The 140,227-nt window shown below is 36.2% G+C and overlaps 15 protein-coding genes and 1 pseudogene across 23 annotated transcripts; 12 read left to right on the top strand and 4 right to left on the bottom strand.

Annotated features, from left to right (window-relative positions):
- Positions 1-7,910: 7,910 nt before the first annotated feature.
- On the bottom strand, positions 7,911-15,398 carry LOC132189251 (protein CHROMATIN REMODELING 35). Of its 2 annotated transcripts, none has more exons than XM_059603906.2 (7): positions 15,048-15,398; positions 14,891-14,962; positions 13,524-14,080; positions 11,789-12,043; positions 10,648-10,803; positions 8,330-10,059; positions 7,911-8,228 (listed from the first exon to the last, which is right to left on the bottom strand). In XM_059603906.2, the coding sequence occupies exons 2-7, from the start codon at positions 14,937-14,939 to the stop codon at positions 8,225-8,227; spliced, it is 2,751 nt and encodes a 916-aa protein (XP_059459889.1). In that variant the 5' UTR covers positions 14,940-14,962; positions 15,048-15,398; the 3' UTR covers positions 7,911-8,224. The 2 variants fall into 2 exon arrangements, with proteins under 2 accessions (XP_059459889.1, XP_059459897.1); XM_059603914.2 differs by having other exon boundaries at positions 15,097-15,398.
- A 4,930-nt stretch (positions 15,399-20,328) lies between these two features.
- Positions 20,329-28,012, top strand: SAE2 (SUMO-activating enzyme 2). The gene is made up of 11 exons (XM_059593413.2): positions 20,329-20,675; positions 20,806-20,895; positions 23,284-23,367; positions 23,453-23,671; positions 24,090-24,191; positions 24,810-25,256; positions 25,375-25,604; positions 26,555-26,648; positions 26,760-26,942; positions 27,037-27,134; positions 27,392-28,012. The coding sequence occupies exons 1-11, from the start codon at positions 20,643-20,645 to the stop codon at positions 27,726-27,728; spliced, it is 1,917 nt and encodes a 638-aa protein (XP_059449396.2). The 5' UTR covers positions 20,329-20,642; the 3' UTR covers positions 27,729-28,012.
- Positions 28,013-31,607: 3,595 nt separating this feature from the next.
- Positions 31,608-34,820, bottom strand: LOC132183468 (putative receptor-like protein kinase At4g39110). The gene is made up of 5 exons (XM_059596885.2): positions 34,494-34,820; positions 33,332-34,391; positions 32,631-33,249; positions 32,169-32,518; positions 31,608-32,059 (listed from the first exon to the last, which is right to left on the bottom strand). The coding sequence occupies exons 1-5, from the start codon at positions 34,800-34,802 to the stop codon at positions 31,857-31,859; spliced, it is 2,541 nt and encodes an 846-aa protein (XP_059452868.2). The 5' UTR covers positions 34,803-34,820; the 3' UTR covers positions 31,608-31,856.
- A 2,322-nt stretch (positions 34,821-37,142) lies between these two features.
- LOC132183484 (26S proteasome regulatory subunit S10B homolog B) lies at positions 37,143-41,773 on the top strand. Its single transcript, XM_059596886.2, has 10 exons — positions 37,143-37,336; positions 38,450-38,569; positions 39,007-39,143; positions 39,278-39,439; positions 39,526-39,612; positions 39,745-39,831; positions 39,914-40,051; positions 40,227-40,418; positions 40,500-40,598; positions 41,399-41,773. Exons 1-10 carry the CDS (start codon positions 37,234-37,236, stop codon positions 41,471-41,473), a joined length of 1,200 nt encoding a protein of 399 aa, XP_059452869.1. The 5' UTR covers positions 37,143-37,233; the 3' UTR covers positions 41,474-41,773.
- A 4,243-nt stretch (positions 41,774-46,016) lies between these two features.
- LOC132179976 (RING/U-box superfamily protein) lies at positions 46,017-50,256 on the top strand. Of its 2 annotated transcripts, none has more exons than XM_088513807.1 (5): positions 46,017-46,095; positions 46,293-46,720; positions 48,384-48,430; positions 48,545-49,546; positions 49,845-50,256. In XM_088513807.1, exons 2-4 carry the CDS (start codon positions 46,393-46,395, stop codon positions 49,520-49,522), a joined length of 1,353 nt encoding a protein of 450 aa, XP_088369933.1. In that variant the 5' UTR covers positions 46,017-46,095; positions 46,293-46,392; the 3' UTR covers positions 49,523-49,546; positions 49,845-50,256. The 2 variants fall into 2 exon arrangements, with proteins under 2 accessions (XP_088369933.1, XP_088369934.1); XM_088513808.1 differs by having other exon boundaries at positions 46,018-46,095; positions 46,293-46,705.
- A 1,724-nt stretch (positions 50,257-51,980) lies between these two features.
- On the top strand, positions 51,981-52,980 carry LOC132180001 (uncharacterized). Its single transcript, XM_059592839.2, has 2 exons — positions 51,981-52,351; positions 52,493-52,980. Exons 1-2 carry the CDS (start codon positions 52,061-52,063, stop codon positions 52,739-52,741), a joined length of 540 nt encoding a protein of 179 aa, XP_059448822.2. The 5' UTR covers positions 51,981-52,060; the 3' UTR covers positions 52,742-52,980.
- Positions 52,981-54,056: 1,076 nt separating this feature from the next.
- On the top strand, positions 54,057-57,514 carry LOC132179967 (receptor-like serine/threonine-protein kinase SD1-8). 2 transcript variants are annotated; one of them, XM_059592796.2, is made up of 7 exons: positions 54,060-55,591; positions 55,683-55,784; positions 55,865-56,076; positions 56,182-56,392; positions 56,493-56,730; positions 56,829-56,976; positions 57,091-57,514. In XM_059592796.2, exons 1-7 carry the CDS (start codon positions 54,271-54,273, stop codon positions 57,385-57,387), a joined length of 2,529 nt encoding a protein of 842 aa, XP_059448779.2. In that variant the 5' UTR covers positions 54,060-54,270; the 3' UTR covers positions 57,388-57,514. The 2 variants fall into 2 exon arrangements, with proteins under 2 accessions (XP_088369589.1, XP_059448779.2); XM_088513463.1 differs by lacking the exon at positions 57,091-57,514 and having other exon boundaries at positions 54,057-55,591; positions 56,493-56,734; positions 56,829-56,920.
- Positions 57,515-59,228: 1,714 nt separating this feature from the next.
- Positions 59,229-61,171, top strand: LOC148587421 (G-type lectin S-receptor-like serine/threonine-protein kinase At2g19130; annotated as a pseudogene).
- An 856-nt stretch (positions 61,172-62,027) lies between these two features.
- Positions 62,028-63,178, top strand: LOC148587420 (uncharacterized). Its single transcript, XM_088513465.1, has 2 exons — positions 62,028-62,401; positions 62,543-63,178. The coding sequence occupies exons 1-2, from the start codon at positions 62,111-62,113 to the stop codon at positions 62,801-62,803; spliced, it is 552 nt and encodes a 183-aa protein (XP_088369591.1). The 5' UTR covers positions 62,028-62,110; the 3' UTR covers positions 62,804-63,178.
- A 938-nt stretch (positions 63,179-64,116) lies between these two features.
- LOC132170636 (receptor-like serine/threonine-protein kinase SD1-8) lies at positions 64,117-67,531 on the top strand. The gene is made up of 7 exons (XM_088513464.1): positions 64,117-65,648; positions 65,740-65,841; positions 65,922-66,133; positions 66,240-66,450; positions 66,551-66,788; positions 66,887-67,034; positions 67,143-67,531. Exons 1-7 carry the CDS (start codon positions 64,340-64,342, stop codon positions 67,437-67,439), a joined length of 2,517 nt encoding a protein of 838 aa, XP_088369590.1. The 5' UTR covers positions 64,117-64,339; the 3' UTR covers positions 67,440-67,531.
- A 6,398-nt stretch (positions 67,532-73,929) lies between these two features.
- On the top strand, positions 73,930-81,453 carry LOC132170651 (G-type lectin S-receptor-like serine/threonine-protein kinase At4g27290). Of its 2 annotated transcripts, none has more exons than XM_088513030.1 (8): positions 73,930-74,248; positions 78,504-79,487; positions 79,597-79,698; positions 79,792-79,997; positions 80,104-80,314; positions 80,419-80,656; positions 80,755-80,902; positions 81,010-81,453. In XM_088513030.1, exons 1-8 carry the CDS (start codon positions 73,930-73,932, stop codon positions 81,313-81,315), a joined length of 2,514 nt encoding a protein of 837 aa, XP_088369156.1. In that variant the 3' UTR covers positions 81,316-81,453. The 2 variants fall into 2 exon arrangements, with proteins under 2 accessions (XP_088369156.1, XP_088369155.1); XM_088513029.1 differs by having other exon boundaries at positions 79,789-79,997.
- A 9,284-nt stretch (positions 81,454-90,737) lies between these two features.
- Positions 90,738-91,377, top strand: LOC148587419 (uncharacterized). The gene is made up of 2 exons (XM_088512600.1): positions 90,738-91,097; positions 91,195-91,377. Exons 1-2 carry the CDS (start codon positions 90,738-90,740, stop codon positions 91,375-91,377), a joined length of 543 nt encoding a protein of 180 aa, XP_088368726.1.
- A 20,405-nt stretch (positions 91,378-111,782) lies between these two features.
- Positions 111,783-115,039, top strand: LOC132163114 (G-type lectin S-receptor-like serine/threonine-protein kinase At4g27290). Of its 4 annotated transcripts, XM_088512950.1 has the most exons (8): positions 111,785-113,135; positions 113,245-113,346; positions 113,442-113,653; positions 113,760-113,970; positions 114,054-114,291; positions 114,390-114,537; positions 114,645-114,700; positions 114,799-114,900. In XM_088512950.1, the coding sequence occupies exons 1-8, from the start codon at positions 111,821-111,823 to the stop codon at positions 114,809-114,811; spliced, it is 2,295 nt and encodes a 764-aa protein (XP_088369076.1). In that variant the 5' UTR covers positions 111,785-111,820; the 3' UTR covers positions 114,812-114,900. The 4 variants fall into 4 exon arrangements, with proteins under 4 accessions (XP_088369078.1, XP_088369077.1, XP_088369076.1 ...); XM_059573311.2 differs by having other exon boundaries at positions 111,794-113,135; positions 114,645-115,039; XM_088512952.1 differs by lacking the exons at positions 114,390-114,537; positions 114,799-114,900 and having other exon boundaries at positions 111,783-113,135; positions 114,645-114,727.
- Positions 115,040-117,257: 2,218 nt separating this feature from the next.
- Positions 117,258-121,338, top strand: IMPL2 (inositol monophosphatase family protein). The gene is made up of 9 exons (XM_059597662.2): positions 117,258-117,716; positions 118,597-118,675; positions 118,811-118,905; positions 118,999-119,048; positions 119,459-119,583; positions 119,789-119,855; positions 120,287-120,376; positions 120,760-120,871; positions 121,007-121,338. The coding sequence occupies exons 1-9, from the start codon at positions 117,386-117,388 to the stop codon at positions 121,075-121,077; spliced, it is 1,020 nt and encodes a 339-aa protein (XP_059453645.2). The 5' UTR covers positions 117,258-117,385; the 3' UTR covers positions 121,078-121,338.
- Positions 121,339-123,293: 1,955 nt separating this feature from the next.
- Positions 123,294-125,099, bottom strand: LOC132190183 (protein CASPARIAN STRIP INTEGRITY FACTOR 1). Of its 2 annotated transcripts, none has more exons than XM_059605097.1 (3): positions 124,844-125,099; positions 124,448-124,503; positions 123,294-123,708 (listed from the first exon to the last, which is right to left on the bottom strand). In XM_059605097.1, the coding sequence occupies exons 1-3, from the start codon at positions 124,923-124,925 to the stop codon at positions 123,556-123,558; spliced, it is 291 nt and encodes a 96-aa protein (XP_059461080.1). In that variant the 5' UTR covers positions 124,926-125,099; the 3' UTR covers positions 123,294-123,555. The 2 variants fall into 2 exon arrangements, with proteins under 2 accessions (XP_059461080.1, XP_059461087.1); XM_059605104.1 differs by having other exon boundaries at positions 123,294-123,684.
- A 4,054-nt stretch (positions 125,100-129,153) lies between these two features.
- Positions 129,154-136,173, bottom strand: LOC132190175 (DNAJ heat shock N-terminal domain-containing protein). Its single transcript, XM_059605086.2, has 9 exons — positions 135,856-136,173; positions 134,996-135,055; positions 133,484-133,566; positions 132,763-132,928; positions 132,553-132,682; positions 130,771-130,929; positions 130,312-130,484; positions 129,598-129,678; positions 129,154-129,491 (listed from the first exon to the last, which is right to left on the bottom strand). The coding sequence occupies exons 1-9, from the start codon at positions 135,940-135,942 to the stop codon at positions 129,411-129,413; spliced, it is 1,020 nt and encodes a 339-aa protein (XP_059461069.1). The 5' UTR covers positions 135,943-136,173; the 3' UTR covers positions 129,154-129,410.
- Between the last annotated feature and the right edge of the window lie 4,054 nt (positions 136,174-140,227).

Genomic DNA, 140,227 nt, shown 5'->3' with positions numbered 1-140,227 from the left:
ATTTGAAATAAATAAATAAAATGCTTAAGCCTTGACTTAAAAATAAAAAAAATAAAAAATCCCCCAGGAAATATTTTTCTTCAAGACGATTAAATATTAATTAAATAATTAAATAAATTATTTTTTTTATCCACTTACACTTTTAGGACAAACAGTAGTAACATGGTATTATAATAGTGATAGTGAGTTTAAACCTTAATTACCACAGTTTACCTTTATTATAATTAAAATATTATACGTATCGGGTCTCATTCGTTAAGAGGGAGTTTCATCAGTATTAAAATATTTGAATCAATCATTTCTATCAACAACATATCCTTTAAGCAACTTTCTTTAACACATTCAAAATGGAAAGATGGTTTATAAGGAATGAACATGAAGAACAAAACTATATAAAATAAAATAAAATCCAAAATGCACATGAACACGATGAACTGAAAATAAAAAAAAAATAAAAAACGAAAATGTACAAAACGAAATGATAACCAACAAAAGTTTAGTCGAGCTAAATGGGTAGTGAAACTTGCCTGCAGCTGGACTTGGGTAGTTCTGTTGGGAACGTGTGCCTTGAATCTAGGGGTGGGACCCAAGAGGTTTTGTTGTGTTATACAAGGTTTGGAGTTCCCTTTTCATAGTTGAAGTTGGAGTCTTTGTCCTACACAATTGGGTCTTCTCTTGGCTCTTGGAAATCTCTTCAATACGTGTTGTATTGGGTCTTTGAAAGCACCGACTTTGTCTAAGTATATAAAGGCATGAGCTCTTTGTATTTTTGTGTGCCAAAAACAATTGGGAGAAAAAAAAAGGTGAGAGCAAGAAAAAGAGAGAGTTTGTTTTTCCCTTTTGTTATTATTCTCCTATGGGTAAAGTGAGAATTGGGTGTATTTGGGGCTTTGGGTTTGAGTGGTTTTCTCGCCCTGTTACTCTCTTGTACTCAACTTTTGATAGTGAATTTCTCTGGGTCGTCTCCGCCAGTGGATGTAGGCTTATTAAGCCGAACCACTTAAATCTTTGTGTTGTGTGCGATTGCTTATCTTTGTTATTCTGCATTCTTCTTATTTTTCGCATCTCACGGGTCTTGGGAAATAGGATTAATTTCCTAACAACTGGTATTAGAGCCGTTGGTTCGAGTGGGAGCGATGGCAGGTGAAGAAGGAAAGATGAGAATCAAGAAATTCGATGGCAAAGATTTTGGGTATTGGAAGGTACAGATTGAAGATATTTTTTATGGGAAGGATCTTCATCAACCTCTTTTGGAAGAACAACCCGACGACATGTATGATAACGATTGGGCTCTGCTTGATCGTAAAGCCCTAGCACTTATCAGGTTATCACAGCAAGTCTAATGAAGGCTTTGTCAAGCATGTATGAGAAGCCTTCGGCTAACAACAAGGTGCATCTGATGAAGAAATTGTTCAACCTAGAGATGACGGAAGGAGCTTCGGTGGCACATCATCTCAATGAGTTCAACACCATCACAAATCAATTGTCCTCAATGGAAATTAATTTTGATGATGAGGTTCACGCGTTGATCGTCTTAGCATCTTTGCCAAATAGCTGGGAAGCAGTGAGGATGGCTGTGAGTAACTCTGTATGAAAGAATAAACTGAGCTATGAAGACGTCGGAGATTTGATTCTCAGTAAAAAGGTTCGCAGAAGAGATGTGGGTGAAGCTTCTTGTTCTAGTGCTGCTTTATACCTCGAGACTCGGGGCAGAGGACAAGACAGAAACTCTGTGAGGGGCAGATCTAAGTCCAGGAAGGGTAGGAGCAAATCCAGGTTTGGACGACAACCTGAGTGTTGGAACTGTGGCAAGATAGGCCACTTCAAGAAGAACTGCAGAGAGCTGAAGAAGAAGACCGAAAATGACGCCGCAAATGTTGTGGCAACAGAAGAAGTGCACAATGCCCTACTTCTATCTGTTGACAGTTCTCTTGATTCTTGGGTCTTGGACTCATGAGCTTCTTTTCACACTACATCGATTCGTGAAGTTCTCGAAAATTATGTGGCTGGAGATTTCGGGAAGGTGTACTTAGCTGACAGAACGGTGCTGAATGTTGTGGGTATAGGCAATGTTCGCATTAGAGTCCACAGTGACTCGGTATGGAAGCTGCAAAATGTCAGGCATATCCCAGAGCTGAAAAAGAACCTGATTTCAGTAGGTTAGCTTGATGATGAAGGGCATTTAATTCATTTCTACGGTGGAAAGTGGAAGGTCAGCAAGGAAGTCAGGATTTTGGCTCATGGTCATAAGACGGGTGCTTTCTATATGACGATGAACAACAGGGATACAATTGCTGTTGTAGATACGGGTGCTGACTCAAAATTATGGCACCTAAGGCTTGGGCACATGAGCGAGAAAGGGATGAAGGTACTTCCGTCAAAGGGGAAACTACCGGAGCTGAAGTCAGTTAGGTCTGATTTGTGTGAGGGCTGCATCCTAGGAAAGCAGAAGAAGGTGAGTTTCGCGAAAGTTGGTAGAACACTGAAGCCGGGAAAGCTGGAGTTGGTACCCACAAATTTGTGGGGTCCCGCACCAGTGGCATCTCTTGGAGGCTCACAGTATTACATCACATTTATTGATGACTCAAGCAGGAAGATATGAGTTTACTTCTTAAAGCTTAAATCTGATGTATTTGAAGTTTTTAAGAAGTGGAAGGTCATGGTAGAGACAGAAACTAGTCTGAAATGGAAGTGTCTAAGATCAGACAATGGGGGAGAATACGAAGACGGGGGTTTCAAACAGTTTTGTGCAGTGAATGGGATTAGAATGGAAAAGACTATCCCAAGGACACCACAACAGAATGGCGTGGCTGAGCGCATGAACAGGACCCTCAATGAGCGTGCAAGAAGTATGAGGTTGCATGCTGGACTACCGAAAACTTTCTGGGTGGATGCAGTAAGCACTGCTGCTTACTTAATAAATAGAGGACCATCAGTTCCTTTGGGTCATAGACTACATGAAGAAGTCTGGAGTGAAAATGAGGTAAATCTTTCTCACTTGAAAGTTTTTGGTTGTGTTTCGTATGTGTATATTGAATCTGTTGCTCGTAGCAAGCTAGATGATAAGTCTAAAAAATGTTATTTCATTGGCTATGGGGATGAGGCATTCGAGTATAGGGTTTGGGATGATCAAAACTGGAAGATCATTAGAAGTAGAAATGTTACTTTTAATGAGATGACTGTGTATAAGAATAATTCGAGTGCAGAACCAGTAAGTACAGAGTCAGAGGTTGGGAAGCCTGAATTTATCAACCTAGATGAAATTTCTAAAGGTGTAGCTCAGATAAGGAATTCAGAAGTTGATAAGGATTCAGAAACTGAAGATGGTCTAGAAGTTGAAGAAACAGTAGATCAAGAGACTGAACAGGGTACACCAATTGTGGCTGTCTGTAGATCTACTAGAACCATTAGATCTCCATAGCGTTTTTCACCCTTTCTGTTTCATATTTTGTTGACGGATGGCGGTGAGCCAGAGACGTTTGTTGAAGCCTTGAAGGTTGAAGATTCAATCAAATGGTAGTTAGCCATGAAGGATGAGATGGACTCATTATTGACTAATCAGACCTGGGGGCTGACTGAGTTGCCAGCAGGTAAAAAGGCTTTGCACAACAAATGTGTGTTTAGAATAAAGGGTGAACATGATGGTAGCAAACGCTACAAGGCAAGATTGGTAGTCAAGGGATTCCAGCAGAAAGAAGGAATTGACTACACAGACATATTCTCTCCGGTGGTGAAGATGACAACCATCAGAATTGTGCTGAGCATTGTGGCGGCGGAGGACCTACATCTAGAGCAGTTAGATGTGAAGACTGCGTTCCTTCATGGTGAGTTGGAGGAAGAAATTTATATGCAGCAGCCACAGGGATTCGCAGTGCAGGGAAATGAGAGTTTAGTGTGCAAACTGAGAAAAAGCTTGTATGGCCTGAAACAAGCTCCAAGACAATGGTACAAGAAGTTTGATAGTTTCATGTGCAGTACTGGGTTCACGAGATGCAATGCAGATCATTGCTGCTATGTCAAGAGTCTTAAGAACTCTTACATTATTCTACTTCTGTACGTAGATGATATGCTCATTGCAGGGGCCAGTATGGAAGACATCAACAAGTTGAAGAACCAGCTGTTAAAGCAGTTTGCAATGAAGGATTTGGGTGCTGCTAAACAAATCCTTGGGATGAGAATCATCAGGGACAGAGCCAATAGTACACTGAAGATTTCACAGACAGAATATGTGAAGAAGATTCTCAGCAGATTTAGCACGAATGAAGCTAAGTCAATGAGCACACCCTTGGGGAGTCACTTTAGACTAACCAAGGATCAGTCACCAAAGACGGATCAAAAGAAAGCATATATGAGCAAGGTACCTTATGCCTCAGCTATTGGAAGCATGATGTATGCAATGGTCTGTACTAGACCGGATATTGCACATGCAGTGGGAGTTGTGAGCAAGTACATGAGTAATCCAAGGAAGCAGCATTGGGAGGCACTCAAGTGGATTTTGCGATATCTGAGAGGAAATTCAGATACGTCCCTTTGCTTTACAGGTGCAGAATTGAAGCTGCAGGGCTACGTGGACGCTGATCTAGCGGGTGATGTTGATAGCAGGAAAAGTACTACAGGGTTTGTATATACTCTAGGAGGTACTGCTGTGTGTTGGACCTCAAGGTTACAGAAAATTGTAGCCCTTTCCACTACAGAGGTGGAGTATGTGGCCGTGACAGAAGCTGGAAAGGAGATGGTTTGGCTACAAGGTTTTTTGGATGAGTTGGGAAAGAAGAATGAGAAGGGCGTTCTACACAGTGATAGTCAGAGTGCCATTTTTCTTGCGAAGAACCCATCATATCATTCAAGAACAAAGCATATACAGTTGAGGTATCACTTCATTCGATCTCTTCTTGAAAGTGAACAATTGCTACTTGAGAAGATTCGTGGAACTGAGAATTCGGCAGACATGTTGACAAAAGGAGTAACTATTGAGAAACTAAAGTTGTGTGCAGCTTCAGTTGGTCTTCGAACTTGAAGATAGGCGGAGGAGACATCCAGAGGAGATTCACTATGTTGCGACTTGGTAGGATTCAAGTCAAGTGGGAGATTGTTGGAAACGTGTGCCTTGAATCTAGGGGTGGGACCCAAGAGGTTTTGTTGTGTTATACAAGGTTTGGAGTTCCCTTTTCATAGTTGGAGTTTGAGTCTTTGTCCTACACGATTGGGTCTTCTCTTGGCTCTTGGAAATCTCTTCAATACGTGTTGTATTGGGTCTTTGAAAGCACCGACTTTGTCTAAGTATATAAAGGCATGAGCTCTTTGTGTTTTTGTGTGCCAAAAACAATTGAGAGAAAAAAAAAAGGTGGGAGCAAGAAAAAGAGAGAGGTTGTTTTTCCCTTTTGTTATTATTCTCCTTTGGGTAAAGTGAGAATTGGGTGTATTTGGGGCTTTGGATTTGAGTGGTTTTCTCGCCCTGTTAGTCTCTTGTACTCATCTTTTGATAATGAATTTCTCTGGGTTGTCTCCGCCAGTGGATGTAGGCTTATTAAGCTGAACCACTTAAATCTTTGTGTCGTGTGTGATTGTTTATCTTTGTTATTCCGCTTTCTTATTATTTTTCGCATCTCACGGGTCTTGGAAAATATAATTAATTTCCTAACAAGTTCGTCTCTGGCGCCATACTTCACCGTTCACTAAATCCAACAAAGCAAAACCCAAATACAAACACTTTCTTTCGGAACAAGCAAGCGATTATAACATTTTCTTAAACACTTGTGATTTTGTTAATACATATTCATGCTTTCCTTCGCTTCTTCTCTTCGTGTTATGCCCAAAGTTTAGCTCTTTTCCGTCAGAAACATAGAATCTGCTCTCTTTTCTCTCTTTTTGTGAAGCGAGTCTCTTCAGCTCCCTCACTCCCACGTACAGCGTGTTTGTGGGTGTCTGAAAATATATTCTTCCCGTGAGTACTGCATACATCTAATATAGACCCGGCCCATTGGAAAAAGAGAAGCCCATATATTTATCTGATGATGAGGCCCATATGTTCATATGGTCCAATATTGAGGAGAATTATTTTTTCTACTAATTTGTTTGCTTGTTTCATTAAAACATGCAGAATTTTTTTTTTCAAAAAAAAAAAAGAAAAGATTTTGGATAATCAAATGAGGACAAAGTTTCCCCAACTATTAAATTGACATGCATCTATTCTAAAAGCACGTAATTCTTGTATGCATTTTTAAAAATTAATATAGGAGCTTTGCGTAGAGATTAACCAATTTTCTTTAAGAACAATATTATTTTAGTAGGCTGTTATATTACTATCCCTAAGGGGTAGCTCAATCGGCTTGGACCACGCCTAATGAAGTGAACGTCGGTAGTTCGAATCCTTCCTCTCCCTTCCCTTGTGTGGACATGTCAAAAAAAAAAAAAGTTGTTATATTACTGTCATATAATTTGATGACGTAACAGTGAAAATTAGTCATTGAATTAACACTAATATATATTAAAAAAAAAAAAACATAATTTTTACTGTCATATCATCTCAGACTCTCAGTCATTTAACAATCGTATATCAGTTTAATAAATAGCATTACTCTTAAAATCTATTTAGAAGCTTCATTTGAAATTGAGGGTATTTATTTAATGTAAAAGGAAGGGTAATATTGTAAATATTGTTCTTCAATTTTAATATTAAGATAATATTACCTCATTTTATGCTAAATATACGTTCTCTATTTTATTTCTATTCCAAGCCCATACCGGCTAATAGAAGTGGAAGATGATTGCTATGACAGAAATACTGTTAAGTTGATAAAGGGATTGCATTCTAATTGTCTCCATCTTCCCCACTAATAAATTATATTGGAAAAAGTTTGAAAATATCATGGTCTGAACCCATTAATTAAGGACACAGATGACACATTAATTTAGGGTATTCTTCTCAGCACCCTTTCAAGTTTCAACCTTCCTGAAGTGATGGAATCCCCTTGTTGTAAGTTAAAATCATAATAAAAGAGCCAAAATAGAGAGTTAAGGTTTAGTGTAATAAGATTGAGGTCATAATAGGTCAATCCAATTAGACACTACTAATAAACGAGTTAAATTCGTATCAACTCACTTAAGGCGTATAATTAAATTACAAATTAATTATTAATTATGATTATGGATACCATTTATCAAATTGATATTGTCATGTATCTAATTATGGATGTGTATAATTAATATAATTTTATGTTTATAAAATATAAAACTGTATTAATCAAACATTTGTGTCAACTCAACCCATTTATATCTGGAAAAATTACAGTTTATCCCCTTAAAGTTGACATCGTTTTTCTATTTCAACACCAAAGTTTCAATTTTTGCAATCCACCCCTCAAAGTTCCAAATTTTTGCAATTTGACAAATTGTATTCAAAACTTCTCATATTGCCCATAATTTTTTATTTTTTTATAAAAAATTTTAAAAAAATTCGGGGTAGCCATAGCCACCCCTTTGGCTATCTAGCCATTTTTGCACCCCCAAATTTGTTTTGTTTTTTTTAAAAAAATAAAAAATAAAAAATAGGGGTAATATGGAATTTTTGAGATAATATTGATCGAATTTAAAAAACTTTGTGGAGGTGAATTGCAAAAATTAAAACTTTAGTAATTGAATTGAAAAACGCTATCCACTTTAAAGGGGTAAACTATAATTTTCCCTTTATATCTAAAAATATGGTGTTCGTTTCAACCTAACACAATTTATTGATTAAAATAGTTATAAGAGCAACACTATTTCCGAATGAATTCTAGAAATAATACTTCTCCTAAGCAGCATTAGCCTCGTGTTATGTCACCCGTTTAGTTAAACAGATTGTATTAGGATTAATTAAATGGGTTATGTTCGGGTCAACCCATATAACCGTATAGCCATAACTCAATAAAGAAACGAACTGACCCATGAACCCGAATTAACGAGTGGTCCTAATGGTAAGTTAAAATTCACCCAAGTAACAAGAAATTTTCACCCACCCGCCATTAAGCATTCTGATTGGATGAGGTATGCTATACAAGAAAAGTCGGGAAAAGCAGTCCAAAATGGATTTACAAAACTGTTGTTGCTTTGGAGAAAAAGCATCCTGCCGTTCCCGAACCAGGATACATAACTATGCATGAACAAATGAGATTCTCACTCAGCCGCATAGAATTGAGAATACTTCAGCCAACTCCATTGCTCAGCACTAGAATGATGCTAGGAACTACCTAAAAAAAATATACAGAATAAAAATTAGTGCAGAACAGTTAAATTTTAATATATAGATCATGACAGTTGATGATGATGAATTTGCATACTAAGTACTAACCTTCTGTACAGAACCTTTACATCTTCTCCTAACAGTGGACTTTCCAAGAAAAGATCGCCGCACTCTTTCACGTCGACAGTCTCCACTTCAAAATCTCGATAACCACAGTACTGATTCCACTCAAACCACATCTTTGAAATTAATTCCTTCTTGAAGCAAGTGTGGTGATCTACATCTTCAGGTGAATCAGCAGCTACCAATCTATATGCAAACACCCTCTTTGTTTGCCCCGGTCGAAATGCACGACCTATTGCTTGGCGAGTCACTGACGGATTAAGATGAACATCGAGAATTATTATGCGGGATGCACCAACCAAAGATATACCCTCCCCACACGCCTTGATCGAGCCAAAGAAGACTTTAGCAACAGAAGAATTGTTGAACTGATCCATGGACCATTCACGATGTTGAGAACTTGATTCACCTGAAATCACAAAGATTTCTCTTCCAGGACTCCAACCCTTCATCTTCATTGCTAATCTCTCTAGAAATTTCAAGGGCAAGAGGTACTGACTGAAAACCAGCAGCTTCTCTCCAGCTGACTCGCACAGATTAAGCATATTAAGAAAGAATTTCGCCTTCACTCCATCTTTGACATCTAATTTCTCTAACATCTCATCCACAATATGATCAGCAAGGGCATGATTCTCAGGGACAGAATTCAGTTTTGGGTGAAGATAGACAGCACTACCAACAGAACTTATCTTAAACTTCCTCGCCAACTTTTTTAATTTCTCAGCTTCATGCTTCTGTTTGGAACTAAGGTTCAGTACTACAGTGAAATCAACAAGACCAGGAAGCTCATCCAGGAAGTCCCCTTTATAATAGTGAAGGACCTTGCTGGTCATCTCACGCAAATCTTGTATGACAGCAACTTTCCTTCTAAAATCTTTGTCCTTCTGTAAAGTGTGTTCAACCAAGTCATAGAACTGCCTTTTCAGACCCGGTATATCTACTCTACTCATTATGCGCTTGACAACAGCTCGAGAGGTTTCCAACGCCAAAAACTTTGGTCGGACAAGATTCAAAATATTGAACACCTCTTTGACATGATTTTGATAAAGCGTTCCGGAAAGTACAACTTTTCTAGGTGTCTGTACTTTTGCAAGAGACTGCAACACATCAGTGTTCTCATTTCTAGGAGTGTGCCCTTCGTCCAGAACAAGAATTGAAGGAGCCTTGAGAAGTATCTCTTGACATGAAGCAGAGATGGTGCTGGATCCATCATCACAAATAATTGTAGAGAATTGTTTGTACCCTAAGAAAAGGATACTCTTATGCTCTACCCACTGTTTCAACACCTCCAGTTGCTGAGGTCGATTATCTGCTTTGACAGCATAAAAATCATACAGTGGAATATCCTCTACTTGCCATCGTTGGAACTCCTTTTTCCATGTTGTCAAGATTCCTTTAGGAAGCACCACTAGTGGTCTAGCATGTGGATACTTTCCCAGGAAACTTTGCACAAAACTGATTATCATAAATGTCTTTCCCGATCCAGGAGCATGGGCCAAGATACAGCCCCCAGGATTATCACCTACCAAGTTCCTGACAAGAAAATTGAAACCCTCCACTTGATGAGGTTTCATTTGCTTGGTGTGCCTTGGATGGGCAGAAATTTCATTTACCACCTCATCATCTTCAGAAAATTTAAATCCAGCCATCTCAGATGACTCTCTGTCTTTAGCATTCCGAGAATCAGACATGTAAGTTCGGGTACTCCTTTTGACCTGGAATGAAAAGGAAAGTAATGAAAAGAAGACAACTTGTTAATAAGGCATCAAAGTTTCCCAATATGGGTTCAAGCATATCCATTTGCTGATGACTTTAATTCCATAACTGATATGGCCAGATTTACTATCTTTTTTAATAAGTAATTGGCCCCAAGGTAAGGGGAACAAGAGATTCGAACTAATGATCTCCATTTATGAGGCGTGATCCCACGCAAATTGAGACCCCTTGAGGTTATATGCCCAGATTTATTTATTGAGCATCAATGAATGGATTAACTTACATCATAACTTGTTTTTTAATAAGAAATTCAATTTTATTAGAAAGCGCATAAAGGACAACCCTAGTATACAGTAAGTATACAAGAGAAACCCCCTATTAAAGAGAACTTCTATCATAAAAATAACAGCAACTACAATTCAAGTATTTAAACATTAAATGCCAACAAAAAAAAGGGCCCATCAGTTGGAATGCCCAATAGCCATTTTAGTTCTATGCAAATAGTGCAATTCCATGCTGACAAATTAGAAAGTTAAAGGAGTACAGTAATAAGAAAATTGAATAAATGCACCAACAGAAAACCTCACCTTATTGTACTGGAACTCAAATATGGTCTCAATCCCTCTGTCGATGACCCCACATATGCGACAAACATATCCAATATCGTCCTTTAAGACAAAAGAATGATCACAATCCTCCCCTCCTCTCACTTGTTCATCAGACGAAGGATCTTCAAGAACATCCTATGAAAGCAGAATAAGATTAAAATTAATATCATGCTCAATAATGTAAACTCATTTACATTACTATTTCACACACGCACACACGCACATATATATATATATATATATATATATATATATATATATATATATATATATATATATTTCACCAGTCTTTTACAAGGTTAGACAACGATGTGACCATTTTCTGATTTTTCAGTAATTTAACATACAGCTAACATTGGAAATAGATTTTCAGGATTTGGTTATGAGTAAAATTCCAGCATAATAATGAGCAGAACTTTGTAGTTAAGTGTTCATTCCAAAATTACATAATAAAACTTATAATTTTAAGAACCAGAATATAAACATATAATACGAAAAACTTGAAAACTTGCTATAAAAAGATAACTAAGAAAAGGACAGGAAATAAGGTTCAAACAAAGAAAAGAACTTAAAGTGTGTTTAAACTACCAGCAAGTAAAATACAGTTTTAGCTACAGTAATGACATTTCATCTAGCAGAAACAACTGGCAATGACTTCTCTGCAGAAAGATATTTTGCAAGATACATTGGCCAAATCATCTTCCTTAGTCTACACCAACCTGAAAATCTTGTCATTAACATTTAATCCACCACTTTTCTCCTAAATTTCCAACTGGTTTTTGTGAAACATGCTAATCGCAATTCACGATCCAAACAGAATAGCAAGTCACTAGCAAATCCATGTAAGCATCCCTAACAAGCATCAATAGTATACCCAAAATCCAACTTCATACTTAACTACCAAGTTCTACAATTCAACAATCCCAAAAACTTTATGAAATATATACCAAGCTGTTACCAAGACATTGAAGGAAAGAGTTCTGGCACAATCCACACAAAGGAGAGGATAAACAAGCTAGATCCGTCTCATTTTGGAGAAAACTAAAACCTAATGAATACAATAATAATGAAAAACCATGTCACTCTTACTGACAAATGACAATGAGTATACTTATAATACCTTTGAACATTCTAATGCCATTGTCATCTCCTTCCAAATATCTCCCAGACCATCATCTTCAGTACCATTCCGATGATCATCTTCCTCTTCTATGCCAACATAAACACCTTTTTCTTTCTTGATTTCAGGTTCACCACTTGCTTCTGCTTGTTGAGCTCCACCCTTTGCAGAGTGACCGTGTTGAGCTCCCCCCTTTGCAGAGTGACTATGTTGAGCTCCACCCTTTGCAGATTGACTATATGAAACATTTAAATCCTACAAATAATTGGAAGGATAAGATAAAAATGTTATCAGAACAATTACACAAATTCTGAAATTCTGAAAACAAAAAACATTCCGTCTTTTCATAAGAAAAGGATATATCATGTTATACTGAGGATTCTGACTATTAAATTTGCATATGCTAACAACTGGATAACACCCAATATATTGGAGATGGGATGAAATGAAATTTATGCAATCAACTAAAAAACAAATCATATCATTACTTACATAATCAAATAAACTAAGAAAAGAAACCACAAGGAAAAATACTTACCAAAAAGAAACATAAGGAGAAAGAAAAAAGGAAACAGAACTAGATCATTAACACACTCAAACACACACACACACACACACACACATACCAAATTCACGGTGTAACACTGGTTATTAAATTATTCTTGGATTGAAATGGTCTGAATATAAGCTACGATCAGGATGAAAGCCAAGAACAGATTTGCATCGACTGAACAAAGACATAAAGTCAAGATTGACTAGTAGACTTCACATAGATGAACAGGAAATAATACATTGGACTTCAGCTCATGGTTGCAAATGTATCTTTAGTCTGCTACTGGGCCTGGAGGTCATGCTTGAGCAGATATGTGCACTAATCCAACCCAAAACAAACCATGATGGATGCCGCAACATCAGAGATGACACATTGAAAAATCCCAAATGAGCGGCTCGTCGCGATAAGGAAATGCAAAGGCTAGATACATCAGCTTTGTTACATATTGTATGTATAAACTTCACCGATACAAAAACTTATTGCATCATACCATCTCATGCTAGATAATATGTGCGCATGTTAAAAAAATATTCAACAACTACAACAAGTGTAATCACTAATAAAGAGCGTAAACTGCTTTTGGGCTTAGTCACTATATTTCAACCACATAGTGAAAGAAATCGACCAGCTTACAACTATATTATAAATTAATTAGAATCGTCAATTTTTTTTATAAAGTAAATTAATTAGACTAATCAATTAATACTTGAAGAAAGCTAAAATAAATCACAATCTCATGCATTTGAGATGCTGCAACCCAATTCTAGTAAATCCACTTATTATATTGAAAAATGAAGAAGCGTGGTGAAGAAAGCATAAATTGCAAAAACATTGACTTTTTATAAACATATGTATCCATAAGTACTTATATTCTGTTTCTACTTTTTGCAAAAACATGATGAACTAGCCTAAGGCTTAGTTCTAATATCCTTGCTCCAATCAGCCTTTTCTATATTCAAAGAAATAAATATTAAATTTTTAATCATAATAGTTTCATTTGCAGAACTTCAGTAGCAACCAAATTTTCAAAGTAACAAAAATTTCTGAGAATTGGATTAAATAAAGGATCAAAATTGAATTGAGTGCTTGTAGTGTGCCATTGTGTGTCTGTGTGTGTCATTATATTCATGTCTGCATCCTTAAGCATGCGACTCCATGATTACAAATGCAGGGCAGACTTACCAAAAAGTCCTTCATGAGAAATTGTCCAGCGGGTCTTGGCAAGACAACCTCCTGAAAAGGAACAAAATGACTCTGGTTTCCATTGTCTTCCTCATCCGAGTCAATAACTACAACAGGGTGTGATACTGCTAGGGCATTATCAACAACACGGTCATCCTCCAAATCAATGACATTATTATCCGACAAACGAGTAGCTTCTTTCAAAACCTCTTCACTCTGGTTCTTTTCTGCTTGCAAGAATGTATTGAAAAGCATGGGATACTTTGCAAAATATGGGTTCAGAATCTGCATGTTTTGAGCGAAGAGGTCTTCCATCTCTTTTGTAACACTTCCATATTTACCAGAGTCTAACCTTTCCAGCATGTTAGGGATAGCAAATGGATCACAGTAATCAATAACGTCCGGAGAGGTCTTTGGTTTCTTCTCTTCAATATCATTAGGCACACTTGTGGAGAAGGTTGTGCCATCAGAATCTTTTCTGTTACCAGATAACTTCACTCTTTTATGTGCCCTTTGGTAATAAAAGGCTGGTCTCGATGCAGATTGTATTGTTTGAACTATCACATGTACAAAAATAACAAATCAAAATCAGTGACTCCTAAGTTTAAATGTCAAAAATCATCTGGCTTTTTTCGGGGCAGATTATAACTTCGGAAAACTACTAGTGCCGGGGGGGAGAGGGGGGAAATTATAATGTACGAAAACCATAAGTGCTCCCTTTCAAAACAAGTTCAAAATCCAAATATTGAGTAATTCTCAAATTCAATAAATGTCATTGTAATTGAAACAAAACAATGTGGAAGACTGCAAAATATATATATATTCTTCAACAAAACTAATTCCTTAATATATTTTAATCTAAGTGTTTGTTTAGTTTAGCAGTTTCAAAATGTGCGGTTTAAAAAATAGCAATTTCAAAACGCAATTAATGAAAATGTAATTTGTTTTAGAATGCAATTAAGCGTTCGGTAAAATTGATAAACGCAAGCAAAAATGCAGTTCAGCCCTTAAAATTGTACGCGTTTAAAATGCACACCCTTGCTTAATGCATAAAAACGTAGATTTTTTGCCATTTTTTTCAAGTGCATTTAGCAATTTTGTTTAAAAACTAGCGTTTGGCCTGCAATTTCACATTGTTCTAAAAACCAAACTGTCACTATTTGACCATAATGCTTAAGCAGTCAGTATATTCAGAAAACTTTACCCCCAAAGCAATGTAAAACATAATAATTATATCTAACTCCACGCACTGTACAAGCCAAACAACTAACCTAAATAAACATTGATTAACAGGTCCAAATTTACGTAAATGCAAATAAGCAGAAGAAATTAAGCCATGCAGAGAGAGAGAGAGAGAGAGAGTATACCATTCAGAGTGGCGTGATTACTCGGCAGCACTTCAATTGCTGGCTCCATGACTCGCCAAATTCGAGAATAAGCTGAGCAAAGAGAAAGAGTGCGTTACTTAATTATTTTTGTGACCTAAACATTTAAAAAATAGAAAGTTGAGACTGAGAGAAAAACCCTAAATTTAGCAATTGAAGCTTCGATTGGAGCGAGAATTTTGGCTCACATTTGCTTCGCAGTCTGAGAGGGCTCGCTTTCCCTCTCTCTCTCTAAAACGCAGTCATAGAGGGAGAGAGAGAATAAACGACGTCGTGTCGAGACCCTGTAACTATTTCTTTGTTGGTGCTCAGAATAGAGAGTAAAGCCAAGAGAGAGAGAGAGAGAGAGAGAGGAAGAAAATTGTGTGTTTAACGCTCAGACGCGTTTAGAGTGTGAGTCAGCTCGTGGCGGAGGAGCTTGATTGGTGGTTTTTCTGACCGACGGGGATTGAAAAGGCGGCGCTGAAAAGTCTTTGGTGTTTATCACCGTCCTCTCCTCTCCATTCAAGGAAAATGAAAATATAGAGTAAAATATAAAGGGCCATTAATATGATGAGTATTTTGTTTTATTATATATAAGAGCATTATTATCGGTTTCATTAAATTTTACTCCCTAAAATAATTAAAAAATCATATTTTTGCAGTCTCACCATTTTAACTAACAATTTTCATTATTCTGTTTAAATATTCTTTTACAAAAATAAAGTTAACATCTTTATTTTTAATCACTTAAGTTTCAATTCGTATCATAAATGATACTTTTATTATTGATTAAAATGGAGTTAACACTTTCGTCCAAAAAAAACTTACAAAAGCCCATGTTAGCCCAATAAAGAGTTGACACGAGGAATAGTATTAAAAATAAAAAAATCAAATAATTAATAACTTAAAAACTTAAAAAATAAGAAGAAATTGATGGTTGAAACCACCTCATGGCCAACTAGGAGGTGGCCGAACCACCCCTATGGGTCGGCCACTTCCAAAAACCGAAACCACCCGCATAGACTACCACCCCCATTTGCCCAAGGGTGGTTTCGGCAACCCCCTATGGTTGGTCTGGGGTGGTCGAACCAACCCCATGGCTCTTAGGAGTGGTTCAGCCGCCCCAAAAAACCAAATCCTTATTTTTTTTTTTAGGCCTTTTGGGGTGGTCGGAGCACCCCCAAGGGCAATGGGGTGGTTCGGCCACCCCTAGACCAGTCGTAGGGAGTGGCCAAAACCACCCTCAAGGGTGGCTCCAGGCTCCAAACACTCCTTTTTTTTTTTTTTTTTTTTAATGTTTTGATTTTTTAGTTATTAATTTTTTTTCATTTTTAATTATTTTTTAAAATGTTGAATACTACTCATTCCCACGTGTTAGCTTTTTATTGGGTTGACGTGGACTTTCGTCAGTTTTTTGGACAAAAGTTGGACGGAAATGTTAGCTCCATTTTAATTAATAATATAAGTACCATTATTGATACGAATTAAAATAAAGACGAGTAAAAATAAATGCGTTAAACCACATTAAATCAAAAGGTATTTAACCCAATTTCTTTAGTCTTTTTCTAACATTTTTCAAAGAATAAGTAGGAAGAGATAAATGTTTTATTATTTTTTATTCATTTGTTGCACGAACCGTATTCACTATCTACTCTTTTATATTCATTTATTATATTTATTTTATATTAATTGATGTGACATATTTTAAATATTATTTTTCATATAAGTTATTTAAAGAAATAAAAGAAAAGTCATTAATTATTTGGTCAACTAATAGCTCAAAGGAAGTAGGTGCTTCTCGGGTTCCATTAGTCTTCTGGGTGTTTGGTTGTTCAAACTAGTGTGCTCCTATCCCGAATTAAAGAGTAATCTTAGCATTGGATTTTGAATAATATACATGACAAACATTTCTTCAAACTTAATTTATAAAAGAAAAATAATTAGTGTAAATATTTTGTCTATTTATATATATATATATATTTTTTTTTAACTCTCATCTTACAAATTAACCATTAAATTTGTAACGTAAACCCTATATTAGTCAATTGTACACTCCACAAATCTAATAATTTATGTATTAAAATTGTAAGAGAATATAAGAAAAATATGAACAAATTATTTATACTAATTATTTTTTTTATAAAACCATTATGTTTATTTTGAGCATGTGAAAAACACATGTTTTTTTTAATTTCACATGCTAATTAAAAAATTAAGTTATTCTCGCATGTTAATTAAAATCATATGATAGTTTTATATATTGAGTTTGAGAAAATTATTTTAATTCAATTTGGAGAAATTTTCTATCCAAATGTAAGACAAACCATGCTAGCACCTTACTTCAATGAGTTATGTTAGGGTTAAACGGTTTTATTCGTTTAAGTAAATGGGTCGTAATAGATTGACCGCAAGTCAATCATCTTGACCCCACCCACTAATCCAAGTTAACACACAAATGATAAAAGTACCATGCATAATATATATATATATATATATATATATATATATATATATATTGTATCACTTTGGTTTATTATGATTTTTTTTAAAAAAATAATAATAAAAAAATAAAAGCTTTTCTTGAATTTTTGTGATTTTGGGGGCAGAAGAGGGACACTACAACTCCAATGGCCCAATGGTAAATTAGTATGGTATATTAATCAAATTGAAAGATTTAGAGAATAATGCAAATTGACCGGTAGGTAAAGGGTGTAACTGTAATTTTTCATTAAAATATTTACTTTATTCTTTATTTCATTAAAATATGCAAGCTTTTGAAGCATTTGGAGAGAGATGAGAATGGGGAGAGTTTTTGATTAAGCTTAAATAGAGAAAAATAAATAAAATAAAAGATGAAGAATCTGCACAATCTTTTATATACAAAGGATTATTGTAGCATTTTCTTTAAAATAAGGATGAGAAAGAACCAAATGTGAGGTGATTTTAAGGTGCGGTTCTTCAAAAGATAAATAATTCACATTTCACACATTTTCAGTGGCAGAGCCAGACAATTGATATTAGGGTGCCACTAAAATTTTTTTAAAGGTGCCGAGTGGTAACTTGCGTAAGTAGGAAATTTTTTTTTTTTTTTTTTGAGTTCCGTGTGGAACTTGGGTAGGAAAAAAGCCAAAAAAAAAAAAAATCTTTTTCAAAAGCTTTGGGGGTGCCTTGCCTCAAGTGGCTCCACCACTGCACCTTTTAAGTGTACGTTTCATGACGTGATAGTTTAAATCACTATTAAATTTTGGATAAATCGTTATTAGATGTTAGATCCAATAACAATTTTAACTACTACACCAAATAATATGCACTTAAAAATATGAGAATATGAATGTGTATAGCATTTCTCTATTCAAATTTTGAAATAAAAAATAGCGTTTGAAGAACCCGAAGTAGATGCTCCAACCTTTTTGTTTTTTCTATTTAAACTGAAAAGAAAAAGAAAAAAAAAAAAGAAAAAGAAAAGAGAATACACTATAAGGTCTTTCTAAAATTGAATCACTATATATACCTAAAGCCTAAAGGTATTGGATTTATTTAGGTGTAAAGCAGCAAAATCCTGCAAGATTAACTTTTAAGATTCAAATCCGGATGGTCAAAAAAGATTAAAAAGGGAGATTTTAGAAGATGTAACGTGTAGCCCATATGACAGACCCAAAAAGAAGAAAATACCTTTTTTCTTTCATGACATTATTTCCTTTTATTTATTTATTTATTTTTCTTTTCAAAAAAAAAAAAAAAAAAAAAAGCCCATTCCAAAAAACATAGATAAACATATATACCTAAATTTAATTATTGTTTGATTTTTATACAATACATCTAAAAATAGCAATAATGGCATTGCATTATTGCATAATAAATAACCCTCCAATTGGGGGTCCAAATTATAAGTCATTTGGGTATTCCCGTAACGGGAATTTGTCTACATATAAGGCCCACTTATCTAAACAGATGAAATTCATGACGCCCTTCTTAATGGGACGGCCTAAATTGCGTCGTAAACAAGGGAACCTGTCCGAATCACCAAGGACTAAAGTGACGTGGATTGATATCCATGGGGGAAAGGGGGTGGTTGTATTTGGTTGACTAATGAAGAGGCATTAATTGCCGCTATAATATCATAAATTGGGTAGTTAAATTAAAGATTTTTTTTAAAAAAGAGAAGAAGTTATACGTCTTCCATATTAGAATTGGTATTTAAGTCAAGGACAAACGCATATTTTATTCTTCACAAGAATATATAAAATTTCAACTGTGGTCCATAAAATTTTAGAAAATTGCAATCTATACCCCCAAATAATTGTTAAAATGACCATTGTATCCTTTAACCTTTTGTAAGTCAGATTTACAAAGCAATTATATTACCATTTAGTACGTGACATTGACAATTTATCCATGTGGTATAACTATATCTATAACAATAAATCTTAAAATTTGACTGTAATTAAATATAATAGAAAAAGGCCTATATTAATTAACATCTAAAAGAACTTTTTGTTAGCCACACATAAATTGTCACCTCAATTTATATGTTTATGTAATTTTTATCAAATTAGTTATTAAATAATTAAATTTGATTTTGTCTAACATGACACATAAATTATCACGTCAATTTAAAAGAGATTGTAGTAAAAGTTGTAAAATTAAAAATATTTTCTTTAGTTACCATATAAAGAGTAATGTTAACGAACGTGATACTTTCTATCAGGGACATAAATTTCTTCCATGGAATAAATATTCTTTAACCCATTTAAAATAGTGACACGTGTCTATAAACATTTAAAAGACATATTAAATTTAGTCTAAAGTAGTAAACTGCTATTAATAACGTTAAAAATTTAATGTATCTTTTAAATGTTTATAGACACATGACAATATTTTAAATGGGTCGAAGAATATTTCCTTCAGATTGATTTGAAGGAAATTTTTGTCCTTCCGTTAATGTTTGGCAAACCATTTCATCTCCTTAACATTATTCATGCACAATTTTTCCAAAAAAATAACATAAAAACATTTTCATTTGTTTTTTTATCACTTTTTATATTATAATATTAAAAAAAAAACTACAAAAAATACAAAACTTTATTCCATATCAATTCATGTCGGCTATGGTTACAAAGGCAAAAGGGTTTGCCAAACACAACTTAGAGCAGTAGCAGCAATGACAACAAAAGTACCAAAATACATCATCAGGTTCTGTCAATCAAATTATCTGAACATTTCATACTTATTTATTACATTTATTTTGCACATATTTTAAGTTTTATTTTTTTTTTTTAAAAAAAGTTACTGGCATTAGAAACGACTTAAACATGGGTCAAAATTATAAATATTTGTTAAGAATTGATATAAATATAAATATTGAGGAAATAGTAATCCAATAAAGGAAAGATTTGTTATAATACGATGACGACCTGATTCGCTCGCAAAAATCACCGCAGACCACTGAGAGAGAGAGAGAGAGATTTGTATTTGGGTTGAAAGACGGGGGAGAGAGAGAGAGAGAGCCATGCTTCACTTTTTGCTCTCTTTTTTCTCTTTTTGGCGCCTCCTCTTAGCCTTTTAGCTCCTCTTTCCACGAAGCCCACCACCACCTCCACCTCCTCCACCCCCTTCTCTCACGTCACGCTTTCGATTCCCCACAACCCCTATTTCTCTCTCTCTCTCTCTCTTATGATATATAAATTAACATCACTATTTCATATTCCAATTTCGAACTCGCTCTTCTTCTTCTCTTTGTTGTTGTTCTCCAATGGCTTCTCAGCAACAGTTAACGGCGATAAAGGTAAGCCCTAGAATTTTTATTTTCGTTTCTTCTCCAAAACCCTACTTGGCTTTGGTTATTGAGCACTCTCGGTGCTCGAATTGAAGTTGTTTTTGGTGGTTTTTTTGGGGGGGGGTTTTGGGGTTTGTAGGGCGCGAAGGTGCTTATGGTGGGGGCGGGTGGTATCGGCTGCGAGCTTCTCAAGACTCTCGCGCTCTCTGGCTTTCCGGACATACACATCGTGAGTTTTTGTTTTGCTTATTGCATTCTGAGGGGTTATTACTTAGGTCTTGTGATTTGCGGGGGGTTCTAGGGTTTAATTTATCTGTTTTCGTCTCGTTTGCTTGTTGATTGAAGTTTACGTGGTTGCTTTGGGGAGGTGGGGTTTAGTGGTCGCTTAGGGTTTTATTATGGTGCTTATTGCAATTTATGAGATAAGGGTCGGAAATTCAGTTAATTACTTACGAATAAAAAAAAGAGAGATTAATTTAATTCTTTGGTGTGCGACTTTGTACCTCGTTTGCTCTTGTATGCAAGCGCAAGGAGGGAAAAAAATTCTTATGCGTATAATTTCCCCCTTTATTTGCTATATCATATATGATTTAGTTTTTTAGAGTTTTTATAAGTTTGAATTTCGCGTTTTGTTCAATTTGTGTAGCTTATTCTTTTGTACTACTTACTAGTTCGATTGGGTGTAGTAGTTATAGACCAATAAAGCCTAGTCGTGAGGTTTTGGCAGTTGAACCGACTGATTTGTGGTGCTATTCATAACTGGAAGTCAACTGGTTAGTTTGGGTCCCGACTCCTTAGTTCAGCGTAGGATTTTGAGATCCTCTCATTTCAAGTCTCTTAACCTCTAGCTGGACATGGTGGGAATTCCTTTCTTACTGTTATTTTTTATTTTTTTGTTTTTGTTCTTTTCCATAAAGTGACAAAGATAGTAGATGGGCGGTGTGGTAAGGTTGGCTGTGAATCAGTGGCGGATCTTGGAATTTGTATTAGGAGGGGCAAAAGAAGAAGAGTAGGGGCGGGAGAAGGAGGAGTAGGGGTTAAGGTTAAGAAAACTAAAAAAATACCCTTAAAAAAAATTACAAAAATTTTGGAGGGGCAGGCGATACTGCCCGCCCCCTTTTGTATCCGCCACTGCCTTTGATGATGAGATTTTGAAACTATTAATGGATCATACGATGTTGTGGGGGACATGCTTCCGTGGTGGGTTAATAGGGTGCTAGGGTTGATGAGTTGTGTAAGGAGCTGGTGCTGATGGATGCTAAAGGTGGTGCAAGGATAAATGTTCCTTCTATGGTTGTGGTTGGTCATTGTTGGACATGTTGGGGGTGGAGAAGGTTGCATAGTAATGAGATGAGAAATGAGAAAGTTCCAGTAATTATGAAGTCATAGTTGTAGGTGTAACAGTGAGTGAGGGAAAGTTGGTCACTGTTGTGCTTATGAAGTATTGTTGGAGATGGTGGCAGCAGGGATGCATCCCTTTTTTTATTTTTTATTTTGAAAAGGGAGCTTGGGGAAAAATTTGTAAAAAAAGAAAAAAAAAATTAGGGATTTTTTGTTACTTTATTAGTGGTGGTCCCCTTAAAAAATTTTAGTGCAGCCCAGTCTCCCCTCGTCCCTCGATCCCTTCGTCCCTGGGTGGCAGTGATGCTGCCATTGTAAATTTGTAATGGTGGTAGTAATAGCAATCAGAAGGGCAGTGATGGTAATTGGATCTTGGCTTTGGTGGACATGGTGTCTCAAGCAACGTGCCTGAGGAGTCACTAATGCTTTAATCATAATGAATAGCCTAATATGGTGGTGATAATGAGTTAAGTAGAGATGTTCTTTTGTCCTAGTGGTTGTATTGTTTGTGGAACTTATCAAAAAAAAATTGTTTGTGGAGGTTGTGAGGAGTGTGGTCAAAGTTGTGGGAAGTATTGGCAAGTGGCGGTCACAGGGTGATGTTCATGGCAATAGCATGTTTTGGAGTTAGAGATACTAGTTGTTGCAGTTGAGTCACTTTGGTGGTGGGTAGTAGTTGTTGTCTGGATGTGTTACTTGAGGATGTGTGTCCAATGGTTTTGGTGGTTCCATTCCTCTTGATGGTTAATAATGTGGCAACCTATTTTTTGGTTGAGTTGATTTCATTTTGTCAACTTAGGCTGGGATGTATTGGGTGGATTTCAAGGTTTTGTGTGTTGAATCTAATGTCAACCTTGGTATGTGATTGTCTTACCTGATCATATGGGCATTATAGTATACTTGCAGTTAATGTGGTCTATGTGGGTGGTATTGCTACCTTTTGCTACATTAACTATCGATTTGAGTTAGCAGCTCCCAGATGCCATATATATGCCTGTTTGTATCAATATGCGTGTATGTATTTTGCCAAATTACATGTGAGATTTGTTATATTGTTAACCACTTTCTTGCTGGATAATTTATTAATTTAATCATTCTTGTTGGATTAAGTTGTGAGCTATTTTCTGTCTGCAGTTTCTGAGGTCCTGGTGATTATCTATGTTGCCTATAGTTTTTTTTTTTTTGAAGTTTCTGTAGTTTTAAGCTGGAGATATGGTGGTACACACTGTTGTTTTGGTAACAATTTTCACATGCATTTATGAATGTTAATTTGCAGATTGACATGGATACCATAGAAGTGAGTAACCTCAACAGACAATTTTTATTCCGACAATCACATGTTGGGCAGTCCAAGGCCAAAGTAAGTACATTTCCAACCTAGTGCATTTTTTTTCCGTGCGAAGGTACCTCCTTTTGTATGATCTTCTCATAGAATTTTGAACCAGGTTGCCCGGGATGCTGTTTTAAAATTTAAGCCTCACATAAACATTACGCCCTACCATGCAAATGTCAAGGATCCTGAATTTAATGTTGACTTCTTCAAGCAATTTAATGTTGTTCTGAACGGACTTGACAACTTAGATGCAAGACGACATGTGAATCGCCTATGCTTGGCAGCTGAAGTTCCTTTAGTTGAAAGTGGGACTACTGGTTTCCTTGGGCAGGTGATTTACTGTCTTATACTTGTTTGTGAGAAGTTATTAATATTACAACACTAAAACAGATCTGTAATATGGACTTGATTCAGTTATTATAATTTTTTTTTCCTGTATGATGTTTTTCTCTTTCAATGATCATTGTATTTTGTGTATGTCTGTGCACACGCATACACAAAGTAGGTTTCTTAGATCACACAATCCACACAAATCGTATTTCTTGTTTATTCTGCCAAAGATGTTTCAATCTGGAAAGGTTACACTGTATCCATATGTAAATATGTATGGCATCTGTTATTTTATGATGGTTCTCTTTATAACAATTGTATGATATTTATTCCATGAAATCCATTTAAAGAGTAATGAATTGCTGCTGTTTTACTGCTTGTGGTTGATTTTTCCTTCTTTTACTAATTTGTGGAAGCAGGTAACCGTACATGTGAAGGGAAGAACTGAGTGCTATGAGTGTCAGCCAAAACCTGCTCCTAAAACGTATCCTGTCTGTACTATTACTAGTACTCCGTCAAAGGTATCTCACACGTTTATTGGTTCATTATTGTTTGGTTTTTGAGTAACTGCTGCTGTATTTATTGGCAGATAGGAGCCTTTATTTGGAAGTAGTTAGCTGTGAAGAACTTATTCCTTTTCACCAAGCCATGCCTTCATTTGTAGTTGAGTGCTTGTAGAAGCTGTACTTACTGCTGGCATTTGATTATTTTATGAGTATTTAAGTGAGAATTTCAATAATGCAAAACTAGAAGATATGAAGAGGATATTGAAGCAACACAAGGCTGCAATGAAGAGGCATCCTGTGGAACAAGAACACTATTGTGAAAGGAATACTCTTTAAGAATAAAATTTTACTTCCTTTTACAAAGGACACAGAAGCTTAAACTTGCAGCTCCTAAGTTAACGTGAATACCAGATCTTAATAGATACTTCTCTGCAAATGCAGTTTGTATTCTGATTGAACGGTTCAAAATGAAGAATGTCATATGGTTTCTACTAGCTTATAGGACTTACATTATTAATTAGGTGAATGATCATATGTCACAAGGGTTAAGTGATTCATTCTTTGATCATTTTCCAGGTAAAAACTCCTGCTCCATAAGTCCTAGGCTTTGACATGTTTGTTTAATTTTTGCAGTTTGTTCACTGTATTGTATGGGCAAAGGACCTACTTTTCGCAAAGTTATTTGGAGACAAGAATCAGGAGAATGATTTAAATGTGCGTTCAACTGATGCTGCTAGCTCATCAGAACAAACAGAAGATGTATTTGAACGTAGAAGAGATGAAGACATTGAACAGTATGGAAGGAGAATATATGATCATGTGTTTGGTTACAACATTGAAGCAGCTTTATCTAATGAAGGGACATGGAAAAACAGTAACAGACCAAAACCTATATATAGTAGGGATGTCCTGCCAGAAGGACTGGCTCAACAGAATGGAATTTGTGCTGCAGATGATCCGTTGCTCGTATCTGCCATGGCATCTCTGGGCATGAAGAATCCGCAGGATATATGGAGCCTTATGGAAAATAGCAAAATCTTTCTGGAGTCCTTGAAACTATTTTTCATGAAAAGGGAGAAGGTTGGCTTGTACTATTGCTGTATTTGGATGAAGCTCTCGCCCACTTGATTTATTTTTCCCATGTCAACACCCAAGTTAAAAGTTTCATTTATTTTTATTCTTCTTTGTGGGTAAGCAGGAGATTGGAAACCTGACTTTTGACAAAGATGATCAGTTAGCTGTGGAATTTGTTACTGCTGCTGCAAATATAAGGGCTTCTTCTTTTGGAATCCCTTTGCATAGCCTTTTTGAAGCTAAAGGTATTGCTGGTAATATTGTTCATGCTGTTGCAACAACAAATGCTATTATTGCTGGGTTGATTGTGATAGAGGCTATCAAGGTGCTGCAAAATGATACAAACAATTATAGGTGTGCGCATTTTTTGTTCCTTTCTATTTGATGTGTTTTCCTTTTGAAGTATGTTTTACCTTTGATTTTCTAGATTTATGTATTCTCCATAGCGTTGTGATAGTGAAAGCAGTGGTCATCCAGTTTTTGGTTGTTTCGATTCCTGCTTAATGAGTTGCAGTTATTTCCAAAGGGTGACTTCTTCTTTACCTTATTCATTAACGAACATTTAGGAGCTGAATTCATTGTAATCTATATTTGCTTAACAAAAAAATGCTTTAACTTTTGAACAACCCCCAACTAATAAAAGGAAAAAGAAGATGCTGAATTTATCCACAAACTTTTTTTTATAATTGCATTACATTACTTATCAAAAAAAAAAAAAAAAAGATTTTGGATAAATTCATGGTCATCCACTTGAATAATTTAGGTTGGCTTGCTTGCGGTGATCCCGGTCTGTCTCATTCTTCCTCAGATTTGTGTAGTGTTCTTACGTTCTCTCCTGTGGAGTGGTCTTTGCTTTGCTCTGAGGTGGGGTTTGGCACCAAGGGGCAAGAGGAAAATACTGGCCTTTCTTGTATACTGCGTGTGTACCCAGGGGGTGCCTTACACTGTTTTTAATATAATTCACATTACTATCAAAAAAAAAAAATTAGGTTGGTTTGCCCTTAGAGCTAAAGGGCAAGGCCCTGATTTTCTCTGTTCAAGTGAGTGGAATAGTGTCAGTCCAAGATAAAGTAAATGCTATTGTTAAGAATTTGTGAGATTAACAATTAACAACTTATGAAGGACAACAATCAATCTTTTGCATGGAAATTTTTATCTCCTCTTTGCCATGTTAAAAGTTGGTGAGACACCATTTCTGGATGTTAATGTTATAGCATGAACCAAGTATTTTTTTTTTTTCCTCTTCTTTTTCAAATCTATATTTGTAGCTTGTTTGCTATAATTTGATTGGGATGTTTATAAAGGATGACATATTGTCTGGAGCATCCAACGAGGAAGATGCTTCTGATGCCAGTGGAACCATTTGAACCTAACAAATCTTGCTATGTTTGTTCTGAGGTATGTTAAATCTTTTCTTGTTTTTCTTTACCCCCTCTAACTTTAGTATTTATTTTTGTTGACATTTTAGTCATAATTGCAATATGCTCACATGTGATACAACTGAAATAGACTCCACTAACGCTCGAGATCAATACACACCGTGCAAAGTTGCGAGACTTTGTTGAAAAGATTGTTAAGGCCAAGCTTGGGATGTACTTTCCACTTATTATGCATGGGGCAGCACTTCTTTATGAAGTTGGTGATGATCTTGATGAGGACATGGTAGCAAACTATGCAGCAAACCTTGAGAAGGTATATTCTTTCTTTGTGTTTAATAATCACTTGTCATTCTGTTCTGAATGTGTCTTTTTCCTCTTTTTACTTTCCATTTTAATTTAAATCTCAGGTGCTATCTGAGCTTCCTTCGCCGATTACTAGTGGGACTATGGTCACAGTTGAGGATCTTAAACAGGAACTTACTTGCAATTTTAATATCAAGCACAGGTTTTTCTTTGCCCTATATATATGCTTTGAGTATAAGCTTCCTATCCACTTATCCAAACAAAAACAAAAAAAGAAGAAAGAAAGGAAAGAACGAAAGCATAAGTTTCCTATATAATGTGTATGGATTGTTTAATCAACCTCTTGCTTTTAAATTTTAATAGTAAATTGGAAAAAAAATTTGCCTGCCTTCTGGGTAAATTTTGGTCTGACTATGATGAGCTACCTACTAAATTCTGTGTACATTTCTTTTCTGACAGAGACGAATTTGATGAAGAAAAGGAACCTGATGGAATGCTTCTCTCTGGATGGACTCAAGCTTCTTCAGTGGAGAAGGACGATAACAAGTCCATTGGCAACGGTGGTAGGACATCAAATGCTTCTCAAACAGTGCCATTGGAGGCTGAAAAGAATGATGAGACGGACAATGTTCCTTCTGGTAAGAAAAGGAAGGAGCCCGAGGTTCCTGAGGGTGCTGCTCAAGATTGTGTTTCTGATAAAAGGAAAAACAAGAAATTGGAAATGGTTGATGACGATGACGACTTTCTCATGCTGGAAGGGGATCCGGGCATCTACAAGAAAAAAAAGTTGCAATAGTCCTTTGCTAGGACTTAATTATGGAGGGTGGATCATCCTAATTTTGTACCATTTTAGGGAGGTATGGTGATTCTTTTGGTTTTCATAATGGTTGTTTTAGGTCTCAATATTTAGTCTTCTTAGGCCCTTGTAAGGTTTAAAGTGTAGCAACAATGTGTATTCTTCGTAGCGAAATTAACAGAGGTTAGTTGGCCTGTAGCATTGATGGAGATTGACCTGAAATGAACTTGGTGATTGACTTAATGGCGATAATATTGCAACTCTCTCTTGAGCTATTTGAAACACCCTTCAATCTTCATTTCTTGAGTTATATTGTCTTCTTAAACACCCTTGGATCAAAATACAAGTTCGGAGGGTCAAGAAGCACTGTACATAACTTGCCATATTTATATTCTCAAAAGGCATTTGGTCTAGCAACGGGAGAAGATGGTGATCATCCATGGTGTGATAGCTCAAACTTGCAGTGGTTATTGCTCTTGCTGTGTTTAATATTTAAGGTATGCTTGGAAAGAATAGCTGTTGGAAGGCATAATTTTGAGGGTCCGGATCTTTAATGTAAGGTTTTTTATTTTCTTCAAATTTCTAGCAATCTGATCAGAAAAATTGTTATGAATCTCTCAAAATGGAGCACCAATGCAAGTAGTTCTGTTAGAATTATTGCAAAAGACATTGTGTATGCAGGGGCAGTGTGAAAATGCAAAGATCATTGCAATAATGACATCTTTCATAATAAATTATGTTATAAAATGAAATCCTTACTGTGTTATTGAATCTGAACTTTCTATACACAATGTGGAGAAAAAAAGTGTGATTGATGAACAAGATTATGTGAAGATATATGGCTTCATATGTGCATGATGCTTACACCCCAACACGAGGTGTAGTACATTGTGTGCTACTGGATACTCTTCTGCATGTATATGGAGAAATGTGGATGCACTTCTTCCTATCCGAATATTTCTTCCTTTTCTTAGCATCTGGGTGTTCCTGTTTCTTCAAATCCTCTAGGCAACGAGCGTCTGCCATGCTCGTAAATGTTCTGGATTTTCCCGAGTAATACCTCGACAGTCCTCTCCTGCTGAAAAACAAAACAAAACAACACAAAAGAAAGAAACCAATTATTTTGAGACATAGGAAAAACAAAAAACAAAAAACAAAAAAAACCCACAATTAATAATCTCTGTCTGCTTACTTCTGTGGAAGATTTGTTACAAGTGCATCCATGTCAAAAGTTCTTGTGCTCTCAGTATCTTTCTCCATATTGGGTGTGTGAAGAGAGAGAAGAGAAGAGAAGGAAGAGAGATGATGATGATGATGTTGAAGAAGAAGGTGGTGGTTGGGAAGGCTTTTATACATAGGAGAAAGAGAAAACAGTTAGTGGGTGGCGTTCTTCGATAAACAGGACAGAAGGGGTTCTTTGGAGGGCAGTGAAACAACTGCATCCACAGGTTTTTGGTTTGGTTTAGGGTTTGAGATAAGACACGACCACATCCTTATCTACACTCCCTCTGCTTCATTCAACTGACCACCTTTTCCCGAGGCATCTCGCTTTGTTCCTGCCCCCCATCCATCTATCAATGCCTCGCATCTTTCAACTTTCAGTCGTGGTGGAGAATTGAAGATGATTTACACCATTCGCTTTCATTAATCAAACACTTACATGGTGCACCCATTTGGACCTTATTCCCACGCCTATGGTCCCTTAGATTACCCTAATTTTCACCCTAATTTCGGCAATAAACTTTGCCTATTATTATGCTGCTCAAAATACATCATTGATTCACCTACTAAATACGTATTAGTTTCGCAACTTGTGTAAAAAAATTTCAGTCCTAAATGGAACATGTCGAATTCGGGTTGAGCCGAAATATTGATATAAATTTATATAAGTCAATCATAACTTAACCCATTTAGTTAAACCAGTTAGACTTTTTAATCATAATTTGCTAATTTTATGTCGAGTTCATGAGTTGTATCAAAGATTGTCAATTTTAAGATTATCCAATCCATTGTACTGTGCAATTGACAATCTCATTGTACGAGATCCGGATCCATTTATCATTTCTATGTGCAAAAACTATGTTTTAAATTCGCCCAAAGTTAATGGTAATGTTCGTTGATATAGACAATCTGCACTTGTTTTATCACTGTCCATAATCAGAATACTTAATTTGGTCATTGGAAGTCATTGTTGAGTTGGTAGTAACTAGAGACTAATCAAATCAAATGGTACAAAGAATTTTCCCTTTTAAGAATTTTCTATTTGCTTCCATGTGATGTGACATACATGTATAGCTAAATCTAGAGGTTTGGGCTGTTTGAGTGGGTGGGAACTTCAACTTAGAGTTTTATAGTTTGTCTAGTTTTGCAGTTTCAAAACGTGTGATTTAAAAACATAATTTTTAAAAATATAATTAAGCATTTGATAAAATTGCACTTTAGCGTTTAAAATCATGTGTTTTTAAAAGTGCACTCCTTGCATAGCTTTTGAAAATATAGGTTTTATTTTTTATTTTTTATAATTATTTTATTTTATTTTTTACATTTTCAAACCGCTATTTTTAAAAAACACATTTCCAAACTAGACACTTTTTGTGATTTTGTTTAAAAATGCTCTTTTGACCTGGGAAATCACAATGTCAAACGAACTCTTAGTACGGAATCACTGCAAAATGAAAATATTGCCATATATATATATATATATATATATATATTGCAATTGTTATTTCTAGTTATTATTTCTATTTCCACAATTTTGAAGATGGGACATATCCTAAATGGCCTCTATGCATAGAGAAAAAAATTTGAAACAACATAAAATATGCAAGTGTGAATATATGTTGTTCCTGCTTGGGTATGCTCCAGTGTATTTGTACTGCTTGAATTAAATTGAATTAAATTCATTTTCAAATTGGTCCCAAAAAAGGATGTATATATAAACAATACTTTGCATATAAAAATTCTAAGGACTTAATTTTGGGATGATCCTCCCAACATTGCTCTCATCACAAGGAACCCAAATTTTATAAAGTTTTATATACTCTTTAGCTGTAAGAGTCATCGCATCTCAAAATCTCGAGCATGAAATAAGGCTATACTCAAAATTTTAAAGAACTGAGTGCCATGTGATAGTCCACATCTTAGTAGCTAACATAATAAGTGCTATGTCGATTGCAACGTCAATTTGTAAACGTAATAAGTGTCATGTAGTAGTCACATTTTAGTAGTTGATGTGGCAAGTGCCACACGGATTGTCGCATCAGTTTCTATGAAACTTATAATAAAACCTATAGTACCCCTAGCAACAGCACTCTAAAATAAAATTATAATTTGTTCAAGATAATTGCATTGATATTTTTTGGTTTAAAAAAAGAATAATTATGGATCATGCTCGTGTTGTCTCTATAACTTCCAAGTTATATTCAGAATGTATATCGCAAATTTTCACTTGCTCCTCAGCTTCATAGTGAAAATAAGTACGTCCCTCATTAGATTGAAGAAGCTAATGAGGGCGGATTAGATTTCCAACAATTGTAAGAAAGCTTATATGAGATCTACCTGCCTAAATAAGTTTTAGACTGCTCATCCACTTTTTTTAAGCAGGTTTGCTCTATATGAACTCTCTCACAATTATAGTCGGCAGCAAATTGCTCAGGATCCCAATTTGATCAAAGTTGCATAAGCAATTTATGGTTGCCCCATTCGTGTAACATAAACTTGGAAACCAATTTGCTTGCAATGAAAAAATCATTCTCCATTGAAGTTGCTAACTAATTCACTCTCTATGTTGCAGAGCCCACCATATACAAAAACATGATGATTCTCTTAAAAAATAGTAATAAAGTATAGGATTTATAGTAGTGCTTGATGCAGTATACACTCTTCTATACCAGCACATCAATCACACCATATGGACAGTACAGAATATTGCCCTAACCATGGAACCTAAATACCGCAGGAAAGAGAGGAAAGCCATTGCAGATAAACAATCGTTTCATGGAGCATTTGCCCATCATCATATTTCCCAATATTCATGATGAAGCAGTAAAACCAATCACCACCTTCACCAAATGCTTATACTTATACTGGTCTAGACCACCATTGAATTCTTCAACCAAGTTTAGAATTTCACCTACCATTGAGATTAGTGAACTGGGCAAACATGGCAGTTCCTGAATGCTCATCAATGGCCTGAACTTGAGCTGGGGTGTTACTGTTACCCTCTTCAGCATGATAGACAGGAAGGGCATCAGAGGTAGTAGTGGTGTCAGCAGCAGCAGGAGAGGTGCAAACAGTTGCAGAGGATTTGGTTTCATCTTCAGCTGCCTTGCCTGCTAAGATATCTCCAATCAATTTAAGCTTTTAGAATAAGCGATGATTTAATATTTCACGTGAGAAAGAGTGTTAGAATATAAATTAAATGATTAAATTTAACATTACCTTGTGAGAAAGCTTCTTGAAGCTGCAACGCATACTCCAAATTCCACAGCACATCTCCCATTGTGGGCCTGTCGACACCATGTTCAGCCAAGCACTTCTCTGCAGCCTCAGCAAACTTCTTCATTGATTCAGGATTAATGGAGCCAACAAGCAGAGGGTCAATGATCTTGTCAAGCAAGCCTTTCCTCTTCCATTGCATTGCCCAGTCAGCCAAGTTCACCTGTTCCCTTGGCAGAGCCGGGTTGATGGCGGGCCTTGCACAAAGTGCTTCCAGGAGAACCACCCCAAAAGAGTACACATCTGACTTATCTGTCAATTGCTGCCTTCTGAAATACTCGGGGTCCAAGTACCTGATTAAATATTCCATGTGTTGAGCAGTTTAAGCCCACACGTAAAGGGAGAGTTAGAATATAAATCAAATGATTGAATTCAACTTTTGGAATAAGAGTGATTTAACAGTACCCGAAACTTCCCTTCACTGCAGTACTCACATGACCCTGCCCCATAGGAGTATCCTTTGAGAGCCCGAAATCGGCAACTTTGGCAGTCAAGTTTTCATCAAGCAAAATGTTGGTGGTCTTAACATCACGGTGAATGATGCCTTGTGCAGTGCCAGTGTGGAGGTAGTGAAGCCCTCGAGCCGAGCCTATGCAAATCTCCAGCCTTTGCTTCCATGACAATGGTGACAAGTTCTTCCCGTACAAATGATCCCTGAAAGGCCCGTTGGACATGTACTCATAAACCAAGATCATCTCTGAGTTTTCATCACAATATCCAATGAGGGAAACCAAATGCCTGTGCCGTAGCTTTGACAACATCTGGATCTCTGTCTGGAACTCTGTAATGCCTTGTTCCGACTGCGGGTTCCCTCGCTTGACAGCGACTTTAGTCCCGTCGTCGATCATGCCGATATAAACATTGCCAAACCCGCCAACACCGATCACTTCATTGGCGTCGAAATTCTTGGTTGCCTCCTGCAACTCGGCCAAAGAGAAGTACCGCCCCAATCCTAAAGTTGAGGAGTAAAAGTTGCTCTTGTGAGACCCTAGAGAGTTCTTGCTTGACATGAAGCTCGTGTCACCTGGTAGAATATAAATTAAATAAGTAAGTTTATCCATTTTTATTAGCTTAAGTTTTTAAGATAAATAATGATTTAACATTACCTGCATGAAGAGGAAGCAGCCACGAAGAGAAACTATTCCTCTTCTGCCAGTCTTGAGGCCTCTTGTGCCACTTGATCACCATTGCACCAAGACCAACAAAGGCTCCAAACATCATCGCAAACCCGACTGCAGCCACCGTACCGCGGTTGCTCCCGCCATCAGCCTCAACTCCATCAACCCCAAATTCTCCGTCAAGACTATCCACCGAATTGCTTATTTTCAAGACCTCGAGGCCGTTCAAAATGGCGTTCAGGTCGCCGGAATCCAATTTAGACGGACCAATCTGGACACTTAGTCCATTAGACATCAATGAAGCATTAACCACAATATCCTTGTAGTATGCCATTGCCAAACCATTCAAGGTGGCTGACAAATCCAAATCAGATATCGCCATTTTCCCATTAACATAGACGTCGAAGTAGAGGTTATTCAGTGCTTTGCTCACAATGTCACAAAAATGAAGACGAACAACGTACCCGAAAGACGGGTCTGCTTCAAAGTTCCATGTCACATTGAAATTAGGCCTGCTTGTTTGGGCGTTAGCCATTTCAACAGCGGAAGCATACACCGTTTGCGGTGCGATCAACGGTGAGAGTCCTTCGGGGTATTTGACGATGGTGGTCTCGACGGAGACTTTCTTAGCCAAGTTTCTGTGCTTAAGGTACGTCTCGTCAGACGTCCATGTCCGTCCGAGTGTGTCGTTTGCGGCGGTGATGAGCGGTCCTCCCATGTTAAGCCGGTACATGGTTTGGTAGGCGAATTTTGACAACCCTGAAAACTCGCTTACTGGTGAAAGCTCATTGGCGGAGTCAGTGATCAACTCATCAGGAGCTGAAACCACCTCAATGCTGTTGATGAAAGCGGCAGAGTTCTTCATGGGGAGGAACTTGATCGAGAATTGTGGCTCCGTAATGTTCAAAAGGTACTCCTTGAGGATGTAATTGGTGTCGTTGTTCACGTTGAAGCTATGTAGAAGAACATACTTATCGGTGTTGACAGAGAAAGTGGATTTCATGAGATCGAATATATTGTTGTTGAGGGGATAGAAATGGAGGCGTACCTGTTAAAATGTACATTAAATGATTAAATAATTATTCATTTTCTATTTCAATTTAAATATATATCAAAAGAGCTTTTGAAATAAATGATAATTTAACCGTACCCAATGCCAACCGGGTCGAGACAAGGGAAACGTGTAAGTTGCATCTTGGACAAAGATCCTAGCCGATAAGTAAATGGGAGAAGGAACATCGTCGGCCTTGTCAACAGAAACTTTGATATCATCTCTGGCTTGTAAGAACTGCTTAGATTGCTCTTCGGTTTTGAAGGCTCTTCCATCAAGCAAGGTGGCTGGTTTCTCTGCACCACAGTCAATGAGGAAGCTGTCCTGGGGAACGAAGGGAGTGTAGGCCGAGAAGGCGGCGGTGGAGGCGGAGAAGAAGGCGTAGAGAAGGACCAGGAGGATAGCCATCGATGATGATGATGATGAAGAAGGTGATGGCAGGGAGGATAGAAAAAAAGATTGGATTTTGGAAACTTTATTGGCTTCTTAATTTCCTATCTCCATCCCTCCTGGGTGAGGAGGAGGGTTAGAACAGAGAAGAGACTAACAAATGGTCTTGAAAGAGTTCTTTTTGTCTCTCTGCAATGGTTTTTTTTTTCTCTTTTTTCTGTTGCTGTTTTCTTGGATATAAGCATTTCCCAGTAATGAGGCAATGTTTGTGGAGATAGATTTTTTACAGTGGATGATTCTGTTTGGTTTGGTCCCCTTTTTTTTTTTTTTTTTTTTTTAATGGTGCCAATGAATTAAGGGTAATAAACGGTTCCATGAGTTTGAAAGTGTCAACCACCCTTGCTGTCCTCTCTCTCTCTGTCTTTCTCCCAAACCACTCATTCCAAACATAGATAGTACTTCTATTAATGTACAGTATGAGAATCTATCTTTTAAAAATTGTGATTTGAAAACGTAAAAAAAAATCCCGTTTGACAACCTTTTTTTTTTTTTTTTCCCTAAAAACAGTCAAACTCGTTTTTTCATGTTAACAAACAATTTTCTTTACTTTTTACTCACAAAAAATTCAAAACTCTTTTCGCCTCTCCGTTACATTAATCTAATTCTTTCTCATTTCTCCCCTAAAAAAGTAATGCCAAACAGCCATACAGATCACTCACTTTAAAATTACTTTTTTAAAACGTATGTTTTTAAATCGTAAACCCAAACGTACCTATGAAGCGTGCGATCTACAGAATTGCCCTTGGTTTTGGAACATGTGTTAGGTCTTGTTACTGCCCAGCATAGCTAATGGGCTGAAGTGAATTCATCAACATCATAATTAGACATTTTCACTTAAATGATTACTAGGATTCCAATGAAATCATGTAGTGGTCTCCATTAACTCCCTACCTCCATTCTAAAATTCCAAATGAATTTGGGAAGCCTCAGCCACTTGCTAGAGATGCCCAACTTTCTGAAACAATGGATCACCATTGATATATAATGAACTATGAGTCTATGACTCCTCTTATCAGTAAACTCCTCGATTAGGTTTCATTCCGGTTTTAATCCACTGTGATTGAGATATGTGTTCCTTACATCCTATTTGAAGACATGTGTCGGTGCATACACTATATATGCATGTAGCATTTGAAAATACATGTAACGTTTCTCTTTTAGTTTTGACATGCCAAGTGAAAAGTAATTAGACTAATACTCCGCTGCTTTTACAAAAGCATTGTTCTAATTCTTTGTTCTCTCGTTCCTATGATAAAAATGACAAAGAAAGAAGGGAATTAGGACAAGTTTATTTGTAAAGTTATGACTAACTAATACTCATCCAAACTCTACCTACAAAAAAGAAAAAAGAAAATACATGTAGGTATGCTTCTTTTGCAAGAGGGCCAACAACATGAAAAGTTCTGAAATCCCATGTACACAACCTTTGAGCTTGTTACTAGCAAAGTGGAAATTTGAGATGGAAACTTATGGAGAAATTTTTTATATATTCTCAAGTGCTTACTTTTTAATGTGGAAATAAAAATTATTCTTGAATATTATATGTATTTTTATTTGTTATTTTATCCGAGATTGATTTTTACAGTTACGTAAGAAAGTGAGCACTTTGAAATTAACACTTATGATTATGTGTAGTACTTCTCCATGAACAATACCCATAGTAGGGAACAAAGAAAAGCACCAAGAGGGAAGCTCCAAGGCCTTGGGTGCCATTAACCCGGCTCAAGTTGGAAATTTGATGAAGACTTTGAAATAAGAGAAGGCAACACACAACCATGTCTTAAAGTATGTTTGTGATTATGTTTGAAAAATAGAGCTTTTAAGTTAAAAAATATTTTTTTAGCAATTTTTGGACCCTTAAAAAGGCTTTAAATTTTTTTTATCAAACGAGTACTGTTTTCAGACTTTTTAAATGTTAAACGCACTTTTAGGCCTTTCAAACAGGCACTTAGAGAACTTAAAAGCTTTTAACATTACTTCTGCTGATAATTTGAGAGAGAAATTCTTTTTATAGTCTTATACAAACGTCTAGGATTTTGTATTACAATTGTGACATACAATTTTTGACACATGTACAAATTTAATATGAATTTAACACGAAATTAACCGATTAGATTTTAGTAAAAGAGTCTTTTTTGGGTCCATTAAAAAATTAACATTTTATCACATTATTTTTGTAATATAGTAAAATATAATAAATATTGTGTCCATTTAAAAAGGTACTCACCGATTTTTTTTTTTTTTTTTTGAAAAGGTTGGAAATGTTAAACCATCCTATAAAGCTATGAAAATACCAATACACAGCGGTTGTTCACACAAGCACTCGGCTCTCTCTCTCTCTCTCTCTCTCTCTCCTCCTTTTGCTTGATCGGCAAGGCGAGTAGCCGGGATGTCCAGCGAGTCAGAGGAATCCGTACGACGGCGTACAGCGCTCACGGAGCACCGTAAAAAGCTTCTCTCCCATAAGGAGCTCGAATCCAGAGTCCGCGCAGGTCCGTTTCCCCAATCCCATCGCACTAAAACCAAAAACCCAAAAAAGTTTTCTCAAATCCGATCCATTTTCTAGGGTTCCTAATGTTATTATGCCGGTTGATTTTTCTGACTTTTCTTTTGTTTGTTTCTTGAATGAATGAATGTTTCAAGTATTTTGAGAGCTTATGCTGTGTGTTTGTCTAACTAAGCATTTCAGAGAGTTAAATTTCAGTTTGGTAAATTCTTTTCGCTTAGGATAATTTGTTTTTGTATGATATAGGGAAAGAGTTTTGAATGGGGACCTTGTCATTACAATTATTGACCAGGGCAAGTACTTTGTGTTCTGTGCATTGTTTTGTAGACTATGAAGTGTGAAACCTTGGGCAAACTTTGCAAGGGACTGGTTGTTACTTTAAGCTTTTGTACGGGTTAGTTTTGGTAGTGATGGTGTGCTTATTCCCGGATTGGAGCTAGTTGGAAGAAAAGCTGCTTTAGACTTTTTGTTCATAGCTCATGCGTATCTAAATGAACTTTGCGGATTGTCACTATTACTCTACATGGGATTTAAGCAACCCCAGATAGATATTTGGGAGAATTCTCTAAGTTAGGTCTTGATATAACATACTGGGATACCACATTAACCTAAAACTTATGCTGTATCAACCACTCAGTTTGTCACTATTACTATACATGGGATTTAAGCATCCCCAGATAAATATTTGGGGGAATTCTCCAAGTCAAGTCTTTATATAACATATTGGGATACTGCATTAACCTAAAACCTATGTGACATCAACCACTCAGTTTTGTCACTGTTACTCTACATGGGATTTAAGAGTACCCAGATATTTATCTCGGGGAATTCTCCAAGTCAGGTTTTGATATAACATGCACATGTATACTTCAACAGATGTGATATGTTTTGGAGGAAAAAAAACTGCATTGACCATAAATAGGGGGAAAAAAATCTTGGCTACCACACTCCTTTCAAGTCTTCCCTGATTTATTTTGTTTGCTTGTATTTTGGATAGATTTATGCCATATTTGATCTTTTTCTATCCATGCCATGCATTTGCTCATTTTGTTGTCTCATCATGGCTGTAACTAACACCTCTTGGAATTGTATGTTGCAGGGAGAGAGAACTTGAGGGCTGCAAAAAAGGAATTCAATAAAACTGAAGAAGATCTCAAGTCCCTTCAGAGTGTTGGCCAGATCATTGGCGAGGTTCTCAGGCCTCTTGACAATGAACGATGTAATATGAACTTTTTGTGTCATCTTTGTCTGTGACTTTATCTGAAGTTATTTACAAACATTGTGCTCTCTTTTCTTATCCCAGTCTCTCTCCAATCCCTCTCCCCCCCCCCCCCCCCCCCCCCCCCCCCCCCCTTCTCTCAAGCCTGCAGAGGTATAGCATATCTCAGGCTTTATGCTGTAGCACTTCTGGTGGTGTCATCAATGCAATTTATGAGCTGGATTTCGCAGTTGCGAACTCCATTTCCCATCCATTTTTGCTAATAGAGAGATTAATATATAGATATGTGATGTCTTCATGTATAAAATTTGATAATGAAGTCTTGTGTTATTTTTCTTCTTCACTAATTAATTTTTTATGGGGGGAAAGGGGTTGGTTGGTTGGGTGGATCTGGTAGACAATGGCAGAACTAATGGATATCATCTATGCTGTTTCAGTGATTGTTAAAGCAAGCAGTGGACCAAGGTATGTGGTTGGCTGTCGTAGCAAGGTGGACAAGGAAAAACTAACTTCAGGAACTCGAGTGGTGCTTGATATGACTACTCTGACAATCATGCGGGCTCTTCCTCGTGAAGTAATTATCTTTATCATGTGAAATTGGATACATTAACAGATGTTTGTGCTAATCATTATTTAATTTTTTAGATTTATTTAAACAAATCAACAGATTGCTAAAATGTCTGTGTTTCCTAACTTATTTTTTTACAGGTTGATCCAGTTGTATATAATATGCTTCATGAAGACCCGGGCAATATTAGCTACTCTGCAGTGGGAGGGCTGTCAGATCAAATTCGAGAACTCAGGGAATCCATAGAACTGCCTCTAATGAATCCTGAGCTCTTTATTAGGGTGGGAATCAAACCTCCCAAGGTAATTTCATTTAAAAAAATCTTGTGTCTGTTAGTGGTACAGGTGAAAAAAGAATATCAATGGAGAAGCTGTGTCAAATGTTTCAGGGTGTTCTTCTCTATGGACCTCCTGGTACGGGAAAGACATTATTAGCCAGAGCAATTGCAAGCAACATAGATGCCAATTTTTTGAAGGTTTGAATTTTTTTTTGTTGTTTATCAATACTGATATAGTATTACTGTTTAATTATACTTACCAAAAGAAATACTCCTGTTTAATTTGCTTATTAAATTGAAATTTGATGTTTACTTTTGTTGTGGATATAGGTAGTATCAAGCGCAATAATTGATAAATATATAGGTGAAAGTGCAAGATTGATACGGGAAATGTTTGGTTATGCACGTGATCACCAAGTAAGAGCTCATGTTACTTGAAACAGTTCCCATTTCTGAAATTTGTAATATAATTTCTTACTATCAATTTCTTCTGGTAAAGCCGTGCATCATATTTATGGATGAGATCGATGCCATTGGTGGACGTCGTTTCAGTGAGGGAACGAGTGCAGACCGTGAAATCCAGAGGACACTCATGGAGTTGCTTAACCAGCTGGATGGTTTTGACCAGCTTGGGAAGGTAACTTCTGTTCACTTATTGGTTTGGTTCTGTGAAATTGTTGATTTTGTTGTGCATAACCTATGCACACTTGTTTTCACTACTTTAAACATATATTGCTACCTACCCACATATTTTGAAGGTGGTGGTATGTTCGTTATTGAAAAGTGATAAGAGTTTGGGTTGGGTTGCCTAGGTTAAAATGATTATGGCTACAAACAGACCAGATGTTCTGGACCCTGCACTTCTCCGTCCAGGACGCCTAGACCGGAAAATTGAAATTCCACTGCCTAACGAACAATCCAGAATGGAAATCCTGAAAATCCATGCTGCTGGAATTGCCAAACATGGTGACATTGACTATGAAGCAGTTGTAAAGCTTGCTGAGGTAAGCCCGGCATATTGTCCAGATACAAAACTCTTATACACACCCTTTACCTGAATATTTAATTTTCTGCATTCACTTCAGGGGTTCAATGGCGCCGATCTTCGTAATGTTTGCACTGAAGCTGGGATGTCTGCAATTCGTGCTGAACGTGATTATGTCATCCATGAAGATTTTATGAAGGTAAAGTGTTGCTCTTTGGAAATCATATTAGATCAGTCATTGCCTTAAAAAGGATCATTTAGTGGTTGTTAGATTTGCTTCATTCATGTCATTCCGTGGCTGTGGCCGTTGCCAATTTCCATGGCCTGTCTTCGAGATGCTCTATTTGTTTCACCATGGATCTTAGCGAGCATCTTGTGAACTTTCATTTCTTTTCTCTTCACTCTTTCTTTATTGGTGTTAGTGCCTAAGAACATTTTTATACCCCACCAACCCCCCATTCACGAGTGACTAAAATGCATTTTGAAATGCTTAAAATGAAGTTGATGGCTAAAATATTTCCCGTGTTGTCACTTTTGCACTGGTGCACTGGTTTGTTACGAAAGGCGCTTGTGTTGATCATCTAAATAGATAGAAATGTGATCTAACAAACCCCCCCTCCCCAAAAAAAAAAAAAAAAAAAAAAAAATTAAAGAAGTATGAAATTCCATTTGGAAAACGTTGTGGATGACCTTGTTTCCTAATCCGAAGGAGTTTCAAATGCATCTTTTTGTGGCAATCATACGGTCAGGGGAAGTACCTAACTTGACTGCTGCTTTCTCTACTTGTCTCTTGGGCATGTGCACGTGTGCATGCATGTGTGTGATGCTGATGGATTGGTGCTTTCCAAAACATATCACACTCAAATTTGTCTGGTACTCTATAGTGTGTTTGCACATAATCAATCCTGATGGTTCGATTGTCTGAAATATATTCTCCTGAAACCCGTTTGCGTGCGTTTTAGCTGGATTTCTTTAACTTGTGTGGTGGCTTTGTTTCAGGCTGTCCGGAAACTAAATGAAGCAAAGAAACTTGAATCAAGCTCTCACTACAATACTGATTTTGGGAAGGAGTGAACCCAGCTGATCGTTCTCCTTTTACTGCAATACTGTGCTTAGTTTCGTTGAATTTGAAATCTCCCTTCTAAATCCAATACATGGAATTTAGGAAGACATGGGTCACCCTGCTCGCCCTCCTCATGAGAGAACCTACAATTTAAATGATACTTGTCCACAAAATCTGGGATCTTCTTTTCCATCCCCAATAACTTCATGATTTGCACTAGCACAAATTTCACTTTCTGTAGGCCCAGACATTCTCTTCATAACAAAATCAAGTTCTACAATCACAAATTTGATTGTTTTGTTTCTTTTTCAGATTGGTTGTTGGTGTTTGGATAATTGCCGTATTTTAAACAAAAAGTTGCTTCTCATGGTGTTAAACTATGCGGGGTGCTTCCATGTAGCCCTGAAGTTGGTCATTTGATTTACCTAATCCCCATTGATATTGATGTTTAATCATTCATTCCATGACTTTGGCGTCTGTTAGCAGTACACGCCACTGTTCGACAGTGACCAAGCTCACTTGTAACCGACACCTCCAAAAAGGGGCAGAAGACTAGTGCTTGTTGGATCAGAATCTCCAACAGTTTGCTGTTTGAATCGTCCGTAATTTAGGCAGTAAAAATAAGAGAGCTCTTTTGAGACTCACTTGCTTGAGTAGGTAGGTAAGTAGGCAGCTTAAAACGCGCTTGGGTAGGTGGGTCATGTATTAGTTAACAATTCAAACAATAAAATTGCTAAAAGATAAGTGTAATGGTGTAATTTGAAAGGAAAAGGAATTCCGTGCAAATTGCAATGAGTAATCGAGATTGTTTGGGTCTCACTTACTCAAGTAGATATTTGGATAGTTTGAGTAGGTAGGGTTTGGGTATTACCGACATGTCGGAGTAGGATCAAGAAGCTTTGGCACCTGTCCAATCCGAATGGATCAGATTTGGGTGCTCTCTTACAAGGAGCTGGCCCATTAATTGGAACCCCCATGGTTTGAAATAGAAGGTATGAGACAAACAGCCACCCTTGTTGACTCAGAAACTATACGCTGAACTGCTGTATCAACCAAATTGTTTAGGCACAAATATTCCATTTACGTACACGATTCATTCTCTTGCACCTTCCAACTTCCCACCACCTAATCCAAGTGTTCCTTTTCTACTCGCTATAAGAAATGAATGAATTAAAAAAAAAGAAAAAAAAAAGAAAAAAAGAAATCGATGATATTTTAAGATACCCATAGATTTATTTTTGGATAAAATTTTTCTTCAAACCGGTATAGAAGAAATATCCTCCAACCCATGTGAAATAGTGTTAAGTGTCTATAAACATTTAAAAGACACATTAAATTCTCAATCTCATTAATAGCAGTTTACTAATTTAGACTAAATTTAATGTGCCTTTTAAATATTTATAGACACTTGACACTATTTTACATAAGTTTGACAATATTTTCTCTATACCTGTTTGGAGGATATTTATGTCCTTTATTTATTTATTATTTCAGATGTTGCTCATATAAAGTTCCTTATTAAACAATTTATCTGTCTTGTGAATTTGGGCAAAAGAAGAGAGTGACAAATGACAAATTATCCTCCAACCTAATCTTCATCAAGCCAAAAGTAAAATGTTGACATCCACCCCCAAGTTGAAAAAGGAAGACCGAAAGAAAAGAGTGATAAGACTCTACTCAGCCCAATTCATAGGCAGCCATTAAGGGTAAAAAAATATAAATGCAACTATTTAGGGTAGGACAAAGTTTTCTTTCCAATTGAGTTAAAAAAATTTTTGTTGACTTATTCTATTAAATCGACGTGTGTCTTTAGAGTGTGATTTTCCTATACATCACATCACATGCTCTATTAAAAATGCATGTGATAGTCGCATATTCTATTAATATGTGTCGCTTTTATTATACTAAGTTTGAAAAAATTTCCAAACTTTGTATTTTATATACTTTGTCAAACAATTATTTATAAAATAAAATAATAAATATCTCATGTTCTCAATGATAAGGTCTATATCAAGTTGAGAAAGGTGAATACCACTTCTTATAATGCACAAAAGCAAAAATGATACTATTTTATAATTTTAAGTGTTCTACGTGGCTTAAGTACAATTTTAATTATGCTCGAGGTTTATATCATTTGACATAAGAGCTAAGTTCGGGTTTAAATCAGAAAAGGAACGGCCTGTTGAATTCCCATTTAATGCAAAAGCTTAAGCTTTTACAAAGAATAGTGATTTAATATAGTATTAGAGTCAAAGATTTGAGTTCGAATCTTATCTCAATCATTACTCCTCATTTTAATTAAATATTTCACATGTTTGACATCACTTATTAAAAGAGAATTTTGTAAAATTTGTGAATTCAAAATGTTTCTGTGTAGATTTTGAGGGATTCCTATATTGATATTTATAATGACAATACAACCTTATAACTCCTACATCAATAATGTGATGTTACAACTATTCATCTCTTATCTAACTATACACCCCTTCTAGCATATGAATTCAATGTATTGTAGAGTCTCTTCAACTATCTAATCATTATCTTCAACTATTCAAATTATATGAATGGTCTCTTCATTGAGATGCTTGTCATTAATGTTGTGAGTTGGAATTTTAATAGCCTTCAATATAGAATTCTACTTTGAATAGATTTGTGCTTCAACAAGTTTGACCCACACCCGAGGAGGAGTGTCAACTGTCAAAAGTATTAATTGCATAATTAAATTTACCCATTCAGAAACGTAGGTAATGAGTTAAAATTTTGACCCTGTCAATTTACCTTTAATTCAATTAAATATTTTACATGTTATGTTTCACCTATTAAGAGGAAATTTGACAGTAAATATAAATTAAATAATTAATTTTATTATTTATTATAAACTTAAGCTTTTAGGATAAGTAACGAGTTAATGCGATTTGTAAGATAATCGAGCCGTCATTGACAACTATTAAGAATAAAATAATAAAAAGTAAAAGAGAAAGGAATCTAATCTATGAGACTCTTGAGGAAAAAAGAAAGACTTTTGAGACCTTCTTCTGAAATTAACCTCATTATACTTTCGTGCATCGTGAAAAGCATCGAATGCGTACTGCGCACTCCGCTTACTGCACAAGTTACCACCACACAAACCCTGGTTAAATTCACTAAAACATTTCTTCAATCATAATAATAATAATAAATACAAACCAAAATCCCCAAAAAGTCAAGGTTCAACATCTCTAATTGGGTTATATAAATGATTAGAGATTCAATTATTAATAATCATTTTTTTTTGTTAATGATGAGTTATCGTGTCTTTGAGCACGCAGAATCTTTCGATTTCAGAATTTGAATTTTCAGCAATTTATTGTACGAATTGTTAATAGTTGAGATAGTAAATATAAAATAATTATAATATTGGGCTCATCAGACCAAGATTTGTTTCGACAGGTGGGATCCGTAAAAATTGTCTTATATTTATTATCTGAATTGTTAATAATGGGACAGTTGAAGATACGTATCATAACATTAAACATACTAAACAATTATAGCGCTACCACTATTGTATTATAATTTTCTTATAAGCTATTATGATGTTTCATGTAACGCTTATTGAATGCAATAATTAAATTTAATTAAAGTTGATGTGATAATATCATGAAGTTTATGTTAGTTATTAAATAAATAAATTTAATTAATATTGGGGTAATACTTTCGCGTCAATTTATAAAAAATATTATATAAAAATTATAATATTCAATTTTATTTTTTAAATTATTATATTTAGACAAAAGTTGTTTTTTCCTTTCGAATTTTGCCCATGGTTTTGGATATTTACCGGGAAAAAGAGGGTAAAAAATTACGTGGCAAATATTCGCTCACATCTGCACAAAAACGCCGTCAAATCTAACTGTTCCTCACTGAACGCAACCAGCAAATACCCTCCAACGCCGTTACAAAAAACCGTCTAAAACGACATCACCCCCTCCTCCCTCCCCCTCCCTTTTCTTCCACAGCATCGAATAGCACTCAGCCTCACTCTCTCTCGCTCTAAAAGACTTTCTCTCTCTAAAACTCTTTCTCTCTCTGCTGCGGCTCTTTAGGCTCTGGACAAAGGTACGGTTCGATTGGGTCCGGTTCGTCAAATTCCAGAATATTGAATGCTTTTATTTTTATGTTTTAATTTTCTGCCCAAATTTCGGATCTCTCTGACCCGTGGAGTGTTTGAATTCGAGTTTTCCTTTTTCTCAGTCTCTATTTTTAGGGTTTCTGATTTGGTCTCACTCTAAGCTCCCTTAGGAGTAGCAGATTTATCCGATTCCAAGCCCCTTTTTATTGCTTATAGCATCTGGTTTCTTCGTTGCCGTTGTTTGTGTTCTCTGTGCTGCTTTTTTCAGTGGGGATTTTTTTTGTTTTTGTGGAAAGTTGGAAAAAAAGGAAAAAAAAAAAAGAAACTGTTTTATCTGATTTTGGGAAATCAATTATTGTGTAACTGTAGGGTTTTTTTGGAAAAGTCAATGTTTTTTATTGACTTGGGAAAAGATATTTCTTTGCTTTTTATTGTTTGCTTTGGATTAAAATGGAAATGGACGGTGCTATGAAACCCTAGAACCCAATTCTCAACGGCGATGGTTTTGGGTGGCTGAAGTGAAAGGTGTATTTTTTTTTTTTTGGCATCGGGGTAACTCTTTGTTGTTAGGAATTGGAATTGATTGGGTTCTGCTTCTCAAATTTTTTTCAATGTTTAGTTTAATCTTCCATGGAGATGCTTAGGGATTGCTCATTTCAAGTATGATTGTTATTTTATCGATGATGACGTTGATGGTTTTTTTGTTTTTGGTTTTCTTGTAGAGTGATAGTATTGGGATTTTTAGCTGAGTTTGAAGTTTGGAGGATATGAGTGATAGTTGAGGGATTGATATTAGAGCGTAAAGTTGTGGTGTGTTTGAGTATGGGGTCTGCTTGTTGTGTTGCTGCTAGAGATAAGACTATACCAAATGGATCGAGTGGTGAAATTTTGCACCGGAACATTCGGTATTCGCCAACATGGAGCTTTCGATGGGATAACCGAGGGCGAGTGGCTGGCGAAGAGACTTCTATAGGTTGGTTCTCAGATGGGGTGAGCCGGAATGATCGATCAGAGATTAAATATGAGCCATCATCTGCTGAGGAGGGTAGCCCATTGGAGAATTTTCGAAGATGTACATGGCAGAAGTCCCCAATTTCCGAGGGAACTGCTGGGCATGTTAGGACTCCTGCTTCAGGTACCTTCCAAAATTGTAAGCTCTTTAACTGTGGTGGAGTAAATTTCTTAGACATGTAAGTGTGGGTTTATAAAATCTTTTGTCCTGCTTCATTGTAGATGTGAGATAAACATGCCAATTCCCCCCCTTTACCCCTTTCACATGGTGCAATGATAGAGTAATGTCTATTAATAAGATTTTAAATTAATTCCTTGTTCAATTGGATATTGTAAGGTCGTTTAATGTTTGGGTAGATATGTTCTTTAAAAGATTCTATTAGTTTTGTATCAATTATAAAATTTAGTCTTTTAGCATTTTTTTCACACTATTGTTTTTAAGGTGGCTTTACTGAAAATCAAGAGAAGGGCCTTTCAGTCAATTGTTATGTCCGTATAGAGGTATGGCAGAAATTAGACTTGTGGAACGCTTTAGGCGATAGTATGGATGTTTTCAGATGATCAAGGATAGGGACCAAGAAGTTGAAGGTTTCACAAAAATTTCCTATTCTTTTTCTCTCTCTCCCAAACTGCCCTAACAATGATAGTAGGAGGGATGTATCGTTAAGTCATCCCCTATGCTGCCTAAGCTGAAGAAAATTGATTGTCAGATAGGATTGTCTTGCTGACAACACAGTGAAATACAAGGTAATGAAGCTGGGGACAATGGGAAAATGAATGGTGTCCTGTTTGATGGCTTGCTTTGTGATGATGTAAACACTGGGAGGTGAATAGATAAAAGTAATGTTCCTTCTTCTTCTTCTCCTCTCACTCTCTCTCCCTTTTCCTTCTCTCTTTTTACCCTCAACTCTTACAAGTATTCCCTGTAGGGCAACATTCCAGGGCAAGGCTCAGTTTTGGGGGTGTTGCTCTGCCAAGATGGATGGGGAAGGAGAAATTTGTAAGCAAGGCACCGGAGAGCGATTATATGAAGCTGACCATGAGGGTACACCCAATTTTTTTTTTTTGTGAAATTGAAGGGACAGAAAGACACCATCCTGAAGTTTGAGAGCAAAGGTTGATGGCTTTCCTATTTTGGCATTACCAAGGTTACACTACAAATTGTAGTTGTTAGGAATTAGGGGAATGACTAAATAACTTGCAATTAAAACATGAAGCAAAAGGAATAAACGAAAGTGTTAGGAATAAGGTGGTTATGCTCTACAAAATACAATTGTTTGTAAAGGATTGAGTCAAATTCCTTTGATATATTCCTGTGGCCATTTGAAATTACATGAAATGGGATTTCTCTTCCGTGAGGCTGTTAATTGTTACTTGTATTTACCCTAAGCCGCGCTGGGTCTTATATGCACTAAAGGGGTCCAAGAATTACTTGATCCAGTAGCATTTATATGAGTTAATTGCGGGATATGCAGTGAAGGTGGTATGATCAGCTTTCAAGGGCCATTGCTTTCTGCTTTGGAGTGATATTCACTCTTTGAAATTGTGCCTTTCGGATTTTCTTTGTATTACTTGCCGTTATGACATGATTTAGTAATCTTTGCTTGTTGATTATTTTTTGTGATATGGCCTAGACTAGAGAAAAAGGAGTGATATATTTTGCTTGGAGGAGAGACTTGTGAGGCAATTTGTTTGAATCCCCCACCCCTTCTGCTTTCCCTCATTTTGTTTTTGGTTGCTAATTTTGACCTTCAGTAACCATGATGTTATGTATCTGATCTTTTTTTCTGTCTCTATATCAGATAAATCTATTTCACGGAATATTTCTATGGATGCGAGTTTGGAGCAGGTAGAGCTTATCTACTGAAGGGTGCTTTCTTGTCTGCTTAATGATTCTCTTTTGTTCTCATTGTACCCTACATATGACTTTTTTGAACCCCCACATTTCGGGATCATAATGTAGGTGAAGGAATCTCCAACAGTTTCATTTCCGTCTCCTATGAAACCATCACTTTCAATGCCTTCTACTTCATCTTTGTTGGCGTCTCCCTTGTTGTCCCAAGGTCACCTGCCTCCTGCCAGCTCAACCCCTTCAAAGTGGCCCCGCCATTCTCCAGGACATCAGCTTTTAAGGCAAGTATCTGATAGTCAAATCCCTGGATTCAAGTCTCCCGACAGCTACTCAATCTCCGAAGAAAGGCCAGACTGCTACTCAGTTTCTGAAGAAAGGCCAGCGCTCCCTTCGTGGAGCAATGAATCAGCTAGGGGTTCCCGTGGGGGGTCTTCAGATGGTTGGTCTATGCATGCATTTTCTGGGTTAATGGCCTCTTCTCGAAGAGAAAGGTGGTCTTTTGATAGTGAGTCCTTTGGCTTTAATCGTGAGAAGTTAACCAGATCCAGTAGCCGATTTTCAACTTCTCCTTCTGTTGATCTGCAAACTTGTGGGGTTTGCTCAAAGCTTTTGACTGAGAAATCCTCATGGAGTGGCCAAAAGATTATTGCTAATAATGAGCTTTCTGTAGTTGCCGTGCTTACTTGTGGGCATGTATATCATGCTGAGTGCTTGGAGAATATGACACCTGAAATTAATAAGTATGATCCAGCTTGCCCAGTCTGTACTTTTGGGGAGAAGCAGACCCTGAAGTTGTCTGAAAAAGCACTGAGAGCTGAAATGGATTTGAAGGCTAGAAATAAGAGATCAAGGAACCGAGTTGTGGATAGCGATCTTGATGGTGATTCTTTTGTGCTTGATCGCTTGAAAAGTGGTGAACGTCATGGGAAAGGTCCCAAGATGGCCCTCAGTTCCAGCATGAAAAGCTCCTTGGGGAAGCCTTTCCTGAGGCGGCACTTTTCATTTGGCTCAAAGGGGTCTAAAAGCTTGTCAGAGAGCCATTCTGCAAGAAAAAAGGGATTCTTCTGGGCAAAATCAAGCAGGGAGTGAGCAAAAACCCTAAACTGCCAGGAGGTGAGCATCTTCACCTCTTTTAATATGTTGATTATGTTCCTCACATCTGAAAATTCTCTCTTGCCTTGCTTGGAGAAGTTAGTTTGTCCTGTATCTTTTCTACTTTATGCCGACATTGTGTCTCCATTTGAGTTGGGGCTTCTTCGTGAAAATTGAAATTATCAACTTCAAAACCTCCAAGTACCTGATCCCCATGACATGCACATTTTTGCATCAATATGTACACACACACCCACACAATCTGGTAATTGAAATTCTTGGGATTCTTGTTGGACTCAAGTGTTGTTTGTGCATGCAGATTCCAGTGTTGATCTCTACATCTCAGTTGGAGAAAGAATTGTGAAGAGTGCAAGATTTCCTTCTTCAAGATTTTGTTATGAAAATCTGCTTCTGCATACACACACTGAAATTTCAACAGCATTAGCTTGTTGGTTTAGACTGTAAAGAAGAGAAAAGAAAATATATAGAAGGAACAGTTCAATATAAAAGAAAGTAGAATGAAAATGCATCATTAGACTGGTGATCTCATTCTTATTTTGTACAGATTATTGTTTCTTGCATGGACACATAAATGAATTGATCCAAATGAGCCTTTATATGGTTAAGGGAACTCTGGATGTGCCAAAAAGGCAATATCATACCGACTTAGCATTGTGTGCTTTAGTGGAAGGGGTGGTATTTACTAGGCAATAGACTTATAATTGTTTTAATGTTGATGTCTTGCCTTACAGCTGATATACTTGGTGATGAATTGTTAGTTCATACAGAGTAACAGATGTTTGTGGTTGATGAAACGTAAAGCTTATAGTTATGACAAATTTCTCAGATATTACCATTTCTTCTTGCTTTCCCATCTTTTCTGCCTTCAATTCTGGATTGTGCAATGAAAGCAGGAAATAGAACAAATTATGTCAAGGCATAAATTTGTTGGGTTTGGCTCGCCGGCTGATCCTCTTCTCCTATATTTTGCAATTTTCACCGTTTATTTTTGCCGAGAGATTTTCAGTAATTATTTTACTGGAAGGAAGCCGAGCTCATCAATCTTATCTGCGGATGTGATTGTCTAAATTGTTTTGACTTTTGAGTTTGCGTGAGGAGCTAACTATGTTTGGTTAGTGGGCAAAATTTAATGCCATGGAGAGGGGAGACCAATCACACTTTAGTTCTGAAATTTGGTGTGATTATTTTTATTTATTTATTTATTTCTTTTAGTATATTTTGGCTAACCTCATTACCTAACTATTTCGCATTGAACTTGAATATAACCCTACAACCAGAAAAGAAAACAAAATCTGGAAATAGATACATATCTTTTGTTAATCTTATTAAAATTAGGGGTAATTATCTTTTGCCCCCATGAACTACAATATCTTGGTACTTTTTCCCCATGAACTACTAACTATGACATCCGACTTTATTCAACTACTATCTTATGACAAAAAGTCTATTTTTGTCAGTCAAATTGGTTAAAATTGAAGGTCAACGGTCATGTTCAAGTCATGTGCCATTTTAAAAAAAATTTCTTCCACTTTTGCCCTCATTTTAAATTGTTTTCATGTGTTGGATTAGGGTTTAGGAGGGTATAAACGTCATTTTTTCAGTCTGAAGTGAGGGCAAAAGTGAAAGAAAAAAAATTTAAAATGGCATATGACTTTGACATGTGTATTCTAAGGATCATGATCAAATTCTAGTTTAATAATTTGGGTCCAATGATATATAATATATATATATATATATATAAAGTCAATTTAGATGAAAATAAAGTCAATTTAGATGAAAATTTTGTCCTTGCCCTTTTCTTCGTTGTTATAAAGTTCAAATTACTTGCTTAATTGCTTTTGATGGCAGTATGGTGAGAAGCTTTAATATAATAGTCTGAGCCTAACTTAGCCTTTGATGATGTTGAATTGAAATGATTAAATTGTGGAGTCAGGTTTGAAATCGCGATTTTTGTTTTGTTATTATATTAACTGACTAATTATTAAAAGATAGAATTAATCATTTAAATTTAAATTTAAATTAGTATTAACAAACATTTGAACTTGATCTTTCCTCACTATGCATGCATTTCCTAGTTCTTAATAGGGTAATCCCTATTCTCAAAAAAAAAAAAAAAAAAAAAAAAAAAGGGGTAGGTCCCATAATTTTTTTTTAAAAAATGTATACAAATTCTTTTAAAATTAACTTTTTACCTCTCAAAAACTAGTTATTTTAATTTTGTCCGTTACTTTAGTTGATATCTCATCTCTGAATCGTCAGGGCTCATCCCTACCCAAAAGCCAGAGCTATGATCATTTGTCATCAGTAGACCAACACGTGTCCTCCCATGGCTAACGTGGCACTGTTCTTCCTGTCTCTTCTGCAACCCATGATGACACTTGTGAAATCCCAGTTACATGCAAAAATTTGCATTCTTCTTCTACACCGTCATACATTTTCCATTTAAAAAAGCTCAAGCTTTGCTATAATTTGCATGCAAAAGCTGGAATAATCTTTCCAGAGTTTCTTACAAAAATGGCAGAAATACGAGACGAGTTTGGCAACCCAATACAGCTTACTGATGAACATGGCAACCCCGTCCAATTAACCGATGAATATGGCAACCCCATGCACCTCACTGGTGTCGCCGTCACCACTGCCGAGCCCGAAAAGCTCGCCGCAACGGATTTGGAAACCACTCCGGCGACTCGGACTGCAGCTGGTGCTGGTGCAAGAGAGCAGCAAGTACAGCAGGAGCAGCAGCAAGTACAGCAGGAGCAGCAGCATGAGGAGGTTAAGCGGTCCAGCAGCTCCAGCTCTGGCTCCGTAAGTATTAAATCAATTCACCACTTATCTCAAAAGTTTTTAAGATGATATAACAGAGAATTTAGGAGTCGGATTTAATTTAATCTAACTAATTACGTGATTAATGGGTATTGTGATGATTTTTTGATGTCATTTGAGCAGTCTGAGGATGAAGGACAATTAGGAGGGGAAGGAGAACAAGGTACGAGGAGGAGGAGGAAGAAGGGATTAAAGGAGAAGTTGACAGGTGGGAAGCAAAAGGTGGAGAATTCACACGCCACAGCTGTTTCTGCAACAACCACAACCACAGCTTCATCAACTAGTCCTAGTGGTTTTCAACACCATGAGCATGAGAAGAAAAGTGTGATGGAGAAGATCAAAGAAAAATTGCCTGGCCACCATGCCACTTAAATTAACCCCTCTGTATATATTTATATGTGCCAGCTGTATCTCCTGTTGTCTGTAAAAGCTAGCTAGCTTGTTTTCTTGTCGATCGAGTTGTGCATGCATCTTGGTGTTGGATTTGCTTTGCAGGTGGAGTGAGCCAGTTTGAGTTTGTGTCAATACTTTCTTTATAGGGTACTTGGTCCATGTATTGAGATGTAAGAAATTTCACCTTCTTTAATTTACAAATAAATGTTTGGTCGACAGCTTTGAAATTGTAATCCTCTGCCTTACGAAAGAACGAATAAATGTTTGGTCGACTCTGAAATGGTAATTAATCCTCTGCCTTAGGAAAGAGGAGGTTCAAGGATAAAGAAAATGTCTTTCTTTTTTTTTTTTTGTAAGAAGACAAAGATAATGTCTATTTGTGAGGAATTTGGGATTCCTTCTGGTTTAGGTTTAAGGTTTCTTCTGATAATCTGATGGGTTGGTCGAGATAAGGCTATGTTTATTTGTGTTTATGTTTATCTTGAAATGACCCAATTTACTTGGCTCTTGAACTTCAATTTTGTGTCGAGGTAAAAATGAAAATGAAACATATTTTACTTTCAACTGTCGTAATGATTCTTCAATTTTGTGTGACTAATGACTATACAGGACCGAGGAAAATATCGTATTTGGTGTCTATGCTTTGTGTGGTGCACCGAGGAACCTATCGTATTTGGTGTCTATGCTTTGTGTGGTGCACCAAGGAACACCTATCGTATTTGGTGTCTATGCTTTGTGTGGTGCATTTGGCGTGTATGTTTCTGACAATAATTTTCAATAAATTCACAATTCCCGGGATATTCTCCCAAATCCCACTAAATATAATAATTTCCAAGCCTTGAGAAAAACCCAGATACTAATTTGAGCAATTAAGCTTAAGAGGAGTCGTTATTGGAAATGTTTTTAGATTTAAAGAAGACCCATTCGATTTAATTTGTGAAAAAAAAAAAAAAAAGAGTAGGCTTTGAAACAAGGTTTCCAATTCTAAGCAGACCAAGTTTCTTAATAAGCATTCCTGAGCTACGACACTGCATACAAGTCATTCCTTTCCTTGTCGACGAAAAGTATACAAAGGAGTGTTCCCATAAGAATTGTAGAAAATGGCCGCAACCCATTTTGCAGCCAGATGAGCTGTCTGAATGATTGGCATGCCTTTGGACTTTTGAAGCTTCCAAAGCAGAAAACTTGGACTTTTCTTGTGACAAGGTTGCTGACTATTCCGGTCTCTTGTAAGGAATGGTCAGCAATCTATCTTTCTTGTTACAGAGCATGCTTCTCCATAGCTTGTTGATAACCTTTCACCAGGCCACTCTCTTTCTCACGATTAGTCAGCGAACTTGTAATCCATTAAGAGTAAGAAGCCATGGCTCTTATTATTTGCCCTGCTTCTAATCCTGTCTTCTTACACGCCATACTTCTCCGTTGCTGCTGATACCCTTTCTCCAGGCCACTCTCTTTCTCACGATTAGTCAGCAATCATTTGGAAGCAAACTTGTAATCCATAATCCATGAAGAGTAAGAAGCCATGGCTCTTATTATTTGCTCTGCTTCTAATCCTGTCTTCTTACACACCATACTTCTCCATTGCTGCTGATACCCTTTCTCCAGGCCACTCTCTTTCATTCAGTGAGACCATATTATCTCAAAGTAGCACTTTCGTGCTCGGTTTCTTCCAACCCGGAACTTCACGAAAAATCTACCTGGGCATATGGTATATAATGTTGAATCGGACGGAAGTTCTTTGGGTAGCAAACAGAGAAAACCCTTTGTCTGACCCATTTTCAGCAAGACTCGACCTCTCAAAAGACGGCAATCTACTCCTGTCTCAAGATTCCTCCGACATCCCATTTTGGTCGACAAATTTGACATTTCCCCACTCAAATTTGACTGAAGCACTACTTCTTGATGATGGGAATTTTGTTTTGAGAGATGGGTCGAACCAGAGTCTTATATTTTGGGAGAGTTTCGACCATCCAACCGATACATGGCTGCCAGGTGTAAAGCTTGGGATCAATAAGGTTACTGGAAAACCACAGCAGCTCATTTCATGGAAAAATTCAGAAGATCCAGCACCTGGTGTGTTCTCCTTGGGGTTAGACCCAAATGGAAGTAATCAATATTTCTTAGAGTGGAACAAATCCCAAATCTATTGGAGTTCTGGACTTTGGGATGGAATATCGTTCAGCAATATTCCTGAGTTGAGATCGCATTATAACTACAGTACCTTCAGTTTTGTGTCAAATGAAAATGGAAGATATTTTAGTTATACTTATTCTCTTCCTAGTCGTTCTGCCATTTCTAAATTTGTGCTGAGGTCTTCAGGAAATTTCCAGCTATCGACGTGGCGGGCTAACAGTAGGCAATGGAGTTTATTTTGGTCTGAACCGAAGGTACAATCTCATGTCTATGCTCTGTGTGGTGCATTTGGCGTGTATCGTGAGAATTCCTCGAGCCCCTGTGAATGTCTAACAGGTTTCGAACCATCTTCGATGGAAGACACCAGTCTAGATGATTGGTCAGGTGGGTGTGTGAGGAAATCCCCTTTGCAATGTGAGAACAATACGTATGCTAATGGCAAAAAAGATTGGTTCATGAAAATACCGAACCTGAGGTTGCCTGTTTATTCGAAACCATATTTGTCCGTGAGTGCTGGGAAATGTGAACAGGCTTGTATGAAAAATTGTTCTTGCACAGCTTATGCTTATAATAGTAGTGGGTGTATGATATGGGAAGGAGCTCTTTTGAACTTACAGCAACTCTCAGATGGTGGTGAGATTGGACAAGATATCTATCTCAAACTTGCTGGTGATGATCATCAAAGCACCAAAGGTGACACAAATTTATGCCATCTTTCTCTTTGAACTAATTCTCTGTTATATATGATGGTTGAGCTAATGGTGATTCTTGTCATCATAATCAGGCAAAAAATGGAAGGTATGGGTAGCTGTGCTGGTCCCAGCAACAGGGCTTCTCCTATGCCTCTTCATTTGTTTTTCATGCAAAGGAAAACTCAAACGCATAGGTAACTGTAAGCTCAATTGATTTTCTCAGACCAAGCACTCGATCTACATGCATATTACTGACCAATTCTTATCATTCTAGATCAAACAGGATCAAGCAATAATCTACTATTATTTGATTTCGATATGGAACTCCGTGCAATCAATGATGGAATGAACACCAACAATAATCTGAATAAAAGAGAGAAAGATGCCGAGTTACCACTATTCAGTTATGAGAGTGTATCAGCTGCAACCAATAATTTCTTAGCTGTGAATAAGCTTGGAGAAGGAGGCTATGGACCTGTTTATAAGGTACGTTACATTTTCCTGATGAATTTGCTTTGAACACTACTAAGAAAACTGACATTAATGGTACACCTTCATGAAGTTTAAAGAGCTTATGGTTCTCCTTCACAGGGGAAATTACTCCAAGGAAAGGAAATTGCAGTGAAGATGCTATCAAAAAGATCTGGACAGGGAATTGAGGAGTTCAGAAATGAGACAATACTAATTGCAAAACTCCAGCATAGAAATCTTGTTAGACTCTTAGGTTGTTGTATCGAGCGAGAAGAAAAGATATTAATATATGAGTACATGCCCAATAAAAGTTTGGACTTCTACCTTTTCGGTGAGTGCATGTTTATCTATATACGTGCATATATTTTCCTCTCATATGTTTCTAGGTTCTTAAGTACTAACTAATTTCTTTGATTGAACTATTTAAATAGATCCAACCAAGAAACAGATGTTAGGTTGGGAGACACGCATACGCATTATTGAAGGGATTGCTCAAGGGCTTCTTTATCTTCATCAATATTCCAGGTTACGAATCATACATAGAGATCTAAAACCAAGTAACATTCTCTTGGATAGTGAAATGAATTCAAAAATATCAGATTTTGGCATGGCTCGAATAGTTGGAGGCATTGAAACACAGGCAAACACAAATCGAATTGTTGGAACTTAGTAAGTATGCAACTCATTTTACATCTAATATTGTCAATTGCTAGTTAAATTCTTCTAGCAGGCTACTAAAGTGTAGTGCACTAAATTTTGGAATCCAGTGGATACATGTCTCCCGAATATGCTATACAAGGTTTATACTCGATAAAGTCCGATGTTTTTAGCTTTGGAGTATTGCTACTGGAGATTATAAGTGGCAAAAAGAATACTAGCTTCTATAACCATAGTTCACTTAGTCTTCTTATATATGTGAGTAGCCTTTATATCCTCTCAATTTCTTTATGTTTAATGTTTTTCATTAGTCTTTAAATTGAAATGCTCTTAGTTTTCATTAAAACTTACATTTATATGAAATGATACTAGGCTTGGGAGTTGTGGAGAGATGATCGAAGTTTGGAGTTGATCGATTCAACAGTAGGGTATCCTTCTTCCAGTTCTATTATGTTGAGATTCATTAACATCGGCCTTCTTTGTGTCCAAGAAAGCCCGATTGATCGACCTACCATGCTTGATGTAGTCTTGATGATTAGCAATGAGCATGCACTTCTACCTACCCCCAAGCAACCATTCCAGAATATGATGGACACAAATTCAACAGTTGACAATGCAGAAAATTGCTCAAAGAATAGCGTAACTATTTCAACAATGGAAGCCCGATGACTGATTCCTATACCAAAGAAAATAAATGTTGTAGAATAAATATTTTTGTATAATTTGTATGCATATTGATATGTTACATACTTGTCACTAAATGTTGTCTTAGTTCACTCATATTTTAGTTTTGTTACCTTTAATACTATCCAAATATTTTTTTTTAACGTCCTAATACTTTTTCAAACTAAAAATATCTATCATCATAATATTCTTAAAAAGAAAAAAAGAAAAAAAAGAAAAAACCCTATAGTATAACCAAATCATCGTGTGTTGTGCGCAACCAATCTTTTTCGGTGGGATTGGCTAGGGCTTGCTGTGGTCTTATTCTAAGGTGTGTGTTGCTAATTTTTGTGTTGGTATATTCTCCCAAATCCCACTAAATATAATCATTTCCAAGCCTTGAGAAATACCCAGATACTAATGTGAGCAATTAAGCTGAAGACGAGTCGTTATTGGAAATGTTTTTAGATTTAAAGAAGACCCAGTTGATTTAATTTGTGAAAAAAAAAAAATCAAATGAGAGTTTGTTTTCTTGTAGACGAAAAGTACACAAAGAAAGGAGAGTTCCAGGAGTGTACCCATAAGAATTGTAGAAATGGGCCGCAGCCCATTTTGCAGCCAGATGAGCTGTTTGATTGGCTTGCCTTTGGACTTTTGAAGCTTCCCGCAGGCAATAAAACTTGGGACTTTTCTTGCCTGTGTTCTTATATAAGGACTCAGGTCGGTCAACATTCTCATTATACAAAGAGAAATACAAAACCAAATCTAATTTTTTTGATTACCGAAACAACGGAAGGCCATACCTTTTAGGATGAGTTACGGCTTGGCCCCCACCGACTTGAATGTTCAACAGCGGATCAAGATCCACGGCAATACTTAAAAAATTGCCGGATCAGCAATTTTGAAATCCAAGGTCAAGAAGGTGCCACGTCAACTTGAGCGCTTTCTTTCTTTCTATCTTTATATTCCCTTTCCCCACTCTGCTCCGTCTTCTTCTTTCCTCGCTCTCCTCCCATTTTCTTGCCATTAATGGTTCTTGGCGGACCTGATGACCAACCATCTAAGAATAAGATGGGTCGAAAACTAAGAATCCCATGGCTGTCTTTTCTGAAATGATCGAGATTGTTCAGACCACTTTCTTTCTTTCTATCTATAATTCCCTTTCCCCACTAATGTTCTTTGTTTTGGACCATCTGATTCTTTAAAACTCCATCACCAGGGGTTGAAATTTCTAGTACCAATAAATAAACAAATATAACTTCTATTTTATCATATTATCAAAATTTTACAGGAATTAGGTGGTTAGCATACCCTGCCAAAATTGCAAGAATAACGAGAAGATCACACCATAAAATATATGGTTTAAGCAAAATTACTTTACTTACAAAAACAAAAAAAGAATGAGCAAAATCATTTTCAAATGAAGTTGACAGACATGCTTCATAGCATGTCAAATTTTGGTCCTCAGATCCAGGGACAAGGAGCAACGGCAAGAAAAATTGTGGGGAGAAAAGAAGAAGAAGATGAAGATGAAGAAGTTTGGTTGGCCATCAGATCCGGCGACATGTAGCAACGTCAAAAAAATTTGTGGGGGAGAAAATAAGAAGATGATGAAGAAGTTTGGTCAGATGCGGCGACAAGTAGCAACGGCAAGAAAGTTTGTGGGGGAGGGGGTGGAGGGGAGAGAGAAGAAGAAGATGAAGAAGTATGGGAAGAAGAAAGAAAGAAAGAAAGAGCGTCGAACTTGCATAAATTTTGAAATTTAATAGCAGGTTAACGTGGCACATTCCTGACCTTGGGTTTCAAAATTGCTGATCCGGCAATTTTTTAAGCATTGCCGGATCTTTCTGTAATTACCAACTGCGGTACTGCAAGTTAGAGAGGGAATTGGAGGGTGCCATGAAGAATAATAAGAAGCCATGGCTCTTATTTGTTGATCTGCTTCTAATCCTGTCTACTTACAGAGCGTGCTTCTCCATAGCTGCTGATACCCTTTCTCCAGGTGACTCTCTTTCATTCACTGAGACCATATTATCTCAAGGTAGCACTTTTGTGCTCGGTTTCTTCCAACCAGGCACTTCATCAAAAATCTACCTGGGCATATGGTATATAATGTTGAATCGGACGGAAGTTCTTTGGTTAGCAAACAGAGAAAACCCTTTGTCTAACCTATTTTCGGCAAGACTCGACCTCTCAAAAGATGGCAATCTACTCCTGTCTCAAGATTCCCCCGACATCCCATTTTGGTCGACAAATTTGAGTACTTGGTGATGATGGGAATTTTGTTCCGAGGGACTCGGCTTCCATGCGGTAAGCCAAACTACCGCATATCTGCGGTAGTTTGGTTTGAGGGTTGAGATGTTTTCAGGCAAGCTACTCATTAATTACACTCACGCCGACCCAAAAAAAACAAACGGAAATTAATCCCGTTAACTCCCTTCCATCCCATCTTCTCTCTTTCTCTCTCTTTTTTTTCTTTTTTTCACCTAATAGTCTGCTGTGAGGTTCCTCTGAATCATCATCATCAAAATCAGAGACTGGGGCTCTAGGGCTTAGCTCTTTACTTTGTTTTAAAATCACTTTCTGATTGCGTAGCTCTCGATTGCGAGCATGAGGACTAATTGTAGTCCTGGCCGTTACAGAAGAAGAGGATTGCTTAATCTTCGTAGAAGCACTACCTGAGGCTTGCCTGACGAATGAAGCATTACCTGATGGACTTCCAGTATAAATAAGGTGGACGCCTCAAACCCTTATTTCGAAGGCCTCCTGTCAACATCTTCACCGGTGCTTGAATATCTTATAAGAAGAACTTTGAATATTTCAAAAATCTTAGCCATTTCTCTGTTTTGTGCCCCTGTTTCTGTAGTTTGATGTTTAATTTTAAAGTAAAGGCTTTTGGCATTTGGTTATTCATTTGAAAATCTGCATTGTTAGGGTGTTTCAAATTTTTACTTTGACATTTTTTTTTTTTTTGCTTCCTGTTTGTTGGTTACTAATTTTGTGTTCTTTTGGCGTGAAGGAAAAATTTCTTGTGTAAGAAATCTGCATATTTCTGGCCTATTTTGGGTAGTAGATTCTGGAATTCTAAAGAATATCTGTTGGGTGATTGAAATAACATTGAACTTCAAGTACCAGTGAAGATGTTTGAGAATACCCAAAACTCAAAATCTGAAGAATACCCAAAACTCTCTTTCTCTTTTTTTACCCAATACGTCTCTCTCTGTTCTCTTTTTCTACCCAAATTGAACTTCAAGTACCAGTGAATATGTTTGAGAATACCCAAAACTCAAAATCTGAAGAATACCCAAAACTCAAAATCCATAGGATGGTTGCACTGCCGCTTGAAGAAGTATCAGGCCTGTTTGGGTAGAAAAAGAGAACAGATAGAGACGTACTGAGTAAAAAAGAGAGAAAGAAGATGGGATGGAAGGGAGTTAACGGGATTAATTTCCGTTTGTTTTTTTTTGGGTCGGCGTTAGTGTAATTAATGAGTAGCCTGCCTGGAAGCATCTCAACCCTCAAACCAAACTACCGCAGATATGCGGTAGTTTGGCTTACCGCATGGAAGCCGCGCCCTGTTCGGAGAGATAGGTTGAACCCTTCGTCTATATTTTGGGAGAGTTTCGACCATCCAACCAATACATGGCTGACAGGTGCAACGATTTGGATTGATAAGGTTATTGGGAAACCACAGCAGCTCATTTCATGGAAAAATTCAGAAGATCCATTTAAAATTTTTTTTTCTTCCACTTTTGCTCTCATTTTAAATTGTTTTTATGTGTTAGTTTAGGGTTTAGGAGGGTATAAGCATTATTTTTTCAGTTTGAAGTGAGGGCAAAAGTGAAAGAAAAAAAATTTAAAATGGCACATAACTTGCATATGTGTATTCTAAGGACAAATTTTAGTTTAATAATTTGGGTCGAATGATATATATATATATATATATATATATATATATATATATATATATATTAAAGTCAATTTAGATGAAAATTTTGTCCTTCAATGCCCTTTTCTTCGTTGTTATAAAGTTTAAATTACTTGCTTAATTGCTTTTGATGGCAGTATGGTGAGAAGCTTTAATATAATAGTCTGAGCCTAACTTAGCCTTAATGATGTTCAATTGAAATGGTTAAATGGTGGAGTCAGGTTTGAACTCACCATTTTTGTTTTGTTATTATATTAATTTACTAATTATTAAAAGATAGAATTAATCATTTAAATTTAAATTTAAATTTAAATTAGTAGTAACAAACATTTGGACTTGATCTTTCCTCACTATGCATGCATTTCCTAGTTCTTAATAGGGTAATCCCTATTCTCAAAAAAAAAAAAAAAAAAGGGGTAGGTCCCATAATTTTTTTTTAAAAAAACGTATACAAATTCTTTTAAAATTAACTTTTTACCTCTCAAAAACTAGTTATTTTAATTTTGTCCGTTACTTTAGTTGATATCTCATCTCTGAATCGTCAGGGCTCATCCCTACCCAAAAGCCAGAGCTATGAACATTTGTCATCAGTAGACCAACACGTGTCCTCCCTTGGCTAACGTGGCACTGTTCTTCCTGTCTCTTCTGCAACCCATGATGACACTTGTGAAATCCCAGTTACATGCAAAAATTTGCACTCTTCTTCTACACCGTCATACATTTTCCATTTAAAAAAAGCTCAAGCTTTGCTATAATTTGCATGCAAAAGCTGGAATAATCTTTCCAGAGTTTCTTACAAAAATGGCAGAAATACGAGACGAGTTTGGCAACCCAATACAGCTTACTGATGAACATGGCAACCCCGTCCAATTAACCGATGAATATGGCAACCCCATGCACCTCACTGGTGTCGCCGTCACCACTGCCGAGCCCGAAAAGCTCGCCGCAACGGATTTGGAAACCACTCCGGCGACTCGGACTGCAGCTGCTGCTGGTGCAAGAGAGCAGCAAGTACAGCAGGAGCAGCAGCAAGTACAGCAGGAGCAGCAGCATGAGGAGGTTAAGCGGTCCAGCAGCTCCAGCTCTGGCTCCGTAAGTATTAAATCAATTCACCACTTATTTCAAAAGTTTTTAAGACGATATAACAGAGAATTTAGGAGTCGGATTTAATTTAATCTAACTAATTACGTGATTAATGGGTATTGTGATGATTTTTTGATGTCATTTGAGCAGTCTGAGGATGAAGGACAATTAGGAGGGGAAGGAGAACAAGGTACGAGGAGGAGGAAGAAGAAGGGATTAAAGGAGAAAATAAAGGAGAAGTTGACAGGTGGGAAGCAAAAGGAGGAGAATTCACACGCCACAGCTGTTTCTACAACAACCACAACCACAGCTTCATCAACTAGTCCTAGTGGTTTTCAACACCATGAGCATGAGAAGAAAAGTGTGATGGAGAAGATCAAAGAAAAATTGCCTGGCCACCATGCCACTTAAATTAACCCCTCTGTATATATGTATATGTGCCAGCTGTATCTCCTGTTGTCTGTAAAAGCTAGCTAGCTTGTTTTCTTGTCGATCGAGTTGTGCATGCATCTTGGTGTTGGATTTGCTTTGTAGGTGGTGTGAGCCGTTTTGAGTTTGTGTCAATACTTTCTTTATAGGGTACTTGGTCCATGTATTGACATGTAAGAAATTTCACCTTCTTTAATTTACAAATAAATGTTTGGTCGACAGCTTTGAAATTGTAATCCTCTGCCTTACGAAAGAACGAATAAATGTCTGGTCGACTCTGAAATGGTAATTAATCCTCTGCCTTAGGAAAGAGGAGGTTCAAGGACAAAGAAAATGTCTTTTTTTTTTTTTTTTTTTTTTTGTAAGAAGACAAAGATAATGTCTATTTGTGAGGAATTTGGGATTCCTTCTGGTTTAGGTTTGAGGTTTCTTCTGATAATCTGATGGGTTGGTCGAGATAAGGCTATGTTTATTTGTGTTTATGTTTATCTTGAAATGACCCAATTTACTTGGCTCTTGAACTTCAATTTTGTGTCGAGGTAAAAATGAAAATGAAACATATTTTACTTTCAACTGTCGTAATGATTCTTCAATTTTGTGTGACTAATGACTATACAGGACCGAGGAAAATATCGTATTTGGTGTCTATGCTTTGTGTGGTGCACGGAGGAACCTATCGTATTTGGTGTCTATGCTTTGTGTGGTGCACCAAGGAACACCTATCGTATTTGGTGTCTATGCTTTGTGTGGTGCATTTGGCGTGTATGTTTCTGACAATAATTTTCAATAAATTCACAATTCCCGGGATATTCTCCCAAATCCCACTAAATATAATAATTTCCAAGCCTTGAGAAAAACCCAGATACTAATTTGAGCAATTAAGCTCAAGAGGAGTCGTTATTGGAAATGTTTTTAGATTTAAAGAAGACCCATTTGATTTAATTTGTGAAAAAAAAAAAAAACAAAAGTAGGCTTTGAAACAAGGTTTCCAATTCTAAGCAGACCAAGTTTCTTAATAAGCATTCCTGAGCTACGACACTGCATACAAGTCATTCCTTTCCTTGTCGACGAAAAGAATACAAAGGAGAGTTCCCATAAGAATTGTAGAAAATGGCCGCAACCCATTTTGCAGCCAGATGAGCTGTCTGAATGATTGGCATGCCTTTGGACTTTTGAAGCTTCCAAAGCAGAAAACTTGGACTTTTCTTATGACAAGGTTGCTGACTATTCCGGTCTCTGGTAAGGAATGGTCAGCAATCTACCTTTCTTGTTACAGAGCATGCTTCTCCATAGCTTGTTGATAACCTTTCACCAGGCCACTCTCTTTCTCACGATTAGTCAGCGAACTTGTAATCCATTAAGAGTAAGAAGCCATGGCTCTTATTATTTGCCCTGCTTCTAATCCTGTCTTCTTACACACCATACTTCTCCGTTGCTGCTGATACCCTTTCTCCAGGCCACTCTCTTTCTCACGATTAGTCAGCAATCATTTGGAAGCAAACTTGTAATCCATAATCCATGAAGAGTAAGAAGCCATGGCTCTTATTATTTGCTCTGCTTCTAATCCTGTCTTCTTACACACCATACTTCTCCATTGCTGCTGATACCCTTTCTCCAGGCCACTCTCTTTCATTCAGTGAGACCATATTATCTCAAAGTAGCACTTTCGTGCTCGGTTTCTTCCAACCCGGAACTTCACGAAAAATCTACCTGGGCATATGGTATATAATGTTGAATCGGACGGAAGTTCTTTGGGTAGCAAACAGAGAAAACCCTTTGTCTGACCCATTTTCAGCAAGACTCGACCTCTCAAAAGACGGCAATCTACTCCTGTCTCAAGATTCCTCCGACATCCCATTTTGGTCGACAAATTTGACATTTCCCCACTCAAATTTGACTGAAGCACTACTTCTTGATGATGGGAATTTTGTTTTGAGAGATGGGTCGAACCAGAGTCTTATATTTTGGGAGAGTTTCGACCATCCAACCGATACATGGCTGCCAGGTGTAAAGCTTGGGATCAATAAGGTTACTGGAAAACCACAGCAGCTCATTTCATGGAAAAATTCAGAAGATCCAGCACCTGGTGTGTTCTCGTTGGGGTTAGACCCAAATGGAAGCAATCAATATTTCCTAGAGTGGAACAAATCCCAAATCTATTGGAGTTCTGGACTTTGGGATGGAACATCTTTCAGCAATATTCCTGCGTTGAGATCGAATTATAACTACAGTACCTTCAGTTATGTGTCAAATGAAAATGGAAGATATTTTACTTATTCTCTTCCTAATAGTTCTGCCATTTCTAAATTTGTGATGAGGTCTTCAGGAAAATTCCAGCTATCCACGTGGCTGGATGCGCAATGGAATTTATTTTGGTCTGAACCGAAGGTACAATCTGATGTCTATTCTTTGTGTGGTGCATTTGGCGTGTATCGTGAGAATTTCTCGAGCCCCTGTGAATGTCTAACAGGTTTCGAACCATCTTCGATGGAAGACACCAGTCTAGATGACTGGTCAGGTGGGTGTGTGAGGAAATCCCCTTTGCAATGTGAGAATAATACGTATGCCAATGGCAAAAAAGATTGGTTCACGAAAATATCAAACATGCGATTGCCTGTTTATTCGAAACCATATTTGGCCTTGAGTGCTGGGAAATGTGAACAGGCTTGCATGGAAAATTGTTCTTGCGCAGCTTATGCTTATAATAGTAGTGGGTGTATGATATGGGAAGGAGCTCTTTTGAACTTACAGCAACTCTCAAATGGTGGCGAGATTGGACAAGATATCTATCTCAGACTTGCTGCTGATGATCATCAAAGCACCAAAGGTGACACAAATTTATGCCATCTTTCTCTTTGAACTAATTCTCTGTTATATATGATGGTTGAGCTAATGGTGATTCTTGTCATCATAATCAGGCAAAAAATGGAAGGTATGGGTAGCTGTGCTGGTCCCAGCAACAGGGCTTCTCCTATGCCTCTTCATTTGTTTTTCATGCAAAGGAAAACTCAAACGCATAGGTAACTGTAAGCTAAATTGATTTTCTCAGACCAAGCACTCGATTTACATGCATAGTATTGACCAATTCTTATCATTCTAGATCAAACAGGATCAAGCAATAATCTACTATTATTTGATTTTGATACGGAGCTCCGTGCAATTAATGATGAAATGAACACCAACAATAATCTAAATAAAAGAGAGAAAGATGCCGAGTTACCACTATTCAGTTATGAAAGTGTATTAGCTGTAACCAATAATTTCTTAGTTGTGAATAAGCTTGGAGAAGGAGGCTATGGACCAGTTTACAAGGTACGTTACATTTTCTTGATGAATTTGCTTTGAAAACTATTAAGAAAACCGACATTAATGGTACACCTTCATGAAAGTTTAAAGAGCTTATAGTTCTCCTTCACAGGGGAGATTACTCGAAGGAAAAGAAATTGCAGTGAAGATGCTATCAAAAAGATCTGGACAAGGAATTGAGGAGTTCAGAAATGAGACAATACTAATTGCAAAACTCCAGCATAGAAATCTTGTCAGGCTCTTAGGTTGTTGTATCGAGCGAGAAGAAAAGATATTAATATATGAGTACATGCCCAATAAAAGTTTGGACTTCTACCTTTTCGGTGAGTGCATGTTTATCTATATACGTGTATATATTTTCCTCTCATATGTTTTTAGGTTCTTAAGTACTAACTAATTTCTTTGATTGTACTATTTAAATAGATCCAACCAAGAAACAGATGTTAGGTTGGGAGACACGCATACGCATTATTGAAGGGATTGCTCAAGGGCTTCTTTATCTTCATCAATATTCAAGGTTACGAATCATACATAGAGATCTAAAACCAAGTAACATTCTCTTGGATAGTGAAATGAATCCAAAAATATCAGATTTTGGCATGGCTCGAATAGTTGGAGGCAATGAAACACAGGCAAACACAAATCGAATTGTTGGAACTTAGTGAGTATGCAGCTCATTTTACATCTAATATTGTCAATTGCCAGTTAAATTCTTCTAGCAGGGTACTAAAGTGTAGTGTACTAAATTTTGGAATCCAGTGGATACATGTCTCCCGAATATGCTATACAAGGTTTATATTCGATAAAGTCCGATGTTTTTAGCTTTGGAGTATTGCTACTGGAGATTATAAGTGGCAAAAAGAATACTGGCTTCTTTAACCATAGTTCACTTAGTCTTCTTATATATGTGAGTAGCCTTTATATCTTCTCAATTTCTTTATGTTTTTCATTAGTCTTTAAATTGAAAATGCTCTTAGTTTTCAGTAAAACTTACATTTATATGAAATGATACTAGGCTTGGGAGTTGTGGAGAGATGATCGAAGTTTGGAGTTGATCGATCCAATAGTAGGATATCCTTCTTCCAGTTCTATTATGTTGAGATTCATTAACATCGGCCTTCTTTGTGTCCAAGAAAGACCGACTGATCGACCTACTATGCTTGATGTAGTCTTAATGATTAGCAATGAGCATGCACTTCTACCTACCCCCAAGCAACCATTCCAGAATATGATGGACACAAATTCAACAGTTGACAATGCAGAAAATTACTCAAAGAATAGCGTAACTATTTCAACAATGGAAGCTCGTTGACTGATTCCTATACCAAAGAAAATAAATGTTGTACAACCAATATTTTTGTATAATTTGTATGCATTTTGATATGTTACATACTTGTCACTAAATGTTGTCTTAGCTCACTCATATTTTAGTTTTGTTACCTTTAATACTATCCAAATACTTTTTTTAACGTCATAATACTTTTTCAAACTAAAAATAGCTAGGGGAAACTTTACTTTGATCCTTTGAACATCCACTCGTTTTTACAAATTTTCCTGAACTTCCAAATCTCTCATTTTGGACCCCTAAACGTTCAATTACTCTCAATGTAGACCCCTTCGTCAAATTTTAAATGTTACATGATGTTTATACCCCTGACTTTTGTATAAAATTATAACTTTCAAAATCTATATTTTTTTATTTTAAAAAAAAATGAAAATCAAGGACATTTTGGTCTTTTTTTATATTTTCAACAACTAAAATTAACGGAAGGGTTCTAATTGAGAGTAATTGAAAGTTCAGGGGTCCAAAATGAGAGATTTGAAAGTTCAAGGAGGTTTGTAAAATCGAGTGAAAATTCAAGGGCCAAAGTAAAGTTTTTCCAAATATCTATTGTCATAATATTCTTAAAAAAAATAAAAAATGAAAAAAAAAAAGAAAAAGAAAAAACCCAATAGTATAACCAAATCATCGTGTGTTGTGATTTAAAGAAGACCCACTTGGTTTAATTTGTGAAAAAAAGAGAGGCTTTGAAACAGTGGTCAATAAAAGGTTTCCGATTCTAAGCCGACCATGTTTCTTAATAAGCATTCCTGAGCTACGACGCATACAAGTCATTGCTTCTCTTCTCCAATTGCCACTCTCCAACCCACCACAGAAACAACTCAAACGAACCAGCGACCAAACTCGGACACGCTATTCTTGTCGGCGAATAGTACACAAAGGAGAGTTCCAGATGAGCTGTCTGATTGGCTTGCCTTTGGACTTTTGAAGCTTCCCAAGAAGGAACCGTTAAAACTAAGAGGAATGATAGGGACCCAACTTTTTTGCCCAACAAAAGTCCAACTTTTGTCTTATTTATTTTTAAAAAATAAAATAAAATAAAAAATGAAAAAAATGTTTAAAGCAACCCTATCTATTTTTTGTCTTTCTTTTATTTGGTATTTTTAAAAAAATGAAAAATGGTATTTTTTTCATAATAATGTCATTTTTTTTTAAGAAAATGCCATTATTATGAAGAAAAATACTATTTTTCATTTTAAAAAAAATACTAAATAAAAGAAAGGCCAAAAATAGATAGGGTTGCTTAAGACATTTTTTTCATTTTTCATTTTGGTTTTTTTAGAAAAAAAATAAAAGGTAAAAGTTGGACTTTTGTTGGGCAAAAAAGTTGGGCCTTTAGCATTTCTCTAAAACTAATGATTAAGTGATTTACATCTTCTTATCAGTTTAAGTTTTTGGGATAACTGTGATAGAATTCATAAAAAAATAGAAATAGAAATAAATTGCGGAAATAAAATAAATGAGAAACAAAGATTTTAACGTGGTTCGGTCAACGACCTACATCCACAGATAAAGCCCATAGGGCTACTTTAAGCTCTTATTGAATGATTTGTTTACAATACAGAATGTTCTATTTATAGAGCTTACACATAAATGTAATCTTAATCAAATCCCTAATTTAAGGTGATCAAATCATAATCAAATCCCTAAATTAGGCTAATCTAATCTTCATCAATCATAATCAAATCCCTAACTTTAGGGTCATTCAAATATATACTCTAACATCTTCCCTCAAACTCATAGTGGAAGATCTTGAAACCTTGAGCTTAGCCCTTTTTTTTTTTTTTTTTTTTTTTTTGAGATAGCAAATCAATACAAAAAAGGGTCATCTATAGACCAAAAATGAGAGCCAACTGTGGGTTGGGCCTGGGTTTTAAACAATACCACATAGCCATATAAAAGGAGAGCCAACTTTGGGATGAAGTGAGAGCCAACTATGGGCTGAAATGGCCTAGGTTTTAAACAATACCACAAAGCCGAGCAAAAATAGGCCTAGGGGTGCAAAGGCGGTTACGGTTAGCGGTTAGTGGCAATAACCGCTAACCGTAACCGCCTTAGCGGTTAGTAGATTTTACTAACCGCAACCGCTAACCGCCTAGCGGTTAACGGTTAGCGGTTAACCGCCAGTTAGCGGTTAGCGAAATAGATAACCGCCCGCTAACCGCTTTTTTAAAATTGGGCTTTTTTTTACCCTCATTTTTTTTTTCTTGTATTTTTAATATCTTCTTGGGCCCAATTGCTATAAAAAGAGTCCATATTGAAAAATCAAAAATATTTGACCCAAAATTTACATTTACTTGTACTTTAAAAAAATTTCCTTAAATATTAAATCATAACCGATTAATTATTTAAATTCTTATCATATTTACTTATAATCTTTTTTCTTTGAATTGAACTTAATATCTAATGGTAAATGGTAATGTTCAAACTCCTAAATCCTAAATTCTTAAAGTATTTAATAATGCTTTAATTAAATTGTAGCCTTGTAGTTATAAGTAATATATTGTTTAATTCAATTGAATCAATTGTGATTATCATTGTACATGAATCATATGATTAACTTGTAGACTTATGACTTATGAGTTATGTCATATTATATATGTATTATTTATTATTATATAATTATATGATTTAATGATCAAGTCATCATGTGATATAATCATATTAATTATAGTGATAATATATAAATTACTAAAATTATAATGATAATACATTAATACTTAAATTGTGTTTATAAGTAACACATTGGTCATTGTTTAATCCAATGTCAATTACTTAATTTGATATTATACGAATCATATCATTATTGTACATTAATAATATGATTCACTTGAAGTCTTGAATAAAGTATTTGAATTATCATTGAATCATATGATTAAGTATTAATATTATACATTTATATTATTCATATACATATGTAGACTTCTATAGACTTATAACATATATAGACTTATAAGTTTATAACATACATTGGAAATAAGTCTCTAGATATTTAATTGTTGTATTAGTATGAATTGATATACTTATGAGTTATGTCATATTATATATGTATAATTTGTTATTATATAATCAAATGATTTAATGATCAATCTCATATGATATAATCATATAAATTATAGTGATAATATATTAATACTCAAATTGTGATTTAATTATTTTTTTAAAAAAAATTGTGATTTAATGATCAAGTAATTATATGATATAATCATATAAATTATAGTGATAATATATTAATACTCAAATTGTGATTTAATTATTTTTTAAAAAAATTGTGATTTAATGATTAAGTGATTATGTTATATGTATAAATATTTTTATAATTATAATTATAAAATTATATTATATAAAAAGGCGGTTAGCGGTTAGCGGTTACGGTTAGTAGACCCAATAACCGCTAACCGCTAGGCGGTTATAGCGGTTAGGCGGTTAGCGGTTAATGCGGTTAGGCGGTTAGGCGGTTGGCGGTTATAGCGGTTAGCGGTTAGCGGACGGTTTTTAACCGCCCGCCTTTGCACCCCTAAATAGGCCAACTATGGGCCAATGGGTGGCGACTTGGCCTCTTTTTTTTTTTTGATGGGCAACTTAGCCTCTATTGAATTTTATTTTTTGGGTTTTGTTTTCTCTCACGCATTGCATCAGCAACATACAATTTTTTTTTTTTTTGATATACAATAATAGAATGAACAATCTGCTACCAAATCAATCAATAAAAATTCACCCAATTGCCCCATTGATTTGTGGATGCTCTTTGAATCCCTCATTGCCTTCAAGATGTCGATCTTTGCAAAAAATTCTCACTGCATCACCCACCAAAGGCTCATTGTCTCACTTGTTGTGTGGGTTGTTTAGGCTGGAACACGATCTTGCAGAGAACAAGCAAAGCCAACAAGGTCAAAGAAGAACTGGATGTAAACCAAACTAACTTCACCTTGAAAATTTGTGAGCACCGCAAGAGAAGAATCATGATAGGCAAAAAGAAATGAAATCCACAAGATAGTTAGGATCAAATTTTGGCGTTAACCAACAGCTCTGATACCATGATAGAATTCATAAAGAAATAGAAATAGAAATAAATTGGGGAAATAAAATAAATGAGAAACAAAGATTTTAACGTGGTTCGGTCAACGACCTACATCCACAGATAAAGCCCATAGGGCTACATTAAGCTCTTATTGAATGATTTGTTTACAATACAGAATGCTCTATTTATAGAGCTTACACATAAATGTAATCTTAATCAAATCCCTAATTTAAGGTGATCAAATCATAATCAAATCCTTAAATTAGGCTAATATAATCTTCATAAATCATAATCAAATCCCTAACTTTAGGGTCATTCAAATATATACTCTAACAAACTGGTAATTTTACATGATATCAGAGCCAAGGGTCTTGAGATTGAACCTTGACTCCATCAATTCACCCAATTTAAATTAAATATTTCACGTGTTAAGTTTCACCTATTAAAAGGGAGTTTGTGCCTACTCGTGAGGGGGTGTTAAAACTAATGATTAAATAATTAGAGCACTCATTTGAGTCTCACCAAAACTATTTTTTTAGTTATTTTGGTGAGTCAATTTAGCAAAAGTGGTTTAAATCTTCACTTTTTAGACTAACAATTTTAACCAAAATAAAATTGTGAGCGAATAGTATTCACTATCTTTAACGAGTACTATTCACTCACCAAATGAATAAAAAATAATATAAAATTTCTCTCTCTTTCCATGTTCTTTGAAAAAATTAAAAAAAAAAAGAAGAAAGAATTATTTAAAAAAGAATATTTAAATGGAATAGTAAAAGTTGATAATTAAAATAGTAAAACTGATGAGGTGCTTTAAAAAAGTGGGTAGTTAAAATATAAAAAAATGTATTTTTGATTATTTTGGTGAGTAAAATTTAGTGAGACGGATAAGAATGTGAAAGACCAATCCTTTTAGGATAAGGAGTTACGGCTTGGCCACACAGACTTGAATGTTCAAGTCAAACTGATCAACACTTTCACTTTCATTGTTGAAGTGGTTACATTTACATTGTGTCCATCATATTCCGGTCTCTGGTAAGGAATGGTCAGCAATCTTTCTGTAATTACCAACTGCGGTAGTGCAAGTTAAGAGAGGGAATTGGAGGGTGCCATGAAGACAAAGAAGCCATGGCTCTTATTTGTTCTGCTTCTAATCCTATCCTGTTACAGAGCACGCTTCTCCATAGCCGCTGGTGATACACTTTCAACAGGCCACTCGCTTTCAAACATGCGATTGCCTGTTTCTTTGAAAGCATATTTGGGTGTGAATGCTAGCAGATGTGAATTGGCTTGCGTGAAAAAATTTTCTTGCACAGCTTATGCTTAAAATAAGAGTGGGTGTATGATATGGGAAAGAGGTTTTTTTTTTTTTTTTTTTTTTTTTAATTTTTATTTTTATTTATTTTTTTTAAATGCAAGGGGTACATTTTAATTATACTATTAATATCTGAGGGCCTTATTAGATGCCTTAGGCGATTGCCTAATTGGCCTAATAGAAGAGCTGGCTGTGTGGCATTGCTCCAGCTTCCAGGAATAGAAATTTTCTCTAAATTAGTCTAGAGGAAATATTCTCAAACTTATTTAAAATAGTGCATTATAAACATTTAAAAGGTACATTAAATTCAGTTTAAGTTAGTAAATTGCTATTAATAATGTTAAGAATTTAATGTGTCTGGTTTAGTGGTTGGATGAATACATTTTTACACTTGAAAGAATGAAAAGTCAAGATTCAAGAAGTTGAAGATCTCGTTGGAATGAAATACTGCACAAAGTTCCAGAATCCAGAATACATCGTTTGCTATATATCTCGGTTGCTTCTCGTTCGAACGAAGAGAGCCTCATTCGGTGCCTTGTTTAGTGGTTCATTCGAACGAGTGGACCATAAAATGCTTCGGTCGAAAAAATGCTATGATAATGATGCAACAAGGTGCAGAGAGCCAGAGACTAACTAATGCAATCTTAATCTAACATTAATTTCAACGAAGAAAAACAGATGCTATTGAGAGTTTCAGATAACAATTAACTCGTAACATTTATTTCAAACCTAGTCATTATGTTATGTTGACTGGTAAAGTCAGCCGCCAGAGTGGTTATGTGATATACAATGGAGAGAAGGTGTCAACTATGACCAGCGCCATGCTTAGATCCAATCAAGCTTCTGAAAACGAATTATCATTTAATTCAGTTGACAGCTTGTGATGAAAAAGAATTCTCATTTAATTCTGTTGACATAGTGGTTATTAGTTGTTAGACGTTGTTGACTTTGTTGTGGAACTCCATTAATGGGTTATGTAGAGCTTGATTGTCTGAATCGGTCGCTGAAAAAGAAAGGAATATGGAATGGTACAATTTTTCTTGTTGACCCATTCTTCTTCAAGCATATATTTTTCTGTAATTACTAACTGCGGTTCTGCAAGTTAGAGAGGGAGGGGTGACATCATGAAGACTAAGCCATGGCTCTTATTTGCTCTGCTTCTAATTATGTCTTATTACAGAGAATGCTTCTCTATAGCTGGTGATACCCTTTCACCAGGTCACTCTCTTTCTCATTCAAAGAGAGAGACAATAGTATCTCAAGGTGGCACTTTTGAGCTGGGTTTCTTCAAACCAGGCACTTCATCAAAAATCTACCTGGGCATATGGTATAAAAGGTTTCATGAGGAAATTGTTTGGGTAGCAAATAGAGAAAACCCTTTGTCTCACCCATCTTCCTCAACACTTTACCTCTCAGAAAATGGCAATCTACTCCTTTTTGAAGGTTCTGTTAAGTATGACTTGAATTAAAAGTCATGGTGGGACCCAATATTTTGTCTCCTTCTTCAAGTAGGAGAGGTTTTTTGGTTCAACCGGTTTACTCCTTTTGGGTTTAGGAGACTTTTGTCCAAGTTTGATTTGGAGTCCTTCTCCTATGTGTAATTGGACTCCTTGTTTGATTTATAGTAGGAGTCCTAGACCAACATGTAAAAGGAGAGTTAAAGCTTCTATATAAGGAACAAAGCACAAGGTGAATTTGTGTGTGCCAAAAACGTGAAGCACCAAAGGGAGGAGAAAAAAGAGAGAATTTGAGAGAAGGAGATACAAGGGCAGCAAGGGTGTTTTCTTCTTGGTGGTTTTTGGAGGAGCCAAAAACAAGTGATTAGAAGAAAAAGGGTGCTGCAGAGTGAGAGAAGAAAATAGAGATCAGCCGTCATCCGTTCCAGCAAAAGAAGAGTTTGTACATCTGTCTTTTGTATTATATTTTGGGAATAATCTTTCTTGTGTGATAGTGAGATTTGGGTGTATTGGGGCTTTGGGATCTGAGTGATTTTTCTCTCTACTATTCTTGTACTCATCTTTTGATAGTGAATTTTCTCTGGGTCGTCTCCGCCAGTGGATGTAGGCTTGTTAAGCCGAACCACTTAAATCTTTGTGTCGTGTGTGATTTGATTGCCTAATCTTTGTTATTCCGCATTCTTCTTATTTTTTTCGCATCTCACGGGTCTTGGGAAATAGGATTAATTTCCTAACAACTGGTATCAGAGCTGTTGGTTCGAGTGGGAGCGATGGCAAGTGAAGAAGGAAAGATGGGAATCGAGAAGTTCGACGGCAAAGATTTTGGGTTTTGGAAGGTACAAATTGAAGATATTCTTTATGGGAAGGATCTTCATCAACCTCTTTTGGAAGAACAACCCGACGACATGGATGATAGCGAGTGGGCTCTGCTTGATCGTAAAGCCCTAGCAGTTATCAGGTTATCACTGTCAAAATCAGTTGCACACAACGTTGTAAAGGAGAAGACAGCAGCAGGTCTAATGGCGGCTTTGTCAAGCATGTATGAGAAGCCGTCGGCTAACAACAAGGTGCATCTGATGAAGAAATTGTTCAACCTAAAGATGGTGGAAGGAGCTTCGGTGGCACATCATCTCAATGAGTTCAACACCATCACAAATCAATTGTCCTCGGTGGAAATTAATTTTGATGATGAGGTTCGCGCGTTGATCGTCTTGGCATCTTTGCCAAATAGCTGGGAAGCAGTGAGGATGGCTGTGAGTAACTCTGTAGGAAAGAGTAAACTGAGCTATGAAGACGTCAGGGATTTGATTCTCAGTGAAGAGGTTCGCAGAAGAGATGCGGGTGAAGCCTCTTGTTCTGGTGCTGCTTTAAACCTCGAGACTCGGGGCAGAGGACAAGACAGAAACTCTGGTCAAGGCAGATCAAATTCCAGAAAAGGGAGAAGCAAATCTAGATTCAAACAACAACCTGAGTGTTGGAACTGTGGCAAGACTGGCCACTACAAGAAGAATTGCAGGGAACTGCGGAAGGAGACTGAGAACGATTATGCAAACGTAGTAACAGAAGAAGTATATGATGCCCTACTTCTTTCAGTTGACAGTCCCCTTGATTCTTGGGTCTTAGACTCAGGAGTATCTTTTCATACGACAGCGATCCGTGAAATTCTCGAGAACTATATTGGTGGAGATTTCGGGAAGGTGTATTTGGCTGACGGAACGGCGCTGGATGTTGTGGGCTTAGGCGATGTTCGCATTAGAGTTCACAATGACTCGATATGGAAGTTGCAGAAGGTCAGGCATGTTCCGGAACTGAAAAAGAATCTGATTTCAGTGGGACAGCTTGATGAGGAAGGGCATTCTATTTATTTCCACGGTGGAAAGTGGAAGGTCAGCAAGGGAGCCATGATTTTGGCTACTGGTCATAAAACAAATACTCTCTATATGACCACGAACAGCAAGGATACAGATGCTGTTGTAGATACGACTGCTGACTCAAAACTATGGCACCTAAGGCTTGGGCACATGAGCGAGAAAGAGATGAAGGTACTTATGTCAAAGGGGAAACTATCGAAGTTGAAGTCAGTTGAGTCTGATTTGTGTGAAGGCTGCATCCTAGGGAAGCAGAAGAAGGTGAGTTTCGCAGAAGTTGGCAAAGCACCTAAGCTTGGAAAGCTGGAGCTGGTACACACGGATTTGTGGGGTCCCGCACCAATGGCATCTCTTGGAGGCTCGCGATATTACATCACATTTATTGATGACTCAAGCAGGAAGGTATGGGTTTATTTCTTAAAAAGTAAATCTGATGTATTTAAGACTTTTAAGAAATGGAAGGCCATGGTTGAGACTGAAACGGGCTTGAAGATCAAGCGTTTGAGATCAGACAATGGAGGAGAATACGAAGACAGGGGTTTTAAACAATTTTGCGCAATGAATGGGATTAGAATGGAGAAAACTATCCCGGGAACACCACAGCAGAATGGCGTGGCTGAGCGCATGAACATGACCCTCAATGAGCGTGCTCGGAGTATGATGTTGCATACTGGGTTACCAAAGACTTTCTGGGCTGATGCAGTTAGCACTGCTGCATATCTGATGAATAGGGGGTCTTCCGTTCCCCTAAGCCATAGACTACCGGAAGAAGTCTGGAGTGGAAAAGAGGTAAATCTTTCACATCTGAAAGTTTTTGGTTGTGCTTCGTATATCCATGTTGAGTCTGATGCTATGAGTAAACTAGATGATAAATCTAGTAAGTGTTTCTTCATTGGATATGGAGATGAGGCCTTCGGTTATCGATTTTGGGATGATCAAAATCGGAAGATCATTAGAAGTCGGAATGTGACTTTTAATGAGTGTGCTATGTACAAGGATGAGTCAAGTGCAGAACCTGAAGTTACAGAGCATGAACCGAAGAAGTCTGAGTTTGTTAACTTAGATGAGCTTTCTGAAAGTACAGTGCAGAAAGAGAAACAATTCGTGGAGGTGGAGCTTGATAAACAGTGTTCACTTACGGATGAATGTGATGACAGAAAATCTTCAAGAAACTTACAGCACCTGGAAGAGTCTTATTCTTTAGCAAGAGGCAAAGAGAAACGTGATCGAAAAGCAACAAAGAGGTATGACTTTGAGGATATGATTTCTTTTGCTCGAGCAGCTAGTAGTGGAGATCCATCGTCTGTTCAGAATGGTACACTGAAAGAGGTAGAGTCACTACGGAATGGTAAAGCTTGTGAATCGGTAGAATTACTCAAGAGAAAGAAGGCTAAAGGGTGCAGATGGGTCTACAGGAAGAAAGAGTCATCGGAGAAAGCTGTACGGTCGACAGGGCTGATAGGGAGGCATGGTGTTATGTCTAAACCAAGTCCTATGCTCAAGTTCAAGAGGCACTTGGACTTGAGTGACACTTGTGGAGTGTGATTGCCCTTAGGGGCTGAGGCGGAGACAATCGGACGAGACACGTTTTAGTAGACTTAATGGGATTCAAGTCAAGGTGGAGATTGTTAAGTATGACTTGAATTAAAAGTCATGGTGGGACCCAATATTTTGTCTCCTTCTTCAAGTAGGAGAGGTTTTTTGGTTCAACCGGTTTACTCCTTTTGGGTTTAGGAGACTTTTGTCCAAGTTTGATTTGGAGTCCTTCTCCTATGTGTAATTGGACTCCTTGTTTGATTTATAGTAGGAGTCCTAGACCAACATGTAAAAGGAGAGTTAAAGCTTCTATATAAGGAACAAAGCACAAGGTGAATTTGTGTGTGCCAAAAACGTGAAGCACCAAAGGGAGGAGAAAAAAGAGAGAATTTGAGAGAAGGAGATACAAGGGCAGCAAGGGTGTTTTCTTCTTGGTGGTTTTTGGAGGAGCCAAAAACAAGTGATTAGAAGAAAAAGGGTGCTGCAGAGTGAGAGAAGAAAATAGAGATCAGCCGTCATCCGTTCCAGCAAAAGAAGAGTTTGTACATCTGTCTTTTGTATTATATTTTGGGAATAATCTTTCTTGTGTGATAGTGAGATTTGGGTGTATTGGGGCTTTGGGATCTGAGTGATTTTTCTCTCTACTATTCTTGTACTCATCTTTTGATAGTGAATTTTCTCTGGGTCGTCTCCGCCAGTGGATGTAGGCTTGTTAAGCCGAACCACTTAAATCTTTGTGTCGTGTGTGATTTGATTGCCTAATCTTTGTTATTCCGCATTCTTCTTATTTTTTTCGCATCTCACGGGTCTTGGGAAATAGGATTAATTTCCTAACAGGTTCCTCCGAGATCCCAGTTTGGTCAACAAATTTGACATTTCCCGGCTCAAATATAACTGAAGCAGTCCTTGGTGATGATGGAAATTTTGTTTTGAGAGGTAGATCGAACACGTCTTGTATATTTTGGGAGAGTTTCAACCATCCAACTGATACATGGCTGCCAGGTGCAAACCTTGGGATCGATAAGGTTACTGGAAAACCACGGCAGCTCATTTCATGGAAAAATTCAAAAGATCCCTCACCTGGTGTGTTCTCGCATGGGTTAGACCCAAATGGAAGCAATCAATTTTTCTTAGAGTGGAACAGATCCCAAGTCTATTGGAGTTCTGGATTTTTTAATGTAACATCTCTCAACTCAATTTCTAAAATGAGCTTTATCTTCAACTACACTTTTGTGTCAAGTGAGAGATATTTTACTTTCTATCGTCTTAAACCTTCTACCCTTGCTAGATTTCGAATTGACCAAACAGGACAGATTAGGACACTGGTGTGGCTGTCTGGCGTTTCCATTTGGAGTATATTTTGGTCTGGACCAACGAACCTATCTGATGTATACGCTTTGTGTGGTGCATTTGGCGTGCTACAATACCCTGACAATTTCTCAAAGCCTTGTGAGTGTCTAAAAGGTTTCAAACCATCTTCGATGGAAGACACCAGACTAAATGATTGGTCAGGCGGCTGTGTGAGGAAATCTCCTTTGCAATGTCAGAATAATACGCATGCTAATAGCAAAAAAGATTGGTTCATGAAAATACCAAACATGCGATTGCCTGTTTATTCGAAAGCATATTTGGCCTTGAATGCTAGTAGATGTGAATTGGCTTGCATGGAAAATTGTTCTTGCACAGCTTACGCTTATAATATGAGTGGGTGTATGATATGGGAAGGAGATATTTTGAACTTACATCAACTCTCACATGGTGGCAAGATTGGACAAGATATTTATCTCAGACTTGCTGCTGCTGAGTATCAAAATACCATAGGTGAAATGAAATCTACACTAATTTATGCCATCTTTCTCTTTGAACTAATATTTCATTAATTCTCTGTTATGATGGTTGAGCTAATGGTGATTCTTGTCATCATAATCAGGCAAAAAATGCAGGGTATGGGTAGTTGTGTTGGTTCCAGCAACAGGGCTTCTCTTATGCCTCTTCATTTGTTTTTCATGCAAAGGAAAACTCAAACGCATAGGTAACTATGAGTCAACTCAATTGATTTTCTTAGACCAAGCACTCGATTTTCATGCATAGTGACCAATTCTTATCTTTCTATATCAAGTAGGAGAGAAGGCTTCAAGCAATCTACTATTATTTGATTTCGATACTGAACTCCATGCAATTAATGATGGAGTGAACACCAACAATAATCTGAATAAAAGAGAGAAAGATACCGAGTTACCACTATTCAGTTATGAGAGTGTATCAACTGCAACCAATAATTTCTTAGCTGTGAACAAGCTTGGAGAAGGAGGCTATGGACCTGTTTACAAGGTACGATACATTTTCCTCATGAATTTGCATTGAACACTATTAAGAAAACGGACATTAATAGCACACCTTCGTGAAAGTTTAAAGAGCTTATGGTTATCATTCACAGGGGAAATTACTCAAAGGAAAGGAAATTGCAGTGAAGATGTTATCAAAAAGATCTAGACAAGGAATTGAGGAGTTCAGAAATGAGACAATACTAATTGCAAAACTTCAGCATAAAAATCTTGTTAGACTCTTAGGTTGTTGTATCGAGCGAGAAGAAAAGATACTAATATATGAGTACATGCCCAATAAAAGTTTGGACTTCTACCTTTTCGGTGAGTGCATGTTTATCTATATACATGTATATATTTTCTTCTCATATGTTTCTAGGTTCTTAAGTACGTACTAATTAATTTCCTTGATTGTACTATTTAAATAGATCCAACAAAGAAAAAGATGTTAGGTTGGGAGACACGCATACACATTATTGATGGGATTGCTCAAGGGCTTCTTTATCTTCATCAATATTCAAGGTTACGAATCATACATAGAGATCTAAAGCCAAGTAACATTCTCTTGGATGGTGAAATGAATCCAAAAATATCAGATTTTGGCATAGCTCGAATAGTTGGAGGCAATGAAACACAGGCAAACACAAAACAAATTGTTGGAACTTAGTAAGTACGCAACTCATTTTACATCTAATATTGGCAATTGCCAGTTAAATTCTTTTAGCAGGCTACTAAAGAGTGGTGTACAAAATTTTGGAATCCAGCGGATATATGTCTCCCGAATATGCTATACAAGGTTTATACTCGATAAAGTCCGATGTTTTTAGCTTTGGAGTATTGCTATTGGAGATTATAAGTGGCCAAAAGAATTCTAGGTTCTATTACCATAGTTCACTTAGTCTTCTTATGTATGTGAGTAGCCTTTATATCCTCTCAATTTCTTTATGTTTTTCATTAGTCTTTAAATTGAAATGCTCTTAATTTTCAGTAAAACTTACATTTATATGAAATGATACTAGGCTTGGAAGTTGTGGATAGATGATCGAAGTTTGGAGTTGATGGATCCAAGAATAGAGTATCCTTCTTCCAGTTCTATTATGTTGAGATTCATTAATATTGGCCTTCTTTGTGTCCAAGAAAGCCCGACTGATCGACCTACCATGCTTGATGTAGTCTTAATGATTAGCAATGAGCATGCACCTCTACCTACCCCCAAGCTACCAGCGTTTACCACATTCCAGAATATGGACACAAATGCAACAGTTGACAATGCAGAAAATTGCTCAAAGAATAGCGTAACTATTTCAACAATGGAAGCCCGATGACTAATTCCTATACCAAAGAAAATAAATGTTGTAGAACCAATATTTTTGTATAATTTGTATGCATATTGATATGCTACATATATACTTTTCACTAAATGTTGTCTAAAGTCACTCATATTTTAGTTTTGTTACCATTAATACTATCCAAATATATTTTTTAACGTCATCATACTTTTGCAAACTAAAAATATCTATCATCATAATATTCTTTAAAAAAGGAAAAGTCCCAATATTATAACCAAATCATCGTGTGTTGTGTGCAACCAATCTTTTTAGGTGGAATTGGCTAGGGCTTGCTGTGGTCTTTTTCTAAGGTGTGTGTTTTGCTAATTTTTGTTAAAATACTTGAGTGTGTACCTATAGATTCCCATTAACGCATCCAAATGGTCAATTTTTTAAGATGAATTTCTTGTCTCTCTATTGGTTTCTGGTTTTTTTTTTGGATGAATATACTTGTGTGGGTGCATGTACATGTATCCACTGTCTGACATGGAGTGCAATGAAAAATTGAAAACACTGATTACTTGAGAAAGCACTATCAAACCATGGGATCTTTCTTCCTTTCAAGAGGAATATCTAATAAAGGCAAAATATCAGAGCAAATGCTACCAAAAAACCTGGTTAAAACGTTTTATTTAGGTAAATTATGGGTGCAAGAATAAGCGTTCTTAGGTGGCTTATTTCAATGATGCCTAAAATGGAGACCTTCCAATATATATGAAGTTGGGTTGCAACTGTTCTCATTCTTGCATAGATTCCACCCTCTCTACGCTGTGGATGGCCAAATATTGGCCATGGCATTGCAAAAGGTATTAATGATATCATAAATAAGCCTAAGGCTTAGGCACAACTACAAGCCTATATAAGAGAGGTATTGAGATTCTCTCAAATTTTTAAAAATATGAGGGAATCAAATGGATGACTTAGATTTTAGAATACGAGGATTCCTTATTTTATAAAATATGAAGGGATCCAAATCCATACGAGGATTTCTGGATCCCACAGCAACGGAAGCCGTGTCTGCTCTTATGGCCGTTCATCACTGCATTGAAATGGGGATAAGGCAGGTTCAATTGGGGGGAGACGCAAATAATGTCATTGTTGCCGTGAACTCTTGTGAACCTGACGAGAGTGGTAGGGGCCAACTTACAGAGGACATTCGGTTTACCTTGAGGTCTATTCCTATTTGGGAAATGAGATATACACGTAGAGAGGGAAATAAGGTGGCCGGTGCTCTAGCTAGTTTGGCTACGCATGAAACTATGAATATGGTGTGGCTCTATAACCCACCAGATTGTATACAGGATATTTTGCAAGCAGAGATTTCTGCTTTGCAACGATTGAAATAAATACAATGCAAACGATTCTACTCATAAAATAAAAAATAAAAAAGGGGATCTTCTCCATTTTAAATCCGCTCAATTTCTTTCATTTAGTGCACTTTCAAAGGTAGTGTTGTCCAAAAGTTTTATTGATGGTAGTGCATTAAATGCATTACTTTTCAAAATGCATTAAATAGAGAAAATTGAAGGAATTTGAAATGGAGAGGATCATTTTCCTGCATAGACTGTCCAAATATATGCCGACACAAATTTATCACTTCTAAAAACCCAAAAACTCTTTTGATAAAATAGTAAACCAAAATTTGTATTTGACTTATTATATATTGAACACTATGTTCCTAAAGTATATATATATATATTTAAAAAAAAAAAATGATTTTTTTTTATTTTTTTTATTTCTTATTTAAATAGTCTATGTTCCTAAAGCAAAGCAAAAGTTTGTGCGGAAAACAACAGAATTAAGAAGCTCACCTCCGTCACTCTTCGGCATCCACTGTCACACACTTTTGTCTCTTGTCGTGTATTTAAACCCTTTGGCTCCCTCTCAGACTCTGCAGGGATGATCACACGGGCGCACATTCTCTCCTTATTAGTTCTTGTGTTGGCTTAATTCAGTTTCAAAATGCAGATGTTACTGTTTACGAGCTCAAACACTAATATAGAATACTCAGAATCCAATCTCCACCGTTCATAATGTAAATTCATGTGTTATGAACGTCCCTGCAAAATTTTAGCTCAATCGGACCACAAACGCCCATCGATCGGAGCTGTTGATCAAGACTGGACAGGCCGGGTCCGGACCGCAATTCCCCGGGTCCAGACCTCATTTCCAAAAACTAAAATCTTGCTCCGCAAAGCCGTGTCCGGACGGCCCATTAACATGTCCGGACACCCCGTAAGTTTTAGGCCCAAGAACGTGATTTTAAGTGGCTTAGGTCTAGGGTTTTGTCGGGGGTATATATACATCATTATAGAAGAGAGAAGTACGAATTTTCACCCCAGAGAGTTCGTCGGAGGCTGTGCTAAGAGAGATCATATGTGGTGAGCGTTAAATTGAATCTCTTAGAGTTTTAGTTATTCCCTTGATAAATCTACGATTGAGAAGTCTATCGGAAGGGTCCGATAAAAGAGAATCACGTTGAAGAAGATTGTGAGCAAGGAGACGAGTTGTAGGCTTGTCGATCTTACAGAGCCAAGGTCTTGCAAAGGGTTGTAAGTGTTCCTAGTGTTTGTAATCTCTGGATAATCTTTTGATAGTGATTTCCTGGGTTTGGTTGTCCTGAAACAGTTTTACTTTTAAATCAATTTCTAAAAGGTTTCCTCTTCGTAACCAAAATATCTGTGTTTGCCTCTTTATTGCTTTATATATTTTAGGTGATTGAATTGTTTATTGCTACATAATATTAATTCCGCATAAATTGTGATAAACAAGTTTTTGGAGTCGGCATAGCGTTTTTCAATTGGTATTAGAGCGGGTTCACTCTTGAGTGAGATCTGTTGACTCCTGTTTGCTATGAATACTTCTCAATGGAAATATGATCTTATAAACTCCTTTAACAATTTGTTGGAAAAATTCACTCTTTTGAGACATCAATACACAAATTGTTTGGGGGAGTTTCAAGATCTTAAACATGTGAATGAATCTATTGTTACTAAATTGTCTGAATCACATGCTTTAATTGATTCTTTAAAATCTGAAAATTCTGTTTTAGGTTCTAAAGTTGATTTGTTAGAGAATAAATTAAAAGAGTCAAAAACTCAATTGGAAAAATTCTCTAGAAATTCCCTTGAGAATATGTTACATACTCAAAATTCTGATTGTGATAAATCTGAGTTAAGTTTTGATTGTCATGTTGCTTTGTCTTCTAACAATGATTCTACTTCCGAAATAATATTTGTTAAATCAGAAAAAGTAGAAGACTCTTTGGTTAAAAAAAAAACAGCAGCTGCCTCGACATCACAAGGTAAGAAAGTTAAGAAAATTCATATTGAACCTTGTGTATCTTACCCCATATATAGAGTCGTCCATCATCCTAGGAATCTACCTCCTAAAAGGTTTATCCCTACTTGTCATCATTGTGGAAAAGTTGGTCACATTCGACCCAACTGTTTTAAATTGAAACCTCATGTGCATAAAAATAAAAATTCTGTTTCTAGGAAAGATTATGAGGGTTTGGTGATGATGATGGGAGGTGTGTCTAGAGTAGACAAGTTTGAAAATGTTCACATCTCTACACCTTCATTCAAGAAGGTTTGGGTTAGGAAGGATTATACCATTCACCCATTGAGGGGGAGTGGTAGTGATCTCACCTAAAGTTAGGTGAGTCAATAACATGCCTAAGATTGATTGTTTTGTTTATTTTTGAATATCCTAGAGCGTGTTATTTTTCTTTACTTTGCATTTTTTTGTTTTTTTTTTCTAGTTTATGCATTGCAATTTTTTTTGTTGTTACACTTTCTGTATGAAGAGTATATACATGATTGTTTTGAGATTCATGTTTTAAGGCATATTCATAAAAGATTTTTCAAGAAATTCATATATCATGATCTTTGAAAAGCTTATAGATGAGATGTTGTGTGCGGACCACCAAGATTTTTGTCTACTTGCTAATCAAATGTTGAGGAATGTGTAATGTCTTGTGAAGACCTAGAAGTAGTTATTAAACCAAATCATTATTTTGTAGTGGGACCTATAAGATGTGATGAAAGTTTAATGCTAAAGGACATTCATGTCTTGCCTGTTGTAATCTAAATTCAAGCATGTTGTTTTGTTTTGCATTGCATTATTCTTTGTTTTGCATTTGTTTTTCTTTTGTGTGCATTTCTTTTGTGAAAAATTTCAAAAAGACAAAAATATGTTACTTTGATTGTTTCCTTTTCTTTCTTTTGTCTTATGCACCTAGATAGTCCATTCATTTCTCATGTTGCTTTTTATGGATTTAATTCCTTACATCTTGGAATGTTCTTAATATGCATGAGATGAAAATTTGTGTCAATGGACTTGTTTTTGTGGTTACCTAAAGCCTGAGCTTATGTGGTACATTTTGCCTATGCTTTATCTTTTGTGCACAGTTAAGCTTAAATTGAGGTTTTGTTTCACTTTATTTGTGAAGTCTGTTAGGTAACCATATGAGGTTTTTGACTAGTCATATTTTTCAAATTGACCATATGCTAGTTGAACCTAGGGCTTAAAAATTCCTGCTTTCTCTTTTGTGATAAACACCAAAAGTTTAAGAACACTTTCTCAAAGAGAAAAATAAACAAAATAGTGAAACAAATAAAATCAAAAGATCATATTCCAAAAGGAACTTATTTCACTGTGTCAAACTTGTGCAAAATGTTTTACAAAGACAAATGTATAGGATGAGAGTAGCTAGGCCCTAGTATGATAAGGTTTGACTTTTGATTTGATATACTTGTCAAAACCTCATGGTGGTGAAACTTTCTCCTCATTTTGTAAGTTGAAAATTTTTCTCTTTGGATGGCTTACCCACACACCACACAAACATGGGATGAATGGAACATTTTTCTTTGCTTGAGTTAAGCAATATGAGTTTCTTGCCATTTTTAGTCTCATGTATATTTTGCATATTTGGAGCATGTTTGGATATTCATTGTGCAATACATGAGTCATTGATGTGTTATCATGTGTGTTCATTTAACTTTTGAGGGAGAGAAACATGCTTTGCATTTCCAATTTCTTGTTGTTAATTGAGTCATACATTGATGGGGAGTTTTGCTGATGTTTCTTTATGATCACGCATTCTACGTCATTTTTTTCATGAGTTTTATTTATGTCTTCTTGTTCCACATATGCCTTGATGTATTTTGTGAAGTGTTTCAGGAACCATGAAGACCTTTTGTCATTCTGTGACAAAAAGGGGGAGTAAATATGGGGAGATGATGGGATTGGCTCGACATTTTGGTTTTGTCACTGAATTGCCAAAGGGAGAGTTTGTTAGTTCTTGTGTTGGCTTAATTCAGTTCCAAAATGCAGATGTTACTGTTTACGAGCTCAAACACTGATATAGAATGCTCAGAATCCAATCTCCACCGTTCATAATGTAGATTCATGTGTTATGTAGGGGTGTCAAAAATAACCGGGGAACCGGAACCGGGACCGAAAAACCGGGAAACCGGAAACCGAAAAACCGGGGACCGGTTCTGGTTCCGGTTGCCAAAAAAATAAAAACTGGGACCTCGGTTCCGGTCCCGGTTTTTGGCACCCGGTAAAAACCGGGAAAACCGGAACCGGGTCTTATTTTATTAAATTATATATATATATATATATATATATATATATATATATATATTTTAATTCTTTTAGTCTTTTACACAGCGTTTAGGACCTTAGGCAATTAGGTTTCTCACTTTTCCGGTTTTGAAGGTTTTTAAATGATTTTTAGGGTATTTTAAAAATTTTGAATTTTTATTTCTAAGGTTCATATAGGCAAAAACATTGATTTTTTAAGATTTATAGGCTTTTTTAGGTTTATTTTTTAATTATTTGGAACAATCATAATAAAGCCTCTTCAATTTAGACAAAAAGATTAATAATTTTTTTTTTAAAATGAGCTAACTTATGAAAAACATAATGGGCGTATTTTAGGTCCAATACCTAAAATAAGCCCCAAACACTAATTTTTTTCAAAAACCGGTTACCGGACCGGGTAAAACCGGGACCCCGGTTAACCGGGGTCCCGATTCCGGTTCCGGTTTCCCAAAACCGAGAACCGGGGTACCCCGGTTCCGGTTCCGGTTTTGGCCAAAAACCGGGAAACCGGACCGGGTTGACACCCCTAGTGTTATGAACATCCCTGCAAAATTTCAGCTCAATCGGACCACAAACGCTCATCGATCGGAGCTGTTGATCAAGACTGGACAGGCCGGGTCCGGATTGCAATTCCCCGAGTCCGGACCTCATTTCCAGAAACTAAAATCTTGCTCCGCAAAGCCGTGTCCGGACACCCCGTAAGTTTTAGGCCAAAAAACGTGATTTTAAGTGGTTTAGGTTTAGGGTTTTGTCGGGGGTTTATATACATCATTATAGAAGAGAGAAGTACGAATTTTCACCCCTAGAGAGTTCGTCGGAGGCTGTGCTAAGAGAGATCATATGTGGTGAGCGTTAAATTGAATCTCTTAGAGTTTTAGTTATTTCCTTGATAAATCTACGATTGAGAAGTCTATCGGAAGGGTCCGGTAAAAGAGAATTACGTTGAAGAAGATTGTGAGCAAGGAGACGAGTTGTAGGCTTGTCGATCTTACAGAGCCAAGGTCTTGCAAAGGGTTGTAAGTGTTCCTAGTGTCTATAATCTCTGGATAATCTTTTGATAGTGATTTCCTAGGTTTGGCTGCCCCGGAGAGGTTTTACTTTTAGATCAGTTTCTAAAAGGTTTCCTCTTCGTAACCAAAATATCTGTGTTTGCCTCTTTATTGCTTTATATATTTTGGGTGATTGAATTGTTTATTGCTACATAATATTAATTCCGCATAAATTGTGATAAACAAGTTTTTGGAGTCGGCATAGCATTTTTCACTCCCAAAACTCTTCCTCTTCTTCTCTCCCAACCCTTTGATTCGCGCTCACACCACCACTCTCGCCTCGTTCCTCACTTTCAACCAACTCTCGAACCGTCGCTCCCCACTCTCTCTCTTGCTCTCTCTCTGACACGCAATGGCCTCCAACTCTGAGCTCTCCAACGGCGTCATCGTCGACGCCGTTCAAGATTCCGAGCTCGATCACTTTGTCCAGGTTGCCAACATGGTCGCCGATTGGACTGGAGAAGTCATTCGGAAGTCTTTCCGGATGAATTGCAATTTAGCCCTCAAATGTTCAAAATGTAATAAAGTAGTCCACTAAACTAGCAACCAGTTGCAATATGACCACTCCTTTAGTCAGCACCGTTACAATGGATGAAAAATGCAAAATGATGTCGTTTTGTTGATGTTAAGTTACTAAAATGCCCTTTTTTTTTAAAAAAAAAATCAAATTAAAAAACCCATTAACGTTGTTGTTTTGCTTTCAAAAAAATCCCTTGGATGACAACCATATCAAACTTCGACCCATACTGTTTCTCACTTCGTCTTCTTCGTCAAAACCCACTTCGTCTTCTTCATTACTTTAACAATGATTTACTTGCACAAACCGACCATGGAAGCCCCTGTTCTTGAGTGCCTAGTGCGACGGTGAGAGCCACCACCATTGGAATAGTCTTGCGGCACATGCTATCAGCCTCACAGGCTAGCTCATGAGCAAAAGTTGAGTTCTTTTGGATCATAAATGGCTGGAAATTGTAGGGCACGTCCATCTGGGAAAGCAGGTGAAGAACAGCCTTATGCTAGGGAACCTTGCAATCCATTGGCATGGAATCCGACAGCTAAATACAGTTCAATTTTCATTTTCCTTCATGAAACAGATTCATATCTATGTATTCATGTATTATACCTTACTTCAACGCATATTCCTTTGTTTGATTTGCTGCAAATTGGGACAGAGGGGGTGACCCAATGTCCGGTATTGCCTGGGGATACCTTCAAATACGAGTTTAAAGTTGATAGGGTAAGTGTTAGAGCCACTGCAATTGGCTCTGTTTTTCCATTTTTGTTTGTTCCTTTGAATGTCACAGTTTCTGTCTTTGTTTCTCAATGTATGTTTTGGTTATGGGCAGCCTGAAACTTACCTGTACCACGCGCAGTATGGAATGCAAAGAGAAGCAGGGCTTTATGGATCAATCCATGTATCTGTTGCCGATGGAAAGACAGAATCGTTTTCGTATGATTAGTCAGCACTGTTAGCATCCTTACATTTTGTCGTGGGATTTTGAAGTGGGTTCCTGACGAAGAAGACAAAGTGAGAAACAATTTGGACAGAAGTCTGATATGGTTGTCGTGCAAGAGATTTTTTTTAAAGCACAACGACAACGTTTAGTGGGCATTTTCTTAATTTGATTTTTTTTTATAAAAAAAGGCATTTTAGTAACTTAACCTTAACAAAACGATGCTGTTTTGCATTTTTCATCCATTTTGACGGTGTTGATTAACAGAGTGGTCAAATTGCAACTGATTGGTAGTTTAGGAGCTACTTTATTACATTTTGAACATTAAGGGGTTAAATTGCAAATGACTGGTAGTTTGGGGGGCCATTTTATATTTTTTCCCTAATTATAATAAAAAACTTAAATTTCTGTAGCTCATGCTGTTTTGATGGTAAAAAATTTGAATAACTCATAGGAGATGTAAACATGGTTTATTATGCATTGATTAAGCTAAATTAATAGCTCGCATCAAGTGTAGTCACAATATCTACCAGCAAGTGTTAGATAAGGATGATTAGGGTAAGTTGCTGATAAGAAATATGAGGTTGGTTCAATTAATCCTCTTTGTGATCAGCAGTTCAATTATCCTGTAAACCCTTATTGGGTTTCTGAGAATACCGAGTAAAGTGAAATATGATCAAATCAAATTTCTAAATTTTCATGCTTTTATGGAATTTATTTCCTGAAACTGTGGCATTTGCATTCTAGTAGGCTTAGTTTTTTTGATAAGTAATAAAAAGCTCCCAAGTACACAGGAAGACCATAATTTTAGTAGGCTTAATTAGTTGAAGAGAGACTATTGCTTAGTTTGGTCCCGGAAGGCCATAATTTTAAAGAATTGCAAATTGAAGTTCTTTTCTTTCACTGCCTTTGTACTTTCACTGCCTTTGTAAACACCCAGGCTAAGAATAATAGTGTGTGGTATATTTAGACTTAGTTGTCACATTAGGTCTTTTGTCTTATTGTTCCAGTCATATTTACTTGATTCGCTTGCAGGTCCTGTAACAATTGCAGACCAATCAGCAGAGGAATCTATGGTTTCAATTATACTAGAGACTTTTCCTTCTCATGCAAAACTTCTAATACAAGTGGGAGGCAATATTTATCTAAGAGATAAAGTCGCAATCGTCTTACTATCCAGATTTCATTTACTTTCTATTCTGTTTGTATTCTACGTTTTTTTTTTTTTGCCTACAATTCCCACATCTTTATTTCCAACAATTCTTAGATATATATTCTGCATTCTTCAATGGCACTACCAACAATGAATTCAGTTATTACTTCTCTGAACATGATGCCACAAGATCTTTCCAAATTGGATCGTTTTGATGGCAACAACTACAAACGCTGGAAGGAGAAAGTTGAATTTCTACTGACAACATTGAAGGTTCGTTACGTGCTCGATACACCCTGGCCGGATGTTCCTGCAGAAGGAACAACCGATGAACAAATTGATGTGAAGTTCAAATGGGAGGAAGACAACTACACATGTAAGGGGAGTATCCTCAACACCTTCATTGATCCACTGTTCGATATGTATGTACCAAAGAAGTTTGCAAGAGAGATTTGTGAGGCATTGGAGAACAAATACAAAACTGAGGATTCTTGCAACAAAAGCTATCTGGTAAGTAATTATTTTGGATTTTAAAATGGTGGATAATAAGCCTATTTTGAATCAGGTTCATGAGATTCAACTTATTATCCAACAATTATATTAAGAGGGCATTCCAATTGATGAAAAACTTCAAGTGTGTGCTATTATTGCCAAATTGCCACCGACTTGGAAGGATTACCATAAGTCACTTAAGAGAAAAGGTGATGATCTGATTCTGGAAGGTCTTCAGAGACAACTTCGTATTGAAGAAGAGTCAAGGCTTCGAGACAAACTCGAAGAAAAGGCTTAAATGAGCAAATCTGCCCATGTGGTTGAAATAGACAACAAAAAAGGGGAAAAGCCCAAATATGAATTTGGTGGTCCTAGTAAAATAGGTCCAAAGAAAAAGGGCAATTTCAAGAAAAATGTAATTTGTCATTACTGCAAGAAGCCTGGGCACTTCATCAAGAATTGCAGGGTTTTGAAGAAGAAGAAACAGGCCAACAATGTTGAAGAAAATCTTATTGCTGTAATTTCTGAAGTGAATATGGTAATCAATTATTCAAGTTGGTGGGTTGATACTGGTGCAACTCGTCACATCTGTGGAGATAGAAATCTCTTCAAAAAATATGAGAAAGTTGGTGATGAGATTGAACTCTACCTGAGAAATTCAACTACCACCAAAGTAGTTGGAAAAGACACTGTTGAGTTGAAATTTACTTCTGGCTAAATAGTTACTCTTATTGATATATTTCACACACCAGAGATTTGAAAGAATCTGTTTTCTGATGGTCTTTTGTCCAAACATGGCTATAACTTGTATTTGAGTCTGACAAATTTGTCTTGGCCAAAAATTGCATGTTTGTGGGGTAAAAGATTTGCTGTAAATGGAATGTTTAAACTCAATTTAATAAAAGAGAATGTTTATGTTTATATTGTTGACTCTTATTCATTATGGCATGCTAGATTAGGACATGTAAATTATAATTCTGTGAATCATATGGTTAAATTTGGATTGTTGCCTTCTAATTTGCATGATAATAGAGATAAATGTGAAATCTGTGTTGAAACAAAGTTAACTAGAAAACCGTTTTCAAGTGTTAATAGATCATCTTCGAATTTACTTGAATTAATACATTATGATGTATGTGATTTGAGTGGTAAAATTACAAGAGGTGGTAAAAGATATTTTATTACTTTTATAGATGATTTGTCTAAATATGCTTATATATATTTGATTAGAACAAAAGATGAAGCTTTAGATATGTTTAAAATTTATAAAGCTGAAGTTGAAAATATACTTGGTTGCAAGATTAAATCATTAAGAAGTAATAGAGGTGGAGAATATTTTAATAATGACTTTGACAATTTCTGCAAAATTAATGGTATTTTTCATGAGAGAACAACACCTTATACACCCCAACAAAATAGTGTAGCGGAAAAAAAAAAAAAAATAGAACACTCATGGATATGGCAAATGCAATGCTTAACCATTCTAGTTTGCCTGTAAATCTTTGGGGTGAAGCTATTTTTTCTGCAATTCACATATTAAATAGAGTGCCTTCTAAAAGAAATAATTTTTCCCCCTATGAGTCATGGTTTAAATGTAAACCCAACATAAATTATTTTAAATCGTGGAGGTACCTAGCTTATGTTAGGTTGCCTGATTTTAAAAGATCTAAATTAGGACCAAGAACTTCCAAATGTGTTTTTCTCGGTTATGCTTTTCATAGTAAATCTTATCGTTTTCTTGAATTTGATTCTAATGTAATTATTGAATCAAGAGATGCAGAATTTTTTCAATCCAATACAATTAAAAACTTTAATTTTTCTGAAGCAAGCACTTCTAATAATGAAAATATTTTTGAAAATATTGTTTCAGAAAATGAAAAGAATTTTGAAATTAGAAAATCCAAAAGAATTAAAAAAGAAAAGAGTTTTGGTCCTGATTTTTTGACATATTTTATAGAAGACAACTCTCAAGTGATTGTGAATGAAGTTGGTGTGTATTACAATATAGAAAATGAACCTTCTAACATTGAAAATGCTCTGAAATCTAGGGATGCCACATTTTGGAAGGAAGCTATTGTAGCGTCCCAGAATTTTCAAAGCTATTTAAATAGATTATTTCGATAATGATGTTATTTTAATATTCATTATAGCAAAAGATTTTAATTCTTGAGAAATTTATGGTGTTACAGAGAGTGGTAATTAAAGAATGGTAATTGGTGAAATAATAGGATAGTAAATGGTTGGAAGAATTGTATGGGTACGTAGAATAGTAAAGGGAGAATAGTCAATGGTAGGTATAAGGAGGGTTGAATTTTGAATAAGAAGGTAGAATGGTCAATGATAGGTATAAGGAGGGTAAAATTTTGAATAAGAAGGTAGAATAGTCAATGGTAGGTATAAGGAGGGTAGAATTTTAAATAAGAATGTAAAATAGTCAATTGTAGGTATACTAAGTGGGTAGGTATAATAGTAAAATGAGGATATAATTGTAAATTGAAGGTAGAATAGTATTTGATTTTCTCCTATAAATAGAGCTCTTCTCCTTCACAATTTCACTACTCCTATCCCATCTCTTGCACATATTCTTCCTTCTTCCGCTTTTTACTAGGTCTTTCTTCTTTCTAAGAGTATTTACTCAGAACAGAGAGAGAAAGGGCGAGACAAAGCGCTACAAGAAAGAAGGAACACAAGAGATAGCAGACTTTAGAAATTAGTTTCAAAAGATATACTAGTGGTGTTAGTCAGATTAGAGCAACTAGATTCCTTCAGACCACTTTTAGCTTCAGTCTAGAGGTAAGTAAATTCACTAATCCTTCTAAAGTTACTTCATGTCATGTTATTTATTCATTCTTGTATCAAACTGTAAATGATTATTTTATTTACGTATTATGAAGTTATGTTGCATGCATGAAGGATTTCTAAATGAATTATCTAGAAAGTTTCTATTTCTTTAAATGCTTTCTAAGTACAACAAGTTTATATTTGAAAAGGTTTCCATTTTGAGAAAATAAAGTTGAGAAATGATGATGATTATAAGAAAGAAAAATGATGATAAACCCTCCTACATGTTGCCCTTAGATGCATCAAAAGAAGTATAAAGAAAAGTACAAAAGATGAGATAAATGTTTATGAAATGAGGGCACATGTATGGAGGAGAGTATTTTTGGCCCCAAGATAAGTAAGAATGAGAGGAGTTCAGTACCGATACTCGGATGGAGGCGAAACCACTGAAGGAGGCTATGCAAGAAGGTGATATTCCATCAACCAGACCGTTGAGTGCACCGAGAAAGAGTTAATTGACGGTCGGGCATGGCTGTGGCCACAATTCAGTGCCATGGTAGCAAGGACCCGCAACCCTCGTGCACAGGGGTAATAGTGTACATGGGCCTTAATATGAGAAAATGATGATATGATTTCAAAAATGATATACTATGATGATTTACAATTATGATTTATAACGATGATATACTATGATGATTTACAATGATGATTTATGACGATGACTTATTCATAGACGTAATAGTATATATATGCTACGGGAGATGCAACCGTACATACATGTATTATTATGGCTGGATGTATATTTATTTGTGAAAACGATTTTCAAAACTGAGAACAAGGGGTAAAACTATTTATGGTTGTGGATTTTACTTGCTGGGCCCCCTTTGAGCTCATTCAGTTTTATTTCTTGTTTTCAGGTAGAAAGGACGCTGGAATAGGAGGCCGGAATGGGGGCGGGAATAATTATTAATTTTCAAAGTCTTTTCATATAAGTTATTGTAATAATATGATATTCCGCAACTAAAGTTTAATGTTTTTTAATTTCGCTTGTAATAAAATCTCTTGAAGGATGTTTTACACATTTATCGTCCTTTAAAATCAAGTACTCTGATAGACCTTATAGATCTTTGCAAAAATTTTTGTTGTAAAAGAAGAAAAGTGGCAAACTCAACCTTAACGGGCTGGGAATGTTACAGCTATTGATGATGAAATGGAGTCCATTATGTTTAATAACACATGGATTCTTGTAGATTTACCTTCCGGTTCTAAACCCATAGGATGTAAATGGATCTTTAAGAAAAAGATGAAATCTGAAGGATCCATTGACAAATATAAGGCTAGATTAGTAGCCAAAGGGTTTAGACAATCAAAGGGCATTGATTATTTTGATACATATGCTCCTGTGGCTAGGATTTCTTCTATAAGAACTTTGATATCTTTGGCTTCCTTATATAACCTTGAAATCCATCAAATGGATGTGAAAACAGCATTCTTAAATGGTTATATATTTAGATGAAGAAGTATATATGGAACAACCAAAAGGGTTCATTATTCCAGGACAAAAAAACAAAGTTTGTAAATTAGTCAAGTCATTATATTATATGGTTTAAAACAAGCTCCAAAATAGAGACATGAAAGATTTGATAACGTAGTTATTTCTAATGGTTTTCATTTGAATGAAGCTGATAAATGCGTTTATTTTAAAATGTTCGATAGTAATATTGTCATTATATGTTTGTATGTAGATGACATGCTAATTTTTAGTAATAGTATTTCTTGTATTAAAAATAGATTTTTTATCATCACATTTTGATATGAAAGATATGGGTATAGCAAACACTATACTTGGTATTAAATTACACAAAATAGGAAATGTATATGCCATATCTCAAACTCATTATATTGATAAAGTTTTGAATAAATTTAGTCATTTGCATGACAAAATTTCTCGTGTTCCTTATAACTCAAGTTAAAGCTTGGAATAAATAAAAATCGATATGTATCACAACTAGAATATTCTAGTGTTATTGGAAGTCTGATGTATGCAATGCATTGAACACGTCCAGACATTGCATTTGCCGTGGGCAAATTGAGTAGATACACAAGTTGTCCAAGCATTGAACATTAGAAAGTAATTTCCATAGTGTTGGGTTATTTAAAAGAAACTAAATCATATGCTCTACACTGTGGAGGATATCCCTTCGTAATTGAAGGGTATAGGGATGCTAATTGGAATTGTGTTGATGATGGATCTAAATCCACAAGTGGATGGGCTTTTACCCTTGGTGGTGCAGCTATCTCTTGGGGATCCAAGAAACAAACTTGTATAACTCACTCAACTATGAAGTCAGGGTTAGTTGCTTTAGGAGCTGCTGGAAGAGAGGCTGAATGGTTGAGAAATTTTTTGATTGACTTGCTTGTATGGCCAAGTCCCATGCCTCCAATTTCCTTGCATTGTGATAGCCAAGCTACATTATCAAGAGTATATAGTAAGTCCTACAATGGGAAGTCAAGACATATCAGTCTTAGACATAATACTGTGAGACAATTATTGGAAGAAGACATTATCACAGTAGACTATGTAAAATTGTGCAAGAACTTAGCAGATCCTTTTACAAAAGGCATAAGTAAGGATCTGATTCGTAAAACCTCATTTGAGATGGGTCTAAAACCAATTGAATAGATCACTACAAGATGGCAACCCAACCTAGACTTTGGAAAACAAACTCTAAGTTCAATGGGAAAAACAAATATTGATGGTGATGATATTAGCACTAAATTAGACCATCTAGAGGAATACTTGATGTTTAGTGCGAGTCCTGTAATGAAAAGGAAAGGTTAAGTATAACTCTTAATGAGTTCGTATAAAATGTGTTTTTTAATCTACAGGAGCACTTTGAAGAATTCTACCTATGTGAGTGTAAAGTCATGCTGCTTTTGTCGGGGCTTGGTAAGCCACCTAGAGCACTCATGAAGTTGGGACAACGCGTATGACCATTAATGCGTGACTAAAAAGAATTATAGAAATTTTAATATGTTGATATGTGTTAATTCTTCGGTTTTATCATTAAGTATGATAGTTCAAAGACATTAAGTCTACTATCACGCAAATAAAGCTTTGAGGATTATACACTAAGTGAAAGTTCAAACCCAAAAGGCACTTTCATTTATGTATCAACATTTTGGAGTACCAGCAAATATATATATTATTTTCTTTAAATAAGTGGGGGATTGTTGATATTATTTCATGAAACTAAAATTTTGAATTTATTATTATTTCATGATTATTTTGAATTTCAAATAAATAACTGATCTCCTGTTATCATGTTTTAATAGTCATTTATTTTAAATAAATAACTTTTCATCCAATTATCTTGTTTTGATCGGTTTCCAATACTTCATCAATATCTAATATTATTATGTTATATGAGATCATGTGTTTTCAAGTTTCAACTGCTTTTTCAACTTTGGATTTTAAAATATATATAACCGTTATTTCAATGTAAAAAAAAAAAGCTTTTGAGATAATATGGAATTATATAGATATATTTTAATTCCCAGTAGTTTTATTTTTTTTCTTACAGATAATTTTATTTTCTCTCTCTTACTCTCATCATTATTAACAGCTGTTACAAAATATTTCTGGTTCTGGATAGTGTTCAGAGTTTGCAATATGCACACTACATCGGAAAATATTGTATCCTGAGGATAAGATTGCTCTGATTCCCTTTTGCAAAACTTCTAATACAAGTGGGAGACAATATTTATCTAAAAAAATAGAGTCACAATTGCCTTACTGTCCAAATTTCATTTACTTCCCATTCTATTTGTATTCTGCGTTTATTTTTTTCCTACAATTCTCAAATCTTTATTTCCAATAAAATCCAAATCTAATTTGGATTACTGAAACAAAGGACGGCCATACGTTTTAGGATAAGGAGTGACGGCTTGGCCCCACCGACTTGAATGTTCCAGTCAAACTGATCAACAACTTTCACTTTGGTTGTTGAAATAGTTACACTATTTGTTGACCAATTGCTTTGTGTCCATCATATTCCGGTCCCTAATTACCAACTGCGGTAGGTAATTGAAGGGGTACCATGCAGAGTAAGAAGCCATGCCTCTTATTTGTTCTGCTTCTAATCCTATCCTGTTACCGAGCACGCTTCTCCATAGCTGGTGATACACTTTCAGCAGGCCAATCGCTTTCAGGGAGCGGGACCATATTATCTCAAGGTAGCAATTTTGAGCTGGGTTTCTTCAAACCAGGCACTTCATCAAAAAGCTTATGGTATCCTAATCGGGTCCCGACAGGATACCGGGTAGGTATTGGTAGTGTCCCAACTGGATCTTGGACAAATCCTGGTCGAGTCATGGCAAGTCTTAAAAGTGTCATAATCGAATCTTGGGCAGTTTTTGGCGGGGTCCCAGACGGATCCTGGTTGGGTCCCAATGGGTCCCAGCGGTCTTGACAGGGTCCCGGGTTGGTTATGGCGAGGTCCCGTGCAACGTCTCGGCTTAGTTGATCAATTTGAGAATGAGATGTTTAAATTAGAAAAATAGTTTACGGTTTTCAAAAAATGGAAACCATTTTTTAAAAATTAAAGAAAAAACTTCGGTTAAACTGAAAATATTTTTTGTTAACTATTATTTTATGTACCATCAAACACCAAAAAATATATAAAACATTTTTCAAAAATCATTTCATGTTGAAACAAATGGAGCCATAATTTCTCAATTAAAGTCGTATAGTAGTTGACTTGGAAATTCACTACAAAAAACACATTTTTTGCTGACCCATGATTACTGACGTGTCAGGTCGTCTGACACGTCAGTAAATCTTGCTGACGGGGCTTTCCTGACGTGTTTCGGTCGTGAAGAATGTGGGTGTCAGGAAATCGGAATTCCTGACGTGTCGAAATTGACACGTCAGGAATTACTGACGTGCTGAATTTTCACACGTGAGTAAATCTTCTGACGTGTGAAAATTGACACGTCAGGAAATTCCTCACGTGTCAAAAACTGACACGTCAAGAAATTACTGACGTGTCAATTTTTGACACGTCAATAATTTCCTGACGTGTCAATTTTTGACACGTCAAGAAATTACTGACGTGTCAAAATTGACACGTCAGGAAATTGCTGACGTGTCAGTTTTTGACACGTCAGTAATTTCTTGACGTGTCAAAACTGACACGTCAGGAAATTACTAACGTGTCAATTTTGACACGTCAGCAATTTGGTTCAAAACGAACCAAATTTGCCGACGTGTCAAAATTGACACGTCGGCAAATTTGGTTCGTTTTGAACCAGATTTTTTCCCTCCCCCCTATATTTTTTGTGATTTATTTCAGGACTATACCCGAATTTTGTGTTACGGTTCACCTGATATTCAATCTATCCATCAAAACCATGTAAATAATATACAATTTTTCCATCAAATAACATACATCATATCCATTAACATCAATCACAAACTACCCATCAAAACTAACTTCAACACACCATAATAACACAAATAACATAATATATATACACCAATCACAAATATATATATAAACTAACTTCAACACACCAAAAATGTCACATACTAACATAATATACACAAATACAATTACATCAACTTATACACAACTGTGAATAGCCTCAAATTCTCGACCAGACTAGCGATCATTGACATCCATAGCATCCTCTCGACGATGTCCATTACCTGCAAATGATAAAACAAACAATATTCACCAATAAAACAACCACCAAACAAATAAAATCCACTAACGGTAGATGATAATACAAACAATCATTGAGCCCGAATACAAACAATCACGTCGGTAAAGTGAAAGAAAAATGCCCGAATATTCACCTAACTCAGTTGTTAATTATTACACAGTAAATGATATAACTAAAATAGGTAAAACGTTGAAGTTAGCAGAACTTTGATATAAAAAAAAAATTAGAAAAAAAATTAAGTCAATATATATATGCATGGTCACATAGCAATCAATAATATATAGACATGAGACAATGAACTTCGTTTTTCCCATGGCAATTATGTGAGACATATGATCTTCTTCTTTTTTCCATTGCAATTATAGAACTTCCATATAGGTTATTAATGTTGGGGGTTCAATGGAAGATATGATAAACACAAAGGGAAAGCGCCCTCCCTAGCATTGAGTGCATTTATATCTATTTATATTTAGAGTTACAAAATTAAGTTTATGAAGAACTGGTCTTGATGATATTGATATGCATGTATTGCTTCGTGCCATGCAGTTATATCCATTTATACGTGCATGAATAACTCTAAATAATTATCTCAACCAGCAAAACTCTAACCCACATCCATCACCAAACCAACCATGATATATAAACCAAATTTAAGCAAGATTTACAACATCATTAATTATTTAGAATGACTACAACATATCCAAATTCTAAACATATATATATAGGGACAGTTATAAAACTAACTTGACTATTAAAAAAAGTCAGTACCTGATCCACTGTCGACCGACGATCGCACCATCGCAAAGGGTGGGGAAGCATTGTCTGGTGGGGTGTGAAACCGGATCATTTCCTCAAGTTGGCGAAAACGGGCGTCAAACCTTGCCTGACGTTCAGCCTCCTGTTCAGCTGCCTGTCGCGCTACCCGGGCATTGTTCTCAGCCATCTGCTCCGCCACTTGCTGGGCTACCCGCGCATTGTTCTCGGCCAACAACGCATCCATCTCTTCCTTGTGCTTCGCCCTCTCCGCGTCAAGCGCTCTATCAAGTGTGTCTTGTGATATCGTGGAATACCTGACGTTTCCTGACCGTGCCTGTGACGGTGTATAGTATGAGTGTATGGTCCCCCGCACAGGCAGAATATTTGATCCGGCCATCCGAACCCTACCGGCATACTCAGGCTTATTTCCCATTGCCTGGGCGAATGCGTCGTTTGGCGCCCACCTGACCGTTCCCTCTGTGATGCTAGACGATGCTGCAGGGTCGGTGGGTATAAGCTCATTCATCTTTTCCTGAATGTCACATTAATTATTGAGTCAGTGGGTCGCACAACTGTATTTCGCAAATAATTTATCAAATATACAAGCAAAACAACATATGAAAAGTGAATATCATACACATCTCTCCTTCACAATATCATTCGGATATCCACCGCCCTTCTTCGTGTGTGACTTGACATAATTGTGTGCACGAGTGGGTTGATGGCCCAAACGTTCGGCCTGCATTTAAAATAGGTAATTCATTTATTTTTAAATATATCAATACGATATAATGTTAGATATATATAGGATAAATTACACACGTACCTCCTCATGTGTCAACCTGGCATAGCTCATTGATCCGGTGCAATGTGGTGAATCATTTAATGCTCGCAAGCTCTTCATTTTCACCGCATACTCCTACACAGTTAACACTTTTAATATGTTAATACCAATACAATTACAATAAATGACAGTACACAACACTAAGAATTTAACTCATGACCTACCCTATTCTCCTGGGTACACCATCTCTCCAATAAGATATCCAGATCGACGGGATTGTACTCGCCTAGCGTCTGTCCCCCCAGTCTTGCCCGTATAGTGTCCGGCGTATCTTCCTCCGTAATGGCACATATTTTTTTGAGCTCGTGCCTCCAAGTCCGCAGCTTGGAGCCCATATCCTTAAATGCTTCATTTTTTACTGCTTCCAAGTTGTACTCGGGTGGAACGAAAAAGTATGCCTGCACAAGTTCAACATTGATAAATTAAAAAATAAAATAAAATATGTGTATATGCATTTACTTACTAAACACACATATATATAGCGTACTTAGAGTGTATATATACATATATACATTACTAGTGTTTAACTTATTATTAAAAAACATACCATCAAGGCGTCCCAAATATCTTCCTTGGTACGGTCCGGTACCTTCGACCAATCGTCCGGTATTCGGACGAAATTTCCGCTCCTAACTACGTCTCCGGTCATCCGTCTGAACCGCACGGCACTAAATCCAACGGGCTGGCATGATGCATTGTACTCCAAAATGATCCGTTTGCCGGGGGGGACTCCCGGCCGCCTGTGCGAATCAAGAATGGTAAACACCTCAATAACGGTGTTTCCTTCAGAATCAGTACCTAACAAATTAAAAATTAGTTAGGTAAGTTATTTCGAATTCAATACTAGGTAACAAGTAAATTAAAACCAAATCAACAACGACATTAAAGTATATACACTTACTTATGATCCGGACCTGCCGAGAGCTTAACCAAGCGTCGGGAGCAGGGTTGGTGGGCTGCGGGTCATCTGTGGCCTGTGCCCCACCTGCCATGTGTTCCTGGGCCTCTGTCTCAGTGTCCTCCAGACCTGCTTTGTAGTTTTTAATAATGTTTAGAATTCTATGAAATTGTAGTTGTAGTTGTAGTTAAATATAATTGATATTGCACCAATATAGTTAGAAACTTTCAATCTTTTGAATCTTTTAAAAAACAGTCGGGCGTACCTGCGCTATGCTGGGTGTAAAGCCGCTCGACATCGCCCTCATAACTCTGTCGTAACTCGCTGTACGGGTACGAATCAACCCGAAACCCGGTTTGGGCCATGCCTGCCCGAGTGTATGGAGCATGGACAGGGGTCTCCCCTTCCATCGTACCTGGAAGAACTGGTCGATATCCTTCCTGTATCCCAAGAAGCTGAGCAACGTCTTGTTGCTCGCTGTCATCAAGTTGGACTGCCGGAGACCCAGGCGACGTAGACTGCCGCACTGCGGACGAGCCCCTGCGTGCTTTCCTCTTCCCCTTTGTACTCATGGTACCCTGTAAAAAACACCACAAACCCAATTAATTTCTTAAACAATGTATGAAATATTTACTACATTAAGTATGCATGAATAATAGTGCACAGCTCAATTAAGTGTGTTGATGTAATGTGCATGTAGTGAACAACTACCAATCAAAACATAAATATAAAATTAATTATACTAATATACATACGCTTCGGTTGGATCTAAGTCGTGTCTGACGTATTCGATATGATCTTGTAGATCGTGATCAACATTTCTGGGCAAAATAAGAGGCTCACACTCGTGGTAATTGGCACATGAATCTTGATGTCCTTCAACCTGACCAACGTCGTATATGTTTCTAGGCTTGGTCCTTACTGCGCAAGCCCAATCTGGGCACCTATCATCTTGTACGTAAAATACCTGGTCAACTTGTGAAGTTAGCACATACGGCTCATCAGAAACCAGGTCTCCCGTGTGGACAAGGTTTTTGAAGTTGACAAGTACTATACCATACTCATCCACCTTGTACCCCTTGTCCCTCGTATTGTCTGCCCAATCACACCTAAACAGAACGTACTTAGTCCTGTCGTAATACTCAACCTCAACTATTTCCGTTAACTTCCCGTAGTACGTGTCGCCATCAAGAGTCGGCACACACACCCCGCTGTTCTGAGTCCTCTTTCCGGCATCAGATGCAATAGTGCGAAACAGCTTGCCGTTAACCACATATCTATTGTATCTGACTGCTGCCTCCCTCGGCCCTCTACAATGCATTACCAATTTGTCACCAAGTTCATTCCTGGATCGCTCGTCCAATCGATCGACCTGTGAATATATTACGTACAATGGAAACGCACGGTTACTAGCTTTAGTTGATTTTAAAAATAGCACGCAAATAACTCCGACAATTGTGATAAGGTAAACATCACATCATTCTTACGTAGTTACGGTACCACTCGCAGAACAAGTCATAATGTTGGGTTTCCAACTGAGCCTCTGTTGTTCGTCCCCTATTGCATGATCGCCTAAGCGTATCTATGTGCATCCTACAATTCGAAATTATGTTAATTATAATTCAATACGAGCAATATTGTCACAAGTTCATTGAGCATGCAATGTGCCAACAAAAGATCTCTACTTACGTCCGCAATTGATGAAACTCGTCCAAGTTGAACATAATATACCGGTGTATCTGTGTCATTGTGATTCGGTCGAGTCGGACTCGTGTTCCATTTCCCTTTGAACCATCCAGATTTCTTTGTATCCTATTGTGAAAGGTTGGTGTATTCTCTAAATATCTCGAACAAAACGTCACCAACTCAGTTGCTATGTAGCCCTCCGCAATGCAGCCCTCAGGAGCCGCTTTGTTGCGCACATTAGATTTGAATACTCCAAGGCTCCTAAATATGAACCAATACATATTTTCAGTTTAGTTAGTACTTGTCATGTATTGGCACCTGAAACCAAAAAATAGAAGAATATCCGTAAACAAATTTTACCTCTCTGCCGGATACATCCATCTATACTGTACAGGTCCACCGAGTCGGCATTCACGGATAAGATGCACGACCACATGAACCATGCTCGTAAAGAAGCTGGGGGGGAAAACTTGTTCCATCTTGCACAACGTGATACAGATGTCACACTGTAGTCGGTCAATATCCTGTTCGGTCAATGTTGTTGAACATAGGCACCTGAAGAATGTGGACATCTCAACAAGAGGTCTAACCACATTGCTTGGAAGTGAACCACGCAATGCAATAGGTAGAAGCTGCTGCATCAGTACATGACTGTCATGACTCTTTAACCCCGATATCGTACGGTCCTTCAGTCGTATACAACGAGAAATGTTCGAGGCATATCCGTCGGGCACCCTTACATTTCGTAGCACTTTCAAAAAATGTGTTTTATCATCCTTGGACATCGTGTGGGTAGCTTGTTGATAATAGGTCTTACCATCCTGCGGGTCCACAAATGTATGAAGTGTACGTCTCAAGCCCATTTCTTGCAAATCTAAGCGGGCGGCGTGGTTATCCTTCGTTTTCCCTGGAATGTCCAGTATTGTACCAAGTATGTTGTCCATGACGTTTTTCTCTATGTGCATAACATCAAGATTATGCCGCAATAAATTATCTTTCCAATACGGCAACCTAAAGAAAATACTTTTCTTCTTCCACACTACATGGCCATTATTTGTCTTCTGCTTTTTTCTTTCTTTTTTCTCAGCCTCCCTTGCCTGACCGGCGTTCTCATCCCCAAACACCATCCCTTCTAATTGGCTTATGACTTCATCTCCACTTGGCACATCAGGGGCACATTCTAGTTCTACGTTGCCGTCAAATGTGCTTTTGTTTCGTCTCCATGGATGATCCATGGGCAAGTATCGCCTGTGCCCCATATAACACCATTTATGGCCATGTTTTAACCATTTTGACCATGTCGAGTTCATACAACACGGACATGCCTTCTCACCCTTGGTAGACCATCCAGACAAATCTGCATATGCTGGGAAGTCATTAATTGTCCACATCAACTGCGCTCGCATAACAAAATTATTTTTCTTTGAGGCGTCATATGTGCGAACCCCTACATTCCATAGATCTTGTAACTCTTCAATTAAGGGTTGAAGGTAGACATCTATATCCATTCCAGGTGAACTTGGGCCCGGAATAATCAATGATAGTATAAAAGATGTGTGTTTCATGCACATCCAAGGAGGCAAGTTGTAGGGTACAACCATTACAGGCCAAGTGCTGTGCGATGTAGTCATATTCCCAAATGGATTAAATCCATCAGAGGTTAGTCCGAGCCTTACATTCCTGCTGTCCGCTGAAAACTCCTGATGTAAATTGTCAAATGACTTCCATGCTAAGCCGTCGGCTGGATGCCTCAATACGCCATCCTTAGTGCGGCCTTCTGCATGCCACCTCATAAAGCGTGCTGTATGTTCTGACATAAACAACCTCTGTAGTCGTGGTATGAGTGGAAACCACCGCAACACCTTCACCGGACGTTTCTTGCCCGATGATATGGGTTGACCGTCCTCATCTAAATTGATTGCTTCCGTCCATTTAGATTCTCCACATACGGTACATGAATCCAACTCTTTATTGCCCTTCCAGAATAGCATACAGTCATTACGGCACGCTGGAATCTTCTCATAGCCTAGTCCCATGTCTCGCAAAAACTTTTTCGCCTCATATGTATTAACTGGCAGAGTTTCACTAGTCTCGGGTAGCAACTGATTGATGAACTCTAGGAAAGCCGAGAAAATCGAGTTACTAACTCCACCAACACACTTCAAGTTGTACAGGTGAACAGTGGCACTTAATTTGCTATGTTTTGTCCCAGTATGAAGTGGCTTCTCCGCCTTTTTTAGGAGGGCATAGTACTTTAGTGCATCGCCTTCAGCGGCTTCTTCGGTCACAATTTCCTCACCCCCTTGCACTACGGCCTGAGGCTCACAATTGTCTTCCCTAACTACTTCGTGCATGCCGAATAAATCACGCAACATTCCGTGCATGTCTCCACCCTGATTTGCGGATGCACCCGCATCTGAGGCCGGGCGATTGGAATTAGACCCGGTATCAGGACCCTGTACATGCTTCTCACCGTGATAGAACCAAAGTGTGTATTCCGGCATCATTCCTTTTCCCCCTGTCAAGTGGTCGAATACGAAACCCGGCGGGTGGCGCCGGTTATTTCGACAAACCTTACAAGGGCAATAGATGAATCCATCAAGGGTTCTACAGTTACTAACTGCAAACTCCACAAACATTCTACACCCGTCTCTGTATTCCCTCGTACCCCTAGACTTTGTCATCTAACTCTTGTCCATTTTTATCTACGTACATGAGTTAGGAATAAATACATAAGACTTACAAATTGTATACATACTTTCAAGCACATGCATGTATATAAACATAAACCGATACCTAAATATTTGAACCACATTAGAAATATAAACCTATACATTCTCGTATAGGGTTAAATTGTTTATGTCCAAAAATATATACATATTCATGCGTATCTACATTCAACCGTACTGAAGGGTGTATTTATAACCCTTATCTATTATAATTAATCTACAAAAACCAAATAAAAAAAAAATACTTGATCCAAAATTTAAGCATTTTATTTGGTGGGGACCCTAAACAAATTAATTATAGCTAGCTTATAACTTATAAGGTTGTTCTAGTACATCTACCGAGCTAGGTTCGTTACGAGGACCCTAAATACAATAAATATAGCTTAAATGTCGTTAGCCTTTGGCATGAATTAGTAGGTGATGACATGCATGGGTCATACAACTCTTTTGTTTGGTGTATTTATTTATTTTGTATATGATATATATAAAGGTTAAAGGAATTTTGAGTGTATTGCAAATATGGCAAATGTTTTGGTAATATATATTTTTGGTTCGGACGTTTCTTGGGTTATTGACACATTAGATTAATTTCTTTCATATTAATCACAATTTTAACAAAATTCCAACTAGTTTTTAGGTAATATAAATTTTAATGCGTTATATTTCAACAAGAACAAGCTATATAAGTTCCTCAAATTAACCAAAATTTTATCCGTTTTGTATGGTTTTTTTTTTTGTTTGAAAAAATAATATATGTGGGATAGAATAAAGTAAGAATCAAATTGAATATATTTTGCAAGTGTTTTAGGTTATGTGTTTAATTATGATTAGATTTGTTAAAAAAACTCAAAACAAAAGTGCGAAAAAATAGTCTAAAAAACAAAGTCATGACTTTTTACTTATTCAATATAGCACGTCTATTTAAGTTTGACAAGGTTTGCACTTTTGCCAACTCTTTTTCCCGTTAAATCCATGTAATTCGGATTGAATCCTCGCGTTGTGTGACTTTATAACTTACAAATTAATCCATAACGTTTATGGTTAAAAGAATATTAAAAAACTCATTAACGTTGAATATTAATTAAACAAAGTCTTAAACTAAATCTCTATAAATATTATATCACCACGCACTACACGTACTAATTAATTAGAAGGTCAAACGATATTGAAATGAATGATAGATTAAAATTCATATAATGTTTTATAAATTCTTTACTAATAAGCCAACCTTTAGCAATTATATTTTCAAACAAAAACCTAGCTAGCATGAGAAACATCATTTTGCATGCATGTGCATATCCAACGTACAATAAGTAATTAATTATTAGATATTCCTAAAAAGAAAAAAAATTTCAGCTCAATTAGATGCTCACAAATACTCAATCCAGTGCATTATTGAAATATATGACAGAATAAAACATCAAATTTATAAAACAACACAATATTATGCAATAAAACAATATTCTGCAATATTAAAACAAAATTATATATAAAATAAATCAATATTTATAGTTATAAAATAAAACAATATATATATATACATATATATATATATATATATATATATATATATATACCTGCAGGAGAGATGGTGGAGATTGGCCGGAGAATCGCCGGAGACGGCAACGGCGAAGTGGACGTGGCCGCCGGAGAGAGCTAGCCCAGAGAGAGTCAAACGTTGCTGCTGCGAAGAAAATGAAAATGAAGAAAATGAGAAAATGAAGGAGGAGCTAGAAGAAAATGAGGAAGAGTGAGGGAGGAGATAGAAGAAAATGAAGAAGAACCATACCTGCAGGGATGGCGCGCGGGAGAAGAGAAGTGTGCGTGCCTGCGTGCGTGCGTGCGTGCGATAATGGAATAGCAGGGGAAAGAGAGAAAATATCAGGGAAAATCAAAAAAACAAAAGAAAAAAAAATGATGATTAAAAAGTAAGAAGCTGCGTGCGATGGGACGGCCAGCAGGCGCTGGCCTTCCCAACGCACGTTCCTGACGTGCCTAAGTGGCCCGTCAGGAATATATTTATATATGTATATATATAAATATGTTTATATATATGTTATAGTATTAATTATATATATTAATACTAATATAACTAATATTTGTCTGTTTTGTATGTATATATATACATGTACGTTTATATGTTTATAATTAATATAGCATTAATTATATTAATACTAATATAATTTATGTTTTCCTCTTTTGTATTTCATTTGAGTTCTCATGTATTTGGTTTTATTTTATGTACGTGAATAGTGCAGTTACTCTTACAAATTAACAACAATTTCATTTTAACGTGCATGGCTCAAACCTAAATAATATATAGCGTGCATGATTTATATATATATATATATATATATATATATATATATATATATGTGTGTGTGTGTGTGTGTGTGTGTTTGTCAAAACTTTAATATCATCTATCACCAATATTGTTACTTTAATTATTTTAATTAATGAAATACCAAATTTGGTATCTCATAATTAAATGAATGAGATCGAGAAAAATGCATGTTATATATATATATCCTTTAGTCTAATTTGAACCATGCATGCACGTTAAATAGCCATGTTATATATTTATCCTTTTGCATGGTTTTGCTATATATATATATATATATACGGTATCTCGAGTAAAACATGGCTAACAGTTGGGAATTTTCTTATTTTTTTTTTTAATTTTGAATGTTCAAATGGCATGGGTTACGGTACGTGTTATAAAAGATAAGTATATATATATATTAAAGTACTGGCCGGTGTTTGTTTTCTAAAAATTAATTTTATTGAATGTTAATTGGAATTCAATCATATTGTACAATATTAAATTAATCTGATAATGTTGGGATCAATCCTATAGATATATATATATATATATATATATATATATATATTATATTTACTGACGTGTCAAATTGACACGTCAAGATTTATTGACGTGTCAAATTGACACGTCAAGATTTATTGACGTGTCAAATTGACACGTCAATAAATTTATTGACGTGTCAATTTGACACGTCAATAAATCTTGACGTGTCAATTTGACACGTCAATAAATACTGACGTGTCAATTTGACACGTCAACAATTGCTGACGTGTCAATTTGACACGTCAAGATTTATTGACGTGTCAGTATTTGACACGTCAGTAAATAATCAGCCAATTATTTATTAATTTTAAAATGATGTTACATTTAAATTTGGTTCAAATTTACTGACGTGCCAAAGTGACACGTCAGTAAATACTGACGTGTTGTTTTCAACACGTCAGTAAATATTGACGTGTACCTTTTAACACGTCAGTAAATAATTTGCTGACGTGCTACTTTTAACACGTCAGCATTTACTGACGTGCCAAAAAAATGTTACTGTTTGACACGTGAAGAAATGACCTTTTTTTTGTAGTGATTTGATATGAAAGACTTTGTAATACCGGCTGAGATTAGAGCAAGTCGGGGGTACCCATGTGATAATTGGTCTGTGCTTTGGGAATCTCCTTATACAGTACGTACTGAGGTGAGGGATTTTCCTACCCATCTTCCCCATGACCCGCATTAGAAAGACTTGACTCCTTGACTCTGATGATGAATAAAACCAACACGAAAAAAGATCTCTGATCACCCATCTACGTACGTAATTGCCTCTCTAATTCTCGTGTGAACATTGAATAAAGGTGAAGAAGATTAGACCATACGATATAGTAGTGGTGATAATTGTATAACTCGTCTTTCTCATATATAATAAAACAAATCCTCTGGTTCACTAATGGATCTCACTAAAATGGCCGGGCATAGAAATAGAACGTGAATTCACAAATAGCATGATATTTCTTCCGTAGTAAGGTCCACTCGCAACCCGGTCGCGTGGTCCCCTCATGCATGACTATCGCCGCCCCCACTTGATCCTCACCTCCAATGGCTATGGGTGGTTACCCTCTGACCAAGTAAGAGTAATAGTGACAAATTTTGACAATTTGGAGAGAGTAATTAATGCAACGTATATTCATCTCCTATCTCACTCTTATACTACTTGACTAACGTGACACCGTCGATTCACTCTTGAAATTTAAGAACCGAAGAACACGGACACGTCAAAGTAGCAATATGAAAATGAAATAAGAAACAAATATTTAAAATTGAGAATAACTTCAATCATGTCATAGCCTAAACAGTGTGTTTTGCACCATCCAATAAGAAGCGAATATCTCAATTTGAAACACACAAAAAATAATATAATCATTCACACGAAATAATTTATCTTATTTTGACAAAACTACCGGAGCCAACGTCTTAGTTGATTTTGGAGACTCTAGCGTTAAGGGCTTGGAGGTGGGTGAGAGGCATTAGGTTAGAATGAATATTATAGAATTGATTTGGATTAAAAATACTGTGTTTTCATTTTTATTATATTTAATATTTTTATCTAATGTGTCAATTTTTTATTGAATGCGATAAAAAAGAATTTTACACTACACATCTTAATAGAAAGGACACTCTTTAAAATTATTGGTTCTAATAATATTGACTCAAATTAAAGAAGACATTAATTCAACCTTATATTTGAAAGTATTCTGGATTAGTCTCTCATCCTCTCTTCCATTCATTTGTAACCTTATCTTTAAAATAAAGACATTAATGTGTAGACAAACACATGCACTAACATGTTCTGTGGAATATAGTCGCCACCATTTTGGTCCCCCAATGGAAGAAAAAACAGATCTTATCAAACTACAATTTCAAAACTAGCCCAATATGTTATTTTTCATAATTAGTAAACTTGCCCAATATTTGTTGATAATAGCAGAATTTATCTTAACATCAATTTCAAAACTAGTGAATCGACATCCCTAAGCAATTGGAAACTACGTCTCATGAAGCGGATGTCACGTCTTTATGTCATATGCTAAAAGACAGGTAATAAACTTTTGTCAGCGCCGCGCTCAGATAAAAGCATTCATATGGTGACCAAAGTTTAACAAGTAGATAAAATACAATTTTTTTTTTTTTTTCGAGATGTAGATACTTTAAATTAAAAATAAAAAATAAAAGAAAAGAAACATAGTGGTAGAACAAAAAGAGATAACTAAAAAGAAATGGAAGATCTAAACTATAAAGCGTTGGTTTATGTTCGCTATTTGAAAATGTCTAATTTTTTTAGAGTTTATTTAGATTGAGTTTTTTTAGGGGTTGGAGTAGAATATATATATTTTAAAGGTTTTTGAAAGTGAACTTTGTGGCAAGAAAAGTCTTGGTTTTCTTGGTCACGCCCTTTTATGTCTTCTTCTATAATTACCAACTGAGGTACTGAAAGTTAGATAGGATCGGATGGGTAGCATGACGAGTAAGAAACCATGGCTCTTACTTGCTCTGCTTCTAATCATGTCTTATTACAGAGCTTGCTTCTCCATAGCTGCTGATACCCTTTCACCAGGTCACTCTCTTTCTCATTCAAAGAGAGAGACCATAGTATCTAAAGGTGGCACTTTTGAGCTGGGTTTCTTCAAACCAGGCACTTCATCAAAAATCTACCTGGGCATATGGTATAAAAGGTTTCATGAGGAAATTGTTTGGGTAGCAAATAGAGAAAACCCTTTGTCTTACCCATCTTCCTCAACACTTTACCTCTCAGAAAATGGCAATCTACTCCTTTTTGAAGGTTCCTCCAAGATCCCAGTTTGGTCAACAAATTTGACATTTCCCGGCTCAAATATAACTGAAGCAGTCCTTGGTGATGATGGAAATTTTGTTTTGAGAGGTAGATCGAACACGTCTTGTATATTTTGGGAGAGTTTCGACCATCCAACCGATACATGGCTGCCAGGTGCAAAGCTTGGGATCGATAAGGTTACTGGAAAACCACAGCAGCTCATTTCATGGAAAAATTCACAAGATCCCTCACCTGGTGTGTTCTCGCATGGGTTAGACCCAAATGGAAGCAATCAATTTTTCTCACAGTGGAACAGATCCCAAGTCTATTGGGGTTCTGGACTTTTAAATGTAACATCTCTCAGCTCGGCTTCTAAAACGAGCCTTATCTTCAACTACACTTTTGTGTCAAGTGAGAGATATTTTATTTTCTATCTTCTTAAACCTTCTACCCTTGCTAGATTACGACTTGACCAAACAGGACAGATTAGGACGCTGGTGTGGCTGTCTGGCGTTTCCATTTGGAGTATATATTGGTCTGGACCAACGAACCTATCTGATGTCTACGCTTTGTGTGGTGCATTTGGCGTGCTACAATACCCTGACAATTTCTCAAACCCTTGTGAGTGTCTAAAAGGTTTCAAACCATTTTCGATGGAAGACACCAGACTAAATGATTGGTCAGGCGGCTGTGTGAGGAAATCTCCTTTGCAATGTCAGAATAATACGCATGCTAATAGCAAAAAAGATTGGTTCATGAAGATACCAAACATGCGATTGCCTGTTTATTCGAAAGCATATTTGGCCTTGAATGCTAGCAGATGTGAATTGGCTTGCACGGAAAATTGTTTTTGCACAGCTTACGCTTATAATATGAGTGGGTGTATGATATGGGAAGGAGATCTCTTGAACTTACGTCAACTCTCACATGGTGGCAAGATTGGACAAGATATTTATCTCAGACTTGCCGCTGCTGAGTATCAAAATACCATAGGTGAAATGAAATCTACACTAATTTATGCCATCTTTCTCTTTGAACTAATATTTCATTAATTCTCTGTTATGATGGTTGAGCTAATGGTGATTCTTGTCATCATAATTAGGCAAAAAATTGAGGGTATGGGTAGTTGTGTTGGTTCCAGCAACAGGGCTTCTCTTATGCCTCTTCATTTGTTTTTCATGCAAAGGAAAACTCAAACACATAGGTAACTATGATGTCAACTCAATTGTTTTTCTTAGACCAAGCACTCGATTCCAAGGCATAGTAACCAATTCTTATCTTAATTTCTATATCAAATAGGAGAGAAGGCTTCAAGCAGTAATCTACTATTATTTGATTTCGATATTGAACTCCATGCAATCAATGATGGAATGAACACCAACAATAATCTGAATAAACGAGAGCAAGATACTGAGTTACCACTATTCAGTTATAAAAGTGTATCAGCTGCAACCAATAATTTCTTAGCTGTGAATAAGCTTGGAGAAGGAGGCTATGGACCTGTTTACAAGGTACGTTACATTTTCCTAATGAATTTGATTTGAACACTATTAAGAAAACCGATATTAATGGTACACCTTCATGAAAGTTTAAAGAGCTTATGGTTCTCTTTCACAGGGGAAATTACTCAAAGGAAAGGAAATTGCAGTGAAGATGCTATCAAAAATATCTGGACAGGGAATTGAAGAGTTCAGAAATGAGACAATACTAATTGCAAAACTCCAGCACAGAAATCTTGTCAGACTCTTAGGTTGTTGTATCGAGCGAGAAGAAAAGATATTAATATATGAGTACATGCCCAATAAAAGTTTGGATTTCTACCTTTTCGGTGAGTGCATGTTTATCTTTCCTCTCATATGTTTCTAGGTTCTTAAGTACTAACTAATTTCCTTGATTGTACTATTTAAATAGATCCAACCAAGAAACTGATGTTAGGTTGGGAGACACGCATACGCATTATTGAAGGGGTTGCTCAAGGGCTTCTTTATCTTCATCAATATTCAAGGTTACGAATTATACATAGAGATCTAAAACCAAGTAACATTCTCTTGGATAGTGAAATGAATCCAAAAATATCAGATTTTGGCATAGCTCGAATAGTTGGAGGCAATGAAACACAGGCAAACACAAACCGAATTGTTGGAACTTAGTAAGTATGCAACTCATTTTACATCTAATATTTTCAATTGCCAGTTAAATTCTTCTAGCAGGCTACTAACGAGTAGGGTACTAAATTTTGGAATCCAGTGGATACATGTCTCCCGAATATGCTCTACAAGGTTTATACTCGATAAAGTCCGATGTTTATAGTTTTGGAGTATTACTACTGGAGATTATAAGTGGCAAAAAGAATATTGGTTTCTATAACCATAGTTCACTTAGTCTTCTTATATATGTGAGTAGCCTTTATATCCTCTCAATTTCTTTATGTTTTTCACTAGTCTTTAAATTGAAATGCTCTTAGTTTTCAGTAAAACTTACATTTATATGAAATGATACTAGGCTTGGGAGTTGTGGAGAGATGATCGAAGTTTGGAGTTGATCGATCCAACAATAGAGTATCCTTCTTCTAGTTCTATTATGTTGAGATTCATTAACATCGGCCTTCTTTGTGTCCAAGAAAGCCCGACTGATCGACCTACCATGCTTGATGTAGTCTTAATGATTAGCAATGAGCATGCACTTCTACCTACCCCTAAGCAACCAGCGTTTACCTCATTCCAAAATATGATGGACACAAATTCAACATTTGACAATGTAGAAAATTACTCAAAGAATAGCGTAGCTATTTCAACAATGGAAGCCCGATGACTGGTTCCTATACCAAATAAAATAAATGTTGTAGAACCAACCTTTTTGTATAATTTGTATGCATATTGATATACTACATACTTGTCTCTAAATGTTGTCTTAGTTCACTCATATTTTAGTTTTGTTAAATATCTATTACCATAACATTCTTTTTTAAAAAAAAAAAAAAAAAAAAAACCAATAGTATAACTAAATCATCGTGTGTTGTGTGCAACCAATCTTTTTAGGTGGGATTGGCTAGGGCTTGCTGTGGTTTTATTCTAAGGTGTGTGTTGCTAATTTTTGTTAAAATACTTGAGTGTGTTCCTATAGATTCCCATTAACGCATCCAAATGGTATCTTTTGGCCTTTTGGCCAATTTTGTAGGAGGAATTTCTTGTGTCTCTATTGGTTTCTGGTTTTTCTTTTTTTCTTTTTGGATGAATATATATACTTGTGTGGGTGCATGTACATGTATCCACTGTCTGACATGGAGTGCAATGAAAACACTGCTTTCTTGAGAAAGCACTATCAAACCATGGGATATTTCTTCCTATCAAGAGGAATATCTAATAAAGGCAAAATATCAGAGCAAATGCTACCAAAAAACCTGGTTAAAACGTTTTATTTAGGTAAATTATGGGTGCAAAAATAAGCATTCTTATGAACTTTGGTGGCTGACTTCAATGATGCCTGAAATGGAGACCTTCCAATATGAAATTGGGTTGCAACTGTTCTCATTCTTGCATAGATTCCACCCTCTCCATGCTGTGGATGGCCAATTGGCCATGGCATTTCAAAAGGCATTAATGATACCATAAATCAGCCTAAGGCTCAGGCACAACAAGAAGCCTACATCTAATAAGAAATTTTTCTACCCTAAAAGTTATTTTTATTATATTTCTTCAATAAATATACTAACTTAAACATCATAGGCTCTCCCACTAGTCGTCAACCGACGCCACTCCAGTGATCTACTATTTGGTTCCACACTCCAAAAATTTGCTTTTACAGCTAGCTGTCACCACTCTAGAGGTGTTTTTCTTGTTTTGTGAGTGACCTATTGTCCAATCAAACCGTCCAAAAATCTAGTTTTACATGTTTATACTAAATGATCTTTATACAACAAAGGTGTAAAAGGAAATGGATCCAATCTGAGATTGTGATTGTGTGGTCCTAATGTGCAAGAACTAATTGACATTAATGTACTTGTCATGGTTCTCATGTTTGCATGCAGAAGGTTTCTCTATCTAATGCTACTTTTGCTTCACGGCCTTGGCTTTGGGAAAGTTAAAATAGCCTTTATGAAACAGTTGGAGACAATTGCGAAATGCACCCAAATCCTTCTACAATATCTTCCCCTTTGTTGTTAGCGTTTGAGACAATGTTTTGTGGCTCCAATATGGACAATTAATGTGACATTATCATCATTTGTGTTACATGCAATATGGACAATTAAAGTGAAAGAGCAACTGTCTGAGCATTTATTTAGTCTGTCCGAACATATGCATGCCCTGTCCCGTTGTGCTCGGACCTCGTTGCACCACGAGGCGCTGTCGGCCTAAACAAAATATCAACATCTAAGTTTAAGTAAAGCTAACATGATAACAATCTCTATAATCTTTGCCCGTCCGAATGGATCCTCCGGTGTCCCACATGGATTTGAGCCATACTGGGTCTAAGTCTTCAAAGATAACCCGTATCAAGTCCTTCGCCACCACCAGCTGGCTGTCCGAATTCATCATCGGCTAAGCTAACTAAACTGCGCAATTTATTTATAATAGAGGGGAAAAGCTCAAAAACTCTTTTGATAAACTAGTAAACAAAAATTTGTATTTAACCTATTATATATTGAACACTATGTTCCTAAAGTATTTTTTTAAGGGAAAAATGTAAATTCAGTCCTTGTGGTTTACCTGATTTGCAATTAACTCATTATGGTATTAAAATGAACTCAAATGTTCCTGAGGTATACAAAAAAAATAATTTAGTCCCTACAGTCAAATTTCGTTCACTAACTTAACAGATTTTAATAGCGTAAAACATTAGAACTAATATAATTGTGATACTTATCCTATTTAAATCAATGTCATATTCAGGAAATTTGTTAAATTAGTAGACGGAATTTGATTATAGAGACTAAATTATATTTTTGGCATACCCCATGGACCTTTGAGTTCATTTTGATACCATAGGAAGTTAATTGTAAATCAGATAAACCAAATGGTCTAATTTTGCATTTTTCCTTTTTTTTTTTTTAAATAATAATAATAATAATAATAATAATAATTCCTTGTTTAAATAGCCTATGTTCCTAAAGTAAAGCAAAAGTTTGTGCGGAAAACAACAGAATTAAGAAGCTCACCTCCGTCACTCTTCTGCCTCCACTGTCTCCCACTACTCTCTCTCGTCGCGTATTTAAACCCTCTGGCTCCCTCTCAGTCTCTGCAGGGATGATCACACAAGCGCACATTCTCTCCCAAAACCCTTCCTTCCTCTTCTTCTCTCCCAACCCTTTGATTCGCGCTCACACCGCCACTCCCGCCTCGTTCCTTACTTTCAACAAACTCCCGAACCGTCGCTTCCCACTCTCTCTCTCGCTCTCTCGCCGACACGCAATGGCCTCCAACTCCGAGCTCTCCAACGGCGTCATCGCCGACGCCGTTAAAGATTCCGAACTCGATCGCTTTGCCGAGGTCGCCAACACGGTCGCCGATGCCGCCGGAGAAGTCATTCGGAAGTACTTCCGGAAGAAGTTCGATATTGTCGACAAGGAGGATCTGAGTAAGCCCCTATGACTATGCCCTTCATATCTCAGAGTGGGAAATTGGTTTGATTTTCGATCGGACTCTAGGAACCATACCATGTGCTTCAATTGACAAAATCGAGGAAAAGAAGAAGTTTTTTTTTTTTTTTTTCCTTTGAGGTTTTCTTATCAGATATCAAGAAATCGCATCAACTAATCCAAATGGTAGGTGGGTTGTGTTCAATGTTCTTGAAAAATCTAGAAAATTGTTAAGAATTTAGAAATAATTATAATAAAAAACTTAAATTTCTGTAGCTTATGCTGTTCTGATGGTAAAAAATTTGAATAACTCATAGGAGATGTAAACATGATTTATTATGCATTGATTAAGCTAAATTAATAGCTCACATCACGTGTAGTGGCAATATGTACCAGCAAGTGTTAGATAAGGATGATTTGATAAGAAATATGAGGTTTAATGTGGTTCAACTAATCCTCTTTGTGATCAGCAGTTCAATTATCCTGTAAACCCTTATTGGGTTTCCGAGAATACAGAGGAAAGTGAAATATGATAAAATCAAATTTTTAAATTTTCATGCTTTATGCCATTTATTTCCTGAAACTGTGGTACTCGCATTCTACTAGGCTTAGTTTTTTTTTGATAAGTAATAAAAAGCTCAAGGCGCTCCCAAGTACACAGGAAGGCCATAATTTTAGTAGGCTTAGTTGAAGAGAGACTATTGCTTAGTTTGGTCCCGGAAGGCCATAATTTTAAAGAATTGCAAATTGAAGTTCTCTTCGTTCTCTGCTTTTGTAAACACCCAGGCTAAGAATAATAGTGTGTGGCATATTTAGACTTAGTTGTCACATTAGGTCTTGTCTTATTGTTCCAGTCATATTTACTTGATTCGCTTGCAGGTCCTGTAACAATTGCAGACCAATCAGCAGAGGAATCTATGGTTTCAATTATACTAGAGAATTTTCCTTCTCATGCAATGTAAGTTATGACCCTGGGCCCTTTCATTTACAGCTCTTCTGATGTTTTTTTTTTTTTTTTTTTTATGTGAGATGCTGATTTTTTTCCCTAGATCTTACTGCCAAGTTATCAAAATATTTGAAATTGAAATTGCAGTTACGGAGAGGAGAATGGGTGGAGGTGCAAAGAGAAGTTTGCGGACTATGTTTGGGTTTTAGATCCAATAGATGGGACAAAGAGTTTCATTACTGGTATTTTTCTTTATATCTTTGAAATATTATCACCATTGAGGTTAAGCTTTTCCAAGTATACACAAATAATTCTAAACTTGTATTTTACTCCAGGAAAACCCTTGTTTGGTACCCTCATTGCACTGCTATACAGGGGTAAACCAGTAAGAATTCCTCAGCTGCTTTCTTAGTTCATTATTTTGGAGTTGCATTATTTGGGTTTAATAGAAAAGGTCGGATTGTTTTATTTTTTACATTTGATAGGTAAAATGCTATTTTTAGAAAATTTTAAAAAGTAAGGGAGGGAAAGGAAAGTAGTCCTTGTCACTTCAGTATATATTGCTTTTGGTTGACAAGGTTTTCTCTCTAATTAAGCATGCAACATAAACGTATAATCTCTGGGGCATGTGAGTTGTATTACCTGTCAAATATTCTTGTACTAGATTTTGTTCATTTAATTTGTCACGTTGTCTCATGAGTGGAAATGTGCAAATTGAGTTTAGATAACTGCATGGTTAGTTCATCTTGTGAAATTAGTCATAAACTTCTAAAAATTATAAGCATGTTTTTTCAGATTCTTGGCATAATCAATCAGCCTATTCTAAGAGAAAGATGGATTGGGATAAGTGGAAGGAGAACAACACTAAATGGACAAGAATTGTCTACGCGCTCTTGTGCAAAACTGTCACAAGCCTACTTGTATGATTACTATATTTCTTCTGAAGCAGAAAAAAAAAGTTAGCAGAAAAAAAAGTTTGCAGGAAATAGAGCATGTGATGTTTTTTCCTTGCATCTGCATTTTTTTTGGGAGGACATTGAAAATGTCCGTGCATAAGTTTTGTAAGTAGTGGATCCATAACCCGTTTTCTTTTCGCGTTTCTTCTCTTTCATTTTCTCTGTTTAGGTACACTACAAGCCCTCATCTATTCAGTGGAGATGCAGTAGAAGCATTTGCTCGTGTTAGAAACAAGGTCTGCATTTATCTGCTTAAAATTGATTTTGAAAAGGCGGTTGCTTGCGGTATTAAGAATATTTCCCAGTAATATGTGATACTGCTGTGATGTGCTTATGATGTCATAAATCTGTAAGAAAATCATGATAATATGGTTAGTTTGACTGTTTTTGGTAGTGTTTTTGTTTACTCATTTTTCCCCTCTTTACTTCATTTTATGTTTGCTCTACACCAGCCTTTCTGACAAAATTTTGGGCCAATTTTAAGTTCTGTTGCCGGATGCCTTGCAGTGTACAATTGTTGATATTTTGAGCAAAAATGAGACTTTTGGCCAAATTTAATGGTTTCCTACTAAACAATTAGATTTGACATCTCTTATACTGCAAAACAAAATAAAATATAGATTTATTGATAGCCAATTCTCTTTTCCAACTTTTCTATGATCTGCAGGTAAAAGTGCCATTATATGGCTGTGACTGCTATGCTTATGCTCTTTTGGCTTCTGGTTTTGTGGATCTTGTTGTTGAGTCTGGTCTAAAGGTAAGCTGCGGACATTTTCATTTCACATTGTTGATATATGACTAGGGCACCCTGGACGTGTGGCTATGTGTATATCTCTGTCCTAATTGTGGACAAGTGTTACTAGGTATTCAAAATGAGGCAAGGAGTGAACATGGTATGACTAGCACCTTTGAAGTAGATAGTTGTGTCCAGGTTTTTCCAAGAAAACAAATAGGCTGGAAAAGAAATTCTGATAATTTTTGGTGGTTACTAGGGAAACTACCAAATACTCATATTTTCTGTAATATTGACACCAGAGTTTCTCCTTTTCTGTTATCTTTTTGGTTTGTTAATGATCTTATGCAGAAAATATAGTTATTATGCTCTCATCTAAACAGCATTGTAACTTTTCTTTTTCTCAGCCATACGATTTCCTTTCACTAATACCTGTAATAGAAGGTGCTGGGGGTGTTATAACTGATTGGAAAGGAAACCAGCTTCACTGGGAGGCTTCTCCGGACTCGAGTGCAACAAGTACGCTTATCATCTGCAATGCTTTCTTTTTCTAAAAATTCATTTCATTCTGGTTTTGCAGTTGTTTTACATGGTCAAATCCAATTGATGAATTTAGTTGTAAAATGCCCCGATGCTTATCGCCTTATTTTCCAGGTTATAACGTAGTGGCGGCTGGGGACAAACAGGTTCACCAACAAGCTGTAGATTCATTACAATGGCCGTGAACATTTGCACTGAACTGTAAAATGTAAAAGACTATTCCCTAAAGGATGTAGATGGGCCATTAGAATTCAAAAAATTGACTGCAAAAAAATCAGTTAAGAGGATGTGAAGTTTGTGCATATTGGAATGCAATTGCAGGGCAATTTTCATCTGTAACATATATCTACCTTTCACTTTTTATCTTTTGTCACAAAAACTAGTGGACAAGATTGGAACCCCTTAGGAATGCTTTTTATGGAATTGAAATGCTTCATGTCAACTAAGTTGAAAGAATTCTTTCTAAGCTAGTTTAGAGCTGTCATCAAGCATAAGGCTGATCAAGCCGTCTACAAAGTCCATGGTGTTATTAATGGTATGAAATGAGCAAACATTAAGCAAAGGATAAAGATTTTCTCCGAATTAGATTAGAGAAAATTCCTTCAATCTTGTCTATAAAATAGTCATGTATTCTTACTTTCCATAAAACAGTCATGTATTCCTATTTTCTTCAACCCAATTAATAAAATGGTTATATATCTTTTGAACATGTAAGAAACACACGTTTTTTGATAACATGAATAATAGCGGGCGTCGCTCCTGCAACCAAATGGTGCTCATCTCAGCTCTTCCTATCACTATTATTTTAGGTGATTTTGTATCTTCTTGAGTTTAATCCATGTTAACTTGTCCCCACAAAAAAACAAAAATAAACATTGAAGGGTGCACAAAACCCGCCCACCATACTTCTAACTCGATAGTCGGTACCAATCAGCTTTCAACAAAAGCGGATCGAATGTCGGATATCATTGTTGATTTCGACTAAAGTTGGGTCTGAAGTCGAAAACCCAATTCTATATTTTTATATATTTTTAAAAAAATTTACTTTGGTATAGAACAAGCATAAATTTTTTGAAAGCACCCATATATAATTCCAACATTTCATACGTATGTTAAAATGAAAAATTTTAGTTATCCTCAAAGCTCGTGGTACGCGAGAAACAATCAACAAGCACTGTGAAACACCGAAGACATTCTAAAATCCACTTAGCAACCTCGTATTATAGAAATTGCTAGAGTTTTCTTAAGATAATTACAAATCAATATTGTTCTACTTTGGACAAACCCAAATAGGTTTTTTTAACTTGCTTCCTAAGGTTTCAATTTCAAAACTTAGGTCCTTAGTTTTTTTCTCTAGTTTCAAATAGGTCTCTTCATCGATCTACCATCTAATTAATTAATAGTATGCCACGTCAAACCAATCAATTAATATCACGTAGTTATCGCCGTGTTCTAACTGTCGTGTGACATAACACATTTATGTCAAAATATACGCAAAATAAAGATTTTTTTTTTTAACTAATGGATCATACTTAATTAACTGTAATTTTGTTTTCAGAGTCCATTTTTACCACTATGAAGGAAAAGCCTAACTCCACATCTGTCCATTTGTTGCATTTAATACTTTTCATTTTCTCCATTAATTTCACCCTTCCTCTCGTATTCTTTTGAGGTAACTTCACTTTAAATCCCTAAATAACCATGTGATTTGATAAGCCTCCCCCAAACTTCAAAATCTCTCAATTTAAACCTCTAAACTTTCAATTGCATTTAATTTGAACCCCTCCGTCAGATTTAGCCGTTAACTTTTAACGGAAATATTTAAAAAGACCAAAATATCCCTCATTTTTGTTTTTATTTATTTATTTTTAATTTGGAATTAATGGTAAATTTGAAATTTTATAAAAAGTCGGGTATAAACATCATTGTCTCACTTTTAACGTTTAAAATCTGACGAAGGAGTTCAAATTAACTGCAATTGAAAGTTCAGGAGTTCAAATTAAGAGGTTTTGAAGTTTGAAGGGAGCTTGTCAAATCGCGTGGTAATTCAGGAGTCTAAAATGAAATTACCCCTATTCTTTTTCTTTTTCTAAAGATATTATTGCAAGTATTTCCTGAAACAAAGTTCAGCTTTTTATATTGATCCTGAATTGAGAAAATTATATATACAATACAAAAAAGTTTTTAGCGGAAGGAAATTCATCTAGCCTAATCTATTAAACTGACATATATCCTTAAAACTATGTGATTTTCACATGCATTTTTAATAAAGCATGTGATTCTCACATACATATGCTTTGAAAACACATGTCAATTTAATAGATTGGATTGAAAAAAAATTCTTCAAACCCAAATCGAGAAAAAACTGTCGTCTAAAGCAGAATCAACAGAAGTACATGGATAACTATAACCTCATTATATATTACAGATAGACTGATCAACACAATGCACTTTATGTAGTTCACTATTTAGTATACACATGCAGCATAACTAAATTTGACACACACATTCTTCTAAAGAAGCTACATATATATAACACATATGAGGGTTCAAAACTTAGGTATTTTTTTTTAGATATATGCCATATAATATAATATAGAAGTTTGCTTCATTTATTTAGGTACTTCCACTCAGACTGCCAATCTGGAAGGCTAAAGCATCGATCAGTTGGGTATGAGTTTGAAAGGAGGCTTAACAAAAGCTGGTGATGGATCATATCTTCCATAGTCTTTGGTGTTAACCTTGAGAAGCCTTTCATGGATGGTGTCCTCTTCATTGTTGCGAGATGGTTGCTGTGGCAACAACAAATCAAATCCCTAGCCAGTAAAAACTCAAAAAAATAAATCAGTAAATCTGACAAATAAGGAAGATTATTGAGCAAGTTTAGATTTTAAAATAATTAAATTATTAAATTTTATCATTTATTATCAAGTTTAAGCTTTTGAAATTAGTTATTTGACATGATATCGTAGCAGAAACCCTAAATTTGAAATCAAAAGGAAATGGTTTTCGGTCCGTTGTATTCCCTAGCCAATAAAAACTCATAAAAATAAGTCAGCAAATCTTTAAATAAGGAAGATTATTGTGCAAGTTAAACCTTGTTCATCAAACAAAATTTACATGATTAGTGTTAGATTATAAATTAAATAATTAAATTCATTATTTATGATCAATTTAAACTTTTGAAACAATTCGTTATTCAACCTCATATCACATCTGAGATCCTAAATTCGAACCATGCATGTTCCTAATAACTCACAGCTCAATTCTATTAAATATTTTACGTGTTAGACCCTACTTATTAGAAGAAAGTTTGAATCCACCCGGTAAAAGTGTTAGAATTCATCATTTAAGTGCCTTAATGTTCTGTCAGCAATTTTCCAGGGAAAAGTGCAAACTTTTTTAGAAACGTTATAACGGTACAATTCAACCCTACCCTAGTGCTTTTTATCATGCATGCATCACATGAAACGGCTACAGAAAGAAAGAACACCTCCACCCCACCCCCACACTCAAAAAAAAAATGATCAAATTAAAGGAAATAAGAGAACAAACCTCCTTAATTGCTTCAGCTTCTGTATCCAACTCATTGAAGAACTTGGACTGTCGGCCTGCAGCAAAAAAGCAATTCAAGTAAATAAGTGGTTTAATCTTCTCCAATATATATGCTGCATATGGAAGAAAGTTTCATCAAAAGAAAAGCCCATTTTGTTCACATGCCCTGCACTAATATAAGCAACAGGCAAAGAAGATAAAGATCAAGCCGCATGAAACTTTTAATGAACATGATGGTTGTCAGCAGTTGATGTGTGTGTGTGTGTGTGTATATATATATATATATATATATATATATATATATGTTGAACTCCATCTTCAATAAAAGATCTGACAGTAAGTACAAGTTGCATGCACGAAATTAAGGCTGCAGCAAAGTGAGTTAAAAAGACCCACCTGCCAGACAAGTTGATAAAATGAGAGATGCTGAAAAGAGGAAGAGAAGGCTGAATTTGCTGAGAAGAATGAGACGACCCATGTTGAGCAGGCAACTTTGTGCAGTTTTCTAATTATAACCTCTTTTTCTCATGCATGGAGAATAGACCAAATGATGCTTCCTTTCTCATTATAAGGAGCATAAAATTGACTTAAGAGTGGGAAACTACTAAGTCTTAGAGAGAAACTGAAAATTGACAGTCAATTATAAAAATCAAAGTTTCATTCTCTTTTACTTTAAAAATTCAAACAGAAAAGGGGATGGAGACCACTTTCCTGTTGTTGGGGCATGCACTAATAAGTCTACCAAGTTAGTGGATTCACTATATTGATATATATATGTTAAATAGTACTCCATGACTATGAGGGTGCACCCTTAGTGGAAATTATCAGATTACCCCTCACTTATAAAAACAAAACTCAGCTAGCTAATATTTTCAACTTCTTGGTTTTTCACAGAAATTAAGGGTGGCTCATATTCTCTGAACAAGGGAGTAACACTAGTCTCTAGTATAAAGGCCACATAGAAGAAGCATAGCGGAGCGAGTGGAATGTAAGCGAAACGAGAGGATGCAATGAGATAATTGGCTATAGAAGTCGTTTCACTTTAATCATCAAACTTGGGGTGCCCAAGTTGGCTTGAGCCAATAATATTGATTAGATTAACCCATCATATACACTTCCGCTTCGGGTTTATTGTTGAAGAGCCTACCATTTTTTCGTTGTTTTGAATCCTATAACCCTTTCCCAAATTTGCTTAGGAAAAAAAAAAAAAAAAAAAAAAAACCATCATATACAATTGTGTTGAAGTCATTTTTTTTTGTGAAAATGATAAATTTAATCATTTAATTAGTATTTGGACATTCATTCTCCAAGGTGGGCCTAAGGCTGTAAATGAACAAGTTTGTTCGACAACGTGGTCATATAAACTCCACTCAAATTCAGTTCCTTTAATAAATGAGACAATCTTGAACACAAAATTAGGCTTGATCGATCATTAAATGAGCTATACTCGTATAAATTCAGTTTGATTCATACAAACTCGTATAACTTCATTTTTATTATTTTTTATAGCATTATTTTAATTTCGAAATTAGAACATCTTGAGTAGAGATGAATTCTCTTCTTAATATAATTACTGTTATTGCAAGTCTTGCTATATGTGTGTATATGTGTACGTATAAATATGTGTGTATATAAAATATGCAAATTTGTGTATGAGGGTGGAGCCTAGAATTGTATTTTTAGGTTTCAGTTGTATGGGGTGAAACGCATGCTTGGTGATTAGGGGATTATTTAGGGTTTAGGGTTGGCATAAAATAGCTTTTGTGGATGACTAGTGCTTTCAATTATCGTTAAAGACAAGGACCACACACCAAATGCCACTACAAGGACATTGCACTGGTGGAGAATAAAGAGATCTCCACCGTGAGATTTAAAATAATCTTTTCTCTTTTGCTTCCTTTTTCAAACAATTAAAGTGGTGTTAGGACAGGACCCCTTCTATATTATTAAATTCAATCTTCCCCTCCTACTAAGCACTCAATAATTGTTCAATGATCTACTTAATTCCTAGCTCTCTAGGTTACTTCTTCAAACACCAATCATGGTTGAATGCCAAACCATGATTAATTAGTGTAGGTTTTATGTGATCAAATGGTTTAGTTATGTTGGGTTTGCGGAACCTGAGGCAGTTCGGTCCATCAACCAACTAGTCTGAGAACATTAGCACGTCGTTAAGTTTTTCCCGTGATTCCCGGCACATATGAGTATGAGGAAATCATGTCATAGGAGTTGTGGGAAGTAGCTGGGGAACATTTGCAATATGGAAGTCTTCAATGAAGGCGTGACATGTGTCCGACAGCTACGGCTAATCTATTATAAAAAGTGGCAGACACCAGGTAAAAAGAAACTTTCAACCCCTTCCTTTAAACACTATACATTTGCTTTCTTTTAAATCGTTCCCTTTGATTTATACTGACTTAAGCATCAAAGCTCTCGTTTGCCGACACACTTCAACAAGCTCTTTCTTGCATTGAGATCATTGTGATGTTTTGTCATTACAAGCTAGCATGAAAACATAGCACTTGGCCATGTTGCCTTTTTTGAGTTCTCCTGAAAAGAAGAGGCCACATGTGAAACCTAGTTTTGTGATGACTTTAACAATCATCTCCAATAATAAGCTTTGGTCTTTTTTAGGTTACTTTTGGACATCCAATAAAGTGAATTCTGTTTCTTTTTTTTTTTTTTTGTTATCTGAATGTGTTTTGGTCTTCAGTGGTTGATATACCTTTGTTTTTTGGATTCTTTGTCCCCTATAGGATCCTCATATTCACAATGCGTTTACTTTACTCTTCCTTTTTCTTTTTTTTCTTCCTTTTTTTTCTTTTTGTGTGTGTGTGTGTGTGTGTTGGAGGACCAGAAAACCAAATAATCAATAGTAATCCATAACAATAAATAATTAATTTATGAAAAAAGTTATATGAGTATTAGGGTTGAGGAGTTCTTCTCTTTTATTTAAGGAGAGTGAACCATTCACTAGATATAATCAGGATTCATGAGAGAGAATGAGAGAAAAAAAAAAAAAAAAAATGGAGCACAATTGGTTTGGCAAAAATATTTTAAATTTCAAAAAATTAATGAATGGAAAGTCGTGTTATATATTACTTAATGAGTAACAATCTTATCAAACTTTGGAATTCAGCATTTAGAGTTTAGGTTTAGGATTAAGGAAAAAAAATCGAACAATTTGTTTTCTTTTATTTTTTGCTTGAAATAGGGTTAAAGGCTGTTTAGGGCCTAGAGTTTTAGGGTTTAAGGTTTTTATTGCTTAGGGTTTAGGAACCCTAATATTCCTTACCTCTTTGTCTCTTCTTTCTTTCCTGCTGCTGGGGTTTTTTTCTTTTAATAAAGAGGAAAAGAAGAGTGGTGGGTATGCTTTGTGATATCAAAATTATGTAGAAGAGAGACCACCAAGGTGGTAGTTGAGTTGGTAAAGCAGCAGGGGATAAGATTCAATTCCCTTCTTCCTTTCTTCCTAATGGTCACGGGTTCAAACCTGCTTGCGGTAGTAGTTTGCGAACCAGATGCTACTAAAAATGAGCTTTACCAACTTGCACTTTGGTGGGGCTGTGGTGACGGATTCGCCTTCTCAGACAGTAGCTATGGCTCAAAACCAAACATTCTACAGCAAGTGAGAACTCTGATGGTCACGCCCAAGAGGGAAAATTACACTGGTCGCCCATTCCCGCCTTTTAATCTAGGAAAAAAAAAAAATTGGGGGGTAAAAATTTAATTTTGGGGGGACATTCTATAAAAAAAATTTTAAAAAAAAAATCATAAATTTTAAAGGCAATTTTAAAATTTTAATGTCCCCCATGCTAATACACAGTTCCGCCCATGGTTGTGACAATGCAACACCACACCATCCTTGTTGCTTGTCTATTAGGGCCAACCCACAATGTCATTCAAAGAGTACGAATGCAAGCCAATATAAATCCCACTATGATTCTCCAATGCTGTAGATGATAAGTATTACTCATTGATCTTAGAATAGATTAAATTCATACAAATTTTAATGATGCTCATCAAACAAAGGCTCTTTTTGTTAATGCTTTTAAGAGGGTGTTTTTGTTTTTGTTTTTTTTTTTTTGGTTTTTTTTTTATAAAAATAATAGTTGTAAGTTTTTTTTTTTTTTTTTTTTTTTTGAGTGCTTTAAATTTTGAGTTGTTTGTCAATATTTTTGTTTTTGAAAGATATAACAAAAAGGAGAGTGAAAAAGGTCAACAAACAAACAACTAATGTAGAACACACTTAAGGTGGTATCAAATCAAGGTCAACTTATACAGCATGACAAGCTGATGGTGGTTCTAGGCCATGTCTTTACTGCTGTCTCATCATCATCATTAGAGATAGTATATGAAATTGGTAAATTCATGGTCCAAGATAATCATAAAAACATGCCAAGTCTCAAAAGAGATTTTTTTTTTTTCCTGGAATTATTGATGGCATATCGGCTATGTAATGTTTTAATGGATTACATAGTAATTAGTAGATTTTGTTACTTTGTTAGCCTAGTTGATACTATTGATCCAGTTCTTACTACAGAAGAATTTTATTTAAAAAAAAAAAAAAATTTGTTGAAGGAATTATTAAACTGATATCTATCTAAATGCATGTTTTGTGATTCTCACATGCATTTTAGACAAATGTTAGTTTAATAGGCTTCGGAAAAAAAACTTTGTCCATACAAAAAATGTTAAAACCCTAATTGGTAATGAAAATAGGAATTCTTGTTCATTGAATTGTCTGCTAAACACTTCACTCCTTATGAACTTATAGACTGCAAGTTACATGCTAAAGCATCCATGAACAAACTACAGATGGACAGGAATTAATCAACAAAGAAAACATTGCTCAAAATCCACTAAATGGGTAAGAATATGTAGAGCCAAACCCACAAATATCCAATATGCAACATATTTATATCCACAGATGAAGCAGATGCCCTCATAAGTGTCCAGATTACTATGATGATGAAGCAGTGTCTATTGGTTTGTCACTTTCATGTCGCAGGCTGTTTTCTCTACTGTAAGGAGCCTTGGCGCCCTGAAAATAATCGAGAATTGATTGATTAGAAAATGAACCAGACATAAATATAAAGGGGTGGAACATTGATTCAAGCTACTATAATATTAGCAGAGCTACTACTTACTTGGAAGATTGTCCCCAGCTTTTTCAATGCATTGGCCCGCATTCTCAGAACATCCTTGGGAACACTGGGGTCTTTGAGAACCTGAGACACCGCAGAATCAAAGAAGCATTTCTTAAAAATGCACCTAGAGTTTTTTTTTGTTTTCTTTGATTAATTCTGTAAGCACTCAAGTTTCAGTTTATTACATCCTGTTGATCTACTGGTTTTAATATAACTTTTAGCATGTAACATGTATGAATTAAATAGTCCTACAGGCATTGACAATAGAATACATCTCAATAGCCAATGAGCAGCACTATCAACAATCACGGGAGATAAAACCCTTCCGACCAAGTTGAAACGAGTTTAGTTTTCATGTGTCAAATTTGAATCTCTAACAGGTCAATGATATTTGGGGTAGTTGTAGTTCCTACATAGGCAGCAAGGGTTGCACAATTGATCTTGAGCCTGCTTTCACAAAGGGGTGTTTGGAAAACTTATCTAAATTGAATTGGGCCACCACAATCTTTCGTGGTAACTCAGCACATGGTCTAGCACAAAGAAGAAACAAAGGGGAGGGAGGAGAGGATAAGGTCAACTATCCACTATCCAGTCTAAAAAGATCATTATGAACAAGGGATAACTAAAATTACCCGGCACCAAGCCAAAAGGTTTTAGCTTGCTCGAGAAATTTTTTACTTTTTTAAGCTAAAGAAAGGATATATTGAAACTCACTCCTTGGCAGACACGTGATAGCGTAGACTCGATATCAACCACATTAATCTGCCAAAGGGAATTAAGCATGACACTCTTCTTGTCTTCGATGGCTTTCAGCAAGTTCTCTTCTTTGTTTTCTCCTTGGTTAAGCTTGGTCAACTCATCCTGCATCTGAATTAAAGACACGGCACCTACACATTCAGAAAGGCATAAGCTAGTTGCACTCATTAGAAAATTTGACAATGTCAAAAGTAATAAGAGCAATGCTACACACACTCCCACTCTCACACACCCTTAGGTGGCTCCCACTCTCACCATTGGATCAAAATCAATAATAATCTATCCCAAATCAAATGGTGAGAGTGGGTGACACGTCACTGACACCTAAGGGTGTATAAAAATAGGAGTAGGAGAGTGGGAGTATATGTAGCATTACTCTTTAATAAATAGGAAACCTTGATGGCAGATTTACAGTACCTGAAGCTGCCATTACTTGGGATTTTATCTTGTGTCCTTTATCCCGAACCCATTCTGCTAAGAATGGTACCTTCATATATCGTATGTCTTTTCCAAGTTCTTTTGCAGCCTTTCTCGTGTAAATATAACCAATGGTATGTAGCATAGCCTCACCAAAAGCTGATGACAGTAGCAAAAATGAGCAAGAAAATTGCAGTAGGTGACAGATGTTTTAGCATTCATTAGTGCCTTTCTTGCTTCTACATGCATATATCACGCAAAGTTTTGCTTTAAAAGGCAATAGAAGTAATTTAAAATGCTTATCAAACCAGGCCAGAGCAGATGATAATACCATCCACTCATGTAGTACATATCGTACACATTTCTGAAGTAAAAGTGCAAACCGCTTCCATTCACTGGTCCCTTTGTCACATGAAAAGCGACTAAAAAGTGTGAAAGGAAGATTTCTAAAAACCAGTTGGACCCAGCATAAACCTTCCACCAGATGGGCAATGCAGTCTGCTAATATGGCAACCAAGTGGCTGGCTGACCACTTTGGATTTTGTGCTTGGTGAGAGAGGGAAATAAATAACACTAAAAGAGTATATTAGATTATTTTGCCGATGATATTCTTGAAAACTTGAAGTGTTCTAGTTTCATCTGATTTAATATTTTCAGGAATCTCTCTTAAATTAGAATGTCAATAGGTCCCTCCTAAAATAAAGTAGCTGCTCCTCAAATCATGCAGCCAAAAATTTATTTGTATTATGTACTCATCAGTTGTCTTATTGACCAACCCATTGAACTTTTAATGTTGAGCGACATGCGATCTAGAATGGAACTGAATAATGTTCATATTCCTTGGGCTTCAATTTACAATGCCATGGGCATCTAGAAAAAATGATAAGAGTATCTCGAAATTTACCCAATAATAAAGCATTGTTGTTAATGTAGGCTGAAATTGCACAGATGATCACTTAAGAAAAATAGATATGCTTTGGAGAGGAAGAAAAGGAAATAAGAGAGGAAATTTAAAATGTTTAAATGCCAATAAATATCTTTTGCAGATAAGTACAAACTGAAGCCCTGGGATACTCTAGTTATAATGATATGCTGAACAAGAAATTACAGGTCTATGGTAAGGAATTTGAGATTCAAATATCTTTAAATATGCATTGCAAATCTCAAGGATGAAATGAGGAAGAAAATCTCAAGCGACATGGTCTGCTATTATGTGTAAAATGTATGTCTATTGAGAGTAGAGGAACTGCTGGTGCCACTCTGAATTAACTCTAGGTAGAAGTTCTGTATTCTCTGGAGAATTTCCATAAGAAATTGCTCGTTAATGAAGAACCAAAAGATTAGGTGTATGACCTGAACATGGTTTGATAATTTTAAAAAAAGCCAAAAATACCAGGCTTACTCTCTCATCAAGCCCTTTTTATGAATATCAAGCCCTTCTATGATACAATGGTTGCGCATGTCTTTCCGGTGTCGATTAATTACGATGATTTTCTTGTTCGCTTTTTCCTTTCTAGTTAGGTGATCATTTTGTATACTCTCAGTGTACTTTAGAGCGCCTTTACGCTTTTAACAAGACTGATTATTACTTATCAAAAAAAAAGTAATAGAAACAATTTCCAATTTGGTTACAATCTAATGTCTGTCTTTATTCTCTAGAATAGTTTGAGGTAGCTAGTAATAAAATACTTTTTGTTGAGATAGATTCTTCGAAGTCGACACTCTCCAGATTTCTAAGTTTTTCTAATAAAACAATGCACCATCTGTGTGATTAAAAATTACCAGCTTGTGACAGGCGCCGCGCTTCTGAACTTGCCCAGTTTATGAACTCTTCTGTTCTAGCATCAACAAATGGTTGAAGGCGATTTTTCAGTATTTCTATGAGCTTTTCTTCCCTTTCCTTCTGCAATGCCTGTACATGAAGAAACAGGCAGGAGTTTCAGTTACGTGAATCAGGTCAACCTTTTATGAGCACTAGGGAAAGAAGTATACACGCATCTTCTCCAGAATTCTTTGCTTTTGAGCCGCAGGATCTTGTGAATCTTCATCAATTTCAACAGATGCCAAAGAAGCCAATGCGAGTTGCCCAACATACTCTTCAAAGAACTCGCTACCAAAAAGCATCCCAAATACAGCTGAAGGATCCAACATGGGGTCCCTGGCAAAGAAAAACTAGTCAATAGATTCAGCATGTTTTCACTTGAACCAAATAAACACATGACGAGGAGAATGTAAAGCTTAATACAGAACCCCATCAGATCATATATGAGGACAGCTAGGTCTTTGATACAGAACATGTAAAACTAATAATTAATAGCCTGGTTCATCTATCATTTTTTATGTGCTAAATCTTGTAGTCAAAATGTCATTCACTTCAAATTAAAAGCTCTGTTACAACCCTATAAAACTATCCATAAAGTTTCTTTCGAACGATAGGTCATGCTGCTTTCTTGCAGAATCACTTCACTGCATAAATTTCTTCATATAACCAAACGGAAACATTTGTCAAGGAAGTTGGACAAGTTCTGATGTAATAGAATTATCAAAAGAGCTGAAGCTAAGGTAATTAATTTCAGAAGTTCATTTCTAAGCAACTAAACAAAGCACATGCCATTTTATAGAAGAGTGAATGGTCTAAACATATGCTCAAAGCACCTTTCACCTCCTCCACCCCCCACCTCCAAAAAGAAGAAACAAGTTGGCATAAACTTACGATAGTACTCCTGCCTTTCCATGCTCGTCATATGCTTCACGTTTCTCAGGATCACTTAAAACTTGATAAGCCTCACCAAGTGCCTTTACACAAACCATAACCAGAAAATTAGTACACAACAAAAGAAAATAGAAAAACAAAATGAACAGAGAAGTATTTAAGACAACGCTAAGATGCTTCTAGAGCCATACAAGGAATCAGGGTAACTTAAGAAAAAGCCATGTGCTGTGTTGAAGCACATCATGTCTCATCCACGGTAATGCATATCAAACACAATTCTAATCCTTTACAAGAATCAAGTGATAAGAGATTAGAAGCAAATAAGTGATAAAGTATACATATATCTAGGAGTCTTTAGATATAAGAGTCTTTAGATGTATAGCTATCTTGAGTTGTGCTGTAATCAAACTACATTTGTAATCTCTATATATATCAATATCTGCTCACAGAGATGAGCACGGTGCAAAGCTATTTCAATCAATTTGGTGTGTTCTAATATGCTGTCATGACAATAGAACATGGATTATGGTCTATGCATTTGTTTTGGAGTAAAACATTCTCCAAAAACATTTTCCTCGTTTTTCAATGTTTAGTGCAGGTAGAAAATACAAGTGAATGGAAAAAGATTTCTGAGTCAATAGCAAACTTGTTAAGGGAAGAAAATGAGGTGTAAGCAATTTTCTGGAGCTTTTCTCACCCTCTCTTCCCCACCCACTCTCCCTGAACACAGCACCACCCACCCTCGAAAAGAAACACCACTATCCCCCTCCGACACCACCTCCCTCTGCCTTTTGCCCGCCATACCCCTATCCCCATCATAACCCCTCTTCACCACTCAAGATTTCCCTCATCACTCTATGTCGCAGCCACCCAACAATTCCCTCTCCCCTGCGTTGCAGTGCTCCCACTCAATTGCAAACCCCCACCCTTCCTAGTTGCCCTCCTTTCCACTTTCCCCTACCTAAAAAAAAAGGGAACTCCATTTCGCCATTGTAGTCCCCCACCCCCCCCTATCTGCAGGTTTTTATGGGATGCCTTTTTTTTTCCTTTCTGAATTGTTGGCAGTGCTATTTGGCGTTATCTAGCAATTTTGAGTGATTTCCAATTGGTTTCCAGTTGCCGTGGGAAAATATTTTTCATACCAACTAAACAACGGAAAAGATTTTTGATATTATTTTTTCGGGTCTCAACCAAACAATAGAAAATCAATTATGTTCCCAAAATATATTTTGAACACAGAGCATTTTCCTTCAGAAACCATTTTACATCAAAAACAAATACAGACTATACAAGAACTTAGTTACTCAAAATAGATTTGGACAACTTGGGTTTTCGTTTCTGGCAATGCAAACTAGGGACAAATCAAAAGGATTTTCGCTTTTGGCATTTGGCTTTCAAAACATTCTGTATTTCTCAAGATGAACAAACTAATAATAAAGTGAACAATTATTAAGTTACATAACTCAAGAATACCATATTCTTGTATAGAATACACAAAATTTATAAGTATACCTGGAAATTTTCAGCAGCTTTTGGATCTCCAGGATTTTTGTCTGGGTGAACTAGCCTTGCCTGCAAAGAACATGTAAAATATTTTACAAACTTATACATTATGATTAGTCTTTTTCTTCTCGATTCAAGCTAAAATATCTGGGTAAAAAAAGAGTTCAAAGATGGTATTAAATCATACTCATTGATGTAGGACAACACCAGGAAAAAGAAAAGTGTTGATTAAGCTTGTTTTATGGTGGACCATGGTAAGGCATCCCACGTCAATTAGATGCCTGCTCTCCAATGGGTATATTTATTTGTTGAGCTTCACCACCTAGTAACTTAAACTTTAAGGTTGGATACATTAACATGATTTAGAGCCTGATTTGATTGTTCTGAACTTGAGTTCCTGGTTATAAGCATATCTACTTATTCTCTTTACCTACAAAAAGCTTAGGAGAGCTTCAACATCATTGTGATTGATGGGTCAAGTCTTGTCTTTTTTCTATCGTTTCCCCGTCAAAACTTTCACACACAATGCAAGAGTTAAACTGCTAATGCAACACAGTAAAAGAAAAAGTATAGCCAGTGAGCCAATAGATCTGAATAATGTGCCTACACATTTGTTGATAAAAGGGTTAATTATACATCACACCCCCAGTGATCTAGCTGAATTCGAGTTCCCAATCTGTGGCCTAAAAAGTTATACTTTGCCCATTTGATGCAGTCTCAAATCGTTACAATTTGTATGCATAAACCAATTCGACCCCATATGGGTAAGATTGGCAACTCGAAGGCAACCCAATTTCCAAAATTGCTTCCAAAAACTAAATCATAGTAGAAGTAAATGATATGGGTTGAATTTGAAGTGAAAGATTTACCTTAACATAGTAAGCCTTCTTGATCTCGGCTGAAGAAGCGTCCACATTGACGCCCAGTATATCATAATAGGCGGATTCCTTCACCATCACTCTTAGATCAAAGCTTCTAGCAACACACCCAACAAATCACCGAGCTATTTGGGGCGACGATCCGATGGATGTTTTGTTCGAGCTTGTTAGAGCGACCACACACACGGCTTTCGATCTCTGATCCCAGCCAAGTTTCTTTGTGGCAACACGTGTCGTTTACCCTCTTCGCCGGTTTACTCGGTGCTGGCAGTTCGACAAAGTGACATGTTATTCTGCTCGGACATAATTCTTTCCTAAAGCATGTGGCTCTGTTTATTAGTTTGAAAAGTACGAATTAAAAGTCCAAATAATTTTGTGTTTTTTTAATAAAAATTCAATATTGATTGTGACCGACAAGTTAGCATAGTGAGATAATTGAGAGAAGATATGTTACATATGTACCATATATTTTATCTCATAATATTAACTCATCAATCTTTAGATATTTTTTAAAAAAAATAATGACTAATTTAAATGATGATTAGGACTGTCATGTCAATATTGTGGAATATTACATCTCTTTTGTTTAAGTAATGGTAGAAACTATATATTTATTTCATTATGCTGATGCGACCGTCTCAACCTACCTTATATTAATATTTGTTAAAAAAAAAAATTGGTAACTTCACTTTAAAGTCCTGAATTACCACGCAATTTGACAAGCCCCTCAAACATTAAAACCTCTCAATTTGAACCTCTGGACTTTCAATTGCAGTCAATTTGAACCCCCTTTCGTTAAATTTAGCTGTTAACTTTTAACGGCAATGCCTAAAAAGATCAAAATATTCTTGATTTTCATTTTTTTCTTCTAATAGGTTAAATTTGGAATTTTATAAAAAATTCAAGGGTATAAATGTCATTATCTCACTTTTAAAGTTTAAAATCTTATGGAGGGGTTCAAATTGACTACAATTGAAAGTTAAGGAGTTCAAATTTAGAGGTTTTGAAGTTTGAGAGTGCTTGTCAAATCGCATGATAATTCAAGGGTTTAAAGTGAAGTTATCCCTAAAAAAAATTAAGAGTTGGTTGTGACCGGTACGACAGCATTGTTAAATAGTTGTGAGATAAAAAAATAATAATAATAAGTAATTTCTAGCATTTCTCTGTTTGTTTTGAAAATAGAAAACATAACAAAAAAACAACGGATTTAACAAATTGGGTAGTTTTCAAATTTAAGTGTTTACTCCATGACGTGCTAATGAAAATCGCATTGAATAACATTTCTCTATTTTTAATGGAATTAATAATTCTTATATACATCAATAGAAAGAGCCTTTGGATCCAATTGGAGGGGAAAAAAAAGATGTTGCTTTGGAAGGACGTAGAGAAATAGAATTTGTGGATTGCGTAGGAGACCAATGGGCAGAGGTAGCCAGCCCATTTGCATATCTGTGGGAAGGCCTGCTCCTTTTGTTCCCCCTTTTCAGATTGGGTTTGGGCTTTTAAGCTTGTGTGGAGCTACTTCTAATCCCCTATTTCATTTCACTACAAATCTAACCATCTTGGCCATTTACACTGTTTTAGAGATTTTTTTCAAACTTCAAATATTAATTTTGCCAAAATTAGTATTTCCTTTGGTTATATAGTGAGGATTCTGTGTCTATTAGGCTGGCAGCAACTATGGTGGGCCAGGTTGGGCATTGAGGAGGAGAAGACGGATACGAGTGAGGAGCAAGTACAAGAATTACTCCGTCAATAACAAGTGAAGCTCAATACATAGAAGAATTATGGAATCGGAATTCAAACTTGAGAAATTTGATTATTTAATCAGTATTTTAACACGTATTTCATTTGGCTGATGTGAATTGTGAACCGCTCCCAAAAAAAGAGATACACTTTAAATTATTTTATTCAAATTGCTTTAATTAGGTGCCTAACAATCAGAATATTGCACTGTTCTTTTATTCCATCCGTGTTGGGGTAAATCATGTAGATTTTAAAATTCATCAATCCTGTTACATGATGGAGATTAAAGTAATAGTTTAATTAGTATATAACTTCAATAATTTAGAAATTATCCTAAACAAAGCCAATTACATCACCCCAAGTTGTGACCAAAAAGTGTAGGGCCCTTTTTCTTTTCAAACTTCTTGTTCATTAGATGAAAGAAAACAATATAAGAAGCAGCAAAGAGACAATAATATGCATATAATTTTGTTCCTTCTAGGTTCTACCAATGCCATTTCGCCTAGTATTGACAGAACTTGAAGCTTCTGTTTTTTTTTCCCTCAAATTCTCTGTTGGTGATATATATTCGATCCAGATCTCTAGTAATCTATCACTCGGATCGTCGGCAAATGCAAGAAAGCCTTATAAGACTCATTCGCCAAAACAAGTGGATCGATTGTTCGAGACCTGTTTGAGTAGGTAAGTTTTGTGAAAAATTCTCTCATATTTATTGTTCGAATTGCTAGCAATACTTTGTTTATTAAACTAATATGTAATATATGAGATTTTCATGTACATTTTCTAAGTCGGTTTAAAGAAAATTATTCTAACCTTATTTGGAAGAATACTTTGTTGAATAAAAAATTGATGAAATGAACAACTTCAACCAGGATTGCAATTTTATTGATAGTAGTGGGAAGGACACGCATAGCACATTTGAGGATTAAAAAGCAATGAATGACGTACACACTTTGATAATAATAAAAAAAAAAAAAAAAAAGTCTCATAGGATATATTCACACTTTTTCACTTTAAATTAAAAAGTTTTCAAAGATAATTTATGTAATATTTAATTCAATGTTTCAATTTAAAACTTTTATTCTACTATCCTACTAAATTACTATTTGTCCCCAAGGGCTTTGATCAACAAAAAATTGTTATTCTAACCCCATTTAATTAATATTCTAATAGCTAAAATCATCAAAATAACTTACTTCAAATAAATTCCTAATATATTACTAATATCCCGCTAACCGAAATCATTATCTTTCTCACTTTTGTTTTGTAAACCTAAAATACAAAAGACTAAAAAATCTTTTTACAATTATGTCACGTCAAACACTTTTCAAGCAAAAACTCAAAAAATACACTCTAAAAAATATTAACAAACGGAGCCGAACATCGTCTCATGCGAGCGGTTCAAGTGCAAGGTTGCCATATGCTCTTACTAACCTAATGTCCTTAAAACTTATTTTTCAACAAGCAATCAAATCAAAAAAGGAAAAGGAAAAGGCAAAATGATATGAGATTTCATCTTCATTGATCCTTCTTTTACATGATGGGTCCCTATAATGTTGGTACCATATTTGCTTTTGTCTTTAGATTGATGTTAGGTACTCTGCCTAACCTAAATCCACAGATTTTCTTCACTTTTATCCCACTGTTTAGTACATTTTCCCTAGATATTTTAACAAAATTGTAAAAGATTGCCTTTTTTTTTTTGTCTGAATTGTAGTTTTTATTCAGATTGCACGCAAACAAAGAAACGAGAGTGGACAAGTGCGAAATCCACCTTATTAAAGTATTGATTAACTGATTAAATTTATCTCTTCTTATCAGCTATAATTTTTAGGACAATTGGTAATTTAACATAGTATTAAAGCCCGAAATCTTAAATTTAAACTCCAACTCTATCAATTCACTCCATATTTAAATCAAATATTCTACGTGTTGGGTCTCACCTATTAAAGGAAAGTTTGAGCCCATACATAAGCAGTAAAGCTACAAGTCTCTCTTGTGTCCCTCTCGAGTCCCTCCAAAAATGATGTGACTATTAAAATCACCATTGGGCTTATAATTTATCATTACTAGATTTTGATCAAATGATGATTTTAATAATCACATCATTCTTGGAGGGACACAAGAGGAACTTATAGAATTACTCATACAATAAGAGAGAGTGTTAACATATTGATTAAATGATTAAATTTACTTCTTCTTACCTTTTTACCACCGGGACATTTTTTTTTTTTCTTCAGATTTTACTAATAACAATAAGGGCTCGTTTGGTTCGCGGATTAAGTATTCTGTTAGGAAAATGAATAGCTATTACTAGGAATAGAGAATGACGGAATTGAATAGTTATTCATATTCTTTAGTTTGGTAACAACATATATATTCTAATGGGAATTGAACTAAAATTACCAAAACCCCACCATTCTTTAAAAAAAAAAAAAAAAAAAAAAAAAAAAAAACTTAAAAATTTAAAAACCTAGAATTACAGGGTGCCTGGCAGGCCACCCCCAGCATGACCTAGGGGTGGTCGCACCACCCCTAGAGCACCTTTCACCCCAAGGTGCTCCAGGGGTGGTGCGACCACCCCCGATGGATTTGGCCACCCCCGGAATCTCATCGG

This window comes from Corylus avellana, chromosome 2, assembly GCF_965113065.1.
Source record: "Corylus avellana chromosome 2, dhCorAvel1.hap1.2, whole genome shotgun sequence".
In the NCBI taxonomy this organism is placed as follows: domain Eukaryota; kingdom Viridiplantae; phylum Streptophyta; class Magnoliopsida; order Fagales; family Betulaceae; genus Corylus; species Corylus avellana.
Note: the sequence above shows the minus strand (reverse complement) of the source record. Positions and strands in the feature narration are given on the sequence as shown.

Coding starts and splice junctions, on each gene's coding strand:
- IMPL2 (XM_059597662.2), top strand. CDS start 117,386: ATGATCACACAAGCGCACATTCTCTCCCAAAACCCTTCCTTCCTCTTC. Junction 117,717..118,596: donor TGTCGACAAGGAGGATCTGA/GTAAGCCCCTAT, acceptor ATTCGCTTGCAG/GTCCTGTAACAATTGCAGAC. Junction 119,856..120,286: donor TTGCTCGTGTTAGAAACAAG/GTCTGCATTTAT, acceptor TATGATCTGCAG/GTAAAAGTGCCATTATATGG.
- LOC132170651 (XM_088513029.1), top strand. CDS start 73,930: ATGAAGACTAAGCCATGGCTCTTATTTGCTCTGCTTCTAATTATGTCT. Junction 79,488..79,596: donor TGAGTATCAAAATACCATAG/GTGAAATGAAAT, acceptor CATCATAATCAG/GCAAAAAATGCAGGGTATGG. Junction 80,903..81,009: donor CACTTAGTCTTCTTATGTAT/GTGAGTAGCCTT, acceptor AAATGATACTAG/GCTTGGAAGTTGTGGATAGA.
- SAE2 (XM_059593413.2), top strand. CDS start 20,643: ATGGCTTCTCAGCAACAGTTAACGGCGATAAAG. Junction 24,192..24,809: donor TTACTAGTACTCCGTCAAAG/GTATCTCACACG, acceptor TAATTTTTGCAG/TTTGTTCACTGTATTGTATG. Junction 25,257..25,374: donor TTTTCATGAAAAGGGAGAAG/GTTGGCTTGTAC, acceptor GTGGGTAAGCAG/GAGATTGGAAACCTGACTTT.
- LOC132189251 (XM_059603906.2), bottom strand. CDS start 14,939: ATGGAGCCAGCAATTGAAGTGCTGCCGAGTAATCACGCCACTCTGAAT. Junction 14,081..14,890: donor TAATCACGCCACTCTGAATG/GTATACTCTCTC, acceptor TACATGTGATAG/TTCAAACAATACAATCTGCA. Junction 10,060..10,647: donor TTGAGTTCCAGTACAATAAG/GTGAGGTTTTCT, acceptor TTTTCATTCCAG/GTCAAAAGGAGTACCCGAAC.
- LOC148587419 (XM_088512600.1), top strand. CDS start 90,738: ATGAATTCAGTTATTACTTCTCTGAACATGATGCCACAAGATCTTTCC. Junction 91,098..91,194: donor CTTGCAACAAAAGCTATCTG/GTAAGTAATTAT, acceptor TTATATTAAGAG/GGCATTCCAATTGATGAAAA.
- LOC132180001 (XM_059592839.2), top strand. CDS start 52,061: ATGGCAGAAATACGAGACGAGTTTGGCAACCCAATACAGCTTACTGAT. Junction 52,352..52,492: donor GCAGCTCCAGCTCTGGCTCC/GTAAGTATTAAA, acceptor TCATTTGAGCAG/TCTGAGGATGAAGGACAATT.
- LOC132170636 (XM_088513464.1), top strand. CDS start 64,340: ATGAAGAGTAAGAAGCCATGGCTCTTATTATTTGCTCTGCTTCTAATC. Junction 65,649..65,739: donor TGATCATCAAAGCACCAAAG/GTGACACAAATT, acceptor CATCATAATCAG/GCAAAAAATGGAAGGTATGG. Junction 65,842..65,921: donor AGGAAAACTCAAACGCATAG/GTAACTGTAAGC, acceptor TTATCATTCTAG/ATCAAACAGGATCAAGCAAT.
- LOC132179976 (XM_088513807.1), top strand. CDS start 46,393: ATGGGGTCTGCTTGTTGTGTTGCTGCTAGAGATAAGACTATACCAAAT. Junction 46,721..48,383: donor TTCAGGTACCTTCCAAAATT/GTAAGCTCTTTA, acceptor TCTCTATATCAG/ATAAATCTATTTCACGGAAT. Junction 48,431..48,544: donor TGGATGCGAGTTTGGAGCAG/GTAGAGCTTATC, acceptor ATCATAATGTAG/GTGAAGGAATCTCCAACAGT.
- LOC132183468 (XM_059596885.2), bottom strand. CDS start 34,802: ATGGCTATCCTCCTGGTCCTTCTCTACGCCTTCTTCTCCGCCTCCACC. Junction 34,392..34,493: donor CTCGACCCGGTTGGCATTGG/GTACGGTTAAAT, acceptor ACATTTTAACAG/GTACGCCTCCATTTCTATCC. Junction 32,519..32,630: donor GCAGTGAAGGGAAGTTTCGG/GTACTGTTAAAT, acceptor ATATTTAATCAG/GTACTTGGACCCCGAGTATT.
- LOC132183484 (XM_059596886.2), top strand. CDS start 37,234: ATGTCCAGCGAGTCAGAGGAATCCGTACGACGGCGTACAGCGCTCACG. Junction 37,337..38,449: donor CGAATCCAGAGTCCGCGCAG/GTCCGTTTCCCC, acceptor TGTATGTTGCAG/GGAGAGAGAACTTGAGGGCT. Junction 39,440..39,525: donor TGGGAATCAAACCTCCCAAG/GTAATTTCATTT, acceptor CAAATGTTTCAG/GGTGTTCTTCTCTATGGACC.
- LOC148587420 (XM_088513465.1), top strand. CDS start 62,111: ATGGCAGAAATACGAGACGAGTTTGGCAACCCAATACAGCTTACTGAT. Junction 62,402..62,542: donor GCAGCTCCAGCTCTGGCTCC/GTAAGTATTAAA, acceptor TCATTTGAGCAG/TCTGAGGATGAAGGACAATT.
- LOC132190175 (XM_059605086.2), bottom strand. CDS start 135,942: ATGGTGAAGGAATCCGCCTATTATGATATACTGGGCGTCAATGTGGAC. Junction 130,485..130,770: donor CCAAGTAATGGCAGCTTCAG/GTACTGTAAATC, acceptor CTGAATGTGTAG/GTGCCGTGTCTTTAATTCAG. Junction 129,679..130,311: donor TATCACGTGTCTGCCAAGGA/GTGAGTTTCAAT, acceptor GCGGTGTCTCAG/GTTCTCAAAGACCCCAGTGT.
- LOC132163114 (XM_059573311.2), top strand. CDS start 111,821: ATGGGTAGCATGACGAGTAAGAAACCATGGCTCTTACTTGCTCTGCTT. Junction 113,971..114,053: donor TTTGGATTTCTACCTTTTCG/GTGAGTGCATGT, acceptor CTATTTAAATAG/ATCCAACCAAGAAACTGATG. Junction 114,538..114,644: donor CACTTAGTCTTCTTATATAT/GTGAGTAGCCTT, acceptor AAATGATACTAG/GCTTGGGAGTTGTGGAGAGA.
- LOC132190183 (XM_059605097.1), bottom strand. CDS start 124,925: ATGGGTCGTCTCATTCTTCTCAGCAAATTCAGCCTTCTCTTCCTCTTT. Junction 124,504..124,843: donor TTTATCAACTTGTCTGGCAG/GTGGGTCTTTTT, acceptor TTTTTGCTGCAG/GCCGACAGTCCAAGTTCTTC. Junction 123,709..124,447: donor AAGCTGAAGCAATTAAGGAG/GTTTGTTCTCTT, acceptor TTTACTGGCTAG/GGATTTGATTTGTTGTTGCC.
- LOC132179967 (XM_059592796.2), top strand. CDS start 54,271: ATGAAGAGTAAGAAGCCATGGCTCTTATTATTTGCTCTGCTTCTAATC. Junction 55,785..55,864: donor AGGAAAACTCAAACGCATAG/GTAACTGTAAGC, acceptor TTATCATTCTAG/ATCAAACAGGATCAAGCAAT. Junction 56,077..56,181: donor GCTATGGACCTGTTTATAAG/GTACGTTACATT, acceptor TCTCCTTCACAG/GGGAAATTACTCCAAGGAAA.